The sequence below is a fragment of the Stegostoma tigrinum genome, chromosome 17, assembly GCF_030684315.1.
Source record: "Stegostoma tigrinum isolate sSteTig4 chromosome 17, sSteTig4.hap1, whole genome shotgun sequence".
Taxonomy (NCBI): Eukaryota; Metazoa; Chordata; class Chondrichthyes; order Orectolobiformes; family Stegostomatidae; genus Stegostoma; species Stegostoma tigrinum.
In genome coordinates, this window is record NC_081370.1 from 14235455 (window position 1) to 14379633 (window position 144179).

General features: G+C 42.8%; 1 protein-coding gene across 1 annotated transcript; it reads left to right on the top strand.

Annotated features, from left to right (window-relative positions):
* Positions 1-2077: 2077 nt before the first annotated feature.
* Positions 2078-106692, top strand: LOC125459481 (low choriolytic enzyme-like). Its single transcript, XM_048545982.2, has 9 exons — positions 2078-2330; positions 18676-18703; positions 26661-26738; positions 45448-45633; positions 57174-57294; positions 62023-62201; positions 71347-71428; positions 104845-104969; positions 106604-106692. Exons 1-9 carry the CDS (start codon positions 2274-2276, stop codon positions 106690-106692), a joined length of 945 nt encoding a protein of 314 aa, XP_048401939.2. The 5' UTR covers positions 2078-2273.
* Positions 106693-144179: the final 37487 nt, after the last annotated feature.

A 144179-nucleotide genomic window follows, 5' to 3' on the forward strand; every position in this document is an offset into this window, starting at 1 on the left:
TTACAAGATAATGTATGGCTTAGAAAGGGTGGACGCTGGGAAGTTGTTTCCATTAGTGGGGAGACTAGGACACGTGGGCACAGCCTTAGAATTAGAGGGGGTAAATTTAAAATGGAAATGAGGAGACATTTCTTCAGCCAGAGAGTGGTGGGCCTGTGGAATTCATTGCCACAGAGTGCAGTGGAGGCTGGGACGTTAGATGCCTTCAAGGCAGAGATCGAGAAATTCTTGATCTCTCAAGGAATCAGGGGATATGGGGAGAGTGCAGGGAAGTGGAGTTGAAATGCCCATCAGCCATGATTTAAATGGCACAGTGAACTCGATCGGCCAAATGGCATTACTTCCACTCCTATGTCTTATGGTCAAACCAGGGGATCAAGTTTGGGTTCAATGAAGAATGCAGGAAGGATTGCGAAGAGCATCACCAAGCATCACTAAATATTTGGTGACAACCTGTGAAAGCTACAAAACAGGACTACATGTGTGCCAAACAGCTTAAGCGGTATGGGATAGACAAACAAAAACAATTCCATAACTATTCAATCAGATCTTAACTCTGCAATCCTGTCATATCCAGTTGGGAATGGTGGCAGACAATTAACTCACAGGAGGAGCAGGCTGTATAAATATCCTCAATGATGGGGGAGCCCAACACATCAGTGCAAATAGTAAGACTGAAGCATTCACTGCAATCTTCAGTCAGAAAGGCCAAATGGATGATCCATCACAGCCTTCTCCAGAGGTTCACAGCAGTAGGGCAGCATGGTGGTTCAGTCATTAGCACGGCACCAGGGACCCAGGTTTGAATAAGACCTCGGGCAACTGTCTGTATGGGGTTTCCTTTGTTAGTCTGTGTTTTCTCCGTCTGCTCCAGTTTCCACCCACAGTCCAAAAATGTGCAGGTTAGGTGGATTGGCCAGGAAGAGTGCAGGGTTATGGGGATAGGCTAGATGAGGTTTGTTTGGGTGGGATGCTTTTCAGAGGGTCGATGTAGACTCCTTGGGCCAGATGGCCTACTTCCACACTGTAAGAAATTATTACAAATGCCAGTCTTCAGCCAATTCAATTCACTTAATATGATCACAAACAATGGCCGAATTCACTGAACACCACAAAGTTTATGCAACATGATAACGTTCAATCAATAGTATTGAAGACATGTACTGCTTATGCTGTTTAGCATACAAGCAGCCCTGTTTTGTAACTTCCCCAGGTTGTCACCACAAATGCAAATATACTATCACTGAATCCTACATTATCAATATTATAGGGGCCAGACTTCCTACAGCAAATCGGTTGCAGTTATCCAAAATGAGAACTCACTAGCGTGTTCTGGAAAGTGAGGACAGAGAGTAAATGCTGATTCAGCCAGTGTTGCCCACTTGTCATAAATGACTGAGTATTTTTTTTAAAAAAAGAGGCAGATGGGTCCAGAAGACTCCTCTTTTCCTGCTTCCCACTGTTTCTCTACCTCACGGTCATCCATTCCCTTTCTGTGCTCATTGGATAAGTATATGGACGTACGTGGAATAGTGTAGGTTAGATAGGCTTCAGATCGGTATGACAGGTCGGCACAACATCGAGGGCCGAAGGACCTGCACTGTGCTGTAATGTTCTATGTTCTTTTTCTTGGCTAAACTTAGAAGAGTGGCGAGTCTGAATTCTCTGACTTCAAGGGCTTTCCTCGGAGGATTCTGGACGCAAAAATGTCGCAACTGCTACTTCAAATACTATTTTGCCCACCAGATTTCTGAGGTTGCTGAATTTTGTAACTTTGTCTTTGTGGCATTCGAACTCGAGTGTTAACAGCATCATGTGTTACATGAACTCTGGGGTGTGTTCGTATCGATGTTTTCCGAACTTGTGGTGCCAGTCAATTGTTTATTAGATATTTTAACTGTGCATCCAAAGTCTGTTTACTGCATTGATAGATTCAGAATCGCAGCTTCCTCCCGCCCATTCCCTGGGCAGTAGAAACCTACTGGCTAACAAAGTGTGGAGCCGGATGAACACAGCAGGCCCAGCACCATTTTAGGATTACGAAAGATGATGAATGGTCTAGGCCCGAAACGTTACCTTTTGTGCACCTAAGATGCTGCTTGGCTTGCTGTGTTCATCCAGCTCCACACTGTTATCTCGGATTCTTCAGCATCTGCAGTTCCCATTATCTCTGAAATCCGGTCTCGCGGGCCGATAGAGGCGGGAGCCGCTGAGCCCACGCGCTGGCGGCGGTTTCATTTCGAAAACAAAAACGGTAGACGGCCGTGAGCGAGATGGCGGGAAGCGCGAGTGAGAGGAAGAGGAGGAGGAGGAGAATGACGGTGAGGAAAGTGAGTCCTGTCCCAGTGAGTGGAAAAACCCGGGTTGTGTTGCATCTCTTCTCAGTTCTATACAGCCAGCAGTAAGGATGTTCGTTTTTCTGAGCGCGTTGTGGTTTTAAAGTCTGTTAGGATCGTTTCTCCCCTTTCCCCATGTCCAAATAAAACAAAACCCTGGACACGGCCACAACTTCTTCGGTTACCATGTGTCAGTTTCTGCTCCACCTGTCCTGTTTTCCAGTTCGACTATTGACCAGTTTCTGCTTTGTTTTAAACTGTCAGCTACAGATACCTATTTAAATTTATAAACTGAATAGATGTTTTTGATAATTCATTCACATCGCAGAAGCTATAGTAAGAGCATTTGTTGCCTGTCTCTGGTTGCCTTGAAAAGGTGGTGATGAGGCTGCCTTCTTGAACCGTTATAGTCAATGCCAGTGTAGGTAGATACACAATGTCATTAGAGAGGGAATTCCAGAACTTTGAATCAGTGACAGTGAAGGAAAAGCAATATGTCAAAATCAGAGATAGCAAGAACTGCAGATATTGGAGTCAGAGGTAAGTGTGGAGCAGGAGAATCACAGCAGGCCAGCTGGAATCAGAGGAGAGGGCAGTTGACGTTTCAAGTTGGGATCCTTCTTCAGAAATGGGGAGGGAGAAGGAAGCTCAGAAATAAAATGGAAAAGGGGTGGGCCTGGGGAAGGTAGGTGGGAAAGTGACAATGGGAACTGCAGATGCTGGAGAATCCAAGATAACAAAGTGTGAAGCTGGATGAACACAGCAGGCCAAGCAGCATCTCAGGAACCCTCTCTGATGAAGGATCTAGGTCCGAAACGTCAGCTTTTGTGCTCCTGAGATGCTGCTTGGCCTGCTGTGTTCATCCAGCTTCACACTTTGTTATCTTAGGTGGGAAGGTGATAGCTTAGTGGAGGTAGGGAGTGGTCAGTGGGATGAATAGTTGGGTGAGAAGATGGACCAGCCAAGTCAAGGAGTTGGGGATGAGAGGGAGAGTTGGATATGGGATGAAGCTGGGGGTAGGGTGATTTTAAGCTGGGGAATTCAGTGTTTAGGCTCCTGAGTTGGAATATGAGGTGCTGCTTGTATGGTTTGTGGGTGGTGTCATTGTGACACTGGAGAGAGGCCCAGGATGGACATGTTAGCCAGGAATTGGGGTGGGGAGTTAAAATCCTTCACAACTGGAAGGTGTTATTTGTCGCATATTTCCAAATTGGGATTTTTTTTTCATTCGTTAATGGGATGAGGCCATGGCTGGCTTTGCCAGCATTTATTGCCCATCCCTAATTCCCTTAGAGCAGTCCAGAGTCAATGACGTTGCTGTGGGCTGGAGTCACATGTAGGCCAGACCAGGTAAGGATGACAGTTCCTTCCCTAACAGACATTTGTGAATCCAGCTGGGTTTTTAAAAACCGAAAGAATTGTGGATGCTATAAATCGGGAACAAAAACAAAGTTGTTGGAAAACTCAGCTTTGTTTCTATTCCAGCTGGATTTTTCCCCGGACAATCAGCAATGGATTCATGGTAGACTCTTAATTCCAGATGTTTTTTTAACTGAATTCAAATTCCACTGTCTGCTATGGTGGGAATTGAACCTGGGGCTCCAGAATTATATGGGTCTCTGGATTAACAGTCCAGCGAGAATACCACTAGGCCATTGCCTCCCCAGTAGGTGGCTTGGAGACAAACTTGCGCAGAAATGTGGTACAAAAAGAGGTTGCTGGAAAAGCTTAGCAGGCCTGGCAGCATCTGTGAAGAAAAAAAAATCAAAGTTAACGTTTCAGGTATGGTGACCTTTCCTCAGAACACTGTTGCAGTGGTGGTGTTCACTTGTATCTCCTACTCTTGTCCTTCTTGACGGAAGTGGTTGTGAGTTTGGATTGTGTTGTCTGAGGAGCTTGGGTGGATTTCTTCAGTGCATCTTGTAGATAGTTCAACATTCAGTAGCAGGAATGTGGTGCTGGAGGGAGTGGATGTTGTGAATATGATTCCAATTGAATGGACTGCTTTTTCCTGGATGGTGTCAAGCTTTTGAGTGTTGTTGAAATGTCATGTACCCAGATAAATGGTGGCTATTCCTAACGTGTCCGTGTAAATGGTGGACAGGCTTTGGGGAGACAGGTGTTGCTCCCTGCAGTTTTCTTAGCCTCTGATTTTGTAGCCACAATATTTATATGACTAGTTCGCATTCTGGTCAATTTTTGATTTTAAAATATTCTTTATTTATAAAATTGTATGTGTGTAGACATATTGTCACAAATGCAGTTCAGTTCTGTACAGTAGCATATGACGAATCGAGTAAACTTTGGAGTTTGTCTGTAACCAACAAACAAACCAAAGGCATCTCTTACTTGTACTGGATGTATTTGATGCACCAGGTTGACTGGACAGACCACCATTTACTTTCAGCAGAAAGATCTCGGACAGCGGTCTTTCACCACTGCACCTTGGCGGTAGTACCCCAAGCTTTAGTGTGTCCCTTAGCACATAGCCCTTGACTTTGGAATATTCCAGTCTGCAACATTTGTTCAGGGTCAGCTCCTTATGCTGGCAGACCAAAGACCTTCTTTGACCAACTTGATGCTCCTCCAGGTGCAGTCGATGTTTAGAGATAATGGGAACTGCAGATGCTGGAGAATCCGAGATAACAAAGTGTGGAGCTGGATGAACACAGCAGGTCAAGCAGTATCTTAGCACAAAAGCTGATGTTTCGGGCCTAGACCCTTCATCTGATGTTCGTCGGTGTTACATGCCATTACCTCCTAAAGACAGAAGGGGTGAATTAGTCTCAAGTCAGTGGACAACCAACCCTGAAATAGGCACTTAGCACTGACAGATGAATGGGCCTTTGCCCATGTCCTGTGAAAAGAATGAAATAAGTACACTTTAATGCTTCTTGGACAACTTTGCAAATTAGGGGGCACACATCAACTGCACCTCATGATACATCTGCTGAGCTTTACAATGCATTGAGCTGCCTGGCTGATACTCACCTCACTCATACACATTGTCTGATGCCCTTCTGATAGCCAGACTTAGTTTATTTAGTGTTGAGTTTAGTCACAGAACCATGTGATAGCCTTGTCAATAGCTAGATGGAGTTCTCTAAGTTAGCCATTAAGTTTAGTTTATGGGTTTTCTCTAGGCGGAGTTATCCAGAGCACTGCTGCTTTGTCGGAACACACTGCCTCCAAAAGTATCAGAGATAATGGGAACTGCAGATGCTGGAGATTCCAAGATAATAAAATGTGAGGCTGGACGAACACAGCAGGCCAAGCAGCATCTCAGGAGCACAAAAGCTGACGTTTCGGGCCTAGACCCTTCATCAGAGAGGGGGATGGGGGGAGGGAACTGGAATAAATAGGGAGAGAGGGGGAGGCGGACCGAAGATGGAGAGTAAAGAAGATAGGTGGAGAGAGTGTAGGTGGGGAGGTAGCCTCCAAAAGTAATTTGTTGCATGTGTAATCAGTTAGTTTCACTTGCCTTTCAAAAATTGCAAACAAATTCTCAGGGCACCTACATTTTTTTTGTTTTGAAGCAGTGTCTATGTCTTCTCATTTTCATTCCATAGTCCAAAAAGTAAGAATGGGTTGGGTTTTTTTTTAAACATACCCCTTTTAAAGATATGGTACATAGACAACAAAATACAAGAATTACTGTAAGTGTTTTTTTTTCCCTTTTCCTATTCACTATTTAAACAATTTCTTGTCATTCTTATTCTATAAATTTTGATTCTGGATAATATCTGGTATGGTTCTTGTTTCAATTTTATGTAAGCATATATGTATCATATGTAAAATGTAGCACTGCAGAAAAGAATGCTTTTAAATTATCAAAGTAATAGTTTGACTGTTAAACTGTTGTAGGGTTCTGGTTTGAAATCAGTTTTTTTTTGTTTTGATTTTTTAAGTAGTTCCAATCACCCCCAGATCCCTGGTTCTAAACACTGGACTTATTTAAGAAATGTGAAATGAAGAGGGCAGTAGACAGGCATTCTAGGGCAAAGAATCTCAGTTCATTTAAAATACAAATGTAAGTATAATACAAGAAATAAAAGTAAAGGCAATAAATGGAAATTGACATAATCAACAATACAGAGGACAGTAAGACTATAAATACACTAGCTAGATTAAACACTATTAGAACCTAAAAACCACAGTTTTAATTACAGAATTTTTAATTGATTCAGTTGGACAGCCCGCCACCCTCCTTGACTCTCTTTGCCGATTGGGACTGTTTTCCTCCTGGAATGAAAGACAAGTAATTAGGAAGGCCAAAGCAGATGGCAGTGCTGTTATTTTATGTGCAGGAGGTGGGGAATAACGAGTAGGCAGTGCTGATGGCATGCAAAGTTAGAGGTATTGGGGATTGAGAGGTTGACGGCAAATGAGGGAGGATGTTGAGGTCGTTAGTGAGAGTGATACAGCATGATCCTTTGTGGAAGGTGGTACACTCGTTGAGATAGTGTGAGAGGTATTGGCGTGAAGGTAGAACATAGAACAGTACAGCACAGAAATGGGTCCCTTAGCCCACAGTGTTGTGCCAAACATGACACCAAGTTAAACAAATCCATTCTGCCTGCCTTGGTCCATATCCCTCCATTTCTTGCATATTTATGTGCCTATCTAGAAGTCTGTTTTATACGCCACTATCCTACCTGCCACTACCGCTGGCAGTGTGTCCTGACTGCTGCCAAGCTCTTTGTGTAAAAAATAAAGCTGCCCCTCACATCTCCTTTTAACTTACCCCCTCTCATCTTAAGTACATGCCCCCTAATTTTATGCATTTCAACTCTGGGGCGAAAGGGTTTACTGTCAGCGTCTATCTATGTATCTCACCATTTTGTAGACTTCTGTCAAGTCTCCCCTAAGCCTCTGCTACTCCAGAGAAAACAACCTGTTTTTCTAGCCTCCCATAATTCATACCCTCTAATCCTGATAACATCCTAGTAAACCTCTTGTGCACCCTCTCCAAAGTCTGCACATCCTTTCTTCATGTGGTGACTGAATTGAATGCAATACTATAAGTATGCCTAACCGAAGTCTTACAAAGCTGCAGCATGACATCTAACTCTCGTACTCAATTCCCCAACCAATAAAGTCAAGCATGCCATATGCCTTCTTTACCACCCCATCACTTGTATGGTCACTTCCAGGGAGCTATGGACTTGAACCCCAAGATCCCTCTGTATATCAATGCTGTTCAAGAACCTGCCATTAACTGTATACTTTTCCTTAACTTTGATCTCCCAAAATGCAGCGCCTCACATTTACCTGGATTAAATCCCATTTTTCATTTCTCCACCCACATCTGTGATTGTTCCATATGCTGCTGTATCCTTTGACAACCTCCTATACAATCCACAGGTCCGCTGATCTCTGTGTAGTCTGCGTACTGGCTAACCCACCCATCTACGTTTTCATCCAAATAATTCATATATATCACAAACAGCAGAGGTCCCAGTATGGGACCCTGCGAGCACCATGGATCATGGACCTTCAGCCTAAAAAGCATCCTTCCACCACTAACATCTGCCTTCTATGGGTAAGCCAATTATGAGTCCATGTGGCCAAGTCACCATGAAGCCTATGTATCTTAATCTTCTGGATGAGCCTACCATGAGGGACCTTTGTTGAAAGCCTTACATAACTCCACTGTTCTGCCTTTGTCGATCACAGGTTGGGGTGTGTGGTTGGTGGTGGTGGGGTGGGGTGGGGTGGGGGTGGAAGTGGGAGTGGAGGTTGGAGTTGAAAGCCTCACTGGCCCTATCCCCCATCTCTTCCTCTGTTACATTGATGACTGTTTCGACACCACCTCGTGTTCCCACGAGGAACTCGAACAGTTCATCCACTTCACTAACATCTTCCACCCCAACCTTAAGTTTGCCTGGACCATCTCTGACACCTCTCTGTCCTTCCAGGACCCCTCTGTCTCCATCTCTGGCATCCACCTGGAAACCGATATCCATTTTAAGCCTACTGACTCCCACAATTACCTAGTATACTCCTCTCATCCACCTTCCTGTAAAAATGCCATCCCCTATTCCCAATTCCTTCGCCTCTGCCGCATCTGCTCCCGAGATGAGGCATTCTACTCTCGAATGTCCCAGATGTCCTCTTTTTTTTTCAAGGACCGCAACATCCCTTCCACAGTGATCGAAAATGCCCTGGACCATGCCTCCCGCAACTCACCTCTCACACTCCATCCGCAATAATAACAAAAACAGAATACTCCTTGTCCTCACATACCACCCCACCAACCTCCAAACCCAAGGCATCATCTTCTGACATTTCCACCATCGGCAATCTGACCCCACTACCAAAGACATTTTTCCCTCCCCACCTTTATGTGCTTTCCAGAGGGACCACTGTATCCATGACTCCCTTGTCTGCTCCACTCTCCCCTCCAGCCCCACCCCCCTGGCACTTTCCCCTGCAACTGAAGCAAGTGCTACGCCTGCCCCTATACCTCCCCTCTCACCCCCAACCCAGGCCCTAAGAAGACCTTCCACATCAAACAAATGTTCACCTGCACATCTGTTAATTTGATATACTGTATCCGCTGTTCTCGTTATGGCCTCCTGTGCTTTGGGGAAACCAAGCGGAGGCTTGGGGACTGCTTTGTGGAACACCTACGGTCGGTTTGCAACAAACAATTACCCCTCCCCTGACCACATCCCAAAACCAGCCTAGCTAGTCCCCGCCTCCCTTACCATTCCTCCCACCTCAAGCCCCAACCGCATCTCCTACCCATTCCGTTTCCTTGACCTGTCCATCCTCCCTGGACCGACCTATCCCCTCCCTAACTCCCCACCTACAATCACCTTCACTGGCTCTAACCCCACCTTTTTGACCTGTCTGTCTCCTCTCACCCTAGCTTCTCCTTCATCCATCCATCTGCCTCTACGTCTCTCCCTATCTATTTCAGAATCCCCTTCCCCTCCCCCATTTCTGAAGAAGGGTCTCAACACGAAACGTCAACTTTCCTGCTGCTCTGATGCTGCTTGGCCTGCTGTGCTCATCCAGCTTCACACCATGTTATCTCAGATTCTCCAGCATTGACAGTTCCTACGATCTCTACCATTCAGTAGGATCTTGTCGTGGATTCAGGCTGCACCTGCCCACCCTTTACTGTTCAAAAATCTTTCTGTCTTTCCCTTAAAAACATTCAGTTAGGTACCCTCAACTGCTTTACTGGACAGGGAATTCCACAGATTGACAACCCTTTTGGTGAAGAACTTCTTTCTCCAAGCAGTCCTAAATCTGCTCCCCTTATTTTGAAGCTATGCCTCATAGTTCGAGTTTCACCTGTCAATGGAAACAACCTCCCTACTTCAATCTTATCTATTTCCTACGTAATTTTATATGTTACTATAAAATCCCCCATCATTCTTCTAAATTCCAGTGAGTATAGTGCCAGTCGACTCAATCTGTCATAAGCCAACTCTTTTAACTCAAAAATCAACTCGAGATCTGCTCTGCACCCCCTGCAGCGCCAGTGCATCCTTTTTCAAGTAAGGAGATCAAAACTGTACACAGTACTCCAGACTTGGCCTCACCAGCAACCTGTACAGCTGCAGGTTAACTTCTCTATTTTTAAACTCTGTCTTCTCTAGCAATGAAGGACAATACTCCATTTGTTGTCTTAGTTATGTCCTGTTCTTGCAAACCAACTTTTTCTTTTATTCATACTCAAGGAGACCCAGCGCCTGTGCAGAGTAGCATGCTGCAGCTTTTTGCCATTTAAATAATAGTAAATTAGTAATAATGTAAATAAATAATTGATACTCTACATTTGGTCCCCAAATGCGAATCATAAACCATTGCGGTCCAAACAGTGATCCCTGAGGCATACTACTACTCACTGATCACCAACCAGAAAAACACCCATTTATCCCCGCTCTTTGCCTTCTGTTAGTTAACCAATCTTCTATCCATGCTAATACATTAGCCATAACACCATGCGCCTTTATTTTACACAACAGCCTCTTGTGCAGCACCCTGTTAAATGCCTTCTGAAAATCTTGATACACCACATCTGCTCATGAGCCGTTGTCCACTGCACACGTAATGTCCCCAAAGAATTCCAATAACTTCATGTCAAACAACAGTACTTCACTGGAACATCTGTTATTTGAATGATCAAATCAGATTGAAAATCTGTTTTCAGATGCTCACTTTCTGACTGTTCTAAGCTGCATATGTTCATTGTGGCTGAAGCAGCAACAGCATCTAAATTTCCTGACCATTTTATTTCATCAAAATACATTAGATTGTTTTGCTCATTTCAATGAACATCATTGCAACAAATGGATAAGGAATTTGAATCTCACTGCTTCAGGTTCCAGTTACAAGTTTGATTCTAATGTAATTTTTGCACCTTTTAAATTTAATGTATTTCCTAGTTTCTCTGTCTGAATGTGGGTTCTGCTCCCTTAATGAACCACCGAGGGGCTTCTCCACTTCAAAGTCTTCATCAAACACTTTTGGAAGTATTGATACTTCCTGACTATAGTTTGACAGATCCACATGGACTTCAAAGGAGAATTCGGAGCATGGGATTTGACAACTATTTTGCATTCTTCTAATTCTATAAAGAATGTCTGCACGTCTTTAGTCCCTGCCTCACTGGTGAAATGTCACTATATTCAGAGCACAGTGCAGAAGTAAGCTGTTTAGTCCATTCAGTCTGCTCTGCCATTGAATGAAATCATGGCTGATCTGATAATCCTCAACTCCACTTTCCTGCCTTATTCATTAAGACTTGATTCCCTTCCTGATTAGAAATCTCTTTATTTCAGCCTTGACTGTACTTAAAATCTACCCTCAACAGTGGTATGAAGTCCATAAGTTTGATACGAGAGAAGAAATCCTCTTCATCTCTGCCATAAATGGGCAACACCTTATTCTGAGGTGATGCTGTCTGCTCCTTGACTCTCCCAAAGGAGAAGCAACTTTTCTGCATCTACTGTCTCAAATCCACTAACAATCTTGTCTGTTTCAGTATGGCCTCATTCATTCATCTAAACTCCAATGAATACAAGCCCAACCTACTCAAATCTCCTCAGAAGACAGTCCCTCCAAATCTGGGTTCTCCTCAGTTTCTTTCCTACTTTTATACTTTATTCCCTTTGAAACATTCCACCTGACTTCTTTATTACTTGCTGAGGTTGGATGTTAGGTTTCTGTGATTTATGTGTTGTGTCTTTCTGCAGTCTTTCTATATACAGCTCCTCTATTCTTATTTGCAAAATGTATAGACGCATTTTCCCACAGCATATTCTACCTGCCAAGTTTTTGCCAATCTGACTAAGTTGCCTGTATCCCTCTGCAGGCTCTTTCAGTATCCTGAATACTTCACACCTGTTTTTGCATTGTTTGCCAAAATGATGCTACTGTGGAGACAGTTAAAAGATGTTCAGTAATATTATGTTAATTTCATTGCACAAAGATTGCCTGCATTTCCTTTCTCTGCTGCACATTGTGCAAAATTTTTACTTCCTGAGCATAGAACTCAAGTTGTAACCTGACAGTATTGAGGAGCCTGCTATGGGATACTAAACAGTTGTTTCATATTCTTTTAACCGAACAGAAATTTTGTTTTTTTTTAATAATAGAGTTATACATTCCACATTCTTTGAATCCAATTTATATTTAGCACTTTTATCCATTGTTTTAAAAAAAAGCAGTGCTTTCTTTATCACTGTTCAAGTTTTACTCTGAATTGATCAACATTTCCTCTGCATCAGAAATTTCTTCCAGAGGTCATGACTGAATTTTATATTATGCTTTAATTTTCATAAGTGGAAAAACCTTCAGGAAATCAGGTTTTCTTGTTCATTTTTAGTGTCCTGTTTTTGATTTGGTAATAGTTCTACAAACTCATGGTACCTGATTAGTCCTTCTAAAACTGGCAGAGGTATTAAAAATAACCATTTTGATGATTCCCCACTACCTGACAGATGTTTTATGGTACTGCACTACATCCATAAGGAGCCTTGGCTATGTAAAATGCTCATTTATCGGTCCTTCAGTTTTCTTTATTCCTTTATGTTTTGCCATTAGAATTTCATATGATAATTCGCAATATCCCCTCGCAATGTTGGGGTGGTACCACTGTCTGATCAACCATCCAATCCTTGCCAGAAGTTGTTGAGAGTAGACCTTCGCTATGGGACCTTATTAGAACAGGTGGTGAATTATTTTGGATTTGTTAGGAGAATGATTGATTTATCTGAGAGCTTCATACGGTATTTACTGAGTGCCTGTATCCATGTATCAAAGTTACTTTGTTTAACCCTTTCAATTTCAGTATAAGTTTGTCCAGACTGTTCCCTTACCTCTGAAACATCTGCTGGTATGTTTCAGGAACTAACTCATATGCAGCCCTGACTTGCACGTTTTACACTATCACAATCTTTAGAAACTTCCAGTTTGCCTCTGACTAACTGCTAACCAGAATAAAAGCAAATCACACCAGATTATTTCCGTAATAATAAAAATTAACTCTTTTCTGTTTTACTGTCAAATTAAACAATAGCCGGAAAGAGCACAATTTCTAATTTCAGCCGATTTCTATTTGCAGTTAACGTTTTATGAACAGCAAGTGATGGCAGGGAACACAGCTCACAGTGTGAGATACTGTGTCAGCATCAGGTCCTGCGTATCACCAGGTATTTTTTCCCCACCCCAGAGCCTCTCTGTCCACTTTTTACTTGCAGTATTGTGACAACCCACATCCACTGTTGTCCTCATTGGTTACCCACCACACATTGAACTTTGGTTCCACCTGCCCTCCCTGCCTCTATGCCCTGATATCACATATTAATGATCCCTTATATGCTCCTCTGTGCCTCCACATGGAGACCATCATAGTGGTCACTACCACCTGGACCCCACATCCCTGTCATACCTTTCCCCTCCATCACTGTCCTTCTCCACATCTCAACATGCCTCAGCTGCCCTTCCCAGCCATCACTGCCCCACAACCTTTTGGCAATGAGCCCTGCCTACTGTCCCTTTGTCCATACAGTTCCCCCTTACACCTTCCTGAAAAATCAACGCTTGGACTCCAGGACAGTGATGACCCAGAACTCTGACCAACTTCGAACAGCCCTAGACATGACTGAGCATACAACTGATTGCTATGTTTGCAGCTGCCCAATTGATAGTACATGATTCTGTGACTGCTTGTGATGGCCTTACAGGTCTGACTGTTGTCCACACTCTGAATTGTAGACAGACATGTACCCTCACCATGATTGGCGTGAGTGAACAACTGACTGTGGACAAGCTCCTGGATTGTGTGCAAACTGTAATTGTGATTGAATGTGCCAGCACTCCCTGACTGACAGTGCCTCTCTTCCCCTGTCTAGTCCTGTGGAAATTTTATGTCTCTGAGATTCCTCCCCCGCCTCATTCGTCTGAACTCCAGCGAAAATCTAGTCAGTCTCTCCTCATATATCAGTCCTGCCATCCCCAGAAACAGTCTGGTGAACCTTCACTGCACTCCCTCAAGAGCAAGAGCATCCTACCCTCCCTCAGAAAAGGGTACCAAAACTGCACACAACATTCTAGTTATGGCCTTACTGAGTCCCTGTATAACTGCAACAACATAGCTCTGCTCCTGTACTCAACCTCTCATGCTTGGGATAAGTATCCATAATTTTCACTTTGAATCCAAGAGCTAAACTAATAAAGACATTGAGTGAGCAAATCTGCTAGCTGATGGTACTATTTGCCTTGCGAAGGGTAAATGAAGGAGAAAATATTAATTGGAGTTTTGCAAGGAGAGCACAAACCAATCTTATACAGAGTGGAATTAAAGACTGCCTTGAGAAGAGTTGAAGTAGTGGAGAAAATACACATAAGAAGGAATTGATTTTAACTTGGGGAATGGCTTGGCTGTTACAAAAATATTGGCCTCGTGAATCAACCTGTGGAAATGAAACAAACTGACATTAAAGAAGGAACATCCTGGACTGGGCTGTGCTTGGACTGCAGGTCCATAAAATTAGACAAAAAGAAGAGTCTGACTGAGGAATTCAGTTATCAGATTCAATTTTTCAATTTTAAGTGGACTGAATGAAAGTAAACAGAAGGATGCAAATCTGTTTAGCCCATCTACCTTAATAGAAATGCAATAAATAATTGAAGGACGAGAGATAACAAGGTGTAGAACTGGTTGAACACAGCAGGCCAAGCAGCATCAGATGAGCAGGAAGGCTGATGTTTCAGGCCTAGACCCTTCCTGTTTCTCTGCTGCTTGGCCTGCTGTGTTCATCTAGCTGTACACCTTGTTAGTCACTTTCTCCAGCATCTGCAGTTCCTGCTATCTCTGAAATAATCGAAGGAGTTGGATCAAGCAGCTTAGCCATAAATACTTCTGTTATTACTTGAAAACATAGTGCAAATGAGAATGTGGAGATCACCTTACATATCAGCCGTTCGGGAATGGGCAAGAGGTCATCAGCGCCATCTAAGTATTGTGATGAAGCTTGGCAGTAGTTGCTTACACCAGCAGCTGTGCATATTGGGGAATATGCAGTTCTAAGCGCTGAAATCATTACATTGACTTTGTGTGACATCATTTTCAAATGCCTTTACTCTGCATGCTCAGGGAATTCAGAGTGATTTTTGAACTGGTCTTCAGTGGTTGGGAGAGGGATGTCAAATGTGTGATGGAGGTGACTCCTGCAGTGAGAAGAGACCCAGAAGCCAGCAGTCGTGACAAGTAGAGCCCAAGACTCAATCCATCCCTCCAGTTCTTTCCCTAATCTCTCTCGTTCTCTCGCGCTCTCATGTCCAGCGCCTCCTGATCTCACCCCACTCCCACCCCAGTCATATTCTCCCGAAATCTGCAGATTTGGAATTTTAATTAATGCATAGCGTGCTTGTGCCAGTGTCAGCAGATTTTGCCATGACATTTCATGAGTGGCTCAAAAAAAATAAAGGAGCAGGTCTGTTTAGATGTTAGAAAAACACACACCAATATATTAAGAAATGTTTGCTGGCCACAATTAAGTGATGATGTGATCTCAATTTGCCAGGGATGCCATGCATGTCAGGTAGCACGGAAGCCTCAATCATTAATTAAACCCTTTAATTCTGATACCAGCTTTTGAAGAACTATTTAGCAGGGTCACAAGCAGTTGTGTGGGACTCCTATCTAAAACCAGGAATGGCGAACACTTTAACTTTTAACAATTATTTAACAGAATTTTCTCCATCTTGCTCATAAGAAAAAAAACTGCAAATCCGCAGTAATATACTTTGATTGAGGTTCAAATTTAATGTTGCAAATATTCAAAAAAAATTATAGTCATAGAATAATATAGCATGGAAACAGGCCCTTTGCCCAAACTGGTCTATGCTGACCTTAGTACCCACTCAGCTAGTTCCAGCTGCTGGCATTTGGTCCTTATCTCTCTCAGCTCTTCCCATCCATGTACCTATCCAAATGCTTTTTAAATGTTGTTATTGTACTTGCCACATCCACTTTCTCTGGCAGCCTATTCCACAAATGCACTACTCCCTGCATGAAGAAGCTGCCCCTCAGGTCCTTCTTAAATCTTTCCCTCTCACCTTAAACCTATGCCCTCTAGTTTTCAATTCCCCATCCCTGGAAAAAAGACAATATGCATTATCTTATCTATGCCCCTCATGATTTTATACGCCTCAACAAGGTCACCCCTCATTTTCCTATGATCCATGGATGACCAACTTCTGCTATAACTAAGGCCATCTAACCGTGATAACATCCCTGTAAATCTTTTGCATACTTTCCTGTTTAACTATGTCTTGCCTGTAACACGGCGACCACAACTGTACACAGTACTCCAGGTGCTGCCTCACCAACGACTTATACAACAGTAACATAATGTCCCAACTCCTACACTCATTGCCTTGACCAATGAAGGCCAGCATGCTAAATGCCTTCTTCACCACCCTGTCTACATGTGGCGCCGCTTTTAACAAATTATATACTTGTACTCATATGTCTCTCTGTTCCACCACACTGCTCAGAACCTTACTATTTACTGTACAAGTCCTACTTTGTTCTGATTTCCCAAATGTCCTCATTTTGGGTATGGGAATCCTTTACATTTGTCAGTAGCTGTCGTAGGGTGGTTGTTGGTTTGTGGGCTACCCTGATGCCTAGGGGTCTGTGTAGTCCTGTGGTCATCTCTGAAATGTCCTTGATGTATGGTAAGATGACTATTGAGTCTGACTGTGTTGTGTCTTCTTGTTGTGGCCTCTCTGAGGTAATGATTGTGCTTTTTGGGTATCCATTCCTTTTGAAGACTCTGTATAGGTGCTGCTGTTCAGCTTTGCGTAGTTCTGGGTTGCTGCAATGTGTTGTAGCTCGTTTAAGTAGTGTCCTGATACAGCTGCTTATGGGGGCATTGGGTTGGTTGCTAATGTAATTGAGTATCTGGTCAGTACATGTGGTCTTTCTATATATGCTAGTCTGCAGTTCCCCATTGTTTTTGTGTTTTTTCATTATGTCCAGGAAGGGTAGTCAGTTGTTGTTTGCTGCTTTTTTTGTAAATTTTATCCCGGTGAAGATGTTGTTTATGTGTCAGTGGGTTTCTGCTAGTTTTGTGTGTTTGATTATCGGGAAGGTGTTATTTACAAAGCAGACCCAAAGTTTGGATTGTATAATGGAGAGCGATGTCCATTCTAAACTTGGCATTACTGCTTCTGCAATCAGACTTGATATTGGGGATCCCATTGGTGTTCTGTAAATTTGTTTGTATATGCTGTCATTGAGGGTGAAGTGGCTTGTGAGGCGCAGATCTAGGAGTTTCATGGTGGTGTCCTTATTGTTGATTTTGGAGTCCTGGGGTGCCTACCCACTTGATTAATCCAGCAGTGTGGCAATTGTCTCTTTGACTAGGTTGATGCTTATAGATGTTACATCGAAGGATATCATTATCTTGTCCTCTTCTATCTTGGGTCCTTGATGTTGAGGAATTCTTGGGAGGAGTGAATGGAGTCAGTTGTGTTGTCAACTAAGTATTTCAATTTCTGTTATAGTTCTTTGGCTAATCTATATGTTAGCGTGCCTGGCAGTGAGACAGTGGGTCTGAAGGGGGGCCCCTGATTTGCGTATCTTGGGGATTTGCCTAGAAGTGGAGTGTGTTGGATCCCTTTGGCTTCATTTTCTGGTAGTGTGTGTAGCGCGTGTCTCCTGAGTTGCAAAATTTCTTCATCATCGTTGTAATCCAGTTCTCTAACTGAACGACCCTTGAAGAAATTACACAAAACAGGAGACATCTGCAAAACATGCTAGCAGAAAATGAAGCCAGAGGGATCCAACACACCTGCCTCTAAGAACTCCCCAAGGTATGCAAACTGGGGTCCCCCTTAGCCCCATTGTCTCACTACCAGATACCAACATATAGGCTTGCCAAAGAACTACAACAGAAATTGAAATACTTGGTTGACAGCGTGATCCACTCCTCCCAAGAATTCCTCAACATCATCAAGGACACCAGAATATGAGATGATATCCTTTTAGACCCTTTCTATAGTTCAAACCCTTTGACCCTGTCAATATCCTTGTAAATCTTTTCTGAACCCTTTTCAAGTTTCACAGCATCCTTCCTATAGCAGGGAGACCAGAACTGCATGCAGTGTTGCAAAAGTGACCTAAACAATGTCCTGTACAACCGCAACACGGCCTTCCAACTCCTGTACTCAATACACTGACCAATAAAGGCAAACACATCAAACGCCTTCTTCACTATCCTTTCTACCTGTGACTCCGTTTTCAGGGAATAATGAATCTGCACTCCAAGTTCACTTTGTTCAGTAACACTCCCCAGGACTATCCTGAGACCAATAAATCTGGAATTGAAAACTATTCACATTTAAATTCCACTAGCTGCAATGGTGATTATTTGAAATTATGTTCCCAGATCATTATCGTGGGCCTCTGGATCACTGATGTAGTGACATTGCAGCTAAAATACTGGGTTGTTTCTTCTCCTCCTCCTTGTACTTATACCCATCGCCATTTTCTTTCTTGTCCAACTGCATGCTGCAACACACAAATATGATTGTAGGTGTTCATGTGATTCATTGATATTTAAGTAATGAAAGAAGTAAGCATTATGCAGTCTGCAATACAACACTGAAGAAACTCCATCTTTTTCTGTATTCAGGTACGCTAGACTTTGAGTAGCACTTACAGCGGAAGATGGACTTCACTATGACAGTCCTGTTAATTTTATTCCTTATATGCATCAATTTAATATTGGTAAGAGACAAGCAAGATTAAATGTTGTTAATTTGTATGTATTTACTTACCTTTGTAACACATTTCCTTTTCCCACAGGTAGACAATATGAATTCAACTGCACAAGGTTTGTTTCATACATAAATTTTCACTGACGTGTATTTAGTTCATAAACAAAACCAGCACAATGTGGGAAAGAATTGAAAACTGGATATTATTATGAACATGACACTTCAGAAATTATGTCAAAGTTTTTCAGAGGATACAGAAAGATAATTGGGAATGAGAGATAAGGGATTTGTGTTAAGCCCAAGAACTTGCACTGGATTTCAGTAGGGTTTAAGAAGAGATCTGATAGAAATCTTCAAAATCATGTGAGTTTTAATAGAATATCTAAGGAGAAACTATTTCCTATGACAGATGATCTGGTAATAAGAGAAAGCTGATTCTTTTGCCAGTCACTTTAAAGCTATGTTATGTGGAAACATTTACAGACTGCAAATGTGGTAGAAACGTTCATTATGAATATTGGATAAAATTAAATAAATGTACAACCATGTTCACAAAGAGAAGTGCAATTAATTGAAAAGCTTTACCAATGATGGAGTGTGGCCGAGAGGCTGAATAGTGTCTTGTGTTGCATCATAAATTTTTTAAAAAAACTTTATATATTTAAGTTATAGTTTGTAAAACACACAAACAGCCTAATAAATATGGTTGCTATAATCATGTGATTGGACATAGTCAGAAGCTGCTTCAGAAATCAGCCAGATAATCAATATTTCATGTACCTCCTGATAGGTCTGGAATGCTAACTATTGTGTAATAAATTGAACATAGATTTGGGGCTAAATCTTTCACCGATAGGGATCTGGTAATCCTGGTGGATGGAGTGGTGCAGATGAAGGCTGCCTTCTTTCCAGAGGACTGCCAGAGAAGGCCACGCCAGCAAAGTCTGTTAGCCTGGCCTGAGGTGGTTTTCTGGGTCAGTGATGTTTCCAGGGTGCCAAGATACAGCCAGCTGTGCCACAAGGGGATTTGAAGATTTGCTGTCTAAATGTCATGCTGTTCTTTCTGCCACATCACATGCACTGTATCAGTGCCAGCACATGTAGCTGCCGTAAAGGCCCATGCTGTACCTGTGCGGATGAAGAAACATCCATGTCTTGCCAAATGAGTAAATAGCACTCTGAATGGTAATGCCATCCCTCTATTAAATCCATGATCATTCTCAATCATTGAATATTACTTCAAACCAGCGGTCATGATGTCCTTTCTGTTTCGTTTATCTTGCAGCTTGCACAAGCCTGTCCTTGAGCTCAACATTATCACACCTGGCTCTACCAGAAGCCCCGTTCTCAACCTTTGAGGATAAAAGTACGAAGCCGTCAGAGGAAGCAGCATCAAAGCTACCTTTTGCATTCCCAACAGACCAGATACTGACAACTTTTGGGGAACTGTTGTGGTAGAGATTAAGGGTACAACAATCTGGTGAGCACTTGATATAACATCTCTCCAGCTGACCATAGTAAAACCAACCCAAGGTCCTGGTACTTGGAGTACTGTTGGATTCCAGTAATCTGCTCAGGCCCAGGCAGGAGATGTGGCAGCAATTAGAGACTTCATCCAACTGCACAGGAGCAACAACAGTGTAGTCATGCATATGAGAGGCTAGGGCCCTCCTTGCCCAGAAGCTACATCAGTGGCATGGGTCAAGCAATCGTCTATATGTCTTCTTTGACAGATTGGAAATTGTCATTGGGAGCTAGGCCCAGGAACCTCAATGACGTCTGACAACTGCACATATCTGCACTCCATTGCCTCACCGGATCAAAGGCATGGACACATGCAGACGGGTAGCCTTGAGCCAGGTCCAGCTGTCCCCTCCTCGTAAGGAAATAGAACAGTACTAGGAGGCTCACAGCCAGAGGAAAAATGCAGACGTCTCAGCAGTTTCCACTCAGAGCACTGTAGAAATGGCCAGGCCGTCCACCTTCAGCTTGTCTGCCCCTGTCAACCCTTGGGAATTCAGGTTGAGCAGAGTCAATTTGCCTCTGGCAAGAATACACTCAGCATGTCTTGCCTGTTGAGACAAAAGTTCCCAGGTTGCACCACCGAAGTTCCAGAGCCTGTATATCAGAGCGGCTCCATGCACCCCAGCTCTAGAATCGAGGAATGCACTTTGACAGAGTGTGAGAAAGACCAAAAAGAAGTATGGAGGGCACTTCGAATTCATGGATGAAGAAGGAGATTTCCTAGATGATTGATAGTAAGTCAGGGAAAAAGAAAAACTGACAGTGGGCCTATTTAAACACAGAAGACCCATTTTCACTGACTCATTGTACCCATTATCAGCTTTTCTCCTTCCCTGGCTTATTATCAACATTCCTTTGCCTGCTTAATTTTCTTTCTCTTTTCTGGGGTCTGTTTCCACCTATCTGCTCACTCTTTTTCTCCCCCGCTCCCTGTTATCACTATAAATACCACCTTTTCCTAGCTACTATCAGTTCTGAAGAACGGTCACTAGAATTAAAATATGAATCTACTTTCTCTCCACAGATGTTACCAGACCTCCTGAGTTTCTCCAACTGTTTCTGTTTCAGATTTCCAGCATCTGGAATTCTTTGTTTTCTTATACCTCCCTTCAGTCATTGCTCCAAGGTAAACAATCCCAGTCTATCCAGAATAAAAATGGCTGGAGAAACTCTGCATCTCTGGGAAGAAACAGAGTTGTTGTTTCAAGTCTGACTCTTCAGCAAAACCAGTCAGACCTGCTGAGTTTCTACAGCAATTTCTGTTTTGTTGTTTTTGTTTGTGCATCTGCAGTTCATTGTTTTATTTCTACCTGTCTATCCAGTCCTGAAACCAACAGCTAATCTAACCCACCAATACTTCAAAAATAAACCTCATCAGGGATTCCAACATTTAGTTTATTAATACAGATATTGTGGAATCAGCCTTGAGAGTTAAACGATTGATAGATTTTTTTTCCGACAAGCAGTCAGGGAAATTTACGTATTAAAAGTTGTTCCTTAAAGCACCCTTTAATAGAAATTAATATTTCTCCAGATAGCATGAATCCTGGCATGTTCCTAAAACTACTGTGTTTAAGACAAAGTCCAAGCTAGGATTTTTTTTGTGCCATCATGAAGAATCTTTTTACCCAAGAAAGCCTAATTCAAAAACATTAAATGAAGGAATGCAAGAGGAAGCTGAGTTTGCATCATTTAACTCAATGTGTGTGATCTTTGACGTAAATTGGAGAATGAATGAATGCTTATTCACCCCTTTTAAGTAGAACACAGGTGGAATGCATCTCTGAAGATGAAATGTGTCAGACTGATTTTTTAAAAAATGCAAGTTTAATACAGTTCTGTACTGTGACTGTTTAAAAAGCCCATAAACAACCCAATAAGTTGATAAGGCTAGTATGATCACATGGCTCTGCTTAGCAGCAATCCTCTGGAAACTTCCTTGAGTCAATCAAGCAGATAGTTAACACCTTATGTACCTCCAGAGGTATTGGAATGTTAGCTATTGTCTTTCAAACAAGAGATGTCCAGAGATAAAATGTCTCCAAGGAAATTTCCAATGAAGAATTGCTCATTACCCCTATCTCCAAGAAATGAGTTAATGGCTTTCCACATCATTTCTGCACTCTGCACTGTCAATAGCCTCTGCCCCATCATGAATAGGCTCGTTTAAATGACTGCCATCATGCAGCATTGAGTTGCTTTCTAGTTATATACTTTTGAAATTCCACTGAGTTACATAGTCATGAACATCTACTGACAGCAGCAAAACTCTTGGATAAATCGCCACAGGGTATCTTTAATTCGGCTACTTGTTAAGAAATCTCGCTGACAATCAAGTACTGAAACAATGATTGAAACTTTATTGCACATAGCAACCAAAGTAAGTAAGTAAAATCTCACAGCTGATTAATAGTAGAATCTGGTCAGGATTCCAAACAAAACGTCTGCCTCAGGAAGTGTCCAATATTCACTCCTTGTATAGTGTTGTTCTTCGAAGTTGTGCTAAAGTGGGAGTTTAAGTGTTTGATTCTTATACAGATTCATCATCCTTCTGTCTATTTGTGGTATTGTTGATGATTTCTTAAAGTCCTTATCCAAATATTATAAGCCTGCAACTCGCCATCTTATCAGAAGTAGCCTCTTTGGTCCTTGTTACATTTGGCCTTAACAGTCTGACCGAAGACACAGCTTTCCTGTAGTTAATTCCTTAAATTCTTTTGCAGAGAATCAGTTGTCCTTAGTGACAATAAAGCATCCATTTTATTGAGCAGGCATTAAGCCTGTTTTGCTTATGTAATCTCGACTCCCTGCTTTCCCAGACATGGTTAACTGCTTTCAATTCTTGTATGAGTTCATCTTTGTTTTTAATAGTTTATTTCAGACATATTTATTACTGATTCTTTCCATGTGTAACATTTTATCTTTGATTCATTTAATCTATTAATAGTTATTAAAGTTCTGAATTCTATAATATCACAACCCAGTCTGTGTGCTATAAAAGAGAAGCCGCTGGTCTTTTATAAAAACAGCCAAAAACCTGTTTTTGCACTTCTTGGAAGTAATTGAACTGCTGTCAATACAATGAAGCAGAAATTACAATAAAACAATATTCCTCAGATGGCTGTGAAGGAATTTCAAAGGGAAGGAAACTCCACAGCTAGCTGATTCACCACCTCCACAAAGGAATTTCAGACTGCTAACTCTAGTTTGGGACTTTGGATTCCATCTTAAAATCAAAGACAGTGCTAAACTGCAATCAACTGGTTGGTTGTTTCTAATTTTTTTTTTGATTTGTAGCTCTCCTTGTATGGCAAAGTGCCAGACATGAGCCCCTGGGTTGCCTTATGTATTGATGGCCAAATCTACATTAGCAGAGCTTGAATGTTGTCAGTACTTAGAACAGGAAGGTCAGACCTGAAACCATGGTTATTACACACATGCATGCATGGACACACACAGAATTGGGATCAGAAATAGAGCATTCAACCTGTCTATCCAGTTTTGGCGTTGAATAATGTTGTGGCTAATGTTGTGATTCCAACTGATGGTAATATTGGACAAAACAGATTCCAAAACGAAACCTGGCTTGATCATTCATACGTTGAATTGTTTTGTAGTTGGCTAATGTTTATTATTGAGATATATTCAGTCACGGCTGCAGATGTTCTTCGCTGACAGAATATAAGTTTATTCCATTAAAAAAAATAAATTTTTATATATATAATTAGAAATATCTTAATAGAAAAATTAAAATGAAGTTCCAACATGTTTTCCAATACTATCTGTTACAGACACTCAATTTTAGAGAAATATAATTCTTACTTCCGCTTTTAGAATCTTTGCTGAACTGATGCTTTACAGGTTCTTTTCTAAGCTTCCAATCCCCTTTTGTTTTATAAATCCTTTCCAAGTCTGCTGGCATGAACTGATCTGATAGTGGCCTCCGCCTTCCTACCTCTGCCCATTGGGTCCCTTCTTAGTTAGGAATCAAAACAATCTCTGCTTTAAATATAGTAATAATTGTACTTCTAGCCCTTCACCTCTCTGAAATTCTTGTGCTCCAGTCAGTCCTGCCTTGTTTATTCTCTTGACTTCAAATACACCAAATTTATGACTCTAATTCCTTCTATAAATCTCTTTGTCTACTCTATTCCCCTGTAATATGCTGTTTAAATCCAACACCTTAGACCAAGCTTTTGGTCAGCTGCTCTAATATTTTTCATGTTGCTCTGCTAATATTCCTTTGAAATTATTTAGGACATTTTTCCAATGAAAATCACTATAACAATACTGAAGTAGGTAGGAATGAAGAATATTTATGTCTGGCAATAAGAAAAATAGGTAAAGATAAGTTAAGATGGGGTGGCCAGGTAATTTACCTGGCTGGAAATCGTTAGCATCTATTGTGAAGTGTCTGACCCATTGAGAAACTCCTCTCTAAGTCAGTGAAATGCAATGTCACAAGACTTAGCAATAACAGGGCTCAGGATAAAGCAAATGAATTGATATTATTAAATCCTGCCTGTATTGAGCTAGTATTCAAAGCTTTGAATCGTTTTGCTGATATTTACAAGCTTCAGAGTTGTCATAGATAGTGAGAAAACTGTGAACAAACAGACTTGTGTGTACATCATGTGAACAGCAGCAGATCAAGAAGACCAGACTGAATCACTTTCTCAAGGGTAACTAAAGATTGAAAACAAATGTTTGCCTAACCAGCAATGCCACAACCTGTGAATGTTTTTATTTAGAAAAGCAGTTGAATTATGAGAAATGTACAATGTGGGAAATCCCCAATTAGCCACCTAAACATGATTTAAGAATATCCATGATCAGGGAGATACATAATGTTATTTTCAAGGAAATTCACTGGTGGGATTGCACAGAATTCTGATCCTGTGACAACTAGAGCGATGTTGAGATTAGCATGGGAATGGGGGATTCAATCTGATTTCAATCTATGCAGTGTACCAGCAAATACAAAATTGGCTGTTGGGGCATGAATCCTTGTGTTGTAATGTTTTAATATTCTAATTTGTTTTGCAGAATGTTGTGTCAAGCATGTTGGAAGGAAGGGCAACAGATAAAATCTAAACTTTTGCTCAGAGGGTGAACAACACCACAGCAAATCTACTATATTCAACAGTGAAGATATATTTTTGAACAGTGAAGGAATTAGGGGTTATGGTGAGGGTGCGGGGTAAATGGAATTGAGTGTACGAAAAAGAATAGTCATGATCTTATTGAATGGCAGATCAGGACTGAGGGGGCCAGATGGTCTTCTACTGATCCTATTTCCTTTACTGTTCAAAAATCTATGTTGGCTTTAAAAACATTCACTGAGGTAGCCTCAGTTGCTTCACTGGACAGGGAGTTCCGCAGATTCTCAGCCCTTTAGGTGAAGGAATTCTTCCTCAACTCAGTCCTAAATCCACTCCCCTGTATTTTGAAGCAATGTCCCCTAATTCTAGTTTCACCCACCAGTGGAAACAACCTCCTTGCTTCCGTTCATAATTTTATGTTTCTGCGAGATCTCTCCACCACCACTACTCTTCCCCCGTGTTTTCCCACCCCCGCCACCGTTCTTCTAAATTCAAGCGTCTACTCAATCTCTCCTCATAAGCTAACTCTCTCAATGCCAGAATCAACCTAGTGAACCACCTCTGCACCCCCTGCAGTACCAGAACATTATTTTTCAAGTAAGGAGACCAAAACTGCACACAGTACTCCAGGTGTGGCCTCACTAGCACCCTAAGCAGCTGCAACATAACCTTCCTGTTTTTAAACTCTGTCTCTCTACCTGTTGCATCTGCAAACCAACTTTTTGTGATTCATGGGCAAGGACATCATAGTCTCTCTTCACACCAGTATGCTGCAATATTTCACTATTTAAATAATCATCCATTTTTCTCTTCCGACTAAACTGGATGACATTACATTTACCAACATTGTACTCCATCTGCCGAACCCTTGCCCACTCACATAACCTATCTATACCCCTCTGCAGACTTTGCTCTACCACTCCTCTTAGTGCCACCAACATGCTTTGGCACACTACTTGGTCCCTAACTCCAAATCAGCTAGGAAAATGGTAAACAAATATGGTCCAAACGTTGATTCCTGAGGCACACCACTAGCCAGTGATCACCAACCAGAAAAACGCATATTTATCCCAACTATTTGCATTCTAGTAGTTAACCAATATTGCATCCATGCTAATACGTTATCTGTAACACCATGCACTGTGACCATAAAGCTAATTCAATTCAATTTATCTTATGTAGTAACCTTTTGTGTGGCACCTTATTCGAAAGTCTTCTTGAAATCCAGATACACCACATCCCTCAGTTCCCCCTTGTCCACCGCACTTGTAATGTCCTTTTAAAGAATTCCAGTAAATTGGTTAAACGTGAACTGCCTGTCATGAACCCATGCTGCATTTGCTCAGTGAAGCAGTTGAGGCTGCCTCATTGAATGGTTTTAAGACAAAGATAGTTTGAAATTACGCAGTTATTAAGGAGCTAAATTACATTTTCAATTCATTTTCAGATGGCTTGAGCAAAGCACAAAGCGATATGAGTGAACCAGATGTGTTTAGTATAATTTCGGAAGCCAACACAGAACTGTGTAAGAAAAGTTTTCCATAACATGTTTTTACAATTTCTGAAGTAGATTTTCAAATTGTGCTATTTCAGTAACCCAATAATTTGAATTGTATTGTATCACAAGGTAAGTGTATAAGGTTAACACTATCATTAAGGGTGAGCATGGTGGCGTCAGTACTGGACTACTAATCCAGAGATTTAGGTAATGTTCCCAAGACCTGGATTCAATTTCTGCCATGGTGGATTGTGGAATTTGAATTCAATAATTTTTTAAAAAACTATGATGATGAATCCATTGATTGGTGCAAAAGCCCATCTGGTTCACTAATGTCCTTTTAAGGAAGAAAACTGCCATCCTTACCTGGTCTGGACTAAATGTGTCTCCAGACCCACAGCAATATGTGTAAGTCTTAACTGCCCTCTGGGCAATTAGGGATGGTCAATAAATGCTGGCCTAGCCAGCAATGACCTCACACTGTGAATGAATTTTGAAAAATTGTTTTTAAAAGAAATGAAAGATGAGGTGAGAGGAACATCTCATTAGAGAAGAGTTTTTAGATTTGTAGGGCTAATCTTTTGTCCTTGAGCTAGGTCAAGAAAATTCCTGATTTTGCTTGGCTGCCTTGGGAAATGCCCAATTTAGAGGTGTGGAATTTCTGGGGCAGGTGCCAGCCACACACTTGGACCAGCCAACACCAAATGAAATTTAGGCAAGGCTATCGTGGCTGCTGATGCAGTGATAGGCTGTTTAAAAGGCGCACATCATGCTGTGACACTTTGATAGTTCCAGCTCAAAATAACAGGCCCTCAGTCAGACTTGGGCTTTGATTTGTCAACTCTGTAATAATTGTATGGGCACTTACCTAAACTTCTTTATATATTCTTGGCTAAGAAGCCAGATAACAATGAGATTGTTAAGCTATCTTCCAACTTGATTGACAAGTCTAGCTATCCAATCACTATCAATTTCACAGTGTTTGACTACAAGCAGTTATCCGTTTCCAGTATCTTTCAGCTTCAGGTACTGCAGCTTTAAACCATCTGGATGATGATACTTTTATTGCTTTGAAGTGTAAAGTTTTTTAATATAGTGAAACGTTTATAGTAGCAAGACTGCACTATTATCTGGGTCTGTAGATTGTTAAAGTGCAAAGATAGCCTTAGTAGAGTGATGTAAACTTCCTGTTGGATGTGGGAGATTGGGTAGAGTTTCCACATTACTGATGATTATGTCAGCAGGAAATGTGTTTTGCTGTGAATCCTATTCAATCTCATGGATCAGTTGGAGCGGCAGCTAAAGGCAAAGAAGAATTTACAGGAGCTAGAGGGTAGTTGCAGGAACTAACATAACTGTGATACAGTCAGGTAGATGGTTTACCTCCATGAAAGGTAGGAGAGGGAGACGGGTAGTGCAGGAGTCTCCTGTGGCTATCCCCACCTCAAGCAAGTATGCTGTTTTTGAAAGTGTAGTGGGTGACGGACTCTCAGGGGAATGTAGCACCGATGGCCAGGCTTCTGGTACCAAGAATATCTCTAATGTATTGAGGGATATGCCAGGTTCCAAACAATCTGTTGTGATAGGGGATTGTCAGAGACACAGACAGACATTTCTGTGGCCAGCAGCAAGGCATCAGAGTTGGACGCTGCCTCTCTGGGTAGCAGGTTCAAGGGATATCTCACAGAGGGGCAGAATATTCTCCTGGGGAGAGGAACCAGTAGAAAGTCGTTGTACACATTGGAACTAATGACATAGGATGAAATTCTGAGGAAAGAATATCAGAAGTTAGGTAACAATTTTGAAAAGAAGATCCTCTAGGGTAGTATCTGGAATACTCCCAGTGCCACGAGCTCGTGAGGGTAGGAGTAGGAGGATAGAGCAGATGAATGTGAGGCTGAGGAGCTGGTGCAGTGGAGAAAATTCACTTTTTTAGATTATTGGAATCTCTGCTGGGGTAGAAGTGACCTGTTTAAGAAGGATAACTTGCACCTGAATTGGAAAGCAACGAATATCCTGGCAGGGAGATTTACTAGATCTGCTCGGGAGGACTTAAACTAGTAAAAGCGGGGGTCGGGGTGTTGTGGGTGGAAACCAGGGAGCCAGAGGAAAGAGATCAGTCTGTGACGAGTACAGTTGGGAAAAGGGGCAAGTTGAACAGTCAGGACAGGCAGGAACAAGACAGCGAATGAGGTCAGACTGAAAAATTAAACTGCATTTATTTCAATGCAACAGGCAGATAAGGCAGGTGAACTCAGAGCATAGTCGGAAACATGGGACTGGGATATCATAGCATAGAACATAGAACAATACAGCGCAGAACAGGCCCTTCGGCCCTTGATGTTGCGCCGACCTGTGAACTAATCTAAGCCCCTCCCCCTACACTATCCCCTTATACTAGCAATTACAGAGACATGGCTGAGGGATGGACAGGACTGACAGCTTAATGTTCAAGGGCTTAGGTGCTGTAGGAAGGATAGTAAGTGGTGCAAGAGAGGAGATGGAATGGGTTTTTTTGATTAGGAATAACATCTATGGCTGTATTAAGAGGGGGGGATATTCCTGGGAATACGTTCAGGGAAGTTATTTGGGTAGAATTGAGAAATAAGAAAGGGATGATGACCTTAATGGGATGTGAGAACTTTCAAAGGTTAATTGGAGGCAGATGTTTGCAGGGAAAAGGAAGACTGAAAAATGGGAAGCCTTCAAAAATGAGATAAGGAGAGTTTAGAGATGGTATGTTCCTGTTAGGGTAAAGGGCGAGGCTGGTGAATATAGGGAATGCTGAATGACTAGAGAAATTGAGGTTTTGATCAAGAATAAGAAGGAAGTGTATGTCAGGTACAATTAACAGAGATCACGTGAATCCTTAGAGTGTAAAGGTAGTAGGAGTATACTTAAAAAGGAAATCAGGAGGGCAAAAAGGGGACATAAGATAGTTTTGGCAAACAGCATGTAGGAAAATCCACAAGGATTCTACAAATTCATTAAAGGTCAAAAGAGTAACTAGGGAGAGAATAGGGTCCCTTAAAGATCAGCAAGGCTGTCTGTGTGTGGAACCAGGAAATGGAGGAAATACTGAACGAATATTTTGCATTTGTGTTTACTGTGGAGAAATTTATGGAAGATAGAGAACATGGGGAAATAATTAGCGACATCTTGAAAAATATCCATATTACGGAGGAGAAGATGCTGGATATCTTAAAACATATGGGTGGGTAAAGCCCCATGGCCTGATCACTTGTACCCCAGAAGTCTGCTGGAAGCTAGGGAAGTGATTGCTGGGCCCCTTGCTGAGATATTTGTCTCATTGATAGCCACAGGTGAGGTGCCAAAAGTGTAGAGGTTGGCTAACGTTGTGCCACTGTTTAAGAAAGGTGGTAATGAAATGCCAGGGAGCTATAAACTAGAGAGCATGACATTGGCGGTCGGCAAGTTATTGGAGGAAATCCTGAGGGACAGGATTTACATGTATTTGGAAAGGCACAGACTAATTAGGAATAGTCAACATGACTTTGTCTTTGGGAAATCATGTCTCTCTAACTTGATTGTCACTTTTAAAAAGTCAATGAGAATTGATGAGGGCAGAGTGGTGGATGTGAACCAAACGGACTTCAGTAAGGCGTTCGACAAGATTGCTTATGGTAGACCAGTTAGCAAGGTTAGATCACATGGAATACAGGGAGACCCAGCTGTTTGGATACAGAATTGGCTTGAAGGTAGGAGACAAGAGGCTGGTGGTGGAAGGTTGCTTTTCAGATTGGATGCATATGACCAGTGGCATGCCATAAGGATCGGTGCTGGGCCCACTGCTTTTTGTCATTTATATCAATGATTTGGATGTGAACATAGGTGATATGGTGAGGATGTTTGCAAATGATGCCAAAATTGGAGGTGTAGAGAACAACAAAGAATGTTACCACAGAGTATAACGGGATTTTGGTCATATGGGCCAAGGAGTGGCAGATGGAGTTTAATTTTGACAATGTGATGTGCTGCATTTTTGGAAAGGCAAATCAGGGCAGAACCTATTCACTTAATTGTTAGGTGCTGAGGAGCATTGCTGAACAAGGAAACCTTGGAGTGTAAGTGCATAGTTCCTTGACAGTGGGGTTGCGGGTGGATAGGATAGTGAAGAAGGTACGTTTGCCTTTATTGGTCAGTACGTTGAGTATAGGAGTTGAGTGGTCATGTTGCAGCTGTACATGACATTGATAAGGCCATTTTTGGAATACTGTGCTCAGTGCTATAGCCCTGCTATAGGAAGAATGTTGTGAAACTTGAAAGGGTTCAGAAAAGTTTTACAAAGATGTTGCCAGGGTTGGAGAGTTTGAGCTATCGGGAGAGGCTGAATAAGCTAGGGCTATTTTCCCTGGAGCATCGGAGGCTGAGGGGTGACTTTATAGAGGCTTATAAAATCATGAGGTGTATTGATAGGGTGGATAGCCAAGATCTTTTCTGGGGTGAGGGAGTCCAAAACTAGAGGTCATAAGTTTAAGGGGAGAGGGGAAAGATTCAAAAGGGATCACCAGGGCCAACTTGTTCACACTGAGGGTGATGCGTTCATGGAACAACCTGCCAGAAGAAGTGTTGGAGGTTGGTACAATTACATTTAAAAGGTATCTAGATGGGTGTAGGAATTGGAAGGATTTTTTTGTTCATTATTCATTCATGAGATGAGGACATTGCTGACCAGGCAGCATTTATTTCTCATCCCTAATTGCCCAAAGAGCAGTTAAGAGTCAATTGCTGTGGGTCTGGAGTCACATGTAGGCCAGACCAGGTGACGATGGCAGTTTCCTTCCTTAAAGGACATTAGTGAACCAGATGGGTTTTCCTGACAATTGGCAATGGATTCACGGTTATCATTAGACTCTTAATTCCAGATATTTTTATTGTATTCAAATTCCGCTTTCTGCTGTGGCAGGATTCGAACCTGGATCCCCAGAATGTTACCCAGGTCTCTGGATTAACCGTCCAACGATAATACCACTTGACCAACACCTGTTGTCAAATGCTGGTGAATGGGGCTAGATTTATGTAGGATATGTGGTTGGCACGGACAATTTGGCCTGAAGGGTCTGTTTCTGTGCTGAACAACTCTGACTATAATTACTTCATAAAACTTTCTTTTATCTGGGTAAGTATCACCACTGGGCTCAATACAGTGTGTGGTGGGTGAAACAGCATCGAATGGTATACCTTTACTTGAGGGCATAAGCTGTGAGAGTTGGTGTAGGAAAGAACTGTAGCATGGCAGCATACAGAGCCGACAAGGAACATATTGCACAGGGGCATGACGGACTATGGCGAATTTTTGGAGACATACCTTTGCAGGAGAAGCATTGGCAGCTTTTTCAAATTTATGTTTCGAAAGTTTCCATCAAGCAAACTGTGGTTTCTTAATGCCGCTGGCATGCTATTAACCACAAATATATAAAGTCCAGAGCTGACTTAATGAAAATTGCCAAGGACTGCATGTCTCAAGATGGCCACAGCTAGGTTGGGGGTAGTGGGTGTGAGCACACAACTCGAGCACCCTGCACCTTTGAAAGACCCTGGTAAAAATTGAAAAGCTTGGGAAAGGATTTGGGAAGCCCAAGCCAGTTATCAAGTCTGGGGATTATTTTTAAACGACTTCGGTCAATTCTGACTTGGTGAAAATCTAATGCATTAGGTTTCACCAGAAATGATGATGAAACAGAACCTGTAATAGTTTGTACCCTGAAGTATACAAGTAGTGATTAAATTGTAGAGACATGATAAATGCAGAGAAACAGGACTAGATGACCATCTTGTCTGGAGAGTTAGCATGAGATGCTAAACAAAGTGACTACTTTCAATGCTGCAGCATTCAAGATACTACGTTCTATTCAAGTTAAACGTAGATAATTCAGAATAAAAATATACAAATTAGTTTTAGTCTGCCAGTAGTCCTTTGAAGGTTCAGAAGATAATACACTGTATTGATGAGTTTAGAGGTCCTGCATCACCCTCATATGCTCAATAATTTTTATATATGACATAGAAGCCACAATTGGTCATTTCACCCCCTTAAACTAGCTCTGCCATTCAGTATGATCATGGCTGATCTGATTATGGCCTTAACTATCATTCCTGCCTGCTATCCATAATTTTTGACTTCCTCATAGATGCTCTGGTTAGAAGCAACAATGTTCCAGATCTTGATTAGCTGCTGGTAAAAGACAGGCAGCTCGTAAAAGAAGGATCTATGAACTGGAGCTGCATGGTGTTGTAGAGGCCATGCACCTGGCAGAAGAAATATGTTACTAGTGCACACTATCTTGGAGGCTCTACCTAAAGGTGTGTCTGCAGGGTTTGTGGATGGAAAGTTGCTACTTCGCTCCAACATTTTACCACTTTCCCTAAGTAGGAGACCCAGCATTGCAGCAGGGACCCAATGCACCTGTTTGTCTCAGAATACATTGACTGACTCCTTCCATGATTCAATGACAAACCTAGGGAAAAGGATCAGTGACCCAAGTGCACCATGCCAGCCATCAGTAGATTAATAACCAACAGGCAACTCATGTAGAACACCACTTGGAGCATGCCCTGTCCATCATCTAAGTAGCAGCTTTGACCTCCAATTCTTGATAATTTGCTGGCCGGGATTCCTCCAATCAGCTAAGATCGTTTAACAAGTAGAGGAGGATGACTCTACCTCCTCTAGCAGGGAGTTATCTCGCAGATAGACTTCACTGACTGACCAACTAACCAGTACTTTTTCCCCAGTTGATTAGCCTTCTTTAAGGGCAGTTGATTCATCCAAGGTTTTAACATAGGAAAGTGTGGGGTCATGCACTTTGATAGGAAGAATAGAGGCATGGACTATATTCTAAATGTGGAGAAAATTCAGAAATCTGAAGTGCAAAGGGACTTGGGAGTTCTAATCCGGATTCTCTTAAGGTAAATTTGTAGTTTGAGTCAGAGGTTAGGAAGGCAAATATAGTGTTGGCATTTATTCGAGACGACAGCAGGGATGTACTTCTGATCAGATTACATTTAGAGTATTGTGAGTAATTTTGGGCCCCATACCTCAGAAAGGATGTATTGGCTCTGGAGTGGGTCCAGAGGAAGTTCACAAGAATGAACTCGGGAATGAAAGTTTTAACACTAGGTACTTTTGAGGACTCTGGGTCTGTATCGGATGGAGTTTGGAAGGATTGGGGGATGGGGGTGTGGGATCTAATTGAAACTTACAGAATACTGGCCTGAACAGAGTGGATATTGGGAAGATGTTCCCATTGGTAGTGGAGACTAGGATCTGAGGGCACAGCCTTCGAGTAAAGGAAAGACCCATTAGAGTGAGGATAAGGAGAAGCATCCTCAGCCAGAGAGTGGTGAATCTATGGATTCACTGCCACAGAAGGCTGTGAAGGCCAGATCATTGAGTAAGTTCTTTATTGTCAAGGGTTACAGGGAGCAAGCGGGAGAATGGGGTTAAGAAACTTATCAGCCATCAGAATGGTGGAGCAGACGTGATGGGCCGAATGGCCTAATTCCTGCTCCCATGTCTTATAGTATCAATCTAGAGCATCTTCAATGAGCAACCTCCAATTCAAATATATCCTTGTCTGATTAAGGAGACCAGACTACGTGTAGTCATCTAAGTATGTTTCCACTAAATTCCAAGATTGTAATAAAACCTCCTCTACTGCGTGCTTTTACATTCCACTGATCTCACAATAAAGGCTGACGTTATTTTTGTCTTCACAATTATTGTGAACATGGGAGATTCAGAACTGCTGCATGTATATGCTATCTTTTTGTAATTCTTGTAGGAGAGTATCCAGATTTCTCTCTACTGGAACATTCTACAGCTTTTTTTCTCTCTAGTTCAATGAAGAATGCAGGAAAACATGCCAGAATCAGAACAAGGCATACCTAAAGCACAAGATCAAAATATTTGCTGCTATCTTCAGCCAGAAGCACTGAATAGGTGATTCATCTCCTGCTATGTCTCACATCATTGATGCCAGCCAACAGCCGATTTGAACCAATTCACCTGACAGCAAGGAAGGCTGAAGGCATTGGATACTGTCAAGGCTAGTTGCCCTGACCACATCTTGATAGCAGCACTGAAGACAACGTCCACAACAAGCTGTTCCAGTAAAGTTATAAAATTGGCATCTACCAGAAATGTGGAAACAGTCCAGATAAAGGACAGATTCAAACTGGTCAGTTATCATACCATGTAAGCTGGATCATCAACAGAATGATGAAAAAAATATATAATCAATAATGCTATCAAGCTAAATTTTGTCAACAATATTCTGTTCATTGACACTTAATTTGGCACCTATTTACAGCCTTGATCCAACCGTGTATTAAATTAGTCAACTCTAGAGGTGAGTTGAGGCAGTCTATGTAAGGGTCTGCAAAGGAGTGAAGACTGAAGTGTTAACCTTTCTTATGGGAAATTTCACAAGCAAACTTCCAATTGCATTTGGGAACCTCATTGTTTGCCCTGAAGTTAAAGTAGTAGGGAGTTCAGTTTTCAATTTGTCTTGAGTGTCTCAGGAAGAGATACTAGCTGAAGAAAGATCCCATGGAAACAGTAGTAGGTTGTTCAGTCTATTGCGCCTGCTGCATCATCCAGTTACATTATGGCATCCACCTAAATTATATTTTCCTTGCCATATCCATATACCTTGATGTAATTAGTTTCTAGAAACTAGTCAATTTCTGTCTTGAATATGTTCAATGACTAACTTTACAGCATCTAGATTACAGAATTCTGAAGATTCATCACCCTGTCAATAGAGAAATTCCTCCTTATGTCAGACTTAAATGGCCGATTCCTTATCCTGAGATTATGCGCTTTAATGGTGTGAACCATTGTTTATTGAGATAATTAGATCTAGGTTAATGTGGTCAGGCTGTCCCATGGTTTATACCACATTTGACACACCCTGAAATGTCCCCTGTATGGTGTGGCACACCGTCAGATATGATTTTTTTTCAGGTGCAACAAACAAATTGAACATTTTACTCATTATGTCTGTTTGGGGTGCACTTCAAGTGCCCTTTAACTGACATTAGGAAATTTGAACATGTAGACAGTGACTCAGAAGAAATCATTACCATGTATGATAAATAAGTACGTAACAACTTTGGCCCAAGACGCTGAGATGTATTGGTTCTTTGTGTTTATAGTGCTTAATGACTGGTATACCTTGCCAATCTTCACTGTCTTCTCTGTATCAGTTCTGAGTCCAGGATAATTTGATTTCATTGTATCCTGTGCCAGGCATCTTATTTGTTCAATGCCCATTTCTCCTTGAAGTAGGTTTGAAAATATGTCCTAGGTGAGAGCTTCAGGTAAATTAAGGCAAACCAGGAGACAAGATTAAATCTTTTGTCAATAGTTGTGCTGTTGTAGTCTTTTGAGGAAATGTTTAATAATGTTTATCAATGTTTTAGCTCAGTGAGAAGAAAATCTTTGAGAAGAGACCACCACTGATGCTAAAAAAGAAATTAGCAGTAGGATCAAATTGAAAGAAATGCTGTACAAATCTACAAAGTTTCTAAGAGCAAGTCAGAAGGTTGGACAAACTTAAAGAACCAGCAAAGAATAGCTAAAAACGATGAGGCAGAAAACAGTGTATGACAGCAAGCAAACTAGTAACATAAAACAAATGATCAGGCAGAGCTGACATAATTTTTGTGAGAGAAAAATTGTGTTGAACTCATCTATCAGAATTTTTTTGAACAAAGATAATTCATAGAGGGGAACTGTTTGATGTACTTGGATTATTATTAAGTGCCATATCAAAGTTTGCTACACAAACTTAGGGCACATTATGTCGGGAGTAACATAATAGGATGGATAAAGGTTTAATTAGCTTACAAGTCACCACAGTTCAAAGCACCATTGGCCTGCTTGCTCATTAGAGAGAGATAACAAATGATCATTTGAACCTGAGGATCACCACACTTCAGGTGAGGTGCAGAGTTCAGAAGGTGGGACCTTCATGGTAACTTGATCAGTACAGGAATTGTTGGCATTACTCTGCATCACAAGCCAATCTTCCAGCCAACTACTTTGAAAGCAATTCTGAGAAGGTTCATTCGACATTCTTGGGATGAAGTGGTTATATTACAAAGTAAGTCTGAACAATTTAGGTCTATATCCACTTGAGCTTAGAAAAATGGGAGGCAGTTTGCTTGCTTCATCTTGTCTGAGAGACCAGAACTAGGGCACAGCTTAACAAGAAGTGGTCTTCCATTTCAGACAAAGATGAGGATTCTTTTCCCTTTAGAGTGTGGAATTTTCTTTCCCAAAAGACAGTGGAGGCTGTTTTTATTAAAATTTATTCAATGTTATGTTAGATGGAGTTTTGATATATTGGGGGAGTAATGGGTTGTGGAACACAAATATGAAAATGAAGCTGAGACCACAGTCAGGTCAGTTGTGACCTAAATGATTTGGTAGAGCAGATTTGAAGGGCTGAAACAGTCTTTGTACATTTAAATGTAGACTAGGCAGCTAAAAGAAGCAAGGAAAGAAATTGTAGATTATCTCGTTCTCTCTGGCTGAGGGCAGATGCCAGAGTCTGCAGGACTGCTAACTTGTACCATTGCTTAAAAGGAAGAAAGCGATAGCCTAAGTAATTACACATAATTTAAACTCATCTTGGTGGTGGCTACGTTACTAGAAATGTCATGTTAAATTACCATTTGGAAAAGTGAATTATTCAAAGATAGTCAACGTGATTTTTTTAAGACTAATGTGATTAAATCATTTGAGCGGTTAAAAGGAAGTTTGATGCAGGCAGTGCATTTGATATGGTTAAATAAATTTGAGTACACTCATGACATGGTCCAGTCCCATGTGGCGATTTTGCCCGAAAAAGCTAAACCGCAAAAGGTCTAAAGACAAGTGGCATGTTGGATCTAAAATGGTCTCAGTGGCAATAAGCAAGTGATAATGGTCATAAGACTCAGAGTTATACAGTGCAGAAATAGACCCTTCGGTCCAACTCGTCCTTGCCAACAAGATATCCTAAACTGATCTAGTACCATTTACGAACATATGGCACATATCCTGTGAAACCTTCATATTCATAGCATCATGCAGATACCTTTTAAATACTGTAATTGAACCTGTTGTTATGGACCAAACCAGACCCCCTCTAAAATATTTTAAGAAAGTAGCTTAGACTCTACCTCTTTTTATTTTAAAAGTAGATAGGAAGTGCCATGTTCCAGTTGCGATGCGACTAGTAAAACTACTCGACATTATGCAAAACATTTATTTAAGCACTATAATTAAAATAGAAACAAGAAAAAGGAATTTAGAATAACTTAACTATTGGGAAACTTAAATGAATAATAAATACAGTACCCATTATAATTAACTGTTCCACTGTAGTAATATTCTTAAATGCACTCCTTGGCAAAAAGGCAAATTCGAACGCAGATTCTTAGATGCAATTCTCCAATTCAGGAGGAAATATCAAGAGATTTCAGAGAAAGTAGCAGCTGGTAATCATTCGCTGAAGTTTCCAACTCCTCTGGGATACCAAACAGCTTCTGACATTGAAAGCTTTTTTAAAAAAAAGCCTGGTCTGTGAGGACTAGCCATTGCCATATATGCTGCTTCCATTGTTCCAACATTTTAAAAAAAACCTAAAGGCCACCCAAATTGTTTTATTAGGCCATCTCCAGTAGCCGGATCATATCCTGTGCCTTCACAACCTCTCTTCAAATTAAAAACCCAGGACAAAATAACCTTTTTAAAGTGACAGCATCTTTATGCTTGCCTCCAACATTTCCTCTGGCAACTTGTTTCATAAGATCATAAGACAGAGGAGCAGAAATTAGGCCTTACAGCCCACTGAGTCTGCTGTGCCATTTAATTGTGGCTGATAAGTTTATTCTCTAACTTTGTCCCAATAACTCTTGATCCCCTTGATAATCAAGAGCCTATCTATCACAGCCTTAAATGTACTCAATGACCTGGTTTCCATAACCTTCTGAGGCAGTGAATTCCATAGATTCACCACTGTGGCTGAAGAGGTTCTATACACGTATCGTCCTCCGTGTAAAAATGTTGCCCCTCTTTTCCTCTCACCTTGAGCTTCTTTCCTCCAGGTTTGGGCTGGCTTGCCTGCCCTTGGAAAAAGACCTTAGTTATTCACCTATCCATGTTCCTCGTGATTTTAAAAGCCTCTATAAGGTCCCCCCTCACTGTCCAATGCTCCAAGGAGCAAAGCCCAGCCTATTCAGCCTCTCCATATAACTCCAACCTTCCAATTCCAGCAACTGCCTTGAAAGTCTTCTCTGAACCCTTCATGTTTAACTGCATCTTTCCTATTAGCAGGGAGACCATAAATGAATGCAGAATCCTAAAAGTGGCCTAACTGATGTCCTGTACAGCCGTAACATGGTATCCCAATTCTGGTGCTCAGTGCATGAACCAATGAAGGCAGTTGTGCCAAACGTTAAGTTCACCGCCCTATCTACCAGCGACACCACTTTCAAAGAACTACAAGCCTACACCTCTATGCCTCTTCGTTTGGCAATGCTCCCTAAGGCCCTACCATTAACTGTATCAGTTCTGTTCTGATTTGCCTTCCCAAAATGCAACACCTCGCATTTATCTAAATTATATTCTACCTGCCAAACCATCTAATCAAGGTCCTATTGTACGCTGAGATGACCTTCACTGTCCACTACACCATCAATTTTGGTGCCATCTGTAAACTTACTAACCATATCTCCTGTGTTCGGATCCAAATTATTTATATAAATGGCGAAAAGCAGTGGACCCAGCACCAGTCATTGCGGTACACCACTGGTCACAGGTCTCCACTCCAAAATCAACCCTCCACTCAAACGTAAAAGGTCCAACCCTACCCCAGCCAACATCAGACACTCCTGGGGTGAGGACAGCACTTAGTTAAGCCCAATGCAAAATTCACTCTACACTTTTAAAACAGGAAAGGAAAAGTTTCCCTGATATTTGAGCCACCATGAAACCCCAGTGACTCTGGAAAAAGGAAAACAAAATAAACAAAACAAAAACTGCCTTTCCTCAACTCTGACCCACCAACCACACATGCGGTAGGGATAACAAGGGTTAAAATGCAAAATAAATATTTCTTGATAGAATAATGGCCCTTATGGTCCTTACACGGTGAAAAATTGAAACAAAGGGTAAATAAGACAGTCCTTTTCCTTGGGCACCAAACTGAAAACAAACACAACTCAAAATGTGAATGGAAACTTATGCTGCAGAAACAAAAAGATTTACTAAATCAAAATGTTATTCAGGTGTATGATGCCCTCCAGACTCCATGGTGCTTTTTGATCTCGAAAGGCCTTAACTGTACCGGTGAGCACTATGTGCTCCCACTCCAGGGAAAACCGATCATGGATGTAACTGAAAGAGGGGCGATCATTCAAGAACAACAAGCCCCTCCACGCCTGCTGCCTGGACTTGTTAATGGCCATCTTTTCCAGGCCCGGGAGCAAAGCCGCAAGAAGACTTGTAGACTTATCTAAGTTTCCTGCACTAGATGGCCATAGATTAGGAGTGTGGTGCTAAAATGCAATCGAAATTTCAACAGCAGCCCCTTAAAAACAAACTAAAAAGGGGCTGCGGATGAATGCACTCAACATATAAGTAGGAGATTGTCTTCTTCAGACTGTAGAACATGCATGTGGTCTGGCACCAGGCAAATTTGCTCGGCAGTTGGTTGCACAGAACCACTGTGTGCAGCACTCTCCACGCCAGGGAAGAGATAGAATTCCAGGTAGAGGAGGTAAGCACTGGAGGGCACTCGCACATCCCCTGCAGGCCAGCTGGGTCTGTGAACATGAGGAGCATGTCATTGACATATGCCAAAATAACCACCTTTACCCCAGTCCAAATCAGAGCAAAACCCAAAAGCTGCTTATGCAAGAGGCTCATGAATGACTCCATGCAAATAGAATAAAGCTGGCTGGATGGGGGCAGCTCTGACGTACTCCTCTCCCAAATTATAGGGACACCATCAAGGACTCGTTAACCTTCATTAGACACTCCATGGCAGTGTACAAAAGTTGGATCCGGGCGGCAATCTGCATCCTGAACCCAAAGCTTGCAAATTGTGATCCAATCTATTGAATGTTTTTTTTCTGATCCAGAAAGAGAGTGGAACATGACAGGACAGCTCTCGGGCAATAATGCGTCATGATCTGGACCAGTTGGATGTTCTTGTGGATGCTCCAGCCCAGAATGGTGTAGAACTGGTCTGGGTGGATTATGTGATCCAGCATGGTGCTGAGGCAAGTTGAAAATGCCCTGGCAAAGATTTTGATGTTCATGCAGTGGAAGGGGATTGGATGCTGTTTCTTTAAAAAATGGAGACCCCCTTCATCGGCAGAGTGATGACTGTCCTGCACCAAGAAATGGGCATCTCTCTGATTGTGATATATTTCTCCAGGAACTGCACAGAGCTGCCCTACCCCCACCCCCACCCCCTCCATGATGTCCCAGAATGCCCTGACGAACTCCATGGTCAGATCATCCAGCCTCAGGCACTTGCCCCTGGAAACTCGGTCAAGGCCACCAGTCAGCTCCTCCAAACTCAGAGGAGCATCAAACTTCTTGGCACCGTGATGGCTGACTTGCAGCAGATCCTCCCACAGAACTTTGCAAGGTTCTTTACAGGATGTATCTAGAAAGAAGAGAACCATATAATAGTCCCTCACTTGTGTCCTGATACCCTCCATATCAAAGACGAACGAACCAAAATCAGCCAGCAGCACAAGGAGCCTATGCCTTTTATCCAGTGAGTAGAAGAAAAGGGAGCTGTAGCAGAGATCCTGAAGGAATTGGACCCATAATCTCATGTAAGCACCCTGAGACCCACAGAGATGCAGAAGCCTGGAGTGCGGCCTTCTCTTTGTACATCTCCTGCAGGGCCAGGACCAAATTGGACTGACTGAGACATGACTCCAAGTCAAGTGTCTCCTTTCCATCTTCTTGATCCTGGATTTCCACCTCTTTATCAACTGAACACGTACTGCTGACAGAAGTCATGGATGTGAGTCTTGTCCACATCCCACCATAGCCTCAAAGAGGGAAGCCCCCCTGCTTCCTTCTCCAGCTGGTCCATATATGATTAAGTAAGTCCCAGAACCTCTTATCCTCCAGGAGCAGGTTGTTAAAGTGCCAGTATGCCGATCTCGCCCTGGTACTGAATGTAACAAACTCCTCCCACACCAGGATACCTAGTTTCAACATCAACAGCAGTGAGAAGGCCCAAGGATAGATTTCATATTCCCTTGCTCCTCCGGGAACAGAAGTACATGATGAGCTTCCTGCATGAAACCCATACTGTTTCAAGAGATGAAGCTATGTGGCTCCTGCAGCAGCAGGGACAGGTCTTTATGAGTCACCTGGCCTCCATTTCTGGCAGGGTAACTATCTTGTTGTCCCCTTTTTTCAGCCTGAGATCTTGAGAATCAAGGAGCATATGCCAGGCTGTTTGCTCCAATTCATGGTTCATTTTGGAGCCATGGTGCTTCACTTCGTGAATGCAATGTGTTTTGGGTGGGACTTGAGCAGACATGCTTCTTTGAGGAAGTGTCTACTCTTATTAACTCCATCGGTGAGGGTGAACTCATTCTTCTTGGGGATGATTTCAGTTGTGCCCTCAAGAGGTGGGACTGTGGCAGTACTCATTGGCCTTTGGAACACAGGACGTGTATGCCTAGAAATGTAGAGCCAGTCAGTTCTGGACACTCCAATCCCAGGCTTCACAAGATAAAGGCAATGGAATCAAGATGGAGAATTTGCAAGGTGTCTACTAAGGCAAAGGTCTCAGCCAAGTCCCTCAACTTCTCCAACGATGCTGAGCTTTTCTGAGTTCCGCTGCAGGCCTGCCTCCCTTGTGAGGTCTGTTCTCCATTTTTCACATTATCTCGTGCCTCTCCCACCCTCTCCTGTGTCTTGTTTATGTCTTGTTTACTTTGCTTTCAGTAGAAAGGACCATTCTCTCCCATTCACATCTTTATCTACCCCATTTAATTTTTCTTCTCTTTCATCAACATTGTTTTACCACCTTTTGTTTGTTCCCACTGTGTCTGTATAGAATCTGCCCATTGCTCCTCTTCCATCGCTCTCAAAAAGTACAAAAATAAATTTCCAATACCTTTCAGTTCTGAAGAAGTCATATTGATCTCAACACATTAACTACGACAAATGTTACATTTCTCCACAGATGTTGTCAGACCTGCTGAGTTTCTTCAGCATTCTCTGCACAGCACACAGTTGCAGGAGTTACTGAAATTTGTGTCCTATCCCCAATCGTCACTAGTTATTTTGTTAACAAGCTTCCTTAAGGTAAGAAGTGGAGATGGTCACCAGTAGGTGCATGGAATTCAGTAGCATTCAAAACTGCTCAATTGATGTAGCAATCCATGCCCAAACTGAAAATGTTTTGGATAATAATCAGAATTGAGCTGGTATGTAGAAGGTAGCACTCAAGTGCTTGCTACTGACCATTATCAATAATAGAGAGTCTAACTATTGCCCTCGTCTTCAGTAGCAATACCATGCCTAAACATCCCACCATTAATGTCTTAAAGGTTGCCCTTGACCAGAAATTTAATTGGAGTAGTCACATTAATCCTGTGGCTGTAAAAGAAAGTCATAGACCAGGAATTCTCTTGCTTTTAGAATATTTGATTTTACGTTGCAAGGCCAAAGTCTGCATCTACATTACAATGCATTTATTGTAATTGTAATTGATGAGTAAAATTTGCGAATGATTGGGTTACATCTTTGGCAACACAGTTGACACAAACTAACAGTTTACATGGTTTCCTCAACCATGCTGTGGACTGAAAAATAACTACTAACAACGGATTGTAGGAATCATAAACAACAAAACCAGAAATTGCTGGTAAAACTGAGCAAGTCTGGCAGCATCTGTGGAGAGAATAAGAGTTAACGTTTCAGCTCTGGTGACCCTTCTGCAAAACTGATAGTAACAAGGAAAAGGTTTTTTTTCTTTTATGCAAAAGATGGGGAGTAAGGAGTAAATGATGGGTAGAGATGGAGCCCAAAGAGAGAGAAACACAGTTGGACAAAAGAGTGGATAATGGTCAGCCACAATATTGAATAGCTGCTAATGGCAACTATTAGTGGCTAACAACAGGCTCTGTGTAGATTAGATTAGATTCCCTACAGTGTGGAAACAGGCCCTTCGGCCCAACAAGTCCACAATGCCCCTTGGAGCATCCCACCCAGACCCATCCCCCTATAACCCACACACCCCTGAACACTATGGGCAATTTAGCATGGCTGATCCACCTAGCTTGCACATCTTTGGACTGTGGGAGGAAGCTGGAGCACCTGGAGGAAACCCACGCAGACATGGGGAGAATGTGCAATCTCTACATAGACAGTTACCCAAGGCTGGAATCAAACCTGGGTACCTGGTGCTGTGAGGCTGCAGTGCTTACCACTGAACCACTGTGCCATTCCAAATGTGTAATGTCAGACCATTTAGTAACAAGGCCTACTGTGTGGGGGTTGGGGGAAGGCATCGAGAAATTGCTCAAGCCCTGAAACTGTTGAACTTGATATTGCGTTTCGAAGGCTGTAGAGTTCCCAAGCGGAAAATGAGTTGCTGTTCTTCCAGCTTGTGCTGAGCTTCACTGGAGCACTGCAGCAAGCCTGGGACAGAAATGTTGGCCAGGGAGCAGGTTGTGTATTGAAGCTATGGGCAAAAGGAAGCTCAGGGTTATTTTTGTTCACAGAATATAGGTATTTCCTGAATGTAGAGGTGACCACAATGTGAGCAGTGAATGCAGTAGAATAGATTGAGTGAAGTACGGTTAAAGTGCTGCTTCACCTGGATGGTGTGTTTGAATACTTATGAGGGAGGAAGTAAATGGGCGGGTGTTGCACCTCCTGTGGTTGCAGGGGAAAGTGCTGTGGGGCGCTTATGGTAGTGAAGGGAGAGTGGACAAGTGCAGCCCAGAGAGAATGATCCTTGCAGAAAGCTGACAAAGGAGGGGTAGAGAATGTGTTTCAGGTAGTGGCATCCTGCTGGAAGTGACAGCTAATAATTCTCTAGGTGTGGATACTGGTGGGATGGTAGGTGAGGACGGGGGTCTTATTGCTGGTGTGGAAGGGGTTAGAGAGGATGAGGGTTGAAGTGTGGGAGATGTGCTGGACTCATCTGAGCGCCCTATCAACTGTGGTGGGAATTGTATTTGAATAAACATATTGTGTTCAGACTGAAGAATGGGAGCTATTAACTTGGATTTCAAATAGTTAATGTGTAACTTTTCATTTGCAGCTTTACCTTGATAAATCCCATTTTAGCGTAACCGCCTGATTCTGAAAAGGAAGATAAAATGCAGGCTTTATGGCACCGAATTGGTCTCATGAAGAACCAACACATACATGGGCTGAATGGCGTCTTTCTGTCCTGTAACCATTTTATGATTCAATGATTTGAAACTGGAAACTAAGTAGCTCTATCATGTAAAATCTTTACATTTCAGAGAAATGTCAAATACATGCTTGATGTTTGCCACATTTAGATAACATGCTTAGAAAGTCAGATGTGCTTTATAATTAGATGGTGTAATTGAAGATGTAGCTAATTATCATTTTTTGCCATGGTTAAGAAAAATTGAATGTTTAATATTAATTTATCAATTGTAGATACCTTCTGTTTAAGATTTTGCATTTCTTGTTTTGCAGCAAAACGTACAGGGAGTAAAATAATTCAATATGGTGACGTTCTCGTAGATACCACCAGAAATTCTGTCGTGTGTTCACAAAGACCAAAAAACTGCTTATGGCCTTCTTCACAAGATGGGAACGTCTATGTACCATATGTGATTGATAAAATATACAGTAAGATGCTTTCATTATTAGCAGATCATAGTACATTCATAGCTATTTTTCTGCCTTAATATACAAGTTGAATAAAGTACTTGTTGACAAATACAATCATGTTAATAAGTAATTAAACTATGCAGAACAAGAAAAATCACAGACTTAACCTCTAATCTATGTGAAATAGATAATTTCAGTGAGAACTGTGGCATAGAGTTTATGCATTCTCTCTGGAGCCCTAATTCAAGTAATGAAGAAATAAAAGTGGCACTTTTCCTGAAACATAGAAAATAGATGCAGAAGTAGAACATATAGCCCTTCAAACCTGCACCACCAATCAGTGTGATCATGCAATTTCAGTATTCCATTCCTGCTTTCTGTCCATATGCCTTGATCTGTTTAGCTGCAAGGGCCATATTCAGCTCCTTCTTGAATATGTCAGATGAACTGGCTCCAACAGCTTCCTGTTGGAAAGAGAATTCCACAGTTTCACAACTCTCTAAGTGAAGAAATTCTGCCTCATTTCAGTCCTGAATGGCTTACCCCTTATTCTTACACTGTTCTGGACTAGTTCTGGACTTCCCCAACATCGGGAACATTCTTCCTGTATCTAGTCTGTCCAGTCCCATCAGGATTTTATATGTTTCTGTGATAATCCCCTCATCCTTCTAAATTCAAGTGAATACAAGCCCAGTTGATTCAGGCTTTCCTAATATGTTGGTCCTGCCACCTGGGAATCAGTCTGGTGAACTTTCACTGGATTCCCTAATACAAGAACATTCTTTCTTAGACAAGAAGACCAAAACTGCACACAATAATCAATGTATGACCTCATCAGGGCCCTGTATAACTGCAGCAAGGCGTCCTTACTCCAATACTTCATATGAATGCCAGCATGCCGTTAGCTTTCCTGACTGCCTGCTGCACCAGCATGCCAACCTTCAGCGACTGTTCCACCGTGACACCCAGGTCTCGTTGCGCCCCCAGATTTTCTTAAACTGCCACCATTCATATGGTAATAATAGTCATAAAAACAGGAAGGCACAAAGTCAATAACATCACATTTATCCACATTATATTACATTTGCCAAATATTTGCCCACTCAGCCAGTCTGCCCAAGTCACCCTCCAGCCTCTTGGCATCCTCCTCACAGCACACTGCCATCCACCTTAATGTTATCTGCAAATTTGGAGATATTGCATTCAATTCGATTTCCCAAATTGTTACTATATATTGTGAACAGCTAGGGTCCCAGTACTGACCCCTGCAGCACGGCCTATCACTCTGAAAAGGACCCGTTTATTCCAACTGTCTGCTTCCTGCCTGCCAACCAGTTCTCTGTCAATGTTAATACATGATCTCAAAGTTTCCTTACTATGCCTTTTGTAGGTCCAGATACACAGCATCTACTGATTCACCCTAGTCCGCACTACTGGTCACGTCTTCAAAAAATTCCAAAAAAATTGTCAAGCATGATTTCGCTTTAGCGAATTCATGCTGATTAGTACCGATTCTGTCACCGCTTTGTAAAAGCTCAGTTGTTACCTCCTTAATAATTGACTGCAACATTTTCCCCACCACTGATGTTAGGCTAACTGGCCTGTAATTCCCCATTTTCTCTCTCTCTCCTTTTTCAAACAGTGGGGTTACATTATCTACTCTTCAGTCCATTGCTACTCTTCCAGAGTCTACAGAATGTTGGAAAAGGAACACCAGTACGTCTGCTATTTCTCGGGCCACTTCCTTAAGTACTCTGGGATGCAGAACATTGGGCCCTGGGAACTTATCAGGCTTTAATCCCATCCCCAATACCATTTCCTGACTAGTAAGGATTTCCTTCAGTTCCTCCTCGGTGTTTGACTCTTTGTTCCATATATTTCCTGAAGGTTATATGTGTCCTCCTTAATGAAGATAGATCCAGCTGGTTTGATCCCTCCTGTGTAGCAGAGCCGGCCATAGTTCCATGAGCCTGCCTGTTGCTGCCTTCCCCTGGTGAGCCACCTCCCCCAACAGTATCCAAAATGTTTTATCTGTTTTTGAGGGAAATGACCATAGGGGATCCCTACACTACCTTACTACCCTTCCACTGTCTGTTGGTCACCCGTTCCCTATCTCCCTCAGTAATTTTTATCTGTCATGTAACCAGTTTACTGAACAAGCTAACCATGATCCCGTCAGCCTCACAGATGCTCCAAAGTGAATTCAGCCTTATCTCCAGAGCTGCCAAGCGGTCTGACAGGAGCTGCAGCTGGACACATTTCCTGCATAAGGACATCAGAAAAGTCTCTGAATTCCCACAATGCACAGAAGGAGCGTGACATAGGTCTGGCATCTTCTGCCATGACTTAAGCCTTAAGTTAACAACAACAGTAGCAAAGTGAAGAAAAAAAAGAGAGAAGAAAAACTACTCACCAGTCACCAGCCACCCACTTACCTGTTGCGTGTGACTTCACAGTTAAACTTCCTTCTACTTCACTTTTACCCTTGTGCCTTCAACAGGCAAGTAGTTTGTTCCTCTTCTGACTGCCTTATCTTGCTGCTGATCGCCATCTTACCAAAGCCTGTTAGTCACTGAAGCCGACACCTTAACCTCCACCACAAAGCAGCTCTTCTCAAAAATGGCCACTTTGCTATGGCTTGCCTTTCTCCTATTTGCTCCTGGGCAGTGACTGAGACAATTCCTTGTTTTATTTCAAAAATATATTTCATTCATAAAAAATCTCTTTTAACATGTACATGGCCACAAAAGCAGTTTGGTTCTGTACATTGGCATATCAAGTAAATAAACAAAACATTGGAATTTGACTGTATTCAAAAAACCAAAGACCTATCTTACACATACTATACCAATATTTATATATATTTGAGGCACTACGAGGCTCCAATAACTGAATGGACCTCCATTTACTTTCAGCAGAAAGAGCTCAGACAATGATACTTCCCCACTGCGTCTTGGCAGCAGCTGCCCCAAGCTTTGGTGCATCCCTCAGTATGCAGCCCTGGACCTTGAAATGTGCCAGTCTGCAACACTCAATTGGGGTCATATCCTTGTATTGCAGGACCAACAACAATTTCGGGCAGACCGAAGATGTCTTTTACTGAGTTGATGGTCCTCCAGGTGCATTGATATTTGCTTTGGTGTGTCCTGGGGAACAGGCCATATAGCACAGAGCTCCATGTCATGGAACTGCTCAGGACGAACCTTGAAACAAACCACTGCATCTTTCTCCAGACTTCCTTTGCAAAGGCATATTCCAGAAGGAGGTGTATGACAGTCTCCACCCCACCTGCAGACACTTCAAGGGCAGCATGCAGTGGCACAGACCGACCAAGCATCCATAAAAGATCTCACAGGTAGTGCGCTTTTCAACACCAGCTAAGTGATGTCTTGGTGCTAGTTTGAAAGTCCTGGTGATGAAGAATTCTGCCAAATGACTTTGACACTCTAGTCAGGGAAACATGCAACAGATAACAAAGTGTGGAGCTGGATGAACACAGCAGGCCAAGCAGCATCTTAGGAGCACAAAAGCTGACGTTTCGGGCCTAGACCCTTCATCAGAAAAGGGGGATGGGGAGAATATTCTGAAATAAATAGGGAAGGGGCCGCGGACTGAGGATGGATAGAGGAGAAGATAGGTGGAGAGGAGAGTATGGGTGGGGAGGTAGGGAGGGGATAGGTCAGTCCAGGGAGGACGGACAGGTCAAGGGGGCAGGATGAGAGTAGTAGGTAGGAAATGGAGGTGTGGCTTGAGGTAGGAGGAGGCCATAGGTGAGAGGAAGAACAGGTTAGGGAGGCGGGGACGAGCTGGGCTGGTTTTGGGATGCAGTGGGGGGAAGGGAGATTTTGAAGCTAGTGAAATCCACGTTGATACCATTGGGCTGCAGGGTTCCCAAGCGGAATATCAGTTGCTGTTCCTGCAACCTATGGGTGGCATCATTATGGCACTGCAGGAGGCCCAGGATGAACATGTCTAAGCAATGTGAGGGGGAGTTGAAATGGTTCGCGACTGGGAGGTGCAGTGGTTCACTGCGAACCGAGCGTAAGTGTTCTGCAAAGCGGTCCCCAAGCCTCTGCTTGGTTTCCCCAATGTAGAGGAGGCCACACCGTGTACAGCAGATGCAGTATACCACATTGGCGAATGTGCAGGTGAACGTCTGCTTGATGTGGAAAGTCATCTTGGGGCCTGGGATGGGGGTGAGGGATGTGGTGTTGGGGCAGGTGTAGCACTTCTGCGGTTGTAGGGGAAAGTGCCGTGTGTGGTGGGGTTGGAGGGGAGTGTGGAGCTGACAAGGAAGTTGCAGAGAGTGTGGTCTGTCTGGAAGGCAGACAAGGGTGGGGATGGAAAAATGTCTTTAGTGGTGGGGTTGGTTTGTAGATGGCAGAAGTGTCGGAGGATAATGCGTTGTATCTGGAGGTTGGTGGGGTGGTATGTGAGGACTAGGGGGATTCTGTTTTGGCGGTTATTGCGAGGGCGGGGTGTAAATGATGAGGTGTGGGAAATGCGGGAGACACGGTCGAGGGCGTACTCGACCACTGTAGGGGGGATATTGCGGCCCTTGAAGAACGAGGACATCTGGGATGTGTGGGAGTGGAATGCCTCATCCTGGGAGCAGATGCAGCGGAGGCGAAGGAATTGGGATAGGGGATGGAATTTTTGCTGGAAGGTGGGTGGGAGGAGGTGTATTCCAAGTAGCTGTGGGAGTCGGTGGGCTTGAAATGGACATCGGTTTGTAGGTGGTTGACTGAGATGGAGACAGAAAGGTCCAGGAAGGTAAGGGATATGTTGGAGATGGCCCAGGTGAACTTGAGGTTGGGGTGGAAGGTGTTGGTGAAATGGATGAACTGTTCGAGCTCCTCTTGGGAGCATGAGGCGGCGCTAATACAGTCATCAATGTAATGGAGGAAGAGGTGGGCTTTTGGGCCAGTGTAGGTGCGAAAGCGGGACTGTTCCACATAGCCTACAAAGAGGTAGGCATAGCTTGGGCCCACGTGGGTACCCATGGTCACCCCCTTAGTCTGTAGGAAGTGGGAAGAATCGAAAGAGAAGTTGTTGAAGATGAGGACGAGTTCGGCTAGGTGAATGAGGGTGTCGGTGGAGGGGGACTGGTCGGGTCTGCGGGACAGGAAGAAGCAGAGGGCTGTAAGGCCATCTGCATGGCCATCTACATGGGGAATGCAGGTGTATAGGGACTGGACGTCCATGGTGGAAATGAGGTGTTGGGGACCGGGGAATTGGAAGTTCTGGAGGAGATGGAGGGCGTGGGTGGTGTCACGGATGTAGATAGGGAGTCCTGGACCAAGGGGAGAAAATGGAGTCTAGATAGGTGGAGATGAGTTCGGTGGGGCAGGAGCAGGTGGAGATGATAGATTGACCAGGGCCAGGCGTGTTTGTGGGTTTTGGGAAGGAGATAGAAGCGGGCCGCGCGGGGTTGGGGAACAGTGAGGTTGGAGGCTGTGGGTGGGAGGTCACCTGATGTGATGAGGTCATGGATGGTTTAGGAGATGATGGTTTGGTACTCAGGGGTGGGGTCATGATCAACGGGGTGGTAGGAGGAGGTGTCGGAGAGTTGGTGCCTGGCCTCAGCATGTAAAGGTCAGTGCGCGATGAAGAGGTCGAGGGAGGGTAGGAGGCCTGGGGGTGGTGTCCAGGAGGAGGACATGTGTTGGAGGCAGGAGAAGGGGTCAGTGGAGGGAGGGTTAGGCTCCCGGTTAAAGAAGTAAGCGTGGAGACGGAGGCGGCAGAAAAACTGCTCGATGTCCAGACGTGACTGGAATTTGTTGATATGTGGGTGGAGGGGGACAAAGGTGAGGACAAAGGGACAAAGGACGAAGGAGGACAAACATGCAACAGAGTCCGCTCTCTCCTTTTCCCTCAGGGTCTTGAGAATACTGTGTGCTGACCACTTCCTGATGGACCGGTGGTCGAAGGCATTTCTCTTTGCAAAATTGTCAATGAATGACAGGTGATAGGGATGGTCCAACTACTTGGAGCATTCAGCGGCAGTGAGGCCAGTCCCATCCTTCGCAACACCCTCAACAGCTAGAACATATGATACTTAGCATATGTGTACCAAAGGCCTACTCACAGCTTGACAAAGGTGGCTATCAAAATGAGAGTAGTTTTTGGTATGTTTTCACCAGCGCCGCCCCGCCCCCCCCACCCCACCCCACACACACACACACACACACACACACACACAATCCACTGGGATAGGAATTTTCAGAAGTCCCTAACCCTTAGAATGAAGAGCTTTTTCCTCATCACGGTCTAAGTGGTTGCCTCCCTCATTGTGAAATTATGGTCTCACGTTCAAGATTTCCAGACAGTTTAAATGCACTGTCAATATCTGTCCTGTCAAGCCCTTTCAGAATCTTTAATTCTTCTAAATTCCAGGGTATATAAGTGTAATTAACTGAGCCTCTCATCACAGGCTAACCCTTTCACCACCACAATTTGACAAGTGTTTCTTCACTGTATTGGCTCCAGTGTAAATCCATCTGCACACAGAATGTGAGGATTGGTCACACCGGAGTTCACCGGTAAGACTTTTTTATTTCCAATCAATGTGCAAAAAGGCAAAACTTGCCTTCTAATTTGCCTTCTAATATCTTCCTGTTCTTTCATGCTAATTTTCTGAGCTCCTTCCTTGTACAAGCACACCAGAGTTTCTCAAAATTTTGAAATTTAAAAAAAACTTTTCTGTTACAACCAGAGTGAATAGCACCACATCTCCACACATTCTACTCCTTTTACCATCTTGTTTCCAAGATGGTGGTGGAGTATGCAGCATCCAGGCTCCGCCCAGGGCTTGTCCCTTCTGCCTGCTTCTCTTTCTTTTCTTTTTCTCATTCTTTTGTAAATCTTTAGCTTTTTTTTAAAAACCTACCTTGTGGGAGACCAGTGGTGATGGCATTGGATCATTGCAGCAGCTGAGGACCTGGAGCAGAGTGGACAGCCAGCAGTCAGTGAGCCACCGTGGAGCAGGATGGCTAGTGGTTCGTAGGCTGGAGCAGAGCAGGACAGCCAGTGGGCCAGGGTGGAGTGGGATAGCTGACCATTGGTAGGCCATGGTGGAGTGGGGTGGTTGGCAGGCCCAGAGCAGGGATACCGATGGTTGGTGGACTGGGGCCGGTCGCAGTCAGCCTATCACAGATGGTAGCCAGCGAATTCAATTGAGGTCAGCCCAGTGCGGAGGTAAGTGATGCCACGTGTGGAAAGCCCCCAGCATGAAGTGACTGCAGGTTATAGAAGGACAGTAATGTCTATCTTTTAACTTTATTTTCCTAACTTATACTGTGAAGAACTGCAATGGAAGAACTTCAGTACATGTGACAATGAAGCCTAATTTAATTTTTTAATTCTGTCTACTCACTTAAAACTTTCTAAGTCTTTTTGCAGCATATTTCTCTATTCACAATTTACATTTCTAATTTCCTTTACTTTGTTAGCAAACTGAGGTGCATTAGCCTCCGTCTCTTTGTTTAAATCATTAATATAAGAACTAATCCTTGTGCCCCTGTACTGGTCACAGCCGACCAACTTGAAAATGGCTAATTTATGCTTCATCTTTTCTTCCTCAATAAGTTGTAGACATCATACAGCATAGAAACAGGCCTGTCGGCCCACCATATCTAGGCCAACCAACAAACACTAAACTATACTAATCCCATTTACCTGCACTTGTTCCATAGCATACCAGGCCCTGGAATTTTAAGTACTCATCCAGATGGGACCTACCAACCACTCCTGTTCATTAAACGAATCCTGTATCTGTGACAATATATTATCTCAACTGCATGAGCCTTCCTCTTGCCCATTAGCCTTTTGTGTGACAACCTTATCTAAAGTTTTTTGAAAATCCAGTTTTACCGCAACTGTTGGTTCCTCTTTATGTACCCTACTTGTTAAGTTCTCAAAGAACCGTGGAGCAGGATGGCTAGTGGTTCGTAGGCTGGAGCAGAGCAGGACAGCCAGTGGGCCAGGGTGGAGTGGGATTGCCGACCATTGGTAGGCCATGGTGGAGTGGGGTGGTTGGCAGGCCCAGAGCAGGGATACTGATGGTTGGTGGACTGGGGCCGGTCGCAGTCAGCGTATCACAGATGGTAGCCAGCAAATTCAATTGAGGTCAGCCCAGTTTCATAAAACTATGTTGCCTTTGTCTGATCCTTTTATTTTTGAATGGATGTTACATTTGCTAAAGTCTAATCTGATGAGACAATTTCAAAATTTAGTGACATTCACAGCCACTATCTTTAAAACTGTCTCTTTTAAAAGTCCTAAGATGTCAGCCATCAGGTCTTGGGACTTACTTGCTTTTAGTTTCTCAGGTTGCTTCAATCATTTCTTGCCTGCTGATATCAATTACCTAAATTTCTTCACATTTTTAACAGATGTATTACCTTCTATTGCTAGTATTTAGCTTTTATCTTCACAATGAAAACAGTTAAGTATATGAGATACAGTGGAATGTGGCAAGTTACCATATGACCGTAAGGTATAGGAGCAGAATAGGCCATTCAGCCCATCAAGTCTGCTCCACCATTTATTCATTTTCACATCAGGTCCAGTTCCTCCAACTCAGATACTGACAACGTGTACCGACTGTAGCCTGCCTCTTGTGCCTGGAATGTCTTGGCTAAAACATCTTCTTCAGCTGGTAACGGTTTCGAGGGTGCAACATCTGCATTGTTCACCTTGTGCTCAGAGGTTTCTAAGCAGAAGGGGAGAACCCACAGGTTTTTAACAGCCCTTGCCGGATGTTCTGAAGGGCCGGGTATGTTTTGCTCCTGCACCATTTGCAAGGTTGCACCTTTCATGAGGTTGAAGTGATAGTTCATGACACTCTCACTCACATTTCCTTAATATGTCTGGGACCTGCCCTCATGTTGACCAGGCCTTTTACTCATGCAGGGCTAATCATAGAACATTACAGCACAGTACAGGCCCTTCGGCCCTCGACGTTGTGCCGATCTGTCATACCGATCTCAAGCCCATCTAACCTACACTATTCCATGTACATCCATATGCTTATCCAATGACGACTTAAATGTACCTAAAGTTGGCGAACCTACTACCGTTGCAGGCAAAGCGTTCCATTCACTTACTACTCTCCGAGTAAAGAAACTACCTCTGACATCTGTCCTAAATCTTACACCCCTCAATTTAAAGCTATGCTCCCTCGTGCTTGCCGTCACCATCCTAGGAAATCCTGTGATTTCAACACCAAACTTTGTTCCCTGAAGTAAACTGCTTGTCTTGCTTAGAGGAGTCATGCGTCCGTCATTCCTGATGCTGTTCCACCTCCCCCATGCAAGGTCTGGGAAGATCAGGCTTATCTTAGTGTGGAGTCTTCTTTCCATTAGCAACTCCTTGTAGCTGCATGAGTGATGCATCTATAATCAAACAGGAACTGGGACTGTTTGGTGTCAAGTGAAGCTGTAGGCTGCTTCTTTAAGCCTGCCTGCAAAGTGTGGACTACGCTTTCTGGCACTATTGGAAGATGGATGATATGGAGCTGTTATTACATGCCAAATGCCAGTTGTCTTTGGAAACGCTCAAATTCTCTGCTGGTAAATGATGGCCCATTGTCTGTGACCAACACCTTTGGGAGTCTGTGTATTGCAAAAAATGCTCACCACTTTTCAATTGCTGTCTCAGCATTTGACGAAAGAAGACTATGCCAATCCAACCACTTTGATTGGGTGTCAACAATGCTAAAAGCATAGAGCCCATGAAAAGATTGGCATATTCAACGTGTTAACAAATCTAGGGTTTACCCAGTTATTTCCAAGAATGTAAGAGAGCAGCTGGCAGTAATTTTTGTCCTTGTTGGCACTGTGAGCACTGGTCCACCAACCCGGTATGCTGGCATTCAGTCCTAGCCCTCAGACATAATTTCTCACTAACATTTCCATTTGGAACCCTAGGAGTTCAACCAGTATCGAGCAATAACCTTTGCTTGGGACAATCACTCTTGCTCCCCTTGATAATATACCGTCCTCAATGGTGATTTTGTCTCACCACATGGAGAAAGGTTTCATTTCAGGCTGTGATGGCTGTTTTGTTTCTCCCATCACCAGCAGCTGTTTTAGTTTTGTCAAAATGGGATCTTTTTGTGCCCACTGCTTGATAATGTAAGAGGTGACCAGTGTATGTCCAGAAAGTTTAAAACTAGAATGGATATTTCTGGTGGCAGTACTATTGTAATGTATCCACCAATGGGAGGTGGCTCAAAGCATTTGCCACTTGGCCTCCAGGATCCAACTTGTTCCAACTTGTAATTGTACGTTCTCAGAATTAGAGCCCGTCGCTGATATCAACCTGAAGCTATGGACGGTATGACCCTGTCCTCTTTAATTAGCCCTAGCAGGGGTTTATGGTACGCCAGTATTACAAATTCCTGTCCACAATGGTATTGGTGAAACTTCCTCACACCGAGGATGACCGCCAAATCTTCCTTCTCTTTCTGGGCGTATTTTCATTCGACATCAGTCAAAGTCTGACTAGCATACACTATTGGGCGCTCCTCTCCACTGGATCACCAGTGAGCCAACACTACCCTGATACCCTACGGAGAGGCATCACAAGTCAGCACCACATCACTTAGGATTGTTTGTGCTAACCTTAGACAGCGAAACCTGCTTCTTCACTTCCCTAAAGACTACATCTTGGGTACAATACCATTTCCAAGGCTGACCCTTTGTCAGTAGCAAATGTACAGGTGCCAGGATGGACACCAGGTTACTCATGAATTTTCTACAATAATTCACCAACCCAAGGAAACACCCAAGCTCCAATACAGACTTGGGAGCCAAGGCATCTTTGATCATCCTTACGTTATCTTCCAATGTGTGCAATCTGGTCTTGTTGACTCTGTAGCCCAAGTAGGTGATACTTTTCCTTTCTAAGGTGTACCTTGGAGAAATGTTTAAACACTTTGGTCCAAGTTCTCTATGTGCTGTTTAATGATCTTCCCGGTTGTTGGTATGTAATCCAGATAAATGATGACTAGAGGTAGACTTCGTAAGATGTCAGCAGTCCACTGAAAAGTGGCACAGGTTGATGATACCCCAAAAGTCAGTCTTGTATATTGGTACAAATCCTTAGGAGTATTAATTGTAACATGCCGTGGGAATCCTCATGTAATTGTAATTACAAGTATACGTAGCTCATGCTTGGCTTCGTGAAGGACGGACACCCCCGACCAGTTTCATGTATAAGTCCTCTGTGAGGGATTGGGTATTTATCCAGCTGTGAAAAGTGGTCCACTGTTTGAAATCCCCACAAAGCTGTACCGACCTGTCAGGCTTCACAATTGGCATAATCGTTGGTGCAACCCGTACTGTACTGGTTTGATGGTTTTTTGCTTTCTATCCTCCTGATTTTTGCCTCTTGTCTGAAAGTACAGCACTCCATCAGTAACTCCGTAAAAGCTTCAAAAGCTTGCATTTCCTCAAGGTTGTTACAGTTAATTTGATTTTATACTTGACAATTATTTTTCCCATTGTAATATGACTGTTTAATCACTTTTATTGTCATGCTGCTAAGTTTAATGCACTCTTTTTTATTTTTGTCTTTTGTCATAGCTGAAGATCAGACAAAAGTAATATGGAAATCTCTGCATGAGATTAGTTCCCTTACTTGCGTGAAGTTTTATTATAGACGAAGTAATGAACCTGGTTATATTTCTGTTCAATCGGAAAATGGGTAAGTTGAAAGATACAGGAATATTGTGCAGTTGTTCATATATTCACCAAAATAACACATATGAATAATAGTTTAAAATGGTATAAATGTTACCATTCTTTCAATTGTCAAGCCATAAAGCATGCTTAGGCTTACTGGGGAGGATAAACTTTATGAAGCCAATTTATTTGTATATACCCAATGAATCAGTATCTCTTTCAACAGGTGTATCAAACACCAAATTATTTTGGCATTTTAGGTGAATGAATCATTTGACCAACACAAACATTTATAAATACAAAGTAATGAGTCTAAGGAAGGGAAATAAACAGGGGGAATCTAAACTAAATTATATCAAATGCAAGAAGCAGTATGTTAGGGCAATTTGAAAATATTAGTAAAATACTCACTCAGTCTAGAAACTCCCGATGTGAATACATTTAGGAATTTGTTAAGGTTTTGAGATGTCTAACCAGAGAGATACAGCACAAATCTAAGGAGTTGATCAAAGAAGCAAATGTACCATCTTCCAGTAGTGTAAAACAAAGCTAGTAAACTGCAAACATATTTTACACTTCTTGCATCTGTAAGCAAATGGATAGTCAAAAATATAGTCAAACAGTTCAACAAAGCCATAAATTTGTCAATGATGTTGCCTGGCCTGCTGTGCTCCTCCAGTTCCACACTGTGTTATCTCTGACTACAGCATCAGCAGTTCTTACTATCTTTGTTATCATATGGCCTGCTATTACACACAACTCATTGTTAAACACTAACTGTTCCCATTAGCAGCTATTCATCCTCCTAACCTGACCATTTTTCAGTCCTTTATCTCTCCAACTGTCCTCTTTCTCTTTGGGCTCTATTCCACCTATCATTTACTGCTTACACCTCCTCTCCATGTTATCTTCTGCATAAAAAAAGCTCCCTAGTTTCCTTTTCACCAGTTCTCAGGAACAGTCACTGAACCTCAAGCGTTAACTCTGATTTCTCTGCACACATGCTGCCAGATGTGCTGAGCTTTCTGTTTGTGTTTCTGAGCTCCAGCATCCACAGTTCTTTCAGCTTTTATTCCTTGCATGTTACTGTGGTGTGGGAATATAATGCTGATTCTTTCCTCGAATCATAGAATCCCTATGGTATGAAAGCAGGCCATTTGGCCCATCAAGTGCACCGTGACCCTCTGAAGAACATCCCACTCAGACCTACACCACCCCCCCAACCCTTGTAACCCTGCATTTCCCATGGCCAATTGACCTAACTTGCACATTATTGGACTGTGGGAGGAAACCCACGCAGACACGGCGAGGATGTGTAAACTCTGAGGATGGAATCAAACCCAGGTCCCTGATGTTATGAGGCAGCATTGCTATCCACTTAGCCACTGTACTGCCCAATTATTTGCATTATTTCAAAATCCTGAAGAGTAGGAATATCAGCTCACAAAATCAAGAAGGAGAGTCATTTTGCGTGTAAATGGAGGGGCAGAAAAATTTAGTGAGAACTGTTTATGGATAATTAGTACTAGATGTTGCGTAGAGCCAATTATTATTTAAGGAAATCAGAGATAAATATTTATCATGTAACTATGGAGGGCTTTAACCTTTTATAGACTGGGTAAACCAAATTCAAAATAGCAGTGTGAAGGATGACTTCAACGATTAAATTCAAGATAGTTTTTTCAATCCGAATAAATTGCTGTCAATGGCAATCAGTATAAATTCACTTGCAAGATAGCAACATCACCTGTTGAAGTGTATGCTGCTTTGGATTTCAGAAATGTTTTCACACTGTAAAAATAATAAGATAGTTCTCAGCGCAAACAATGTATTTATTTTCATTTATTCATTGGATATTCATCTTGACACAGTGATGATAAGTTTCCTTCTGGGACTGTATTCTCTGGGTTGTAGATACAATCACAGTACTGCTAGGGAGGGCATTGCAGGATTTTGACTCCGTGACAATGAAGGAATGAAAATAGTGTCCCAATTGAGAATGTACAGACCATGCAGGAGGCCGTGTTTCCATGTATTTGCTACTCTTGTCCATCTAATAATGCATTCCAGCACTTTTCCAAATAATATACATTAGACAGCTGGGTCTGTACTTTCTTGCTTTCTTTCATCATTTTTTGAACAGGAGTGCTGCATGTGTCCAATCGCAATTTGCTGGGATATTTCCTCATTCTAGAGAAATTTGGAAAAATATACCCAGTCCATCCATTATCTCGTAACTACTTCTTTTAAGGTACTGGGATGTAGCTATCAGCCTGTAGCCCCATTTGTCTTTATTAAAAACCATTCATGGGTTGTGGGTTAGGCCAGAATTTATTCCTATCCCCAGTTGCCCTTTAGAAGGTCAAAGTGAAGTGACTTCTTAAATCACTTCAGTCTTTGATAAACGCACAATGCTGTTAGGGAGGGAGTTCCATGATGTTGATCCAATGACAATGAGGGAACAACTATAGAGTTTGAAGTGAGGATGGTATGCCGTAGAGAGAATTTACAAGTGGTCGTGTTCCCTTGCATCTGCTGACCTTGTCCTTCTGGGTGATAACGATCATGGGTTAGAAGGCTCTGTCAAAGAAGACTTGGTGAGTTGCTGCAGTGCACTTTGTAGATGGTTCACACTGTTGCCTGTGTGCATTGGTGAAAGGAGTGAGTGTGCAAGTTTACGGATAAGGTGCCAGTCAAGTATGTAGGTTTTATTTGAATGGTGTTAAGCTTTTTCAGCTTTCTTGGAATGGCACTATTAAGGAAAGTTCACGTCATTCCATTACACTTCTAACTTGTGTCTTGTAGTTGATCGGCAGACAGTGGGGACTCAAGAGATGAGTTACTCGCCGCAGAATTCCAGAACTTTCACCTGCTCTTGAAGCCGCAGAGTTTATTTGGCTGGTTCGGTTTTGTTTCTGGTCAGTGGTAACCCCCAGAATTCTGGGGTATTCAGCAATTGTTATGCTCGGTGTTATTTCGATCAGCAGAGAGTTTTATAGGCCAGAAATACTGTTCCCCGGCCTTGAGATGTATAGAGGCTCCCGTCTGACCAAAGCAGCCTTCATGGACATTGAGCAGAAGTTAGCAACATGTTTTCCAAGTAAGACTTGGTCCACTTGAACGTCAATGATCTCCTCCTCTCTTCCTTGAAACAGTGTGGTGGTATTTCAGCAAAATGCTTTCCTTGAGGGAAGGCCAAAAAGATAAGGGCAGCAAATGCATGAGAATTTCACCAAGTTCCTCTCCAGGCCACTCACCATAATGACTTGGAATTATATCACTGTTCCTTTGCTGTCTGTAGGTTGAAATCCTTAAACTCCCTACCAAACTGAGGACTTAAGCGGTTCGGAAAGGAAACTCAACATCACTTTCTCAAAGGCAATTTGGACTGGACAGTAAAGCTGGCCTAGCCAACAATCCCCACATCCCATGAACAAATCAAAAGCACATTGTGGACAGATATATCAGACTGGAGTTTGTATTCTAAAATATTCTGCACCAGATGTAACTTGAGGCCTGAGCCAGTTCATGCAGAAAAGCTTTGTAATTTTTTGGAGAATGTGTCTGAGAGGATATTAGCTGTTGTAGGGCTGCATGTTTTGTCTGGATTTGAGTCTGGGTATTGGATAATGTGGGAAATAGTTGGAACTTTGAGTTGTAGATAAACTCAAGGTACAGTGAATGGTTAGAATGCGCAGCCATAGAGTATGAATGAGTCAGAATTTGAGAGCTTTTTGGGTATTAAAGGAATTAAGGGATTCTTGTTCATATACCTGGCTTTGAACAAACTTGATCTTTAAGGAATGCCTCTGCTCTGTCAGTTCCTTTTTGTGACCCTCTCCACAGCTAGTCTGCTGAATGCAATGTAAAGTGGAATGGTTCAGGTAGGTCTGGATGGAAAGGGGATTAGAGTGCAGCAGGTGTTCTGAGTTGGGGGAGTGGGAGTAGCCTTTTAAGAAGAAGGGTGAAGATGTTGTGAAAGAAGCTGTCCTTGTGGAGAATAAAACTCAGTTGCGATGGTCGCCACAAGAGAGACAGAACCCAGTTGACACACAGCTCCGGCAAATGCCAGTGGATGCAGAAGACTGTGGACTGTTATGGTGATGATGCCAACATATAATTCATATTTTGAACATGAACAGCAGCTCATGTTTGGAGTAATTCAAATGCTTGCCCGTAAGTGATATTCTTGTCCTGGACAGTGACAAAATGTTAGTGACCACTAGGCATTGAAGAAAGAGTATGGAGGATGCAGCATTGGTCTTCAAATGGGATGTAGATTAGGACTGTTAAATTGTGTGGTGTGGAGTTTAAATAACGACCAGGGTGTGAGATTAGGGCTATATATGGTGGGAGCATGGCTTTGCAGCTTCTTGCCATTGCACTGCTAGTGAGAGACAATGTCGGATTGTCAATGCTTGTCTGGGTGCACAGCATACTTCCTAAGATAGCACGGGACCAAGGGATGCCAGACCTTTGGCAGATATCAGTTGAGTTACAAATTATTATGGGAACTGTATGTGGTCAGATGGGTCTAGAATTGGATGTGACAGATTTCCCAGTAACGGACAATGAGGTTAATGAGCCATGTTTGTCTCACTCTGCTTTGCAGTGAAAATCCTGCAATAAAATCTCGGCACAACTCATACTTAGCCATAAATAAACATAAAATTCATCTCTGTGTGTATATTGTTAATGTTTTGATGGTGTAGAAAAATTCATTTTTGTTTTTAACTTCTTACTTTCTTAGATGCTATTCATATGTTGGGTACAGACCCATTAAGAGAAAATTATCACTGAAAGTTCCAGGCTGTGTGCATTTTGGTTTGGTTGCACATGAATTTCTACATGCAATTGGTTTTCAACATGAGCACTCCAGAAGTGACCGTGATAAATATCTCAAGATAATGTGGGAAAATGTTCCAAAGGGTAAGAAAATTGAAAATATCCATTTTGATTATTGATTCATAATTGCTGATACATACTTTAATTTATTTTCTTTATGTTGAGTTAAATTTCCTTTTGAATTGCTTCCAGCTGTTGAATAATATGAGTTACTTAGGGTTCGCATTTGTCTTCGTCTGAAAGTTGTGCTTTATAATTTTTTACTGAGTAATAAGAACCAATACCGTTGCCGTTGGAACATTGCTGGTCACAGGCCTCCAGTCCTAAAACAACCCCCAACCATCCCACTCTCTCTCCGGCCATTAAGCTAATTTTGAATCCAGTTGACAATTTTAGTTTTAATTTGCAAACTCTTTTTGATGCAAATGCATGAAAACTGAACTTGAAAGAAAGCCTTGCACTTATGGAGCACCTTTCACGACACTGGGGCGTTCCACAACTGATGAAATGCTGCTGTAAAGTGTTGTAGAGTGTTTTTGCGCATGTCGTGTCACTGTGCAACTAACAATAGAATTAATAATAAACATTTGTAAGATACACTACAGCCATTTAAAAAGTTTGTTTCACATGAGCTGAGCAGAAGATTCATGAAAACATTCAACATTTTCCATTGGAATACTCGAAAGATAAGGCGGATACGGTGCAAGAGAGGGTGAAAAGAAGACATAGAACATAGAACAATACAGCGCAGACAGACCCTTCGGCCCTCGATGTTGCGCCAACCTGTGAACTAATCTAAGGCCCTCCCCCTACACTATCCCATCATCATCCATGTGCTTATCCAAGGACTGTTTAAATGCGCCTAATGTGGCTGAGTTAACTACATTGGCAGGCAGGGCGTTCCACGCCCTTACCACTCTCTGAGTAAAGAACCTGCCTCTGACATCTGTCTTAAATCTATCACCCTCAATTTGTAGCTATGTCCCCTTGTACAAGCTGAAGCCATCATCCTCGGAAAAAGACTCTCACCGTCACCCTATCTAATCCTCTGATAATCTAGTATGTCTCTATTAAATCCCCTCTTAGCCTCCTTCTCTCCAATGAGAACAGACCCAAGTCCCTCAGCCTTTCTTCATAGGGCCTGCGCTCCAGACCAGGCAACATCTTGGTAAATCTCCTCTGCACCTTTTCCAATGCTTCCACATCCTTCCTGTATTGGGGCGACCAGAACTGCACGCAATATTCCAAATGAGGCTGCGCTAGCGTTTTGTACAGTTGCAGCATGACATCACGGCTCTGGAACTCGATCCCTCTACCAATAAAACCTAACACACCGTAAGAATTTTTAACAGCACTATCAACCAGGGTGGCAACTTTCAGGGATCTATGTGCATGGACACCAAGATCCTTCTGCACATCCACACTACCAAGATCCTTCTGCACCTCCACTACTGGAGTCAGATGAGATAGGGGAAGCGCTAAATGAATATTTTTCAACAGTATTCACTCTAGAAAACAACAATGTTGTCGAGGAGAATACTGAGATACAGGCTACTAGACTAGGTGGGATTGAGGTTCACATGGAAGAGGTATTAGAAATCCTTCAGAAGGTGAAGATAGATAAGTCCCCTGGGCTGGATGAGATTTATCCTCGGATCCTCTGGGAAGCCAGGGAGGAGATTTCCAAGCCTTTGGCATTGATCTTTAACTCGTCATTGTCTACAGGAATAGTGCCATATGACTGGAGGATAGCAAATGTGGTTCCCCTGTTCAAGAAGGGGAATAGAGACAACCCTGGTAATTATAGACCAGTGAGCCTTACCTCAGTTGTTGGTAAAGTGTTGGAAATGGTTATAAGGGATAGAATTTATAATCATCTAGAAAAGAATAAATTGATTAGGGATAGTCAGCACGGTTTTGTGAAGGGAAGGTCGTGCCTCACAAACCTTATTGAGTTCTTTGAGAAGGTGACCAAACAAGTAGATGAGAGTAAACCGGTTGATGTGGTGTATATGGATTTCAGCAAGGCGTTCGATAAGGTTCCCCACAATAGGCTATTGTACAAAATGCAAAGGAATGGAATTGTGGGAGATATAGCAGTTTGGATCGGAAATTGGCTTGCTGAAAAAAGACAGAGGGTGGTAGTTGATGGGAAATGTTCATCCTGGAGACCAGTTACTAGTGGTGTACCGCAAGGGTCGGTGTTGGGTCCACTGCTGTTTATCATTTTTATAAATGACCTGGATGAGGGGGTAGAAGGATGGGTTAGTAAATTTGCAGACGACACTAAGGTTGGCGGAGTTGTGGATAGTGACAAAGGATGTTGTAGTTTGCAGAGAGACATAGATAAGCTGCAGAGCTGGGCTGAGAGGTGGCAAATGGAGTTTAATGCAGACAAGTGTGAGGTGATGCACTTTGGTAGGAGTAACGCAAGGCAAAGTACTGGGCTAATGGTAAGATTCTTGGTGGTGTAGATGAGCAGAGAGAACTCGGTGTCCATCTACACAGATCCTTGAAAGTTGCCACCCAGGTTGACAGGGCTGTTAAGAAGGCACACAGTGTTTTAGCTTTTATTAATACAGGGATCGAGTTCCGGAACCAAGAGGTTATGGTGAAGCTGTACAAAACTCTGGTGCAGCCGCACCTGGAGTATTGTGTACAGTTCTGGTCACCGCATTATAAGAAGGATGTGGAAGCTTTGGAAAGGGTGCAGAGGAGATTTACTGGGATGTTGCCTGGTATGGAGGGAAGGTCTTACGAGGAAAGGCTGAGGGACTTGAGGCTGTTTTCATTAGCGAGAAGAAGGTTGAGAGGTGACTTAATTGAAACATATAAAATAATCAGAGGGTTAGATAGGGTGGATAGGGAGAGCCTTTTTCCTAGGATGGTGACGGCGAGCACGAGGGGGCATAACTTTAAATTGAGGGGTGAAAGATATAGGACAGATGTCAGAGGTAGTTTCTTTACTCAGAGAGTAGTAAGGGAATGGAACACTTTGCCTGCAACGGTAGTAGATTCGCCAACTTTAGGTACATTTAAGTCGTCATTGGACAAGCATATGGATGTACATGGAATAGTGTAGGTTAGATGGGCTTGAGATCGGTATGACAGGTTGGCACAACATCGAGGGCTGAAGGGCCTGTACTGTGCTGTAATGTTCTATGTTTTATGTACCAAGAATCTTTCCATTGACCCAGTATTCTGCCTTACTATTATTCTTCCCAAAGTGAATCACCTCACATTTATCCACATTGAACTCCATTTGCCACCTTTCAGCCCAATTTATCTAAGCCTCCCTGCAACCTGCAACATTCTTCCACACTGTCCACCACTCCACCAACTTTAGAGTCATCTGCAAACTTACTAACCCATCCACCTATGGCTGCATCCAAGTCATTTATAAAAATGACAAACAGCAGTGATCCCAAAACAGATCCTTGAGGCACACCACTAGTGACCTGATTCCAGGCTGAATATTTTCCATCAACCACCATTCGTTGCCTTCTTATAAAAAGCCAGTTTCTAATCCAAACTGCTAAACCTCCCTCAATCCCGTACCTCTGTATTTTCTCCAATAGCCTACCATGTGGAACCTTATCAAAGGCTTAACTGAAATCCATGTACACCACGTCCACTGCCCTACCCTCATTCACATGCTTGATCACCTTCCCAAAAAACTCAATGAGGTTTGTGAGACACGACCTGCCCTTGACAAATCCATGCTGACTATCTCCCATCAAATTGTTGCTTGCTAGATGATTATAAATCCTAAGTCTTATAACCCTTTCCAAAACTTTTCCTACAACAGACGTAAGGCTCACAGGTCTATAATTACCTGGGTCATTCCTACTGCCCTTCTTGAACAAGGGCACAACATTTGCAATCCTCCACTCCTCTGGCACTAAACCTGTAGACAATGAGGACTCAAAGATCAAGGCCAAAGGCTCCACCACCTCCACCCTAGTGTCCCAGAGAATCCTTGGGAAAAATCCCATCTGGCCCAGGGGATTTATCTATCATCTCACCTTCCAGAATTGATAACACCTCCTCCTTACTAACCTTAATCCTTTCAATTCTAGTCGTCCGTAACTCAGTCTTCTCCTCTACAATATTCTCCTGTTCCTCAGTGAAAACAGATGAGAAATAATCATTTAGCACCTCTGGCATGTTCCTATCCCTTTCCATCGCTAAACTTCAGGCAGATTCTTTGCTTGCGAAGATCAGTTGGGAAGAGATCCGTCAGCGATTTCGATGGCACAACCATTGGTAGCTGTAGACTCCTATTCTGTACCTGCAGATCCTGTGACAGTGCGGGCAGGGGAATGCTCTGGACAGCGGGGCTTGAGATGAGGGCTCCTTCCTGCGTTTTCGTCTGCCCTCTGCAGCTGCTCTTCTCAAACATTCGAACTGCTCCGTCGCCGTCGTAGTTTTCTTCTGCCATGCATCCCTGTCAGAGGCCAGCTTTTGCCATTCCATTGAGGTGATGCCGGCCTAAGACAGCTGTTGCTTTAGTTGGTCCTTGTAGCTCTTGTGCGGGGCACCACGGTTTCTTTTGCCGTCGCAGAGTTCCCCGAAGAACACAGCCTTGGGTATTCTGGTGTTGTCCATCCGCGATACGTGACCCGACCATCGAAGTTGCTTCAGGAGAAGGGTCGCTTCGATGCTGGGGAGCCGGGCCTTTTCCAGCACTTTGTTGTTAGAGACGCGGTCCTGCCAGGTGATACACAATATAGAGCGCAGGCAATGTTGCTGAAATCATTCCAGCAGCTGCATCTGTTTCCAATACTGAACCCAGGCCTTGGAGCCATAGAGCAGTGTGGTGATGACTGCGGCGTTGTAAACCTGGATTTTCGTTGAGATGCTTATCGAGTGGTTTCCCCATACACGCTTCCGCAGTCGCCTGAAGGCGCTACTTGCTTTCACTAAACTAAACATAACCGAATTATGGTCACTCTGTCCAAAGTGCTGACCTACCACGAAATCAACACCTGACCTGGTTCATTACCAAGTACCAGATCCAGTGTGGCCTCCCATCTTGTTGGCCCTTCGACATACTGTGTCACGAAACCCTCCTGCACAGATTGGACAAAAACTAATCCATCCAACATACTAGAGTTATGGCATTTCCAGTCAATGTTGGGGAAGTTGAAGTCTCCCATAATGACCACCCTGTTCCTTTCACTCCTGCCCAGAATAGTTTTGCCACTCCTCTCCTCCACATCCCTGGAACTTTGCGGAGGCCTATAAAAAAGCTCCCAGCAGTGTTATCTCTCCTGTTCTGTTTCTGACTTCAGCCCATACCACCTCAGTAGACGAGTCCTCATCACAAGTTCTTTCAGCCACCATTATACTGTCCTTGACTAACAAAGCCACACTTCCCCCTCTTTTACCACCTTCCCTGATCTTAATGAAAGATCTAAACCCTGGAACCTGCAACATCCATTCCTGGCCCTGCTCTATCCATGTCTCCGAAATGGCCACAACATCGAAGTCCCAGGTACCTATCCATGCTCGAATGACAGACTCCATCTGGATAGTCTTGTGTTTCAAGTTTTAAACTTTTCAATAAATGCAAGTGGAGTATTGTCAGTAAAGATTAATGTTTCTTTGCTATTGTGTCAGACATAGACTTCAAAGTGTTGAAGAACCAATAATAATAATACTCTATTGTACAGTGGAGTATTTCTTAAGTTTTTGGTTTAGTTTCTTTGAAAAATATCAAACTAATTACCCTGTTCAAAATTTAACATTTTATGACAAGACTGTACCTACCCCTAAGATACTAGCATTAATCAATTTTCAAGGTTTAGTGGCCAACATCGGTTTATTTATTCAGATTCCCATTAGTTTCTCAAAGGTTGCTTGGCCCTCTGCTGACTGTACTACTTTTGCTTGTTTTTGTAATATTTTATGAACGATCAAGCTATCATGCTGAAATTACGCCCACACATACTATGAAGGGTCTAGGCCCGAAACTCAGCCTTCCTGCTCCTATGATGCTGCTTGGCCTGCTGTGTTCATCCAGCTCTACGCCTTGTTATCTCATAATTTCCTATTTAGTTGTAGAACAGGGAATTTTATGGGAGCATTCACTTTCACTGATCTTGGTAACACTTGGCCTTCTCTGATAATGTGCTCCAAGGAAGTTACCATTGCTTCTGTGGATTTAATTTTGGCCAAATTTATAACTAGAATTGCTTAGACAGGATCTCTAATTGCATTACACACACTTTATTACAATATGCATGTAGACTGTTGAATCACATCAGCCTTTCTATCTCTACTTGCAATATATTAAAATTAAAATCTTCAAACAACCCTTGAAATTGTTCCAATGGTTCCTAACCAGACTTGGGATTAGTCGATTCTCAACATTGGTTTGTAGTTTAAACAAAAGAGTTAGCAATTAATTAAAAATAGGGTAACTTTAGTAAAGGAATCCTCCTGCAGTGCCACAATGATGCCACCCGAAGGTTGCAGGAACAGCAACTCATATTCTGCTTGGGAACCCTGCAGCCCAATGGTATCAATGTGGACTTCACCAGCTTCAAAATCTCCTCTTCCCCCACCGCATCCCAAAACCAGCCCAGTTCGTCCCCTTCCCCCACTGCATCACACAACCAGACCAGCTCGTCCCCTCCCCCCGCAGCATCCCAAAACCAGCCCAGCCTGTCTCCACCTCCCTCACCTGTTCTTCCCCTCACCCATCCTTGCCTCCCACCTCAAGCCACACCTCCATTTCCTACCTACTAACTTCATCCCACCTCCTTGACCTGTCCATCTTCCCTGGACTGACCTATCCCCTCCCTCCCTCCCACCTGTACTCTCCTCTCCACCTATCTTCTTTTCTCTCCATCTTTGGTCCGTCTCCCCCTCTCCCCATCCCCCTCTCTGATGAAGGGCCTAGGCCCAAAACATCAGCTTTTGTGCTCCTGAGATGCTGCTTGGCCTGCTGTGTTCATCCAGCTTCACACTTTGTTAACCCTACTTTTGCTTGTGTTGGGAGCAAAGCTGTAATAAGTTAGGAGCTGAATATTCCTGACATGTCTCAAACTAAGTGGGGTATTGCTCTGTAAGTGCTTCATGGCCAAGTATCGGTGATACTTTTAATTTCTTAGCTGATGATCCAGATTTGACAGATGGAGCAATAATTGGTCTGATTGTATTTAATTTGCATTTTTCAAACAGGAGATATCTGGGCAATCTTGATAGTAGATGGCAGTAAAGTAGGATGCTCTGGTCGGAGCTCCTTTGCTCGCCAGTCCTCTTACCCCTTTTCCGTCCTTCTTTTTCTCTCCTCTTTATAGGTTTCCCTTTCTTGTCCCCCACCCCCTGGTGAGTGGAGTCATACAGCAAACAGGCTGTATTCCATGGCGGAATGGAGCGATCACAAGATGTGTCCTGTGGTGGAATGAGCACAGACCGGAGAGAGCACGGGCTGGGTCCTACTGTGGAACCAGCACGGGCAGCGTGGCCTTATGCTCTGGGGCCTGTCGGCACACCCTGTGAGCCCCAGAACACCACGAGCAGCAAGCCCTGGAGCAGCATGTGGCTGCAAGCTCAGAGCAGCGCAGGTAAGAAGCCCTGCAACAGGAAGTGGAAAGCACACCCGGACCAGCGGGCAGGCTTCGAGTCCTGCGCGGAGACTGGTGAGAGGAGGTAATCTTGCCACTTACCTTAGTTGCTCTGGAGTAACAACATGTGGGCACCAAACCTAGAGCAGCGCAGGGAAGAAACCTAGGAGCAGTGTGCAGGCAGTGAGTCCTGACTGGAGACTGTTGTGAGGGTGCATTCCTGCCACTTACCTTAGAGCAGCTGAGTGCCACAATGGAGCGGAATGGGGCTAAGAGTGGAACAGGGATGGCGTTGGACTAGGGTCTGGCACAGACAGTCAGACCATATGCAGAGGACCTGCCCTGAGCTGCTACATTGTAACATCTATTTAAAATTTCCTATCTAATTGTAATGTTAACCCTTTAATATGTTCCTATTTTTAACTTATTTTTCAACTCTGTAAGTAATGCAACTACTTTTATTCCTTTGCTGTATCCAAGAACTGTACCTAGGTAGTGCTTATACCTAAGATGTCGCCATAAGAAAACTTTGAACAAAAGACACGGAAGTCATTAATTCTGTGCATGCTCAAGAGCTTCTTCTGCTTTCTGCAGCAAAAATTACTTTAAGCTTGGAGAAAATCAATTTATACTTTCTTTAGCAGTTAGTGTAAGCTGTGACTTTTAAGTAATAAGCTAGTAGCCATTGTAAATGTGAAGCAGTCACCCTGTACTTCTTGCAAACACGTGAAAGATTTCAGAGAAGGAAGATTGAGAAGCAGTATTCTGATTAGTATAAGATTTGTCTCTGTGAATCCTGTAAACAGGAACCACTGAACTACCTTCCTCATCTTTACCTCTGCCTACAGTATCCATATCTTGTTTTCTTTGTGTGTGTGTATAAAGGTTTTATGTTTTAATTAGTGAAGTTATATGTTAATAGTTCATTATTGTTTACCTGAAGCTAAGGTAAATTTATTCAAAATAAATAGTAATTCTTGTTAAGTGCAGGAACCTGATCTATGCTTTCTGTCAACCTGTGTCTAAAAGTCAGGCAATTTGGGGAATTAGGTGTACTTCTCCATCTTTAACTTTTCTGATGACTTTGGAAATAGAAGGGCTTGATTTTCAGCACAGTACCTCAGTGAGGTGTAATTTTTTTAAAAATTCATACATGAGATGGGTGCATCACTAGCCACACCTGCATTTATGGACCATCTCTAATATCCCAAAAAGCCCTAAAGAGATAACTCATCACATTGTTGTGTGTTTGAAGTCACATTTTGGCCAGATTTCCTTCCCTTAAAATAATTATTAAGCCAGATGGGTTTTTAATCATAATTGACCATAGGTACATGGCCACCATTAAATTAGCTTGTTTTTTAAATTCTAAATTTTATCAAAGTCAAATTCCATCACTGCTCTTTTTTGATTTGAACCTATATTCCCAGGATGTTAGCCAAAGGCTCTGGATGACGTTGCCACTATACCACCCTCGCTTTATCTTCATCTGTCAACAGTTTGAAAACTGACACTATTTTTAATGTGTTATATTATTTTGAGTGATGCCAACCTTTTAACAATTTTTCCAACAGCTTCTGCCAGTTTTGTCAGTTGATATTTCTATGTCAATGAAAATAATTTTATTTGAATCAATTCTCAATTTTTTTTAACAGGAAAAGAACATAATTTTAATCTATTGGAGACAAATAATCTAGGCACAGTGTATGATTATGGCTCAATCATGCACTATGGCAGGTGAGTCTGAGATTAGTTCTTAGCTCTGTTTTGTACAGTGGATGTCAAAATTCAAGAAGTGAAACTGCATTATAGCTAAATCATGAACAGATGTTGGAGGGGAATCGGCTTAAAACCAAGTCTCCTTTTCTTAAGATACCAAAGCCGTTCCTAGTCACTATATTTATACGGCTAGTCCAATTCAGCTTCTGTTCAAAGGTAACCTCCAGGATGTTGGTCACGAGAGATTCAGGTAATGCCATAAACATAAAGGAGGTAATAGTTTGATTCTCTCTTGTCGGTAATGGTCATTTTCTGGCATCTGTCTGGTGTGAATATTAGTTACCATTTATCAGTCCAAGCTTGGATGTGTCCAGCTTTTGCTGCATTTTGACATGGGCTGCTTCACTACCTGAGGAGTTGCTTTTTTTTTGTTGAGTTTTAAGATTATCTTGCTAGCTCAGATGACATGAGATTTGGAAATTGCAAAAATTGTTTGTTTGAATTTTAAATGGACAAATCTGCACCAACTAAATTTTTAATGTTCTAGTGGTTCTGTCGAGAGACTTTCAAGTTTCTTTGTACTACGTTTCTTCTTTTTGGTATTTCTGATCTGGTTTTCCCTTGTTCTGTTCCATGTCCTGTGGAACTTCAGACTCTTCTGCACTCACCTGTGGCACTTAAAACAACATGAGGCATGTTCCTCACTTTCTTCTTCCAAACCGAGAACTTTGCCCATCTCTATTTAGATGCTTAAACAAAGCATTGAACAAGAACATCGAGAGCACACTGTTCTCTCTATCTTTGGCTTTACTTTAACAATTTAACCTTTAACAAGTTTTTTTCATCTTTTTTTGATCTACATAAAACCTAATGGCTTTATCCACATTTGTTGAATGTTTGCAGAAAATTCCTCAGACTCTTGAGCCTTGGTAACATGTTTTTTTGGGTATCTATAGTTTCCATGTTTTGGAACACTGTGAATAATACATTGCATCATTCCACATTGTGACTCTGAAATATGACCGTGTAAAAGATCCACATTCTGCATGGATAACTTTGGGAAACATTTAGATGACAATGATCTCATAAGATTTAGAATGATGGTTGAAAATGTCAATGGCCAATCCAGAGTAAGAAAATAAATTGGCAGAGTGCTGTCTTCAATGGGACAAGAGCAGAACTGGGCCAGATCTTCTTGAATAAAAGGTTGGTTTGAAAAACCGTAACTGAGCAATGGACCCACTTCAAAGAGAAACTGGTTCTAGTACAGTCAAGATATTTTCTGTCAAATGGGACAGTAGGGCAAACAAGTGCAAAATTCACTGGATGACAAAGGAGACACAAGGTAAAAAAGAAAGTGTGCTGATGACAGGTGTCAGACAGAATATACATGTTAAAGCCAGGAAGACAGAAGGTTCAGAGGGGAGGTGGAAAAATGTATTGGAGAAAAGAAGAGGCATTACAACAAAATACTGGCACCAACACAAACAGGAATCCCAAAATTTTCTTCAGGCGTATAAATAGTAGAAGCTTGGTAAAGATGAGTGGAGCCCATTAGTGACCTAAAAAAGATGGGGTTTGAAAGCATTGCTGAAATATTAAATTAATAACTTGCATCTATTGTTACCAGTAAAGTAGATGATACCTAGGCCATGTTGATAGGGGTGTGAACTGTTACTTTCCTGGACTGGATAAGATGCACCCAAGGATATTGAAGGAAGTGAATGGAAATTGCAGGAACACTGACCATAATCTTCTAGTCTTCCTTAGACTAAAAAGAGATGCCAGAAGACTGGAAAATTGTAAACCTCACATTTTATTCAAAAAAAATTAGAAGAATAAGCCCAGCAAATACAACCAGTTAATTACAGTTTGTTCAGTAACATAGAAAAAGTGGGCTGATTAAATTGAGCCAGTACAGATTTTAAAGTGCAAAACGTTGTTGATCTAAATTGCTGAATTTTTTTGAAAAAGGCAATGAAAGAATAAATGATGGTAATGCTGTTGATGGTGTACAAGGACTCCCAGAACATGTTCAACACAGTTGTACACAACAGATTTGTTAGAAAACTTATAGCTTATAGAATAAAAGAAACAAGAATGGCATAGATTCAAAACTTGCTGACTGATAAGAAATGAGGTGTAGTGGCCAATGGATTTTTTTGGGCTGACGGAAAATTTTTCATTGAGTTACAAGAAAAAGAGAGTAACCAGAGAAAGACATGGCTTATTTAGCACCAAGGAGGTAATGTGTGTGTGAATCCTCGTGACATTGGTAGAGTGTAAAATGAGTACTTTACATCTGTTTTATTCAGAAGGAGGAGGATGTCAGTAGAAAATTTGAGATGATGGACTGTGAAGTTCTTGAGCATATTGTTATAAGAAGCAAGAAGCTATTGGAGATTTTTGATGGATTTAAAAGTTGGTAAATCGCTAGGACCGGATGAGTTGCATTCTAGGCTGCTGTGAGGGCTGAGGGATACCGGCCTTGGTGGAGTTACTTCAATATTGATGAGAGAGAAACATGCCCCTGAAAAGATTCATTGGCCTTTGAATTGTGGTAAGCAATTCTGCATCAAACTACAGTTTGGGAAGCTTGACTTTTTTGATCTTGCCATCAAAACCTGCACCCTGAATGTGGAAAGAATGTGTTTTTTTTTTCCCAGGCAAATGACATTGGTGCAGATGAAAAGCAACAAGTAATTCTCCTGATAGTGTGTGGATCCACAGCTTTTTCTGTTATTCAGAGCCTGACTTTTCCAGAGACACCAGATATTAAGCATATAAGTCCTGCCCAAGGTTAAAAGGACTGACAGAAGCATGTGATGTTGGTTTCACTCTAAGTAGGATGCTGAGCAATTATTTGGTATGTGGGAACAGTGAAGTAATGATGCAAAGCTGAAACCCAACTGAACTTCGAACAGGCACTACATCTGGCTTTGTCGTTAGAAAATGCAACAAGTAGAGATTATGAATTACAGGGTACGCCAAATGATGTGGATACCCTTGCCAGTCTGACTAAGCTTGGGGAACAGCACTTGAGTGAAGGCAGTTGCACAGCCTGACTTAGTACATATCTTGAACTGAGGGACCCTAGGCAGCCCACAGCAAATCCTCAAAACAAAGCTCAGCTTTGGCCAATTGGTTAAGATTTTCTTGAAGATCCAGGCCGGCAACCCATTGTAGTTGCTGCAAGTATGTGGACTTGAGTCAGCAAAAGAGTCCCACTAGGCCTGATTTGAGTAAGCGAACTCATAGGCTAGTATTCAGAAGGGTGCACAACCTGGAAAACCCATCTACATCTGGTTTGGAACAGTTGTATTACTTGGCAACATCCAAATCAGAGCCAATAAAAATAAACATCTAGTCAAATAGTCACCCAGTTCTAACAGAGGTCGATATGGACGGAGTCAGTCTTTACCAAAATTCACTCTGGACTCCAACCCTTAAGTCCTGAGAGTCCATACTGGGGAAACCCTACAGATTAAGGTACATTTTTTTGTTCCAGTCTCTTGCGAAAAGCAGCCGTTTCAGTTACTGCTGATTGATATAAAAAGTTCAGCAAGCTTGATGGAGCAAAATTGGTTGAGAAAGATTCAACTTGATTGGCTCAACATTTTTCGATTAGGAAATGGCTACCTGAGTGCAGTCGTAATTAAATATCCGGAAGTTTTTCAGGTGTAACTAGGAATTATCAAAAGAGACAAGTCCACCTTACATGTTGACCAAACAGCAATTCCACAATTCTGCAAGGTCCACCCAGTGCCATTTGCCTTATATGGAAAAGTTGAGGCAGAAATCAAGAGAGGTAGAAGGTGAAGGAATCACCAAACCAGTGCAGTTTGCAGAATGGGCAGCTCTGGTTGTACTGATTGTGAAGCCTGATGGATTGGTTCTCCTTTGTGGGTATTTCAAACAAATGATAAGCTGCTTTTCACAACTGGATAAATATCGAATCCCTCACATAGAGGACTTATACACAAAGCTGGCCAGGATCGGGGGGAGAGTGTGTCTGTCCTTCACAAAGTGGAACATGAGCCATGCATACCTTAGGTTGTAATTAGATGAGGATTCCCAGAGGTATGCTACAATTAATAGCAATAAGGATTTGTACCAATACACGAGACTGCTTTTTGGGATATCATCAGCCTATGCCATTTTTCAGCAGAAGATGGAGAACATTTTGCAAGACCTGCCTCAGGCCAGCATTTATCTGGATGACATGCTAACAACTGGGAAGACCAATAAACAGCATTTAGACAACTTGGACATGGTGCTTAAACATTTCTCCAAGGTGGGTGTACGGCATTGGAAGAAAAATGTGTTCCAGGCACCACATGCAACCTACTTGGTCTACAGACTCAATAGGAATGGGTCACACCAGTTGGAAGATAAACTAAGGACGATCAAAGATGCCCCGTCTCCCATGTCTATACCAGAGCTTAGGTTTCCCTTGGGTCAGTGAATTCTTAGGGAAATTCATGCGTAACCCGGCCTAGATGCTGGCATCTTTACGTTTGCTAATGAAAAAGGGTCAGCATTGGAAATAGTCTGGTAGCCAAAATGTAGCCTTTAGGGAAGTGAAGGAGCAGTTATTGTCATCTAAAGTGATGGCACACTACGATGCCAAACAAGATGTGGTGCTGACATGCATTGACGCTATACGGTGTCAGAGTCCTGTTGCCTCGCAGATGGTCTAATGGAGAGGAATGCTTAAAAGTGAATGCTTCCCAGTTTTTGGCTGATTCTGAACAAAGATGCACCTGAATAGAGAAGGAAAGTTTGGCAGTCATCTTTAGTGTGAGAACATTCCACGAATACCTTTGCAGACATTAATTTGTAATAGTAGCAGACCACAGAACCCTGCTAGCGCTACTTAAACAGGACAGGACCATGCCACCCATAGCTTCGGGTCAAATTCAGCAGTGTGCTCTTAATCTGAATTTGTATAATTACAAGTTGGAACACCCTCTGGAAAGTCAAGTGGCAAATGCAGATGCCATGAGCTGCCTCCCACTGGCGGATACACCACCACATAGGAGATTTGGATATGAACATAGGAGATATGGTTAGTAAGTTTGCAGGAGACACTAAAATTGGTGGTGTAGTGGACAACAAAGAAGATTACCACAGAGTGCAACGAGACTTTGATCAGGTGGGCTGAGGAGTGGTCGATGGAGTTTAATCTAGATAAATGTAAGGTGCTACGTTTTAGTAAGGCAAATCAGGGCAGGACTTATACACTTAACGATAAGGTCCTAGTTTGATTACCAAACAGAGACCTTGGAGTCACAGGCTCATAGTTCCTTGCAAGTGGAGTCGCAGTTAGACAGGCTTGTGAAGAAGGCGTTTGGTATGCTTGCCTTTATTGGTCAGTGCATTGAATAGAGAAATTGGGAGGCCATGTCGCATCTGTACAGAACATTGGTTAGGTCACTTTTGGAATACCACATTCAATTCTGGTTTCCCAGGGAAAGGAAAGATGCTGTTAAGCAAAATGCTGGCAAATGGAACTAGACAAATTTATTTCAATAACTCCCACTTCCTACTGACAAAGAGGGTGGCCATGGGTACCCACATGGGCCCAAGCTAATGCCCAAGCCTAATGGACTGAAGAGCCTGCTTCGGTGCTGTACGTCTCTTTGACTCTATGAGTCTATTCTGGTTTTAAACTTTCTAGACACCACTGACAATATCAGACTGTGGACACAATAAGGTCTCATCATGGCAAAACTAAAACAGCTGTTGGTTTTATAGCTAATAAAACAAAAGGGCCATCACAGCCAGAATTGGAACCTTTCTGTACTCTGTGACACCAGATCACAGTAGAGGGCAATATATTATTATAGGGAGAAAGAGTGATTCTCCTGAGCAAAGGTTGCTGCCAGATACTGAACTCCACCAGAGTCATCCAGGGACTCCCAAAAATAAAGATGTTAGTGAGAGGTTATGCCTGGTGGCCAGGTTTGGATGCTGACATATCTGCATTTATGGGGCAGTGCTCAGAGACTGAAATTACTGCCAGCATCTCCCCCATATTCATAGGAATGGCCAGGTCAACCCTGGACTCAGTTACACGTCAACTACACCAGTCCTTTCATTGGCTGTATATTTTTTGTCATGTTGGATTCCCATTCAAAGTGGTTGGACATGCATAGAGTTCATTTGTCAAACATGGGAACAATAAATGAAAAGTTATGAGTATCCTTTGCAATGCATAGACTCCCAGAGATGTTGATCACTGACAACAAGCCATCCTGGCCATCCCAGGATTTAGAGGGGGAGGGATGTGGTCATTTGAGCAATGCCAGCAGTGTGAATCTAATAGAATATAATTTCCCTGATTGGCTCAGGTTAATAGCCCCAATCAGGGATCACTGGCTGACAGATATAAACAGGAATGAGCAGGGTATCTGCTCGCTCTCGGAGCTGGTTCTGTGCTGGCTAGATCAGTGTCATGTACTAGGCATATGTAAATAAGGGATAACTTGGTGATACCATGCTTCATGGAGTTATTGTAGGATCGTTTTAGTTTGGACATGCTTTGCCTAATAGATATATTCAAACAAACTATTTATAGGTCATCTTGCTTGAACGTTTCAATTCCCTGTCACTGGCCCATGTCCATTGCTGTGCCCAGCTTGAGAGGCAACCATTTAGCTCGTATTCTAAATTCCATGCTGCACCTGCTCCAGAACCATCTGCAATCCAACTTGTGGCTGTCATTCTTGGTGGCACTGCTGTGTCTTGAGGTTGCCAGTCGTCTGATTGGCCTGAAACTCTTAGAGGCCAAACACCGTCATGAGGAAGAAGCCACAACCTCAGACAGCTATAGGTGTGGCTGTTCTAAAATTCTTGACTTCCTAAGCTGGTGAAGATATCTCAGATCTGACTTTTCATCCAGTGGGTGGGATCCCTGTACCCACTTATTTCAGTCTTTTGACTGAATTGTCCCTTGCTTGGTTTAATGCAAGTCCAATGTGCATATTTCAGAAGACAAGGTGCTGATGTCTCAAAAAGCATAAAGGTGGTTAAATCCATGGGACCTGATCAGCTGTATCCTAAATCTCTGTGAGAAGGGAGGGAAGAGATTGCTGAGCCCGATGCTGAGCTATTAGTAATATCGACAGCCACAGATAAGGTGCTGGAAGACTGGAAGTTGGCTAACATTGTGTACTATTTAAGAAAGATGGGAAGGAAAAGCCAGAGATCAACAGACCAGTAAGCCTGACATCGGTGGTAGGCAAGTTGTTGGAGGAAATTCTGATGGACAGGATTTACATATGCTTGGAAAGCAAGGACTGATTAGAGAAAGTCAGCATGGCTTTGTGAGCGGGAGACGGCGGAAGTATCAGAGGATGATGCGTTGGATCCAGAGGTTGGTGGGGTGGTACATGAGGACGATGGGGATTCTGTTTTGGTTTTTTTTATTGGGGGGAGGGGTTGTGTGGGAAGAATTGGAGGAAACACGGGAGACACGGTCGAGGGCATTCTCGACTATTGGTGGGGGAGGGAGTTGCGCTCCTTGAAAAACGAGGACATCTGAGATGTATGGGAGTGGAATGCCTCATCCTGAGAGCAGATACAGTGGAGGCGAAGGAGTTGGAAATAGGGGATGGCATTTTTGCAGGAAGGTGGGTGGGAGGAGGTGTATTCTAGGTATCTGTGGGAGATGGTGGGCTTGAAATGGATATCGGTTTCTAGGTGGTTGCCAGAGATGGAGACAGAGAGGTCCAGGAAGGAGAGACAGGTACTAAAGATGGTCCAGGTGAACTTGAGGTTGGGGTGGAGGGTGTTAGTGAAGTGGATGAACTGTTCGAGCTCCTCATGGGAGCATGAGGCACAGCCGATACAGTCATCAATGTAATGGAGGAAGAGGTGGGGTTTAGGGCCAGTGAAGGAACAGAAGAGGGATTGTTCCACGTAACCTACAAAGAGGCAGGCATTAGCTTGGGCCCATGTGGGTACCCATGGCCACCCTCTTTGTCAGTAGGAAGTGGGAGTTATTGAAAGAGAAGTTGTTGAGGGTGAGGATCAGTTCAGTTAAGTGGATGAGGGTGTCAGTGAAGTGGGACTGGTCAAGCCTGTGGGACAGGAAGAAACAGAGGGCCTTTAGGGCTCTCTGTATGGGGAATGCAGTTGTATCGGGACTGGACGTCCATGGTAAAGATGAGGTGTTGGGGACTGGGGAATTGGAAGTTCTGGAGGAGGTGGAGGGTGTGGGTGGTGTCACGGACATAGGTAGGGAGTTCCTGAATTAATGCAGAGAAAATGGAGTTGAGATAGGTGGAGATAAGGTTGGTGGGGGAGGAGCAGGTGGATACAATGGGTCGACCAGGGCAGTCAGGTTTGTGGATTTTGGGAAGGAGATAGAAGCAGGCGGTGCGGGGTTGGGGAACGATTAGGTTGGAGGCTTTGGGTGGGACGGCACCTGAGGTGATGAGGTAGTGGATGGTTTGGGATATGATGGTTTGGTGTTTGGGGATGGGGTCATGATCAAGGGGGCGGTGGGAGAAGGTGTCAGAGAGCTGGCATCTGGCCTCGGCTATGTAGAGGTCAGTGCGCGATACTACAATTGCACCTCCCTTATCTGCGGGTTTTATGGTGAGATTGGGATTGGAGCGGAGGGTTGCACATTCTGCGGGGGAGAGGTTGGAGTGGGTGAGAAGGGTGGAGAGGTTGAGGCGATTTGATGTCACCATGGCAATGGGAGATGAAGAGGTTAAGGGAGGGCAGGAGGCCTTGGGGTGGTGTCCAGGAGGAGGGGGTGTGTTGGAGGCGAGAGAAGGGGTCAGTATAGAGGGAGGGTTAGGCGCACGGTTAAAGAAATAAGCGCGGAGGTGGCAGAAAAACTGCTCAGCATCCAAGTGTGACTAGTATTCGTTGATGTGTGGGTGGAGGGGGACAAAGGTGAGCCTTTTACTGAAGACTAACCGTTTGTCCTCAGTAAGGGGGAGGTCTAGGGGAATGGTGAAGACTCAGCAGGGCTGAGTGCTGCTGTCTCCTCTGGAGCTGCTGATTATGGAGGTGGTGGGCGGAGCAACGTCGGTGTCAGCTGCGGGTAGAGTAGCAGTGGTGGGCGGAGTTGTGTTGGCGGCAGCAGGCGTAGTTGCATCAGCGGTGGGCGAATTGCATCGGCAGTGGGCGGAGCTGCATCAGTGTGGGTGGAGCGGGGTAGGAGGCGGCAGTAGCAGTGATGGTAGGTGTGTCCTCAGAGTCTATGGTGTTGGACTCGGAAATGGAGGTGGTAACATTCGATGTCCCGGAAGCGGTATATCCAGTGGCGAAGGATGTGACGTCATCCGTGGTTGCTCCGACAGTGGCCACATAGCCCATAGCAACGGGCATGTTGTGTGGAAGGTCCTGGATAGGTTTGGGGTTTTGAGAGGTGGAGGAAGCCCATTTTGGGTGGTTGGCACCAGTAAGTTTACTGTACTTATTGTTTTTTTTGTGTCCACTAAAGCTGAGTAGAATTGTGAGTTCAGGTTGTGGATCCTGTGAAGAATAAAAAACAGGAGAAGTCCTTTGCAGGTCTGGGAGACGGAGGCTCTGAGCCGGGGTAGGCCTGATTTGTAGTGCCTTGGAGATGGTGGCACGCTGCTGCAACTGTGTGTTTCAGAAGTCACAGGGAGAAATGCTTCTGAAGGGTCTCAATGTTCTGATTGTAGATATTGTCACAGTTGGGGCCAAATTTGGAAGGCTTGCATGTGCACTGTAGTCCGTTGGGGATGATCTGGTTCCGTGGCAGGTACTAAGAAATGTGATGTGGCTGTAGTTCCTGGTTTGCTTTCAGGACATGATTGAACAGTTTCAAGGCTGAAAACATTACGAGAGAGTTGCTGTGGCAGAGGGATCCACTCAGGTTTTTTCGGAGGGAGCAGGATAACTTCTTCAGGAAAGGATCCTGAGAAGAGGCTTTGCAGTGGGGTTGTATGGGGGAGAGTGAGTATGTGTATATGTGTGTGGGGAGGAGTGAGAGTGTGAGCTTGGGGAGAAGAGAGAGTGTGGGGTTGGGGGAGGGAGAGTGTGTGTGTGTGTTGGGGAGAGAAACTGTGTGTGTGTGGTGGGTGGAAGAGAGTGTTTGTGCAGGGGAGAGACAGTGTGTGTGGATCTGCAATCCAACCCCACCACCAAAGACACTTTTCCCTCCCTACCCTTATCTGCTTATCCCGCTTATATTCCGCTTGGGAACCCTGCAGCCTAATGGTATCAATGTGGAGTTCACAGCTTCAAAATCTCCCCTCCCCCTACCGCATCCCCAAACCAGCCCAGCTCTTCCCCACCTCCCTAAACTGTCCTTCCACCTAAACCCCCTCCTCCTGCCTCAAGCCCTACCCCGCTGTCCTACCTACTAACCTCATCCCTCCCCCTTGACCTGTCCATCCTCCCTGGACTGACCTATCTCCTCCCTACCTCCCCACCTACGCTCACCTTTACTAGCTCTATCCCCGCCTCCTTGACCGGTCTGTCTCCTCTCCACATATCGTCTCCTTTATCCGCCTCCCCCTCTCCCACTATTTATTTCAGAATCCCCTTGACCTCCCCCATTTCTGAAGTAGGGTCCAGGCCCGAAACATCAACTTTACTGCTTCTATGATGCTGATTGACCTGCTGTATTGAAGACAGGGGGGGAATTGCTTTTCAGGCTGGAGGTCTGTGACCATCGGTGTGCCACAAGGATCAGTGCTGGGTCCACTGCTTTTCATTATTTATATAAATGACTTGAATGTAAACATTGGAGGAATGCTTAATAAGTTTGCAGATGACACTAAAATTGGAGGTACAGCGAACAGCGAATATCAGATGGACCATTAGGCCAAGTAGTGACAGGCAGTTTAAGTTAAATAAATATGAGGTGCTGCATTTTGGAAAGGCAAATCAGGGCAGGACATATACACTGCAAGACAACAAAATGTGAGGCTGGATGAACACAGCAGGCCAAGCAGCATCTCGGGAGCACAAAAGCTGACGTTTCGGGCCTAGACCCTTCATCAGAGAGGGGGATGGGGTGAGGGTTCTGGAATAAATAGGGAGAGAGGGGGAGGCGGACCGAAACTGGAGAGAAAAGAAGATAGGTGGAGAGAGTATAGGTGGGGAGGTAGGGAGGGGATAGGTCAGTCCAGGGAAGACGGACATGTCAAGGAGGTGGGATGAGGTTAGTAGGTAGATGGGGGTGCGGCTTGGGGTGGGAGGAAGGGATGGGTGAGAGGAAGAACAGGTTAGGGAGGCAGAGACAGGTTGGAGTGGTTTCGGGATGCAGTGGGTGGAGGGGAAGAGCTGGGCTGGTTGTGTGGTGCAGTGGGCGGAGGGGACGAACTGGGCTGGTTTAGGGATGCGGTGGGGGAGGGGGAGATTTTGAAACTGGTGAAGTCCACATTGATACCATTAGGCTGCAGGGTTCCCAGGCGGAATATGAGTTGCTGTTCCTGCAACCTTCGGGTGGCATCATTGTGGCACTGCAGGAGGCCCATGATGGACATGTCATCTAAAGAATGGGAGGGGGAGTGGAAATGGTTTGCGACTGGGAGGTGCAGTTGTTTGTTGCGAACTGAGCGGAGGTGTTCTGCAAAGCGGTCCCCAAGCCTCCGCTTGGTTTCCCCAATGTAGAGTAAGCCACACCGGGTACAGTGGATGCAGTATACCACATTGGCAGATGTGCAGGTGAACCTCTGCTTAATGTGGAATGACATCTTGGGGCCTGGGATAGGGGTGAGGGAGGAGGTGTGGGGGCAAGTGTAGCCATTCCTGCGGTTGCAGGGGAAGGTGCCGGGTGTAGTGGGGTTGGAGGGCAGTGTGGAGCGAACAAGGGAGTCACGGAGAGAGTGGTCTCTCCGGAAAGCAGACAGGGGTGGGGATGGAAAAATGTCTTGGGTGGTGGGGTCGGATTGTAGATGGCGGAAGTGTCGGAGGATGATGCGTTGTATCCGGAGGTTGGTGGGGTGGTGTGTGAGAATGAGGGGGAACCTCTTTGGGCGGTTGTGGTGGGGGCGGGGTGTGAGGGATGTGTTGCGGCAAACGCGGGAGACGCGGTCAAGGGTGTTCTCGATCACTGTGGGGGGAATTTTCCACCCCTGTCTGCTTTCCGGAGAGACCACTCTCTCCGTGACTCCCTTGTTCGCTCCACACTGCCCTCCAACCCCACTACACCCGGCACCTTCCCCTGCAACCGCAGGAATGGCTACACTTGCCCCCACACCTCCTCCCTCACCCCTATCCCAGGCCCCAAGATGTCATTCCACATTAAGCAGAGGTTCACCTGCACATCTGCCAATGTGGTATACTGCATCCACTGTACCCGGTGCGGCTTCCTCTACATTGGGGAAACCAAGCGGAGGCTTGGGGACCGCTTTGCAGAACACCTCCGCTCAGTTCGCAACAAACAACTGCACCTCCCAGTCGCAAACCATTTCCACTCCCCCTCCCACTCTTTAGATGACATGTCCATCATGGGCCTCCTGCAGTGCCACAATGATGCCACCCGAAGGTTGCAGGAACAGCAACTCATATTCCGCCTGGGAACCCTGCAGCCTAATGGTATCAATGTGGACTTCACCAGTTTCAAAATCTCCCCTTCCCCCACCGCATCCCTAAACCAGCCCAGTTCGTCCCCTCCGCCCACTGCACCACACAACCAGCCCAGCTCTTCCCCTCCACCCACTGCATCCCAAAACCAGTCCAACCTGTCTCTGCCTCCCTAACCTGTTCTTCCTCTCACCCATCCCTTCCTCCCACCCCGAGCCGCACCCCCATCTACCTACTAACCTCATCCCACCTCCTTGACCTGTCCGTCTTCCCTGGACTGACCTATCCCCTCCCTACCTCCCCAAATATACTCTCTCCACCTATCTTCTTTTCTTTCCAGCTTCGGTCCGCCTCCCCCTCTCTCCCTATTTATTCCAGAACCCTCAACCCATCCCCCTCTCTGATGAAGGGTCTAGGCCCGAAACGTCAGCTTTTGTGCTCCCGAGATGCTGCTTGGCCTGCTGTGTTCATCCAGCCTCACATTTTGTTGTCTTGGATTCTCCAGCATCTGCAGTTCCCATTATCCCAGGACATATACACTGACTGGTAAGGTCCTGGGAGTACAAGTTCATGGTTCCTTATAAAGTGGAGTCGCAGGTAGATAGAACAGTAAAGAAGGTATTTGATATGCTAGCCTTTATTGATCAGTGTATTGAGTATAGGAATTGGGAGGTCAAGTTGTGACTGTACAAGACATTGGTTTGGCCACTTTTGGAGTATTGCATGCATTTCCGGTCTCCCTCCTATAAGAAGGATGTTGTGAAACTGGAAAGGGTTTGGAAGAGATTTACAAGGATGTTGCCAGGGTTGGAAGATTTAAGCTTTAGTGAGAGGCTGAATACACTGAGGCTGATTTCCCTGGAGTGTCAGAGGAAAAGGAGAAGAAAGATAATTTTGAGGACGATTGCCTCTGATCAGCCCAGGAGCCTGGAAAAGATCCAGCTGTACTGCTAGAATTGCCAGGCCTTCTACAATACAAACCTGCTCTGTCACAATTAACACATGGATGGCAACAGGATGTGGCTCTCAAAAGGTGCTATTTGCTTGTGTTTTGTTCACAGTTTGTAAATTCTTTAAAAAGATAAATTGAAGCCCAAGATTGAGGGCTCAGCACAAAACAGAGGGTAATCAAAAGAATACCATACATCTATTGGTTAGTATGTAACAGTTAATTTAAATATCTGTTTGAAGTTGCATGCAAATTAAAGGTAAATCGAGAAATATTTTACAGATTTTAAAAAAAAGACTGTAGGAGGAACCAAGCAGTGTGTTATATCTGCATGATGTTGAAGTTGCTGGACCCCATTCCTGTTCATAGTGACTACTTCTGTACTAAGTGCTCACTGCTTGAGGAACTCCTGCTCAGAGACGATGAGCTGGAACCTGAGCTTTGGACTACCATCCAAGGTCTTTCTGCTGAAGTTTAATTGTGTCCATTCAGTTATCGGACCCTTTCATGCCTCAAATATATGTAAGTATAATCTTGTACAAGTAAGGAATGTCTTTGGTTTGTTTGTTAGATAGAATCAAAGTCCAATGTATGTTTCTTCATATGCTTCAGTGACTATGTATGTATATAAAGGTATTTTTACAAATAAAGTATATTTTTGAAATTAACAAAATGGACTGGGGAGAGTTACCTTACCCTCATCTACAAGCGGAAAGGAGAGAAGGAGGAAATTAGAAATTGGGCACCAATTGCATTGCTGCATGCAGATTAAAAATCCTGTCTAAGGTCATTGCCAACTAGGTCAGGTCTGTTTTGGGATTGGTGATTTATTCTGACCAATCCTGTACTCAGGGATACGATTGCTTATGTGCAAGACCACGGGGTGGATGGCTTCTCCATCAGCCTGGATGGAGAGAATGCCTTTGACAGGATACTTCACACGTGTGGGACTTGCTCTCCAAAATGGGGTTTGGGGAAGGAATATGCAGTTGGATCCAACTGCTCTACACCAGCATCAGTAGTGCTGTCTTAATCAACAGATGGGAATCAGAAAGCTTCCTGATCAGATCTGGAGTCAGGCAGGGTTACCCACTCTTTTCTGCCTTGTTTGTGTGCTGTATAGAGCCTTTTGCCGAGTCCATTAAGAAGGATGCAATCCTGAAAGGGGCGATTATTCCAGGCAGCAGAGGATTGCAGGTCAAAGCATGTACATAGATGATGTTGCCATTGTCTGCTCGGATCCACAGTCAGTGCACAGACTCATGACCATCTATGATTGGTCTCAAGAGCCAAGGTAAATTGAGACAGTAGCAAGGCTGTGTTCTTGGGAACTAGGCTGAGAGATCCTTTATCACCTCCGCCATCAGGACAGATTATCTGAAGGTGCTGGCAACCTAGTTTGGAGGGGCCAACATGTGTGCAAACATTTGGGAGGACCGTATCGCCAAGGTGAGGCAGAAACTGGGCTTTTGGGACTACTGCTTTCTCCCCGTTGTGGATAAAAATCTGGTCATTGGGTGTAAGGTATTCATTGTGTTGTTGTATGTAGTGCAAGTCTGGCCCATTCCCAGAACCTGCGCAATTGCAGTTACCCAAGCCATCTTCCACTTCATCTGGAGCTCTAAGATGGACTATGTCCACACAGATATCACGTACAAAGCTCTGTATAAGGAGTGGAAGAACACACCCAATGCCACCCTTGTCCTGATGGCCACCTTTGTGTGCAGTCTCGTCTAGCTGTGTTTAGGTCCCTCAGTACACAAACACCAAGTGTTACCGTGTGCTAAGGTTCTTCCTGTCTCTATTGTCATGAAGGATGTGACTGGCCTCGATGCTGAGGAATGGCCAAAGTAGTTGGACCATTTCATATCACCTGATCTACTTTGAGAAATTTGCAAAGAAAAACACTTTGGCCACAAGCCTATAAGAGGGTAGATCCTGTTGGTTTGCTCCCTCAGCAGACTGTCTAAAGTCATTTAGCAAAATGCCTCATCACAGACTCTCCAAACAAGCACCAAAACATCATGTGGACTGGTGGCAAGAAGGGCACTGCCCATCAGATCCGTAATTTATGCTTTGACTCTCTGCGCCACTGCATGCTGCCCTCGAAGCAAGTGCAGGAGTAATGGGGTGCAGATAAAGACTAACATACATCTCCTGCTGGAATGTTCCTTTGCAAAGAAAATCTGGAGAGGGATGTAGTGGTTTTTGCCTAGGTTCATCCCAAGCAGCTTTGTGATTCGGATTCTGTGCTCCCCAGACACAGACTAAGACAAACAGCGACTCTGCCTGGAGGATCACCATCTTAATGAAAGGTGCTCTTCAGTCTGCCTGAGACTTGCTGGTCTTCCAGAGCAAGGAGTTAACCTGAACTGAGTGTTGCAGACTGACATTCCAATATCCAGGACTGTGTGCAGAGGTTTGCACTAAAGCTTGGGGCAGCTGCTGCCAAGACACAGTAGGGAGAGACCATTGGCTAAGGTCTTTCTGGCCCAAGTACAATGGGGATCCATTCAGTTATCAGACCCACCCGGTGCCTCAAAAATATGTAAATAATATGTTGCAAAGGCAAGATGTGCCTTTGGTTTATTGCATTTGTCAGGAGAGTCAAACTCAATGTTGTTTGTTCTCAAGATGCTAAGACTCAGAACTGAACTGCTCAGTTAACTATGTATGTATATGAAGATATTTTATGAATAAATTATATTTTTTCAAATTAAAAAAGGGGTGGGAGCAGACATATCTGGACACTGTTTCAGAAGAGAGTCAAACCCCTTAGATTAACTATCTTAAATTTGGACATTGATCAATGACAGAAAGGTGTGACTATGAGTCAGGAAGGTAGAGGGATTTAAGAGGTCTTGCTGCAGGAGCCTTAGCCCTTGTCCTTTTTCAACAGCTTCAAGATTCTTGCTCTATATGTGGACAAGGTTGAGGAATGTTGGGAAGGTGAGCAAACTGACCATAGCGGCGTGGTGCAGGGAGCTATTCTAATGTGGGAGAAAGAGAAATGTAGTTGTATTTGGGGATATTATAATCAGGGGAATTGATACTGTTACTTGTGGCCAAGTTTGAGAGTCCCAAAGGCTGCATTGACCACCTTGTGCCAGGATTCAAATATCTCAACTGGACTGTAGAAGAAATTGGAGTGAGAGGAGAAAGTTCCAGTTATTGCAGTCTATGTAAGTACCAACGGTAAGGATAGAACAAGGAAAGAGGGTCTGCTCGGGGAATACGAGCAGCTAAGGGCTAAATTGAAAAGCAGCACTGAGAAACACAATCATGGAAAATTAGAAAATCAAAGTTAAAGGAAATGTCAGTAACGCAGGGTAATGATGAAGCTGGTTGTTAGCAGAAAATAAAAGTAAGGGACAGAATGTATGAATATCATATTGCAGCAAGGAATTGTATACGAACAGAGAAATTTGATACTAGAGCTTAAAGGCTTTGTATCTGAAATGCATGAAGCATTCAGAATAAAATTAATAAGTAATAAGAAAGAGAGCAATCATCATCACAAGGGAAAAATTACTGAGCAAACTATTAGGATTGAAGGCAGACAAGTCCTCAGAGCCTGATAACCTGCACCCGGGGGTCTTAAAGGCAGTGTCAGTAGGGACAGTAGATCCATTACTTATAATATTTCAAAGTTCTCTGGATGTGGGAAAGATTCCAGTGGATTAGAAAAGTAGCTGATGCAAAAAGAGAGGGAGGGAGAAAGTCGGAAACTATAGACCAGTTAGTTTAGCATGTGTCATTGGGATACTGTTAGAATCCATTATTAAGTGAGTAAAGGCAAAATTTGGAAAGGCAAAGTACAATCCAGCAGAGTCAGCAGTTTTTAAAGAAAACAGAAATTCCATTTGACTTATTTTCTAACGTTTTTTAAAAAAAAGCAAGGTCGACAATGGGAGTTTTGTGGATGTAGATATCTGTACTTCTGGAGGCATTTGATAAGGTGCCACTCAACACGTTAATACACAAGGTAAGATCACATTTGGTTAGGGGTAATTTTGTAGCTTGGATTCGCTGACCAGCAGAAAACAAGAAGTTGGGATAAAAGGATCTTTTTCTGGTTGGCAAACTGTAATTAGTGGTCACAGAGTTTGATCTTCGGGGGCCAACTAGTTGCAATCTATATTAATGACTTGGATGCAGAAATAATGAGGAAAAGTAAGTTACAACAAAGAAATATGAAATTTAGTAATAGATCTGAATATTTCAGATGAATGGACCAAAATTTGGCAGATAATATTTGATGTGAATAGTTGTGAGGTTATCCATTTTGGTTGGAGGAATAGAAAGGCAGAAACTTCAGAGTGCTCTAGTGCAGAGAGATCTGGGTGACCTTGAGAATGAATTGCAGAAAGCCAGAATATAGGTACAGCAAGTAATAAGATATGCAAATGAATTTTTTGGCTTATTGCTCAAAGAATAGAGTGTAAGTGTAGGGTTGTACTGCTGCAACGATATAAGACATCAGTGAGACTGCACCTGGAGTATCACATTCAATTTTGGTCTCCTTGAAAAGGACTGCAGTCAGATTGGAGGCAGTTCAGAAGAGGTTCATACGATTGATTTCAGAGATGAGGAGTTTTTCTTAAGAGAGATTAAACAGTTTAGGCCTGTACTCTCCAGAGTTTAGAAGAATGAGAGGTACATAAGATGTAGAGGGAATTGACAAGGTAGAGGTGGAGAGATGTTTCCTCATGGGGAGCAATCTCGAATAAGAGTTCATAATTTTAAGATAAAGGGTAGCAGATTTAAAACAGATATGAGGAGAAACTATTTCTCTCAAAGGTTTATGAATCTGTATAATTTACACCTCAACGGTACAAAGGATGCCAGGACATTGAGTACATTTAATGAAGTGATAGACTGATTTGTAATTAGTAATTATTTGAACAATTATGGACAGTGGGCAGGAAAGTGGATTTGAGGCCAAGATTAGATCAGTCATCATCGTACTAAATTATGCAGCCCAAGCACACAGGCTGAATTACCAACTCCTCTCATAGTTCTTATCTTCTGAGAGGCTATTCTAACTCGTCATTTAGTAACTGTTTAACAATCTATTCATTTAAAGACCTCACTTGGCCCCATCCCCATATCTCAGGCCTGCAACTGTAAACTTTCAGACAGATTGGAGCAGGTATGTATGCTGCAGAAAGGCAAACAGCTGAATCTCACATCACCTCCCGAAAAACCGTTATTTTCTTTTCCCCTTTTTATTGATTGTGGACTAAAATAAGAACAAGATTATCTTAAAAGAGAAGAAGGACTTAAGGATTGCTGCACTTTTTAAAATCAAGTTACCTGACATTCACTATTACCACCATTTATACAGCAGTTGGTTTAATCAAGGGGGAAAGTATGTAACAAGTTGAAGCCAATGTGTGCGTTCAAATGGAGCTTTGGCTGGCAATATGTAGCTGATTCGTTTGTGAAATGGTTATCGATGACAAAGGTCTTCTGCCTACTGATAACTATATGGCTGGCTTGCAGGTATCTGAATGCCATAAGGGTATGAACATTTGTGGAGAAGCTATCAGATCTCTGAAAGGGAAGAAGCTGTACATTTTCACTGCAGTAGTAAACACTTGAAGCCTGCAGAATGTGGGCTTATTTCCCTTCATAATTTGCTGAAACATTTGACTTTTTAACAAATAAGTCAAAGACAAAGTCAAACAAGTGGGAACTAACCACCCTGCGACCCTGCAAGCAACTGAAACCACCAAGAGAATGATGATCAAGGAGCAACAGTTCCTGAGAAGACAAAAGGATCATTTCCACTAACCTTGTGAACAAGGACCATGCAACTGCTTCCCAGTCTTTCCATCTATTCATAAGATCAATCTCCTTTTGTCTTTGTGTATATATATAAGGAGGGGAAGAATTAGAGGATTAGCGTTTTAACTGGTGGGGTATATACTGATGGTTCATAATTGTTTACTTGTAATTAGAATCTATTTGTTTATAATGAAGTCATTCTTCTTATGTTTGGAAACCTAGTTTGTACTTTCTGTCAACTTATACCTAAGACGGGTAAATTATAGTATATTGTGTACTTTCACAACAAATGAATTTTAATTATTGTGACAGCACTGTAAACAGGTTCATTTCAATCTCTTTACCCCAATGAGGTGTAATACCTTCCCTCTCCCACCCTCAAAAGCACCGACATAGGAGTATAAAATTGGTCCCTCATCAATGTTCTTTGTTACTTTGTCAAAAAATTGAAATTTATCAGCAATTTATGATTTGCCTTTTACAAATCATTACATTTTTGAATTAATTGTTACCTCTCCAAGTGCCCATTAATGTTTTCCTTGATTGTTGTTTTTATTACTTTATCTATCATTGATGTCAAACAGACCAATCTGTAGTAAAACAGACTAATCTGTAGTTACTAAAATTATCTTGTACCCTTTCATCAGAAAGAGTTCCAGAAATTCCATTTTCAAATTTTTGGACACCTTCCAGAAATCTCAGGAAGTTTAGAAGATATGTGCTCTTGCACTTTTTCATTGCTTCTTTGAGGATCCTTCGCTGTGCTATTGTCCTGAATGTGATGATCTTTGCTGTGTATAAGCTTGGTTCTGCAATGAAGGGAGTGAATATTGAAGGTGGTATATGGGGTGCCAATCAGATGGCTCTTTCATCCTGGGTTGCATAAAATTTCTGTTGTAGCTGCATTCATCCAGGAAAGTAGAGAGTTTTCCATCACACTCCTGGCTTGTGTCTTAGCTGGTGAAGAGGCATGGGGAGACAGGAGCTGAGTTATTCATTTCAGAATTTCCGTCTTCTGACCTGCTCTTGTCACGACAGTATTTATATGGCTTGTGCTGTTCAATTTCTTGTGAACAGTACCTTCCAGGATTTTGATAGTGGTAATGCCATTGAATACTCTCTGATAGAGTTGGTCAATGCCTAGCAATTGTGTGAATTTTATTTGTAGATATCTTTCTAATTAACCTGTTGATTATTATGTTATTATATGTTAACAATATTATTATACACCTCTGGAGCAGGTTTTACTTGAACCTGGACCTCTTGGTTCAGAGATATGGGCACTACCATGTCTCCACAAGAATCCTTGAATTTTACTTGCAATGGGGTGCAGAATTCATCACCTGGTCAATTTGGAAATTAGCAATTCAGCATGATATTGCCACAATAACTCTGTTGGTGTCCAGAGTTCATCCCATTGTCAGCTTCTTAATCCTGATTTGAAAAATATAACCAGTGTGTGTAATGGAACTGGTCCATCAATGAATGTAGTTTATAGAAAGAATAGTCACACAAGTTGAAAGTTTTTTTTATTGGAACATGCAAATCATTCACAATAAAGTCAATAAACTAGAGATAAATAATTTGGATGTAATAGTTGTTACAAAGATATTGTTACAAGGTGACCAAGGTTAATAAATAAATCTTCTAAAATACTCTAAATTTTAAAAACAAAAACAGAATGGAAAGGGTGGAAGTACAGTATAAAGTATGAAATAAAGATACTCATGAGAAAGGATCTTGGTTCAGTCAGTCAGGAACAAAATCAGCATGGATGGAAATAAAAGGATCATAACTGCTGATGAAAATAATGTATAGGCTTCTAGCAGTAATTATACCGTTAAATGGGGCATTAAGCAGGAAATAAACGGAGCTTGAAGCAAAAACAATGTGATAATTGTGAGGTCTTTAATGTTATTATGATCTGGGCAAATTGATTTGGATGCAAGACAAATTTTTAGAATGATTTCCTGCAAATTTTCTGAAGAAATACATTGTGGAACAAATGAAGCCAAAAGGTATTGTGAAACAAAGCTGATTTACTAGTTATATCCGAGTAATTGTAAGATAAATAATTCTTCATTAAATTTGGAATTAAGTAGACCTGAAGGGAAAGAATCTGGCAAAATAGACTAAAACGAATAGTGACAAACAAACTGAGGGAGACATTTAAAGAAACAATCCAAAAATATATGCTAATAATAAAACAAAATCATTCCTGACTTAAGATAACAAAGTGTGGAGCTGGATGAACACAGCAGGCCAAGCAGCATCTCAGGAGCACAAAAGCTGACGTTTCGCGTCTAGACCCTTCATCAGAAAAGGGGGATAGGGAGAGGATTTTGAAATAAATAGGAAGAGGGGGAGGCGGACTGAAGATGGATAGAGGAGAAGGTAGGTGGGGAGGAGAGTATGGGTGGGGAGGTAGGGAGGGGATAGTTCAGTCGGGGAGGACAGACAGGTCAAGGGGCTGGGTTGAGGTTAGTAGGTAGGAAATGGAGGTGCGGCTTGAGATGGGAGACGGGGATAGGTGAGAGAAAGAACATGTTAGGCAGGCTGGGATGAGCTGGGCTGGTTTTGGGATGCAGTGGCGGGAGGGGATATTTTGAAGCTGGTGAAATCCACATTGATACCATTGGGCTGCAGGGTTGCCAAGCGGAATATGAGTTGCTGTTCCTGCAACCTACGGGCGGCATGATTATGGCACTGCAGGAGGCCCAGGATAGACATGTCATCTAAGGAATGGTGGGGGAGTTGAAATGGTTCGCGACTGGGAGGTACAGTTGTTTACTGCGAACCGAGCGGAGGTGTTCTGCAAAGCGTTCCCCAAGCCTCCACTTGGTTTCCCCAATGTAGAGGAAGCCACACCGTGTACAACGGATGCAGTATACCACATTGGCGGATGTGCAGGTAAACATCTGCTTGATGTGGAAAATCATCTTGGGGTCTGGGATGGGGGTGAGTGAGGTGGTATGGGGGCAGGTGTAGCACTTCCTGCGGTTGCAGAGGAAAGTGCCGGGTGTGGTGGGGTTGGAGGGGAGTGTGGAGCGGACAAGGAAGTCGTGGAGAGAGTGGTCTGTCCGGAAGGCTGACAGGGGTGAGGTGGGAAAAATGTCTTGGGTGGAGGGGTCGGATTGTAGATGGCGGAAGTGTCAGAGGATGATGCGTTGTATCCGGAGGTTGGTAGGGTGGTATGTGAGGACTAGGGGGATTATTTTGGGGCTGTTATTGCGAGGGCGGGTGTGAGGGATGAGGTGCGGGAAATGCGGGAGACACGGTCGAGGGTGTTCTCGACCACTGTAGGGGGGAAGTTGCAGTCCTTGCGAGAACACCCTCAACCGTGTCTATATTGGGGAAACCAAGCAGAGGCTTGGGGACCGCTTTGCAGAACCCCTACGCTCGGTCCACAATAAACAACTGCACCTCCCAGTCACGAACCATTTCAACTCCCCCTCCCATTCCTCAGATGACATGTCCATCCTGGGCCTCCTGCAGTGCCATAATGATGCCGCCCGTAGGTTGCAGGAACAGCAACTCATATTCCGCTTGGGAACCCTGCAGCCCAATGGTATCAATGTGGATTTCACAAGCTTCAAAATCTCCCCTCCCCCCACTGCATCCCAAAACCAGCTCGTCCCAGCCTGCCTAACCTGTTCTTCCTCTCACCGATCCTCTCCTCCCACCTCAAGCTGCACCTCCATTTCCTACCTATTAACCTCATCCCACCCCCTGGACCTGTCCATCCTCCCCGGACTGGCCTATCACCTCCCTACTTCCCCACCCATACTCTACTCCCCACCTATCTTCTCCTCTATCCATCTTAAGTCCGCCTTCCCCTCTCTCCCTATTTATTTCAGAATCCTCTCCCCATCCCCCTCTTCTGATGAACGGTCTAGACGCGAAATGTCAGCTTTTGAACTCCTGAGATGCTGCTTGGCCTGCTGTGTTCATCCAGCTCCACGCTTTGTTACCTTGCATTCTCCAGCTTCTGCAGTTCCCATTATCTCTGATCACATTCCTGACTTACTCAGGAAGTTAAGTTTTGTATCCTTTTGAAATAAGAGGCTTGTAACACTACAAAAAAATCATAGTTTACCTGAGTACTGGGAATGTTTTAGAAACCAGCTAAATGTGACAGAAAGCTAATTAAAAAGGACATATAAGTATAAACTAGCAAGCGATATAAGAACAAATACAAGATCTTATATGCATTAATAAGGAGGAGGAGAGTAACTGAAATAAAGATTGGGTATTGGAATGATAGAAGATAAATATTTCACATGAAAGATGCATTTCAAAAGTAGAGGCTAACCGAGACAGCGATATTAGTGAGAAACCTAAAATAATTAACAAAAACAGACAGAAACAGGCAGGAAGTGCTACACTTGCCCCCACACCTCCTCCCTCACCCCCATCCCAGGCCCCAAGATGACTTTCCATATTAAGCAGATGTTCATCTGCACATCTGCCAATGTGGTATACTGTATCCATTGTACCCGGTGTGGCTCCCTCTACATTGGGGAAACCAAGCAGAGGCTTGGGGACCGCTTTGCAGAACACCTCCGCTCGGTTCGCAATGAACAACTGCACCTCCCAGTCGCGAACCATTTCAACTCCCTCTCCCATTCTTTAGACGACATGTCCATCATGGGCCTCCTGCAGTGCCATAATCATGCCGCCCATAGGTTGCAGGAACAGCAACTCATATTCTGCTTGACAACCCTGCAGCCCAATGGTATCAATGTGGATTTCACCAGCTTCAAAATCTCCCCTTCCCCCACTGCATCCCAAAACCAGCCCAGTTCCTCCCCTCCCCCCACTGCATCACACAACCAGACCAGCTCGTCACCTCCCCCCACTGCATCCCAAAACCAGCCCAGCCTGTCTCCACCTCCCTAACCTATTCTTCCTCTTACCCATCCCTTCCTCCCACCTCACGCCGCACCTCCATTTCCTACCTGCTAACCTCATCCCACCTCCTTGAACTGACCGTCTTCCCTGGACTGACCTATCCCCTGCCTGCCTCCCCACCTATACTCTCTTCTCCACTTATCTTCTTTTCTCTCCATCTTTGGTCCGCCTCCCCCTCGTTCCCTATTTATTCCAGAACCCTCTCCCCATCCCCCTCTCTGGTGAAGGGTCTAGGCCCGAAACGTCAGCTTTTGCGCTCCTGAGATGCTGCTTGGCCTGCTGTGTTCATCCAGCTTCACACTTTGTTATCCTGGATTCTCCAGCATCTGCAGTTCCCATTATCTCACTAAGTATAGGAGAGCATAGATCATAGGACATGATGGCCTTTATCCTAAAATAAGGTGGTGTAGATAGAGTTGAATTGCTGATCTAAAATTCTCTACATTCTCAATTTGTCTCAATGGATTGAAACTCAGAAAGGCAATACCACTATTCAAGGAAGGAAGAAGGAACAAAAATGGGAATGAGAAGCCAGTTAGTGTTATATCAGATATTGTGAAAATACTGGACTGTATTAAGGAAGTTTTAGAAAATTTGAAAATCAGTGTGATCAGACAAAATTAGCATTCCTATGAAGGAGAAATTATTTTTGACAAATTTGAGTGTTTTAAACTTTGTAACTAGTAGGGTACACAAAGGGGAGCTTAACGTGTAGTTGGATTTCTAAAAAAAAATTTGATAGAATGCCACTACAAGCTTACACCAAAGATAATGGTGCATGCATGCAGATGGGTTTCATATATTAATATACACTGATTAATGGGCAGGAAGCTGACAGTATGGATAAATTCAGCATTTTCAAGTTTGTAGGCTGCAATGAATAGGGTGTCTTAAGGACAACTTCAAGAGCTACGGTTATTTACAATCTACAGTAGACAATAATTAGAGAGTGATGAATGCTGACAATACAAAGTTAAGTGGAGTTGAAAGCTGTGAGGAGGATACAGAGATAGTGAGACTGGTTAAAAATGGAAACTAACCTGGTAAATGGGATATAAAATGCAGATATGTGAATTCATTTATTTTTATGTATTTTGAACAGAAAGACAGTTTTAAAAGACATAGAGCATTTAAGTGTTGGTGGTCAAATAAGGAACATACTAGGTCAAAAATGGATTTAGTGGTTAGTTCATTTGGCTGGATTGCTGCTTTGTGATGTAGAGTATTGCTAACAGCGCTGTTTTAATTCCTGTACTGGTTGACGTCACCATGAAGGTCATTAACCTTGCTCCTTGCCTCGGGAGTGATAAACCTCAGGCTAAACCACCACCAGTCATCGCGCTGTAATGAAAAATTGCTCTATGGTGATTTTAACATTTTTTAATTTCTTGTTTTTACTTTTACAACTAGCAATTCAGAAAATTAATTCCAATTAGTCCTAGTTGGAAAGAGCTTGGAGTACAGGAATCAGAAAGTCTTGCTTCACTTGTACAGAAATTTAATCAAACCACGCCTACAGTACACTTGTAATTTACATCTCCATATTTAAGGAGGATATAATTCCAGTGGAGAAAGTATAGCAAAGGTTCACTAGATTTATGTCTAGAACAAGAGGGTTGACTTATGATGAGATATTGTGTAAATTTAGCATAAATTGAGTTGGAACGAGTGAACAGGGAGTTGGAATTGGTCAGTTACAACAGTGGATGAGGGGAGAGCAGCTTCACAATCAGGAGTGCCGAGGAGAGTGACAGACCGAGGCAGTTAGATCAACCATATGAGGGCATCCAGTGCCTGAAATGTGACGTCAAGAATTAATTTGGCATCAGTGCAGGAGTAAGATTAAATTAGCATGCAGCCCACTGCTGTGGCAGAAATAAGATATTGCTGATCATTCTAAGGACCCAGTCACAGGCATCTTCCATCTCCTCACAAATAAGCTTGACAGGTGGAACATGAGGACTTGCATTGCCAAACCCAACAGCAATAGACATGAATGTCATACCGCTATAATAGACCAGGCAGTTTGGCACTATGACATTGACATTTGTACTTTATTCAGTAGGATATGGTGCTTTGCTGGCTAAGCGAGCATTCATTTACCCTAGTTGCCCTTGAGAAGGTGATCGTTAGCTGATTGCTTGACCTGCTGCAGTACATTTGGTGTATGCACACTCACAATCCTATTAAGAAGGGAGTTCCAAGATATTGACCCTGCAACAGTGAAATATTCCAAAGCATAAAGGTGAATGGTTTGGAGAGGAACCTGCAGCAAGTGGAGTTGCCTTGTATTTGCTACTGCTGTCCTTTTAGATGGTAGTAGTTATGGATTCAGAAGGACCTGCCTAAAGAATCTTGGCGAATTTCTTCAGTGCATCTTGTAGATGTTATACAGTGATGTTACTGGTTATCAGTGGTGAAGATAGTAAATGGTTAAGGAAGTCAAATGGGCTGCATGTCCTGGATGGTGTCAAGCTCCTTGAGAGTTCTTGATCTACACTTAGTCACGTAAGTGAAGAGTCTTCCTAGCTTGTGCCTCTGAGTGCAAAAAACCAGACAGAAAGAGGCCAAAAGGGGACAAAGAATGTATTATATTTAGATTTCCAGAAGGCATTTGATAAGGTGCCACGTCAAAAGTTATTGTGGAAAATATACATATTGGCAAGGATAGATTAGCTGGCTAACAAGAAGCAGAGAGTAAGAATAAATGGGCCTTTTTCAGGGTGGCAGGATATCATAAATATTGTGTCACAGGATTTGGTACTGGGGCCTCACTGTTTCCAATTTGTATGTATATGATTTGGATGAAGGAATAATCGCTAAATTTGTTGATGACACAAAGATGGGTAGAAAAGTGAGTTGTGAAGAGGACATTAGACACCTACAAATGATTATAGATGGGTAAAGTGAGTGGGCAAAGATATAGCAAATGGATTACAATGTCGAAAAAGGTGAGACATGAGAGCTTCTGAGACACATTGAAATGAGTATCCTAGGGCATCGTAGAGGACAAGAATGCAGGTACAGCAAACTAGTTTTGCTCATTGTTCATTTGTTCATAAATGAAGGCCAAGATCTGACAAAAATAACATGTTATAAAGAATAGATGGTGGCTGGAACAAGCATAGGAATTCCAGCACCTCACTGACAGCCATGACGTGCTCGGATTCTTCAATGCATTCAAAAGCATCCTAGGCCCAATCTGAAGACCTACTCAAATGACAGTTAAGAATAAACCACCATTCGTCAAGGACAGACCGCTTATTGGATGCACTATGAGATTTCAATGTGGGTGACCTTGACCACATGCAACAGCATACTACCTGCCACCCTCTTCATAACAATGCCAGCCTCTCATGAAGTTGAAAACGACATCTGATGGCTAATAACCAACCAGGCTGCCATGCAGATATGATTTCCACCCAAATACTGAAATGCAATGTAGAAGCACTCTTGTCTTGGATACATGAGTTCATCTCCCTTGTGCAAAGGGAGAAAAATTCTAGGGATCTCTAAATCACCATAATTGTGATAATCTTAAAACAGCAGAGCTAAGACTGATTGTGGTTCCTACAGACAGGCCTTCTTGCCATCCGCTATATAGAAGGTCATTAGAGGAGTCCTCCTGAATTGCCTCCTTCCAATTACTGAAGAGCTGTTACTAGAATCACAATGTTGATACCATCAATCAAGTGACACAGTGTATGTGATCTCCACTGTTAATCATGTCCAAAGAAAGTACAGAGATCTGCAGCAATATTTATATATGGCCTTCTTCGACTTTAGTGGGCGTAGTATATAAAACCCCAACTGTAGGGGTGATGTTGGGAATGGCATCAAACGAAGGGTGACTTTTATTTACATGTGGTTTGGACAAATGAATTTAGTAACAAAACCACAGAGGAAGAATTGTCATAGTGTATATGGAATGATTTTCTGGACCAAAATTTTGAGGAACTGTATAGAGAACAGACCATTCCAGACTGGGTATTGTGTAATGAGAAAGGAATAATTGACAATATAGTTGTGTGAGACCCCTTGCGGATCAGTGACCGTATTATGACAGATTTCTTCAGCAAGATGGAAAATGACCTAGTTGATTCTGAGACTAAGATCCTGAATCTAAATAGAGGAATCTACAATAGTGTGAGGTGTGCGTTGGCTATGATTGATTGGGGAATATTACTTAAAAGGAAGACAGTGGACACAGTGGAAGGTCAATGACGAACATCCAAAGAATGCATGGAAAAACTGCAACAATTGTTCATTTCCTGTCTAGTGCAAAAGTAAAACAGAAAATGTGGCCAAACCATGGCTTACATGGGAAATTAGAGATATTGTTAGGTCCAAGGAAGAGGTGTACAAATTGTCCACAAAAAACAACAGACTCAAGAAATGGGAGCTGTTTAGAATTCAACAAAGGAGGACAAAGCAATTGATTAAGAAAGGGAAAATAGAGTACGAGTGTGAGAAAATAAAAGTTTCTATAGGTATTCAAACGAAAAAATTGTGAAGACAAACATCAGTCTCTTTTAATCAGAAACAGGGAACATATAATGGGGGACAAAACGAGTAGCTGACCAACAAAATGCATACTTTGGTTCAGTGTTCAGAAAGGAGGATATAAGTAACATACCGGAAACATTGGACAAGATAGGGTTTAGCAATAGGGGGAACGGAAGGAGATCAGTATTAGTGGGGAAATGGTATTGAGGAAATTGATCAGACTGAAGGCCAAAAAGTCCTCAGGGCCTGATAATCTACACCCCCAAAAGTACTTCAAGAAGTGGAGTGAGAAATAGTAGATACATTAGTGGTCATTTTCAGATTCTACTCAGGAAAAAGTCCTACAGATTAGAGGGTAGCTGATGCAATCTCTCTAGTTAACAAGCAAGTAGAGAGAAAACTGTGAATTATAGACCAGTCATCTTGATGTTGGTCGCAGGGAAAATGCTGGAATCCATGATAAAACATTTAAGAGCAGAGCCCCTGGAAAACGGTATATGATCAGACATAGTCAACATGGATTTTCAAAAAGAAAATTATATATGACAATCTACTACAATTTACTGAGAATGTACCTAGTATAGTTGATGAAGGGGAGCCAGTGGATGCAGTTTGTTTGGACTTTCAGAAGGTTTTTGACAAATTCCCATATAAGAGATTAGCATGTAAAATTAAAGTGCATAGGATTGGGGATAGTGCATTGAGACGGATAGAAAATTAGTCAGCAGACAGGAAACAAAGAGTAGGAATAAATGGGTCTTTTTCCTAATGTCAGTGGGATACCACGGGAATTGGTGCTAACCCCAATGATTCGCAATATACTAATAATTTTGAGAGGGGATCTAAGTGCAATACCTCCAAATTTGTAGATGGTACTAAGTTGGGTAGGAGGGTGAGCTCTGAGGAGGATACAGAGATGCCTCAGTGTGGTTTGTTCAAGCTGAGTGAGTGGGCAAATTGTCATCAGTGGTCCCTCACTCTCTTCCACTCTCAGGTTGAGTCTGTGGGTGGTTGTACGAACTGATGCAGCTACTGCAGGCTCTCATACACTTGGACCAAATGGTGGCCATGTAAAAGGATAGGTGGGCCATTGGTGTGGCAGCGCACTCCTTTTGCTGTTTTTGCTTGGTTTCCACATTTTCCTGACAGCAACTCTCAAGATGCTCGATGTTCAACACTCTTCTGGATGCTCCTATTCCACTTTGACAGTCATGGGCCGGGTGTCTATGGGAATGTCACACCTCATCACTGAGGCCTTGAGGATATGACTAAAGCACTTTCTCTGTTCGTCTAGGATTTGCCTGCCAGTTTGAAGCTGGGAATAAAGCACCTGCTTGGGGACTGTTGTGTCAGCCATGCAGACAATGTGCCCAGCCCATTGTGGTCGATCAAGAATGGTCAATGCTTCAATGCTGGTGTGCAAATACATGCCCAATATTATGTAATGTAGAAGAATGTGAGGTTATGCACTTTGTTGCAAAAAACAGGAAGGCATATTATTATCCGAATGGCTTCAATTGATAGAGAGGAATCTGTAACGAGATCTAACGAGAATGCATCCTTATACTTCAATTATTGAAGGTGAGCATGGAAGTACAGCAAGTGATTAAGAAGACTAATGGTCTGTTGGCCTTCATAGCGAGAGGTTTCAAGTACAGGACCAGAGGTATCTTGCTGCAATTATGCATGGCCTTGTTGAGACAATACCCAGAATGTTGTGTGCAGTTTTGGTCTTCTTATCTGTCGATGGATGTTCTTGCAATAGGAAGGGTGAAGTGAAGGCTTACCAGAGAGAACCCTGGGATAGCAGACTGATGTAAGAAGAGAGATTGAATTGGTTCAATGCATGAGGGTGGTCTTATAGGAACCTATAAAGTTATAACAGGACTAGATAGGGTAGATTCCTGAAAATTTCCAATGGCAGGGGAGTCTAAAATTAGGAATCACAGCCTAAGAATATTGGATGAACCATTTATAGCTGAGATGAGGAGAGATTTCCTTGCCTATAGAGTGATGAGCCTGTAGAATTTGCTACCACAGAACGTAGTTGAAGCCAAAACAATGATTTGAGGAAGGAGTTGGATATGGCAGTTGGGACTAAAGGGATTGAAGGATATGTGTGAAAAGCTGGAATAAGCTATTGAGTTAGATGATTAGCCACAATCATAATAAATGGTGGAGCAGGCTCAAAGGGCCAAATGGTCTACTCCTACCCTTATTTTCAATCTTTCCAGGCAATGAAAGCTGCTTTTTTCAGTCCAGGAGATCACATTTCAACTGAATCAGTCCTGATGATGGCAGTGCTCAAACCAAATCGTCTTGACACAGCTAGACAAATAGGAAGCTGGAAGAACACAGCAGGCCAGGCAACATCTGGAGGAAAAGAGCAGTCAATGTTTTGGATATTGTGTCTAGCACAGGTGACTTTATTTGATCTCACTTTCCCATTATTGAGAAAAAGAAAGGCAGGTATAGGTCAGGAAATTACAGGCTTGTCAGTCTCACCTCAGTGTTGGGAAAGTTATTAGAAAGAATCCTGAGGGCCAGAATATACTGCATTTGGAGAGACAGAGATTAATCAGAGACAGTTGCATTGATTTGTTAAGGGAAGGTTATGTATGACAAATTTGATTAATTTTTTTTGATACGGTAACCAGGAATGTTGATGGGGATAATGTCTTTGATGTGATTTACATGACTTTATCATGGCTTTTGATGAGTCCCTCAGAGCAGACTGATCATTAAGAAGGTAATGGCACAGGGAATCTAAGGCAAAGTAGTGCATAGAATTCAAAATTAGCTGAGAGATAGGAAGCAGAGGTGATGATTAAGAGATGTTTGTTTGACTAGAATCGTGTGTCCAGTGGGGTTTTGCAGTGCTCATTGCTGAGGTCCTTCCTGTTTGCGGTATATATTAGTATTTAGACTTGAATCTTGGGGGCATGATCAGGATGTTGATGAATGACTCAGTAGGATGGTAACTATTGAGATAGCTGGAAACTGCAGGAGAATACCTACAGATGGCAGAGCCATGCCAAATGGATTTCAGTCTGGAAAAGCAGGAGATAATGGATTCAGGGAAGATTAACAAGGCAAGGGTTCACCCAATGGTAGGACCCTGCAAATTACTGAAAATCAGAGGGCCCTTGGTGTTCATATTTACAGATCTTTGATCTCCAGAACATCGTGTTTTTGTTTCAGACTTCCGGCACCTGGAGTCTTTGTATTTTGTTCGATGGACAGGAAGGCACTGTTTCATTAGTACAGGTGTCATTACCTAGGGGACATAAGTGTAGACCAAGAGGAGAATTGAGTATTTTTCTCCCAGAGGGTGATGGGAGTCTGAAAACTCACTGAAAGTGAATTGAGTCAGAAACACTCGTACATTTTATGAGGTATTTTGATATTAATTTATGTTGTCATCGCTTCCAAGGCTATGAGCCAAGAGCTAGAGAATGAGTATATTACAATCAGATATTTGATTGGCATTGACAAGATAGGCTGAATGTCCTCCTGTGCCTTTAACCACTATGAGTTTATGAAATTAAGTTGGATATGTTAAGATTATCTAGACAAGAATATACTGCATTTATAAGATCCCTCTTTGGTTGCTCTGTGTTAGGGCAGAGACATTGATCATCTTTCTCTTCGACTGCTGGCTTTTGTGATACTTTAGTGTGAGGTGATTGAACATGTCCATGATCTGTTCATCAGAGAGCAGACCCTTGCTGGATTGTGTAATACCATCTTCATTCAAATGCTTGATTCAAAGAATGACAAGGTTCAGTGCATAAATGCTGATAACTGTGATATAGTTATTACTGAGCCCTAGGTCACAAAACCTTTCCCCATTGGCAAATATCATGAGTTTTTCATTTATACAACTGGTAGTTCTGACAGTGCTTTCAATGTTCTATTCCAAACGGCAAAGACAGACCCACAGACACAAAGGTTACAGTCAGTCTTTCCTTTCTAGCAGAATGTTAGAAAATACTGAGAAATCATTGTTCCCAATAACACCACTAGGTGGAGGATTAAACTTGAATATGCAAAATTGGATTGACCTTGGTGGCAGTTAGTCTGATCCCATTCAATCAAAAAATAGCTGACATTTCAAAGATTTTAGCGTGATCTAGGAAATTGCATGAAAACCTCTCCTTTCCTCAAGATACAACTACATGGTAAAATTTTTTGGAGTTGGTGTCATAGAGAAAACCACCTTAGTTTAGCTTCATATCAAAAGTTTCAATCCAAACTGCCATCAGTCTGAATGCTGTTAACTTGTATACCTTGTATTAGTTGGAGATGCAATGTAAAATGCTGCAAGAGATGTCACAATATGTGCATTCTATGTTCCCTGTTTTACCAGATATTTGTTTAAAAAGTATTGTTAATTTTCTACCATTAATGATGTGACATCATGGTTCTAACAACACATGCACTGATGGATTACGACAGCCAATTTCAACGGTGGCACCTCTTTTCTGCATTGGGAACTTATTCCATTCAAAAATATTCTGATTCATCAACGTAGTGTCCAGAGTGAATTCTCTCAAGCTTGCCTACATTAAAGATAAAAACTGTGGAGCTGGATGAACACAGCAGGCCAAGAAGCATCTTAGGTTTTTGTGCTCCTGAGATGCTGCTTGGCCCGCTGTGTTCAATCGAGCTCCACACTTCGTTATCTCGTATTCTCCAGCATCTGCAGTTCCCATCATCTCTGCCTACGTTAAACTCTGTATCCATTTTATTACAGATATGCTTTCTCCAAGAATAAAAACCCTACAATGGTACCGATACCGGATCCAAATGTTGAAATTGGACAGGCACGAGGACTTTCCACAAAAGATGTTATAAAGATAAACAAGTTGTATAGTTGTGGTAGGTGTAAAATATGTAAAAAAAACCATAAGATATTGGAGTAGAATTAAGGCCAGTCAGTCAGCAATTGATGTGGAGTATGTGAACTTTCAAAGGGCATTCAATATAATGCCACACCACAGATTTGAGAGAAAAGCTGGAGGTCATAGAATAAAAGGGACATAGCAGTATGGATACAGAGTTGGCTAGGAGATAGGTAAAAGAAAGTATGGTTAATGAACATTTTTCAGTCTGGAAGAAGCTGGGAGCCAATACTGGGACCTTTACTTTTCCAGTTAAGTATAAAATTGTATGGATCTTGGTGAGCAGGGGATAATTGCATCATTTGCTGTTGACACAAACCTTGCAAGAATTGTAAAATACAAAAAAGGGGGAAACATTGAAAAACTTCAAAGAGACATATATCATAGATCATAGAATCTATGATCTAAAGAGAAATTGACACATTGGAGAATTGATTAGATAGGCATGTGGAGTAGACAGACATACGCAAAGGTCTTCATCTACCATATAAGTATGAGGTAATGCACTCCAGTGCAAAGAATATGGAGAGAGAGAGAGAGAACAAAATAAAAAGGGTACTAACTATGAAGAATGTGAAGGAGCAGAAACATCTAGCTAAATCTGTGTATGAGTCATTAAAAGGTGGCAGGACAGTGGAGAGATGTTAATAAAACATACAGTATCCTAGGCTACGTAAATAAGAACATAACTTCAGCAAAAGCTCCCTGATCTATTAGTACATCAGTTATACCTCAGCTGTGATATGGTGTACAGTCCTGGGTGTCATACTATAGGAGCGATGTGAATGAATTCAAGCGAGTGTAGAAGAGGTCTACAAGAACTATTTTCCTTGGAGGAGAGAAGACTAAGAGGAGATATGATCGAAGTCTTCAAAATCATGAAGTAGTCTGGATAGAATGGATAGAAGGAAACTTTTCTTACTCAAATAGATTGAGAGCCAGAGGACACAGTTTTATCATGACCTGGAAAAAGCAATGCGAGTTGAGAAAGTAGTTTGAAAAACAATGCACTACCGAGAAGCATAGTGGAGGCCAGTTAAAATAAGGCATTTAAAATAAGGGCATCTAAGAGGGATAATTTAATTTGGCACAGATATTTAGATATGGGGAAAAAGCAGGATATTGGGAGTAAATTAAAATGCTCAGGTAGGCAGTCCAGACACCAACGGGCCAAATGGCTCCCTTCTGCACTGCAACAATTCTGTGATTCATTGAAGTTCGCCCTCACGCAGAAGAATCATTAGAAGTGATCTTCGACCATGATCTTGACAGCTCGAAGAAATGATGAAGTAGTTACGATAGTGGAAAAGTTCAAGGATTAGTTTGGAAGAGGACAAACTGTCTGGACAACATTTTGAAAGCAAAGACAACAATTAGTTCCAAGCCGATCGACTCCTAAGAGTCATTGAACCTTGTGAACACGTATTGCATGGATTCACTTTTCTCAACCAAATGCATCGATACTGTTTGTGCTGGATCCTCTATCCTTAGCAACCTTTAATAGTCAGTCAGTCAGATATATACTACAGCTAAGAGGATAATATTTAACTAAAGTAAAAATATTTCTTGCAATTCTACCATGTTTTGTGTATGGTTTGATCTCAATTTTAGTGCATGACCCGCTTTATGATATTGCAGCCGAAACATTAACTGATGGAGATCTCATTGCCTGGCAAGAACCTGATCAGACAGCAATTTAAAACTGGAAAACAAAGAAAAAAGCAGGCAAATATACTGTTTCAAGATCCATGTTAATGCCTCAGAGAAACAAAAACTTAGATCTATTCCAAAGTCTCCAGACAATTACCCTTTCATCCTCCCTGAAAATATTAGAAGGGAATTGAATGCTTCTGAGGCTACCAAGGAGTCAGCTTGACTGGACCGGTATTCTAATTTCCTACACGTCAGTTTGAGATATCCCACCTGTTTCCATTGTGATAATTGAATTTGCAAGGAACCATGTCTAAAATGTAGGCCTAGATCCTCCAGTGTTCAGATAGGAAGAGAACAGATGTCTGGCTTAAGAAACACAGGGGTATTGCCAAGGAATCCACGTCTGTTTCTTAGGTTCGAAACACATACTTAAGTATCCAAAACGACGGGCAGGACTCGTGTGCATTTGACCAGAACATACTGATATAGGTGAAAAATAAGGGCCTTAGGATTGTTATTACCAAGGTTGAAGGGGCACACATTTTCCTTTTCTAATCCCATTCTTCTACTTGTGACAACTGATTTTAAAAACTTAAATCAGGTTGTTGACATGGTCAATTATAAAAGTCTCAGACTTGTACAGGATCAGTATGAAGAGCAAGTCACCAATGACAAATAACTGACTTAACACCAGAAACAATATTACTCAAGATTATTTGCAAATATTATTGACAATGTTATGGTTATTTTCATATATACCATGGACAAATCTGAAGAGAAACAAAAACATAAGTAATTTGTACAAAAGCATACAAAAAGGTCCAGACAGAATATTTTTCACACAGAGGATGGTGAATGTTTGGAACAGGCTACCAAAGGTATTGATGGAAGCGAGTAAAATTTTGTATTTAAGAAACATTTGGACAGATACATGGATGGGTTAGGCATGGGAAGATATCGACCAAATGCAGGCAAATGCATCTTGATTAATTGTGAAAACCTGGGTGGCAAGGAGAAGCTGGCTGGAAGGGCCTGTTTCCATTGCAGTAAACCTCAATGACTATAATTATGACTAAGTTAGAACAACTAACAGGCTATCCCCCTTCTGGAAAATGTCTCTGACTCTGTTCGATTCAGAGACTTAGGACAGTTCCAACTTACCTGAATAGTTACCTGGGGAATGCAGATGGCGATGTCCTAGTCTAACCCTCCAGATGCCTGGCCCTTGTGACTCCCTCCTTGGTGATTCTACCTCTTGGCTCCTAAAGTCCCAGCTCCCAACCTGAACCTCAATTTCCCCTAACTCCTTCAAAACAACCTTCAATTCCCCCAGTACCTCCAACACCTAGACTCTATCCTGACCTGTAACTATTGCCATGACTCCCCAACTCCTGTTTGCCCTCTCACTGTGTCCTGACCTGATTTCCTTCTGAAGTGTCTGATTCCTCCTTTGTTGCCTCCAAATTCCTTGACACTAAAGTCCACCAACTGCAACTTACCTGGACCATCCTCCTAACTGATTCCCTTGACGGCCTCTAAAGTAAATTCCACGTCAAGACCTAATCTGACTAGCCAGTGCTGTATAATTTCTTTAAGAGTGAGGTCACTTTGAGAAACACACACACACACACACGCAATGACCACATGGTGTCAGAAGGGAGAGGAAGTGATGACGTAGTAGTAATGTTGCTGAACTAGTAGTCCAGACTCCCCTGCTAATGTCTGGGGACATGGATTAAAATCCCACCAATGACAGATGGTGAAATTTGTATTTAGTAAAATTCTGCAATTAAAAATTCTTCTGATGGTAACCATGTAGGCATTGTAAAGGCCCATCTCGTTCACTAATATCCGCTTGAAGGAAATCTAACTTCAGACCCATAGTAATGTGGTTGACTCTTGATTGCTCTCTGAAATGTCCTGGACAGCCCATCATTTCATGGGCAACAAATACTGGCCTTGCCAATAATGCTGGCATTCCATAAAAGAATTAAACAAAGTGGGATTATTTCTTTAAACTAAAAGTTAACCAAAGAAGTTGATGATACAATTTGAAGACCATGAGTAGAAACTGCAAGAACGGTTCAAAACCACTCCAGAAGTCAGAAGTTCTCACTCTATAGACAGCAGAAGAAAATAAGTCAAGAAAACCAAAAAGTATGAGGATTTCTTCACAAACTGAGAGTACGCTTAAGATAGACGAAGCCAGGCAGACAGCCAACTAATTCAAAATTGCATTCTTCTGTTATGACCCACTTGGGAAAGTGAGCTGATAGTTAAGTAACACATCACAAGGCATTGTCACAAAAACCTTAAAGATTTAATCAAATTACAGGAATTTCCTATCTGATGAACATAAAAGTTAACAGAAATCACTGACCACGTTTATATACTTAACAAGAAACTAAAGGTCAAGTTGCCATAGTACTATTCAACCATAGGGTTATTTTAAGTTTGACAACTGATGGTGGTTTAACTGGAGAGTCTTAGGTGAGGGAAGATGTTGAGAAGGGGTGTCCTTCATACTAACCTTGAACCTGTGGTGTTGGCATTACAAGCCAGATGCTCAGCTAACTGAGCTAACTAACCCCCATCAAGGTTAAGTTTCCATGGTCACAGAGGGTCATTGGGCTGTTCTCTCATTAGAGAGAGAGTTGATTGGTCGTGAGTTTAATTTGAGGGTCACCAAAGTAATGTTCATGGCAACCTCAGCCAGTGCAGGCATTGTACCCGTACTATTGGTGTCAGCCATTCAGTACTATCTATTACAAATAAATCAATTAATATTCACTATTGGCAAACAAAACTGAATTATCAATGTATAACTTAATTAGCTGGTATTCTAACACAGCCCTCCCTACAAACTTCTTAAACTTTACAAACATACAGAGATAGAAAGATAAGCAAATAAACAATAATGTTACGAGTGGATGGAAAATTACTGGGGAAATACATTCAATAGCATTAATTCACAGGACACAATGAGGTGTCCCTTTTGCTTTTGCCAAGACCAGAACTCTGTTCGCTGATTTCCTTATTTCCTGGTACTTGCTGTTGGAGGTTGTGCTAATTGAAGTATTTTCGTCACTGGCTAGAGGAAACAGCCGACGGCGGATTTGGTTACTTTACCCCACACAGAGAGAGCGAGAGCGCGCAAGAGCGAGACCTTGTCTTTCTTGTGGTCTGGAGTCCACGTGAATCGCACAGGAAGTCTGAAATTCTAGCAAGTAATTCCCCTGCTCCCTGAGACCTCCTGATAAAATCTCCAACTGTGAACTCGAGTTGGAGACTTCGGACAGATTGCTCTTGCATAACTGGAGAGTTATGCAGGAAATGTTAGATGGAAAATTTCCTGATTGACGCCACCCTGATCCGCCATCTGACTCCCATCTTGACAAACCTGATTTGTACTTTAACATTGTCAGCTCCCCTCACCTCTCCCCACCACCTGAGGGCCCCTGAATTCTGACCTCCTGCTGACCATCTGATGCTCCCCCGCTGTCCACCCCAAATTTCTGACTTAGCTGGTTTTGGAACAACCAACCAGAAATTTGGAGTTCCATAATGCAGAAAGGTAGGATTGACGAATTGCCACTCATTGTTAAAAATAACAGACAGAGGAAAGAAAGCATATAACTAACACTATGTGTGACAACGAGGGATGCTGTAAACTCAGAGGAACACTTCCTTGCAATACGTCTGAAGCTGCATAATTCTCATGGCTATCTTGGAGAGCTTTTTGGTGAAACATTTAAGATTTTCATTGGTCAAAATAACTTCAGGTCTTGGTACGTGTTTGCTGAGAAGCATTTATTTCCCTTCCTTGCTGTTATAGCCCTCAAAGCACAAAAAAAAGGCTACTTTAATCTTGATACCACCTGTGGATCATATTTGTTTTTCACAACCAGTTATTAGAACTTTTGATACAAGCAGACTGCTAGTGTAATTATTGCCCCACAATTAACCACCAGATTATAGAAATTTTGTTGGAGGTACTTAGTTTTCTGAGCAAGAAGAATCAGTATAAGTGCATCCATACCAAGTTGGCTGGCTGGTCTAAACATTCAGCACGGAGCAGTCCATGCCAAAAAAGGGATAGTATTTACAATGCCTAAAGTTTGTTGCTACTTTAACACAAGTGTTGTTAAGACAAGCTACTCTCTTACAAGTGAGATTCTGAAAAGGAGTGATTCTGATATAAGACTAGTTCAAGGCGATAGTGACTCATTGCTTAGGTTTAGGAATGCATTCAGGCTCTGAAAACTGCAGCATACATAAGAAAAGTATATTTGGTTATCACATTTTATGAAAACTGGACATCTTAGAAACACAGAACTGTTGTGGTGCAGAAGGAGCCATTTGTCCCAACATGCTTGCACCAGTTCTATTTTCTAGTGCCAAACTCCAACCTTTCTCCCTTACCTCTGCACACTATTTTTAATCAATTAATCATCCACTGCCCTCTAATGCCTCAATTAAACCTGCCTCCACTACATGCCCAGTCGAGGTATTCCATACCATATCGACATACTGCAAAAAAGGTTTTTTCTCACATCAACCTTGTTTCATTTGCACATGACTTTAAATCTGTCCCTTCTCATTCTTTTTCCTTTGACAGACAAGAACAGCTCATGATTTTGAAAACCTCTACCGCATCCCTCAGCACTTCATCTCCAAGGAGAACAGTCTTACGTTCTTTAATCTAACTTCGTAACTGGTTTTTCCTTCCTGGAACCATTCTTTCAAATCACTTTTGTATGCTGTATGATGAATTCACATCTTTTCTATAATGTGACATCTGTAACTTATCAAAATAGTCTATATGAAGTCTAGCACGTTTCCTCACAAGTGCACAATAACTTCTCTGTCCTTGTACTCTGCCTGAATTAATAAAGCCTAGAACATTGTATGCTTTATTAATTCTCTCTCCAACTGATCTATGCATATGCACACCCATGTGTCTCTGCTTTTACACCCCCTATTTTAGATTGTCTTTAAAATGTTCTTCTGACCAAGATGCATCACTTTGCACTTGTGTATTGAACATCATCTGCCATCTATCCACTCACTCCACAAACTTGTCAATGTCCTTCTGGAGTTCCACAATGCCCATCTCACAGTTTGTTCTTCCAACTTTGATGTCATCTGAAAACTTAGAAATTGTTCCTTACATTTCAAGATCCACATCATTAATAAATACTATGAAAAGCAAGGGTCCCAATATTGATCCCTGGGAAACTCCACTGTAATTCTTCCAGGCTGAAGTATATCCATTACTCAGCCATTTTTGTATCAACATTGCCACTATCCTTTTGATACCATGACCTATAACATTTGTCGTAAGTCTGTTGTACATAGAACATAGAGAAGTACAGCACAGTACAGGCCCTTTGGCCCACGATGTTGTGCCGTGGATTAATCCTAATCCAAAAGTAAAATAACCTAACCTACATTCCCCTCAATTCACTGCTGTCCATGTGCATGTCCAGCAGTCGCTTAAATGTCACTAATGACTCTGCTTCCACAACTACCACTGGCAAAGTATTCCATGCGCTCAACTCTCTGGGTGAAGAACCTCCCTCTGACATCTCCTCTATACCTTCCTCCTAACACCTTAGAACTATGACCCCTCGTGGCAGTCAGTCCTGCCCTGGGGAAAAGTCTCTGGCTATCAACTCTGTCCATGCCTCTCATTACCTTGTACACCTTGATCAGGTCACCTCTCTTCCTCTTTCTCTCCAGAGAGAAAAGTCCGAGCTCAGTCAACCTCTCCTCGTAAGACGAGCCCTCCAGTCCAGGCAGCATCCTGGTAAACCTCCTTTGCACCCTCTCCAAAGCCTCCATATCTTTCCTATAATAGGGCGACCGGAACTGGACACAATATTCCAAGTGTGGTCTCACCAGGATTTTGTCGAGCTGCACCAAAACCTCACGGCTCAAATTCGATCCCCCTGTTAATGAAAGCCAAAACACCATATGCTTTCTTAACAACCTTATCCACTTGGGTGGCAACTTTGAGGGAGCTAAACACTTGAACACCAAGATCCCGCTGTTCCTCCACACTGCCGAGAATCCTGACTTTAATCCTATAGTCAGCATTTAAGTTCGACCTTCCAAAATGCATCACTTCGCATTTATCCAAGTTGAACTCCGTCTGCCATTTCTCAGCCCAGCTCTGCATACTGTCAATGTCTCGCTGAAGCCTGCAATAGCCCTCGATACTATCAACAGCACCTCCAACCTTTGTCATCAGCAAACATACTAACCCACCCCTCAACTTCCTCATCCAAGTCATTTATAAAAACTACAAAGAGCAGAGACCCAAGAACAGAGCCCTGCGGGACACCACTCAGCACTGACCTCCAGGCAGAATACTTACCATCTACAACCACACTCTGCCTCCTGTCAGCCAACCAATTCTGAATCCAGACAGCCAAATCACCCTGTATCCCATACCTCCTGACTTTATGAGCGAGCCTGCCATGGGGAACCTTATCAAATGCCTTGCTGAAGTCCAAGCACACCACATCCACTGCTCGACCTTCGTCAACCTGTCTCGTGACCTCCTCAAAGAACTCAATAAGATTTTGTGAGGCAGGGCCTGCACCTCACAAAGCTATGCTTTTCCAAATAGTCATAAATCCTATCCCTCAGAATTCTTTCCAAAACCTTGCTGACCATAGAAGTATGACTGACTGGTCTGTAATTTCCAGGGATTTCCCTATTCCCTTTCTTGAAAAGGAGAACAACATTTACCTCCCTCCAATCTTCCGGTACGACTCCCGTGGAGAGTGAGGAAGCAAAGATCTTCACCAGCGGCTTAGCAACCTCCTTTCCTCGCTTCCCGGAGCAACGTAGGATAAATCTGGTCTGGCCCTGGGGACTTATCAATCTTAATGTTTGCCAAAATTTCCAGCACATCAACTTCCTCAATCTCGATCTGTTCAAGCCTGTTTCCCTGCTCCTCAAAGTTCTCATTCACAATAAGGTCCCGTTCCTTAGTGAAAACCGAAGCAAAATAAAAAACTCATTTAGGTCTTCCCGTATCTGCTCAGGCTCCACGCACAGGTTCCCTACGCTATCCGTGATCGGCCCTACCTTCTCCCTCATCATTCTCTTACCCTCACAATGGCACTATATCAGATGCCTTCTGGAAATCCACGTGTACCACATCAATAGTGTTACCTCATCGAGCCTGTTACCTGTTCAACTAAATCCAGCAATTTGGTTATACATGATCTCCCCGTTTGAAATTGTGCTGACTCTTCCGAAATCAATCTACGTTTTTCCGTACAATTACTAATTCTACTCTGAATAACTGGCTCTAGAAGTTTCCCCTGCACCAAAGATAAACTATCTGGTCTATAATTGCTAGGGATATCCTTACCACCTTTCAAGGCTGTATTGTTTTCAGTTCTCTATTTTTATGGGATTTCCCCCGAGTCCAAGGAAGACTGAAAGATGATGTGTCTCTGCAATTTCTACCCTTACTTCCTTCAGAGTCATTGGATGCGTCTTATTCAGTCCCAATGCCAACAATCTAGCCAAGACTTCTACCTTATTAATTTTGAACTTTCCTTGTGATAGAGTATATTTAAAACACAACAGCTAATGATATAGTTTTGAAGCATAGTCGCCTGTTGTGTTTTAAGAAATTTGATAACCAACTTGAGAACAGCAAAGTCATGAATGCAGTAATTTGGTAATGCCCAGATAATCCATCCTTTGAGCTGTTGATGGAGTCACAAGTATTGGATGATGCTGGAAATAATTCCTCATCAAACCAGTGTTCTGGGATCTTTACGTCCATCTATGGAGGCAACCAGAGCCTTATCCAGCAGCACCTGAAACACTCTACTATTTTGGATTGTTAGCCTTGACATTTGTACTCCAGTCTCAGAATGGTATTTAAGTCATGCACATACACCTACTGCACTAAATTATATGGCAGTGACTATTTTCGTATATGTTGTGGAGGGCAACCACCTTGCAGGACCTCTGAGTCAAGCTGTCGTAGGTTGTCAGTTATAACTCTCATTTGCCTCGAATTCATAAAATTAACATTCAAACCCAAATTTGTTTATTCATCTTAGGCTGGGACTTCACTTCAAGACTGTTAGCCAAACTTTGGTACAGTTATCCCGAGGCCAATACTTAAAAGGTATAATTAATCATATCAGTTCATAATACCACTGGCTAAGGATCAACTGGAATCTGAGGAAGAAAGGAAAGAGTTTCTAAAATTGGTAGCTTTTGAAGTTTCACTGGAAATAAGTTAAATAACATATCAGCAACCTCATTTACCCAAGACAAGAGACAGCTTTTGTGATGACAAGATACAACATGTTTTAATAAAGAAAGCAGTGAGATCACCAGATCCTGTGAATCCTAGATATTGAAAGTACATAGAACAGAACAATACAGCGCAGAACAGGCCCTTTGGCCCTCGATGTTGCGCCAACCTGTGAACTAATCTAAGCCCCTCCCCCCACACTATCCTATCATTATCCATATGCTTATCCAAGGACTCTGTAAATACCCCTAATGTGGCTGAGTTAACTACACTGGCAGGCAGGGTGTTCCATGCCCTTACCACTCTGAGTAAAGAACCTGCCTCTGACATCTGTCTTAAATCTATCACGCCTGAATTTGTAGCTATGCCTCCTTGTACAAGCTGAAGTCATCATCCTTGGAAAAAAGACTCTCACTGTCCGCCCTATCTAATCCTCTGACCATCTTGTATGTATCTATTAAATCCCCTCTTAGCCTCCTTCTCTCCAGTGAGAACAGACCCAAGTCCCTCAGCCTTTCTTCATAGGGTCTGCGCTCCAGACCAGGCAACATCTTGGTAAATCTCCTCTGCACTTTTTCCAATGCTTCCACATCCTTCCTGTAATGGGGCGACCAGAACTGCACGCAATATTCCAAATGAGGCCGCACAAGCGTTTTGTACAGTTGCAGCATGACATCACAGCTCCAGAACACAAACCGTCTACCAATAAAACCTAATACACCGTAAGCCTTCTTAACAGCACTATCAACCTGAGTGGCAACTTTCAGGGATCTATGCACGTGGACACCAAGATCCCCCTGCACATCCACACTACCAAGAATCTTTCCATTGACCCGGTATTCCGCCTTCCCATTATTCCTCCCAAATTGAATCACCTCACGTTTATCCTCATTGAAGTCCTTTTGCCACCTTTCAGCCCAATTCTATAGTTCATCCAAGTCTCCCTGCAACCTGCAACATTCTTCCACACTGTCCGCCACTCCACCAACTTTAGTGTCATCTGCAAACTTACTAACCCATCCACCTATGCCTGCGTCCAAGTCATTTATAAAAATGACAAACAGCAGTGGTCCCAAAACAGATCCTTGAGGCACACCACTAGTGACCTGATTCCAGGCTGAATATTTTCCATCAACCACCACTCGTTGCCTTCTTATAAAAAGCCAGTTTCTAATCCAAACTGCTAAACCTCCCTCAATCCCATGCCTCTGTATTTTCTCCGACAGCCTACCACCTGGAACCTTATCAAAGGCTTTACTGAAGTCCATGTACACCACGTCAACTGCCCTTCCCTCATCCACATGCTTGGTCACCTTCTCAAAAAACTCAATGAGGTTTGTGAGACACGACCTGCCCTTGACGAATCCATGCTGACTATCTCCCATCAAATTGTTGCTTGCTAGATGATTATAAATCCTTTCCAAAACTTTTCCTACAACAGACGTAAGACTCACAGGTCTATAATTACCTGGGTCATCCCTACTGCCCTTCTTGAACAAGGGCACGTTTGCAATCCTCCAGTCCTCTGGCACTAAACCTGTAGACAATGAGGACTCAAAGATCAAGGCCAAAGGCTCCGCCACCTCCTCCCTAGTTTCCCAGAGAATCCTTGGGAAAAATCCCATCTGGCCCAGGGGATTTATCTACCGTCACACCTTCTAGAATTGATAACACCTCCTCCTTACTAACCTTAATCCTTTCAATTCTAGTAACCCTATCTCAGTCATCTCTTCTGCAATATTCTCCTGTTCCTCAGTGAAAACAGATGAGAAATAATCAATTTGCACCTCTCTGATCGCCACAGGGTCCACACACAATTTCCCACGTCCATCTTTGACTGGCCCTATTCCTACCCTAGTCATACTCTTATTCCTCACATACCTATAGAAAGCTTTAGGGTTCTCCTTTATTCTACCTGCTAATGTCTGCTCATGTCCCCTCCTTGCTCTTCTTAACTCTCTCTTTAAATCCTTCCTAGCTAATCCGTAACTCTCCATCGCCTCGTACCATCTCGTCTCGTCACATAAGCCTCCCTCTTCCATTTAACAAGACATACAATTTCTTTAGTAAACCAAGGTTCCCTTATCTTATCACGTCCTCCCTGCCTAACAGGGACATACCTTTCAAGGACATGCAATATCTATTCCTTAAACCAGCTCCGCATTTCGATTGTCCCCATCCCCTGCATTTTGCTAACCCATTCTATGCCTCCTAAGTCTTGCCTATTTGCATTATAATTGCCCTTCCCCCATCTATAACTCTTTCCCTGTGGCTTGTTCCTATCCGTTTCCATTGCTAAAGTAAATATAACCGAATTATGGTCAGTGTCTCCAAAGTGCTCACCTACCACTAAATCAAACACCTGGCCTGGTTCATTACCAAGTACCAGATCCAGTGTGGCCTCCCCTCTTGTCGGCCCTTCGGCATACTTTGTCATAAAACCCTCCTGCACAGATTGGACAAAAACTAATCCATCAGACGTACTAGAGTTATGGCATTTCCAGTCAATGTTGGGGAAGTTGAAGTCTCCCATAATGACCCCCCTGTTCCTTTCACTCCTGCCCAGAATTGTTTGCCAATCCTCTCCTCCACAACCCTGGAACTTTCCGGAGGTCTATAAAAAACTCCCAGCAGTGTTACCTCTCCTCTCCTGTTTGACCTCAGCCCATACCACCCCAGTAGACGAGTCCTCATCAAAAGTTCTTTCAGCCACTGTTATACTGTCCTTGACTAACAAAGCCACACCTCCCCCTCTTTTACCACCTTCCCTGACCATAATCAAAGATCTAAACCCTGGAACCTGCAACATCCATTCCTGACCCTGCTCTATCCATGTCTCCAAAATAGCCAGAACATTGAAGTCCCAGGTACCTAGTAATATAACCCAGAGTAATATAACGTTGGATTTAAAAAAAAGTGAAGGCAGGCTTACGGCAGATACCAAGGACTCAACAACAGAAGCCCTAGAGGAATATAGACTGTTCTGGATGTGAGTTTGCTCACTGAGCTGGAAGGTTCGTTTTCAGACGTTTCGTCACCATTCTAGGTAACATCATCAGTGAGCCTCCGACGAAGCGCTAGTGTTACATCCCGCTTTCTATTTATCTGGTTAGGTTTCCTTGGGTTGGTGATGTCATTTCCTGTTCTTTTTCTCAGGGGATGGTAGATTGGCTCCAATTCAATCTACCATCCCCTGAGAAAAAGAACAGGAAATGACATCACCAACCCAAGGAAACCTAACCAGATAAATAGAAAGCGGGACGTAACACCAGCGCTTCGTCAGAGGCTCACTGATGATGTTACTAGAATGGTGACGAAACGTCTGAAAACAAACCTTCCAGCTCAGCGAGCAAACTCACATCCAGAACCTCAACCTGAGCTACAAATCTTCTCAAAACTCGCTAGTATAGACTGTGTAAGAGGGAACTTAAAAAGAAGTTGAGGAGAGCTAAAAGGGGACATGAACATTTCCTGGTACGTAAAATAAAGGAAAATCCTAATTATTTTAGAGGTCCAAGGATAAAAGGAAAATCAGGGAAAGAATGGGGCTTAAGGACCACAGTGGCAGTGTGTGCATGGAACCAGAAGATGTAGGTCACGCCCTAAATTAATACTTTGGGTTAATGTTCACTCTTGAGAAGGACAATATGAATAAAACAAATCAGGGAGAAGGACTGTGATACAGTTTTTTAAAAAGGGGCTTATAAGTAAATAAATCTCTAAGGCCAAATGAAATGTATCCCAGGTTGAAAAGTGTGGCAAGGGAGGAAATAGCAGAAACACTTTCAAAATTTTTCAATTCCTCTCTGGCCACAGCAGGGGTGCTGGAGGACAGCCAATATGGCATAATTATACAAGAAGGGAATAAGGAATAAACCAGGAAACTACAAGCCAATCAATCTGTTTGACCTCGGTGGTGGAGCAACTATTGGAATCAATTCTGGAGGGACAAAATTAATCTGTATTTAGAGAGGCACGTTTTAATCAACAACAGTCAAGTTCATTTTATTAAGGACAGATCATGTTGAAGCAACTCAACTGAATTTTGTGAAGAGGTAACAAGCTGTGTAAATTAGAGTAATGCTTTCGATGTAGTCTTCTTGGATTTCTAGCAAGACCTTTGATAAGATCCCACATGGGAGAGTGATAGCAAAAAGTAAAACCAATATAATCCAAGGAGATTTAGCAAGTTGGATCCGCAATTGTCCGAGTGGCAGGAAGCAGAGGTTGTTTGAAGGGGGATATTTTTCCAACTGGAGGCCTGAGTCCAGTGTTTTACCACAGGGTCAGTGTTGGGGCCCTTGTTTTAATGGTTTATATAAAAGCGATTTAGACTTGAAAACACAACAACAGATTTAAGAACAGCTTCTTCCCCAGTGTTATCGGACTTATGAACGGACCTCTCATATTAGACTAGATGTTTCTGTGCCTTCCCTGCAGCTCTAACACTATATTCTACATTCTGTTCTATTACCCTGACATACTTATGTCAGGTGTGATTTGTTTGGTTAGCACACAAAACAATACTTTTCACTATACCTTAGTATTTGTGAACGTAATAAATCAAATCAAAACAAAAATTAGTTGGTTGGTAAACCACAGGGGAAGTGAAGGCCTAGTTATCGTTAGACTATTAATCCAAAAATGGAGTTAATGTTCTGTGGACCTACATTCAAATCCTGCCACAGTAAGTGGTGGAATTTGGATTCAATTTTTTTAAAAAAGCTTGAATGACTAATGACTGTGAACCATTATCAATTGTTGGAAAAACCACTAGGTTCACTATTGTCCTCAGGGAAGGAATTCTGCCATCTTCACCTGATCTGGTCTACATATGACTCCTGATCTACAGCATTGTGGTTAATGCTCCCTGAAATAGCCTAGCAAACCACTCAATTGTATCAATCGCTTTGAAGTCTCAAAGAAAGAAACTGGATGGACCAAATTGGGAGAGCTGTCAAAAAAGAAAATAGCCTGCCATAATCATGCCTACAGAAGAATTATACAGTGTCCCAGACATTACTATCACCATTCCAGGGTATGTCCTGTCCCAACTGCAAGACTACTAGTGGCACAGTGGTATACATTCAGGAGGGAGTTGCCCTAGGAGTTCTCAGCATTGACTCTGGGCCCCCATGAAGCTTCAGGTTAAACATGGGAAAGGAAACCTGTTGATCATCATGTACTGTTCTCCTCCACTGATGAATCAGTACTCCTTAATGTTGAACAGCATTTGAAGGAAGCACTGAGAATAGTAAAGGTGCACAAGAACTCTGGGTGGGGTGATTTCAACATCCACCACCAAGGCTGGCTCGGCAGCAGCATTACTGATCAAACTGGTCGGGTCCTTAAGGACATAGCTGTTAGATTGGGTTTGCAGCAGGTGGTCAGGGAATCAAAAAGAGGGAGAAACATACTTGAACTCATCTTTACCAGTCTGCTAGCTGCAGATGCATCTGTCCATGACATTATTAGTAAGAGTGACTACTGCTGTCTCCTTGTGGACACAAAGTCCCACCCTCACGTTGAAATTAACTCTGTCATGCTGTGTGGCACTAACACCGTGCGAAATGGGACAGACTTCAAACAGATCTAGCAACTCAAGACTGGGTAGCCATGAAGCCTTGTGGGCCATCAACAGTGGCAGAATTGTACTCCAGCACAATCTGTAACCTCTTGGCATGGCATATCTCCCACTCAACTATTACCATCAATCCAGGGAATCAATGGAGAGTGCAGGAAGACATGCCAAGAGCAGAGCCAGGCATACCTGAAAATGAAAACTGAAAGAACTGTGGATGCTGTAGATCAGGAACAAAACCAGAGTTGCTGGAAAAGCTCAACAGGTAAGGTAGCATCTGTGAAGAAAAAAAAAGTTAACGTTCCAGGTCCGATGACCCTTCCTCAAAACAGTTTTATTAGCCTCTTAATAGCCAGAGGGAGATTGGGTAACAAGTATGCAGAGACTATAAAGAACTGGATGCTGTAAATCAGGAACAAAAAAACAGAAGTTGCTGGAAAAACTCAGCAGGTCCAGGAGTATCTGTGAAGGAAAAATCTTCAGTAATACCAGACCTGCTGTGCTTTTCTGGCAACTTCTGTTTTTGTTCCTAAGCATGTGGAGACATCTCTTAAATATATGTAAGAATAATAAGGTTGTTACAGTAGATTATTTTAATTTTCCAAACATTGACTGAACCTAAAAGTTAAAAGTTTGGATGGTGAAGAATTTGCTAAATGTATTCAGAAAATTTCCTTGATCAATATGTAAATGTTCCCACTAGAGAGGGATTAAACTTGATCTTCTGTTGGGTAGAAGACAGGTCAGGTGACTTAACTATGGTAGGGGAACACGGAGTCTCATGATCATAATTTTATTTGTTTTAAAATAGTTATGGGAAAAGATAAAACTTCCACTAAATTAACATTTTTACTCAGTAGGGCAAATATTAATGGTATGAGATATGAACTTTCAAAATTGATCGGAGTAGAGTGTTCACAAGTAGAGTGGAGGCTTTCAAAAATGTGATAACAAAAATTCAGAGTCATTTTGTTGCTTGCCTTCATTGCTGAGATTTTTTGAGTATTGAGTCCCTACTGCATGGAAGCAGACCATTTAGCCCCTTTGAGTCCACACTGATCCTCCAAACAACAACCACCCAAACCCACTCCCCATACCCTAACTCTCTAACCCTGCATACTAGGCACATCTACCTAGCATGTGCATCCCTCAATACTATGGGAAATTTAGCATAGGCAGTCCACCTAACCAGCACATCTCTAGACTGTGGGAGGAAAAACAGGAGCACCTACGGGAAACCGATGCAATCATGGAGAGAATGTGCAGACTTCACACACAGTTACCCAAGGGAAGAATCAAACCTGGCTTCCGAGCATCTAGAGGCAGTAGCACTAGCCAATGAGCCACAGTGCTGCCCCAAGTGTAGGAGTGGGAATGTTATGCTGAGGTTGTACAGGATATTTGTGAGACCTCTTTTGGAGTACTGCGTCCAGTTCGGTTTGTCATGTTGTAAGAAGGATATTATTAAGCTGGAGACAAGACTGGTAGGATTAGAGAACAATGGATGAATAACGACATTGAGGTTCTAGTCAAGAATAAAAGAAGAATCATAGATGTAAACACCCTGGGTTCAAATAAATCTCATGAACAGTATGAAGAGCGTAGGGACATTAAGAGGAAGATCCGGAAGGTAAAGAGGAAATGAGATAGTCTTGGTAAATAAGGTTATGGATATTCCAAAGAGATTCTACAAGTACATAAAGAGCAAGGGAGTACATTAAAAATTAGCAAAGTTATCTATATGTTGAACTTCAGGAAATGGAAGAGATGTATAAAATTTCAACATTAGTGTTTACTATGGAGAATGAAGTGGAGGCTAGAGAACTCAGGGAAATAAATGTTGATGCTTTGAAAACAGTTCGCATTACAGAAGAGGAAGTGCTGGGGGTCTCAGAAAATATAAATGATTTGATTTAAGCTTTATTGTCACATGTACTTAAGTCCAGAAGTACAGGAGTACAGCGAAAAGTGTTCAGTGTTGCCATTCATGCTGCAATCTAGGTACAAAACAAGTAGAAAAATAAAAGTTAGAAGTTAATACTAGGAAGGACTGTAATGTTAAGTGGAAAAGTAAAGGTAAAAATTCAACAGTCTTTCTCAAATGCGCTCCCTGCTCTTGATGCCACAGATGCCGGGTGACCTCCCTCACTGACACATCAGGCTCACTCTGTCCACATTGGGCTCAGGCCCACAACTGCTTCCATGCACTTGACTTTAGCCCATATCACCCCAGGCCCACAGCTGCTTCCCCGCACCAGACCTTCAGCTAATACTGCTCCGGGCCCACAGCCACTCCATGTGCTGGATCTCTAGCCATCACCACTCGGGACTCTCACTCCCTGCGATGCCACCGCTGCTGCTGCCTCTTGTGATGATGCTGTGGCTTTCAAGAGGTTACTTCGTCCTGGATTTTTTGAAGAGAGGTTGTAAGACAGAGGTGGTGACCTGTCTCTAAGAAAGTAAACAGCTTGAGACCTTGGTATTTTTTTTAAAAAAGAATTGCAATAATGGAAGTAGTCTGTGGCCAGCTCCCAGACCAGACTTTCTAGTTATTGTTAGTGTTTACATTTAACTTTAAGCAAAAGCTATGGGGATTTCAAAAAAAAGAAGAGTTGAAAGCTTCAGTGAATGTCTCTTTACTGCTACTCTCTAAATTTTCTGTTGATTTTTTTTCCTCCTGGATTGGAGAACTGCATGTGAAAATCTGTATCTGAATTTTCTTTTTTGTTGCATGGTGTTTATGGGATGTTACTATATTGGAACAGCTCCTGTATCTGTTATTCTTAAATTTTCAAATATAGTTAAGTTATTCCAAATTCCTCATTCCTTGTTCGTATTTTAGCTACAATATTTAAATGTTTTGCATAACATCGATAGTTTGATTAGTCGCATTGCATCTGAGACACTTTATATTTGCCTCTTAAAAACAAGAAAATGTCAGGGTCTAGGCTATCTTCTTAAATTTTTTGAGGGGTTTTGGTCTGGTCTCTCTCCAGAACCCCAGGCGGTAAGTAAAAAAAAGATGGGAAATAGAGAGAAGGAAAAAAAGAGAATGAAGCTGGCCTGTTGCTGTCATCTTGAATAGCTGGCTCACTGTCCCCACCACGCTACCAGGTTCTGCTCTCCCCTGCTGCCGCTGGGCCGTCTCTCATTCCTCTACATTGCTGGCCCACTATTTCTTGCAGCTGCTGCTGCCTTAGAAGGCCTTAAAAAGCGCAAAAGAAACAAAAAAAAAGGTACTGATGGAGATGGACAAGCCCTGGTCCAGAAACTCTAATGCAGCGCTGCTACTCTGCTGCCGACATCTTGCCCAAAGTGTCTCTGGTATGTGATCTACTGTATTTTTGAGGAATTAAGGTGGAAATTGCTGGGGTCCTTGCAGAAAAAAAATTGTATCATCTATGACCCTATGGATGAGCTGCCAGATGACTGGAGAGTTGCTAATGTTGTGCCTTTGTATGAGAAGGGATGTAAGGAGAAGCCTGGGAACCACAGACTTGCGAGTCTGACTTCATGGTGGGTATGTTGTTGGAAGTGATTCTGAAAGAAAGGATTTATATGCATTTGGAGAGACAAAGAATGATGCCGGACAGTCAGCATGTGTGAGGGAAGGAAATCATGACACTCAAACTTGATTGAGTGTTTTGAGGAAGTAACCAAGAAGATTGATTAGGGCTGATGGACATAAAGTCTTTGACAAGGTTCTGCATGGAAGACTAGTTAGTAAAGTTAGATGACATGAGCTTCAGGCTGAGCTTGCCAATTGGATTATAAAAAAAGGCTTTCGGGCAGGAGACAAAGAAGGAAGGTGCATGGTTGTTTTTCAGACTTGAGGCCTGTGACCATATATTCCGTTCAGTGTCCACTTTTGTTTGTCACTTAAATAAATGTTTCAGATGAGAATATAGAAGGCATGGCTAATAAGTCTGCAGGTGGCACTAAGATTGGTGGTACAGTGGACAGTAAAAAAAGGTTATCCAAGATGACAAAGAGATCTTAATCAGTTGGGTCAAATGGGCTGAAGAATGGCAGAAGGAGCTTAGTTTGGATAAATGTGAGGCATGAGATTTTGGTAAAACAAACAAGGGCAGGGATTATACAATGTAAAGTAGGGCATTGGGTAGTGTTGTAGAACAGAGAGACCTACGATTTTCTCAATTCTTTGACGTTTGCATCGCATAAAGACAGGATAGTTAAAGGAGGCGTTTATCATGCTCAAACTTTTGATTATAGGAGTTGGGATGTTACGTTTAGGTTATACAGGTCTGTCCAATTCTGGTCACCCAGTTATAGGACAGATGCTGGAGAATGTTCAGAAAAGATTTACCAGAATATTGCCAGGAATGGAGGGCTTGAATTATAAAGAGAGGCTGGACAGTGGATAGGCTGGGACTTCTTTTTCACTGGAGCATAGGAGATGGAGGGGCAACCTTACCAGAGGTTAATAAAGAGGTATAGATAAGAGAATATCTTTTCCCTAGGATGAGGGATTTCATGACTAGAGGGTGTATTTTTTAAGATGAGATGAAGGATTTAAAGAAGACATGGGGACAATTTTTTTTTGTTACGCAGAGAGTGGTTCGTGTGTAGAATGAACTTCCTGAACTAATAGGTACACATCTACCTTTTGCTGCACTTTCACACCTTCCTAACGGTCCTGCTTCCTTAAATAATCAGGTATGAAACCATGTCATTATCCAGCCCCTCTCCATAATTGCCAACAGATCATGTTTACTTACTTCACCAAAAAACATGTTTTGGTAAAAATTTCATCTTGCACTTATCAACATAATTTGCAAGAATACCAATTCAAGGGGAAAAACAACATTTCAACTTTGATGGGTACAAGAATTGGAAGGGCTTAAACGGATATGAACCAAATGCTGGCAAAATGGCACTGGATTAATTTAGGACATATGGTTGGCATGGACAAATTGGACGGAGGGGTCTTTTTCCATACCGTACAACTCTAACTCTAAGAGAGGAAAGTGCTGATTAGTTGACAAGTGGATTTTGACTTGTAGAATGCACTCAGTAATGTTGATTGACAGATAACTGCCAAGTTCTGTTTAAGCTTTACATCAGGCAGTTTAAGTGTAATTGGTCAGGACATTGCCCTGACCAATGAAGCAGTGAATGGTTGTTATCTGTTTTGTTGAATTGAAACAGGCTTAGTACATGTACATCTTATTGTCTGCAAAGAATAGGGCCCCATATATCAATATATGTATTTTCGAGTACATGCAGTTCTGATGCAATGCCAATGACAATCCTGAATTGGTGACAGCACTATTGGGCAGCATAGTGGTCCAGTGGTTAGCACTGCTGCCTCAGTGCCAGGGACCCGCTTCAATTCCAGCCTTGGGCGACTCTGTGTGGAGTTTGCATGTTCTACCCTGTGTCTGCATGGGTTCCTCCAGATGCTCTGGTTTCCTCTCACAGTTCAAAGATGTGCAGGCTAGGTGAATTGGCCTTGCTAAATTATCTGTAGTGTTCAGGGACATGTAGGTTAGTTGGGTTATAGGGAGATGGGTCTGGGTAGGATGCCCTAAGGGTTGGTGTGGATTTGTTGGGCCAAAGGGCCTTTTTCCACTCTAAGGATTCTATAATTATTCTTTACATACTATTCCCACCAATTTTAAGCTACATCTTTGTCTCTGTATTCTGATTTGCCTTATACCAATTTGCTTGTGACTCAGAAAATAATTTATACATTATGACTTTTGGAGGTTCTGCTTCTTCGCTAGGGGCCTAGCTGCTCATATGGATAATGCAGAGCCACTTTATTTGTTCTGCCTATGTTGTTGGGACCCACGTGGACTATGGTGACTGTATCCTCCCCTTGCTCCCATGGTAAGTTTCTCTCAAACCTTCAGCAGATGACCTGGCACCAGGCATACGACATAGCCATCTGGACTCACACTTCGCTGCAGAGAACATTGTCATTTCCTCTGACCATATTGTCCCCTAGTACCACTACATTCAGTTTTGCTTTTTCTGCTTGGATGGCTTCCTATACCACGCTGTCATGGTCAGTTAGCAACCCCACTCTCATCCAAACAAGCTAAAAGAACCTTAAACTTGTTTGGCAATTGCGAAGGCTGAGGCTCCAACACTCTTGCCTTCTGGGTTCCCTTCCCAGCCTCACTTCAAGTCACACAGTCTCTCGTGCCTGAGCCCTGACCAAATCAGAAAACCCTATTCCATAAAGGTGTGACTGTCTCCTAGTACAAAGAATCCAAAAGTTTATTTTCCTCTCCCTGATGTGTCACAGTGTCTATAGAGCACCTTTCAGCTCATACATTTGAAGCTGCTCAAACTTCGTTCGTTCACCACAAATGTTTGCGCCCTGGATAAAGTGGCATCTAACAACTGCATGCTGTAGCTGTAACACATCACCTTTCTTGCCATCCACAATGTGTTGTGAAATTTTCAGCATCATTTAAATTATGAAGGGACTATAATTAGGTTCATTTCTACACTTGCGATTGAAACAAGAGTATGACAAAGTGTGTACTAAATATTTACATTAATCCTGGATAATAGCCTGTTTGATTTAGTTATACTTTCTCTGCTTTGGTCAAGCATCTTCAGTGATCTGTGCATGTAAAGCTAGAATCTTGTCTCGAGACTTCATACAGTTAATTGTAAATAATTATAGTCTCGTAGATTGTGTAATTTTCCTTTTAAATTATATTTTTTAGACACATGTGGAGGCATGTTGATAGCTGCATCTGGAAATATAACCTCTCCAAATTACCCTGGATTGTATCCTAATAATGCTGACTGCAGGTGGCTAATTCGGGCACCTCATCATTTGAAGGTGTGTAAGAACTCAGTGATGATGTTCATAAAATAAAACGTTGCAGGCAAAGTAGCAATATTTGCAATGTTTTGTGCACTTCACATCAGTGCTATCAGTACTGGGAAGTTGTACTTTTCCTTTACATGTTGAGCTGAATGTCTTGAAAGTCATTTCAACTTTGTATATACCATCAAACGAAAGTAGGGTAAATATTCCATCTTACCAGGAGTTTCCAAGGGGCAGAACACAGTCCAATATTGAACTGTGATCTTCACTCTAAAAACATTGTAGAATGCAGAAAAAGGAGATGCATGAGATAACTGTTGCAGTAGAATAATTTTGATTACTCTTGCATTTCTTTCCCTTCCACAGTATTTTCATTGGGCTATGTTTGAGATCCTGAAAAATTCAGAAACAGAACATGAGGACAAATATATACTACCAGTGGCAACATTTGGAGAGATCACACAAGAAAAAAAAATACTAGAATGATCTGAAAGTGCCGATAGGTTTTAGATAGGCCAACTTGGATAGAAAGAACATATATGGACACTGAAGGGTAGAGTAGAGTAACAATAATTAAAAACAAGGCCGGAATCATAGTACAATTCCTTCATACTGTGCAAGAATAGTTATAACTTCCCTATTCAGGTCTACCTGATGCTACACCATCCCAAAATCTCCTGGAGAAATCATTGGGTGTTGGTTTGTTGCTATGCTGTGTCCACTTTCTGCCATTTCAAGGTGGGTGATATTTATATGGAAACCAAAACTATAAATCTAGTAATTTAACAGCCGATCAAAAGCAAAAACAGAAGCATTCTGACGCAAGTCAGAAATATTATGAAGCAGAAAGATTTCAGAATGATGTGAAGCAAACCTAGACAGTGATGATCAATTAGATCAGTTGTTAATTGCTAGATCAGTTGTTAAATTTTAATCTGAGATAGATCATTATTACTTGAGCAAATGTATTAAGGGCTATGGGCCAAAGGCAGGTTTTTGGAGTTAGGCCACCGATCAGCCATGATTTTATTGAGTGAATAGCCTACTCCTGTTCCTGTGTTCATATGTCCCATGAAGACTTGTGCTCTACCACTCCTGCCATTACCTGCAATATCTTCCCTCATCTGCTCTCTTCTGACCCCAAACCTCGAAAACTGCTAACCTTACATGCCCTCTGAATTGGCTACCCACCCCCTCAGAACATCTCACCAACTTTCAATCAACTGCATGAGACTAACATTTGTGCCACCCACTTTTATCTCACTCAATTCCCATCTTTCTGACTCAGCAAAGATACAAAATTAATTGAATGAGAAGAACCAGTGGTAAACGTTGAATTTTGGACAAGAGTAAAAAGGTATACAGAGATTATCAGTAGTCTATTTTCAGTTTCAGCTTTAACTGAAATTTGCTAACATGGTCGTATTTTCTTTAGTAGTACTTTCTGATGCTTTGAGCAACTTGGCCAATGGTGAGAAATGTAGGAAAGTAAAGCAAAAATAAGAAAGAAAATACAGAATCTTGACTTCGAGAAAAAATATTTCCAATTTTCCCTTCAACATTTGAACAATGAATTCAGGATCTCAGTAGTAAGAAGTGACAATTTTATGTCCATGCATTTGTATCCCATTACTACCCAAACTCATGGCACATATTTATGTGTAGCTGTCAATTTTCTTTTCTTTCCTTGAGAAACGGGACAACACCAGTTCCTGACATGAAAGGCAGAGAAGTTCCTGACAGCAGCAGCTAGCCACTTGCTTTCTTGGGCCTTCGTCCAACTTGGTCTCTTTTATGATATACATGCTTCTTGGACACAGTCGTCCTCCCTTTTTCATCCACACTACTAGCCATTATGCCTGCGCTAAGACCAACTTGCACACCAGTTCGGACCTTCAAGACTTTACTTTGGAACTCATGGGGATTTATGATTTCCATACTTCTTTCAGGTCATTTTGTGCACAGCAACACACTAGCATCTCATGCTTCTTACGTGTGAACATATGAAATACAAGCAGAAGTAGATAGTCAATCCCCAGTGTCTGCTCTGCTATTAAGAAAGATCATGGTCAACTTGAGATAACAAAGTGTGAAGCTGGATGAACACAGCAAGCCAAGCAGCATCTCAGGAGCACAAAAGCTGATGTTTCAGGATGAGACCCTTCATCAGAGAGGGGGAATGGGGAGAGGGTTCTGGAATAAATAGGGAGAGAGGGGGAGGCGCTCCGAAGATGGCGAGAAAAGAAGATAGGTGGAGAGGAGAGTATAGGTGGGGAGGTAGGGAGGGGATAGGTCAGTCCAGGGAAGACGGACAGGTCAAGGAGGCGGGATGAGGTTAGTAAGTAGGAAATGGAGGTGCGGCTTGAGGTGGGAGGAAGGGATAGGTGAGAGGAAGAACAGGTTAGGGAGGCAGGGACAGGCTGGGTTGGTTTTGGGATGCAGTGGGGGAAGGAGAGATTTTGAAGCTTGTGAAGTCCACATTGGTACCATTGGGCTGCAGGGTTCCCAAGTGGAATATGAGTTGCTGTTCCTGCAACCTTCGGGTGGCATCATCGTGGCGCTGCAGGAGGCCCATGATGTACATGTCGTCTGAGGAATGGGAGGGGGAGTTAAAATGGTTTGCGACTGGGAGGTGCAGTTGTTTATTGCGAACCGAGTGGAGGTGTTCTGCAAAGCGGTCCCCAAGCCTCCGCTTGGTTTCCCCAATGTAGAGGAAGCCACGCCGGATACAGTATACCAAATTGGCAAAGGTGCAGGTGAACATCTGCTTAATATGGAAAGTCATCTTGGGGCCTGGGATGGGGGTGAGGGAGGAGGTGTGGGGGCAAGTGTAGCACTTCCTGCAGTTGCAGGGGAAGGTGCCGGGGATGCAGTGGGGTTGGAGGGGAGTGTGGAGCGGACAAGGGAGTCACGGAGAGAGTGGTCTCTCCGGAAGGTAGACAAGGGTGGGGATGGAAAAATATCTTGGGTGGTGGGGTCGGACTGTAGATGGCAGAAGTGTCGGAGGATGATGCGTTGTATCCGGAGGTTGGTGGGGTGGTATGTGAGAATGAGGGGGATCCTCTTGGGGCAGTTGTGGCGGGGGCAGGTTTGATGGCGAGGTTGCAGTTGGAGCAGAGGGCTGCCCATTCTGCGGGGGAAGAGGTTCGAGTGGGTGAGAGAGGTGGAGAGGTTGAGGCGGTTAATATCTCGACGGCAGTTGGAGATGAAGAGGTCGTGAGGGATATGTCATGGGAAATGCGGTCAAGGGCGTTCTCGACCACTGCGGGGGGAAAGTTGCGGTCCTTGAAGAACATGGACATCTGGGATGCGCCGGAGTGGAATGCCTCAGCCTGGGAGCAGATGCGGCGGAGGCAGAGGAATTGGGAATAGGGGATGGAATTTTTGCAGGAGGGTGGGCGGGAGGAGTTGTATTCTAGGTAGCCGTGGGCTTGAAATGGACATCAGTTTCTAGCTGGTTACCTGAGATGGAGACTGAGAGGTCCAGGAAGGTGAGGGATGCGTTGGAGATGGCCCAGGTGAACTTGAGGTTCGGGGTGGAAGGTGTTGGTGGAGTGGATGAACTGTTCGAGCTCCTTGGGGGAGCAAGAGGCAGCGCCGATACAGTCATCAATGTAACGGAGGAAGAGGTGGGATTTGGGGCCTATGTAGGTGCGGAAGATGGACTGTTTCATGTAACCTACAAAGAGGCAGGCATAGCTTGGGCCCATGCGGGTACCCATGGCCACCCCCTTTGTCTGTAGAAAGTGGGAGGATTCGAAAGAGAAGTTGTTGAGGGTGAGGACGAGTTCGGCTGGGCGGATGAGGGTGTCGGTGGAGGGGGACTGGTCGGGCCTGCAGGACAGGAAGAAGCGGAAGTCCTTGAGGCCATCTGCATGAGGAATACAGGTGTGTAGGGACTGGACGTCTATGGTGAAAATGAGGTGTTGGGGGGGTCAGGGAATTGGAAGTTCTGCAGGAGATGGAGGGCGTGGTTGCTGCCTCCAACACAAGTCCTCTTCCTGGACACCACCCACAGGCCTCCTACCCTCCCTCGACCTCTTCATCTCCAACTGCCGTCGAGATATTAACCGCCTCAACCTCTCCACCTCTCTCACCCACTCGAACCTCTCCCCCGCAGAACGGGCAGCCCTCTGCTCCAACTGCAACCTCGCCATCAAACCCGCAGACAAAGGGAGGCGCAGTGGTAGTATGGCGCACTGATCTCTACATCGCCAAGGCCAAACGCCAACGCTCCGACACCTCCTCCTACCACCCTCTTGATCATGACCCCAGCCCCGAGCACCAAATCATCATCTCCAATACCATCCATGACCTCATCACCTCGGGGTCCCACAGGCCCGAACAGTCCCCCACAACCGACACCCTCATCTGCCCAGCCGAACTCGTCCTCACCCTCAACAACTTGTCTTTCGATTCCTCCCACTTCCTATAGACAAAGGGGGTGGCCGTGGGTACCCGCATGGGCCCAAGCTATGCCTGCCTCTTTGTAGGTTACGTGGAACAGTCCCTCGTCCGCACCTACATAGGCCCCAAACCCCACCCTTTCCTCCATTACATTGATGACTGTATCAGCGCTGCCTCTTGGTCCCCCGAGGAGCTCGAACAGGTCATCCACTCCACCAACACCTTCCACCCCCAACCTCAAGTTCACCTGGGCCATCTCCAACGCATCCCTCACCTTCCTGAACCTCTCAGTCTCCATCTCAGGTAACCAGCTAGAAACTGATGTCCATTTCAAGCCCACGGCTACCTAGAATACACCTCCTCCCACCCACACTCCTGCAAAAATTCCATCCCCTATTCCCAATTCCTCCGCCTCCACCGCATCTGCTCCCAGGATGAGGCATTCCACTCCGGCGCATCCCAGATGTCCATGTTCTTCAAGGACCGCAACTTTCCCCCCCGCAGTGGTCGAGAACGCCCTTGACCGCATTTCCCGCAACACATCCCTCACACCCCACCCCCGCCACAACCGCCCCAAGAGGATCCCCCTCGTTCTCACATACCACCCACCAACCTCCGGATACAACGCATCATCCTCCGACACTTATGCCATCTACAGTCCGACCCCACCACCCAAGATATTTTTCCATCCCCACCCTTGTCTGCCTTCCGGAGAGACCACTTCCTCCGTGATTCCCTTGTCCGCTCCACACTCCCTCCAACCCCACCACACCCGGCACCTTCCCCTGCAACTGCAGGAAGTACTACACTTGCCCCCACGCCTCCTCCCTCACCCCCAAGATGACTTCCCATATTAAGCAGATGTTCACCTGCACATCTGCCAATGTGGTATGCTGTATCCACTGTACCCGGCGTGGCTTCCTCTACATTGGGGAAACCAAGCGGCGGCTTGGGGACCACTTTGCAGAACACCTCCGCTCGGTTCGCAATAAACAACTGCACATCCCAGTCGCAAACCATTTTAACTCCCCTTCCCATTCCTCAGACGACATGTACATCATGGGCCTCCTGCAGTACCATGATGATGCCACCCGAAGATTGCAGGAACAGCAACTCACATTCCACTTGGGAACCCTGCAGCCCGATGGAATCAATGTGGACTTCACAAGCTTCAAAATCTCCCCTTCCCCCACTGCATCCCAAAACCAACTCAGCCTGTCTCCACCTTCCTAACCTGTTCTTCCTCTCACCCATCCCTTCCTCCCACCTCAAGCCATACCTCCATTTCCTACCTACTATCCTCATCCCGCCTCCTTGACCTGTCTGTCTTCCCTGGACTGACCTATCCCCTCCCTACCTATACTCTCCTCTCCACCTATCTTCTTTTCTCGCCATCTTCGGTCCGCCTCCCCCTCTCTCCCTATTTATTCCAGAACCCCCTCTCCTCATTCCCCCTCTCTGATGAAGGGTCTCGGCCTGAAACGCTAGCTTTTGTGCTCCTGAAATGCTTCTTGGCTTGCTGTGTTCATCCAGCTTCACACTTTGTTATTTTGGATTCTCCAGCATCTGCAGTTCTCATTATTTCATGGCCAATTTGTTTTGAAATTCGCATTTCCATCTAACCCCAATAACCTTTAATTTCCTTGCCTAACAAGAATCTGTCTACTTTTGCTTAAAAAAATATTTAATGATGCTACCTGTACCACCTTGTAAGGCAGAGCGTTCCAAAGTTGCACAATGTTCACAGAAAAGAATTTTCCTCATCTCAGTTCTAAAAGAATGCCCTGAATTTTAAAATGGTGCCCCTTAGTTCTTGACTGACAAGAGGAAACATCCTATCAATTTTGATCTTCTCAGCAACGCTGAGGTTTGTATACACTTCCATCAAGTCACCCCTCACTCTTGTGGAGTCTCAGGGGAACACACCCAATCTGTTCAACCCATCCTTGTAACATAATCCACTCATTCTAGGCGTCAATCTAGTAAACCACCCCAAACAGCTTTCAGTGTATTTACATCCATGCTTAAGTAAAGGAGACAAGATCTGCACGTAGTATTTTGAGATATGGCTTCATCAATGTCCTGTATAATTGAAGCATAACATTATTAGTTTTGTGTTCATTTCCTCTCATAATAAAGCTTATCATCTCATTAGCCTTCTTCATTACTTGCTGCACCTACAGACTGACATTTTGGGACTTGTGGACTATCTTAAATCCCTCTGCAACTTGGAATTCTGCAGCTGTTTGCCTTTGAAGTAATACTCCATACTTTAAAAAATTCTTTTTACCAAAGTAAACAACTTATCATTTTCCCACTTTATGCTCCGCCAGATTTTTGCCCACTGATTTAACAAACCTATATCCATCACAATCTCATGTCTTCAATAGATAGCTTCCTACATATACTGGTGTCTGTGAATTTAGTTACCATACCTTCTCTCCCTTCACTTAAGTCTTTGATGTAAATTTTAAGTAGTAGAGACTCCAGCAAAGACCATTGTTTGACTCCAATGTCTTGCCAATCAGACACAAACCTATTTATACATAGGGTTTTCTGCCAGCCAGTTATCTGTCATGTTAATATGTTACCCTCTAAACTATGAATTTTTATTTTCTGCCACAACCTTTATGTGGTACCTTATCAGATGTCTTATGGAAATCCACATGTAGTATGTTTACAAGCTCCTCTTCTTCCATATCGCATGCCACTCCTTCAACCAACTGTAGAAATTTGGTTAAGCATGGTTTCCTTTTGATGATACCACACTGATTCTTCCTGGTTACCTTGATTCTTTTTCTATGTGAGCTGCTGTAATCTCTTCAATGATTGATTCTAACAACTTCCCATGGTAGATGCCAAGCTAATTGGATTATTGTTTCCTATTGCCTACTTCCTATCTTCTAGAATAGAGGAGTTATATTTGTTACTTTCCAGTCTAAGAATCTTTCCAGAATTTTGGAATCTTAACACCAAAGCTTTTGCTAACTCATTAAGCACCTCTTTAGGACCTTGGGTTGAAAGACCTGGAGAGTGTCAGTTTCCAGTTCCATCAGTTATTTAATATTGTTTGCCTCATGCTTATCATTGAACTAATTTCCTCTCTCCCTCTTCTATCTCCTGATTTACAGCTATAGGAAATCCCTAATCATTGTCCTGATAGTCATTGTTTTGTATACATGTCCTTATTTTATCAGCAAACAATTTTTGGTACAAGTTGAGCTGTCTGTCTTTTTTTTATTTGAAAAAATATACTTTATTCATAAGATGTACAAAAATAAAACATATTTATACACCTACCCAGACATGCAAGCCGCTCCGGGTTACCCAGGGGGTACGTACACCAACTAAAAGGGGAAAAAAAACAAACAAAGAAGAAAAAAAAACAAAGCAAAGAAAATACCCCGGCAGTTGTCACCCCGTACAGTCCCAGTTGGCCCCCTGACCAGTTGGGGGAAGGCGCCAGCTGGGCCCAGTTACCAGATAGGGCCCTTTTTTCTATTCTCGACAAGGGGTTTCATGCCGTGGTCTTTCCCCACCACGCCTTGGCGGAGGCTGCCCCAAGCTTTAGCGCGTCCCTCAGCACGTAGTCCTGGACCTTGGAGTGCGCCAGTCTGCAACATTCAGTCGGGGGTCAGTTCTTTCAGCTGGCAGACCAAAGAGCGTATTTCACCTCATTGATGGTCCTCCAGGCGCAGTTGATGTTGGTCTCGGCGTGCGTCCCAGGAAACAGCCGGTAGAGCACGGAGTCCCACGTCACGGAGCTGCAAGTTGAGCTGTCTTGTACTTAACATCATTGTTATACCACATTGCCAAAAATTAATTCCTGTGAGAAATAAATCCGTTTTAGCTATTCATCAATTTTTTTTCTAAAAGCATCTCTTACAAAGTGAGAACTTTTTTATTCATGGAATTTTTTTTACTCTATCATGAAGACAGAAGCAAATATTCATTAAAATTCATCTATTTCCTTATTATCTGCTAATAACTTCCTATTTTCCATGTCTAGAGGGCTAACACTCATTAACTACAGAGGCCAAGGCATCTTTGATTGCCCTCACCTGTATCTGACAACAGATATAACCTGATCTCCTGAACCAAGGTAATATTGCAAAAATACCATCCATGATTAAAATTATTATCCTTCCACATTTATCTAGTTTTCTATTTTTCTTGAATATTGTATACCACTCAATACTCAGCTCCCAATCTTGAGCCTTGTCTCAGTAATGGCTAACAGATTGTATTTATTTTCTCAATGTGTATTTTCAGGTCATTTACTTTGCTACCTCTGCAGATACAGAGCCCTTAGGTTTGTACTTCTGTTGATTTTCTAATACCTGGACTTGCCCGGTGTGCTGCTAGGTTTATTTTGCTCTCTCTTCCTCCTTTCATTTTCAGACCTTCATTTCTCAAAGTATTTATTTCACTCTCTTACCTTGTTTTTAACTCTTTGATGTACCATATTGTTCCACATTTGATCCATTGCCCCCACCATTTAATTTTAACTCTTTCTACTTCCTGGTTATGCAGCTTGCATGTATACTGGATCAAAAATAGTTTACACCCAAACCATCTTATGGCTCCCAGCTTAACTTCTTAGTGATCACTCACTTCATGTTTGCTTAGAAGCCTCTGTGGCTTGCATTGCTATTTAGTGCATAGGTTCTTCAGTGCTGTTAGCAATCAGGTGTTACTAGTTAACAATCTCTGTTGGGGAATTGTTTTCATTCAGGTTTGGTAGATCATCCTGAATTTCAAAGGGAGCCTGCAAGTCACTCACAAGGTCACAAAGTTGAAACTATGCCATTTTTAATCAAAAGTCAACTGCACAATAAAGATATAAATTTCTGCCATCACCTGCGTCTTTGCAGAGTAAGTTATTGTTTGTCTCTTCAGAGATGGTGCATGATGCTATGAATTTCAGGCTCTGCTATGGGGTAATTGCATTAATCACAGATCCACTGATTCAGTAATGCCACCCATCTGGCTTGAATGACAGGTCATTAATTTTACAAGAATGAACATAACAAATTGTGGTCTTAAGCGATTATGACCATTATTATTTTTGCACTAATTGCCTTCTCTTCATATTTTCAAATAAAAAAACAAGTAATTTTAATCAGACTCTGCCTAAAAAGCATGATCCAGCCTTCACACTTCTGAATCACTATCTCATAGCTAACACTGGAAGACAATGCAAACCTTGTTGCAAACCGAATTGTAATTATGTATGGACATAGTTTTTGATGCTCAAGGATGGCATATTTGGGGCATATTTGCTATCAAGGCAGCTGACTGTCAGAATTTCATTTCCCTGATGTAGCGTGAACATTTTCATTCTGCAGTGTGGATAAAGTCACATAACTTAGACCTCTTTATAGAAGTATGACAACAAAACTGCAGCCCATTTGCTGTAGAATCACCCATATTACCATTACGAATGGAGTTCCAGGATATTGTCTCAGTGACACTGAAGGATTTCCAAATCTGGATGGTGAGTGACTTGGAGGGAACTTGCAGGTGGTGGTAACTGTTGTCCTTGTCCATCTAGATTCCAGTGGTCATGGGTTTGGATCCTTGGTGAATTTCCCCAGTGCTTGTGGATAGTGCACACTGCAACTTCTGAGCATTAGTGATGGAGGGACTGGGTGTTTGTAGATGTGGTGCCAATCAAGCGGATTTCTTTGTCCTGGATGGTCCCAATGTTATTGAGTGTTATTGGAGCTGCATTCATCCAGGAGTGTTCCATAACACTCCTGACTTGCGCCTTGTACACAGGCTTTGGTGAGTTAGGAGGTATGCTGTTGCTGCAAAATTCCTAGCCCTTCATCAGTTCTTGTAGCCACATTTATTTCTCTATATGGTATTTATACAGCCAAGTATGTATGTGTCTAGTCCAGCTCAGTTTCTGGTTAATGGTGATTTTCCTAGGATGTTGATATTGGGAGTCTCAATGATAGTGATGCAAGTGACTGTCAAGGAGCAATAGTTAGACTCTCTCATTGGAAATGGTTATTACCTGGCAATTACCTAGCACAAATGTTACTTGCCACTTGTTAGCCCAAACCTGCGTGTTGTACAGGGTATACTGTATTTGGGCATAGAGTGCTTCAGTAACTGAATGGTTATGAATGGTGCTGAACATTGTGTAATTATCAATGAGTATCCCCACTTCTGACAGAGAGGGGTTCATGGTTTGAAGCAGCTAAAGATGGTTTGGCCAAGGACACTACGCTGGGAAACTCCTGCAAAAAATGTCCTGGAGCTGAGCGACTGACCTTCAACAACCACATCTGTCTTCTTTGTGCTAAATATGACTCCAACAAGTGGAGAATTTTCACCTGATTCCTGTTGAATCCAGTTTTGTTAAAGCTCCTTGATGCCATACTTGATCAGATATCAAGGACATCACCTTTCACCTCATCAGTGGAATTCATCATTTTTGTCCATGTTTGAACTTCGGCTGAAATGAATTCAGGAGGTTAGTGGCCCTGGAGGAATCCAAACTCTTTGCCAGTGTGCAGTCTATTGCTATGCAAATGCTGTTTAATAGTACTATTGATGACACCTTCCATTACTGATAATCATGAGTAGATTGATGGGACAGTTATTGGTCGGGTTGAATTTGTCCCGCTTTTCATTCATAGGGCACACCTGGGCAATTTTCCATATTGTCAGGTAGATGCCAATGTTGAAACTGTACTAGAACAGCTGACTTGGGGACATGGCAAGTTTTGGAGCATAAATCTTCCAAATACAAGCCCACAACATTTGTGGTACCCTGTACCTCCAACTATTTCCTGACTTCATGCGGAGTGAATCAAATTGGCTGAAGACTGGCATGTGCGATGCTGAGGATGCCTGGAGGAGGCCAAGATGGATCACCCACTGGACACTTCTGGCTGAAGATAATTGTGATTGGTTCAGCATATTTTTCTGTGCTGAGTTGTCTCATTATTGAGAATGATGTTTGTAGAGCCTCCTCCTCCAATGAGTTCTTTAATTGTCCATAATTAGGTATGGCAAAACTGCAGAGCTTAGATCTGATCTGTTGGTTGTGAAATAGCTTAGCTTATCCATATCTTGCTATTTGATTTAATTTATTTGTTGTCATGTTCATTTTATTACAAATACAGTGAAAAGTAATAGAGTGTTGCTATTCTCTGGCACCATCTTTAAACACAGAAAAATAAACCAAAACATGGAATTTAAAGACAGAAAAATAAAGAAAGTGTTCAACTTTACGGTTCTTGTTGTTAAGTGCTCCATCATGGGATTGGTTGCCAGACACAAATCCCCTTTGCTTGGCATTCATTTTATACAAAGGACCATACCTGGGCAATTTTCCACATTATCAGATAGACACCAGTATTGAAACTGTACTGAAATAGTCCTGTTCTTCACTGTAGCTTCACCGGGCCAACTCGTGGTGCTGCTCATGGCATGTTCTTCTTCACTTGATTCCATTGCTTGATGATACTGGTGGAGTGTGAGAGATGCCAGGCTAGACTGGACACGTAATGTTGTAATTTTCTGTTGGCGATATGTAAAGCAACCCCTTTTAGCACTAAGACTTGGATGTTTTTGAAGTCCTTGCACATTTCTCCTGCTGAATAATTGTTTCTTTATCTGCATGATTGTATGCTTGGTTCTTTCCATTGATTGCCCCTTGCTGTGGTGGAGAAGTTTCATTGTTCATGAGTATGATGCCTTCAGGAGTTCTCAACTCCTGGAAGGGGCACTCATTAAGTAAGATCAGAGGGGTAACCAAATAAAGGCATTTCCAAAACATGTCCTCAACATTGATCTAGGCAGTAATTATTTGTGTGATATTGCCAACTGTGAAAGCAAATTAAGATTGCAGCAGTAGGTAAATCCTGAATCCTTGAGATTTCCTTTCCACTGGAAGTGAATCAAACTTTCATCAAGGACTTGCGTCTGACGTGTAATGGCATTCCAATGTTAAAAATATGTGCATCACAGCATCTACCTGGAGGAATTCAGCCACCCCACCAATCCCTGAAAAAATCCCTGCATTGATTGTTGAAAGGTGATAGGGCCAGGATTGGTAAGACCTGGAAATCCTAAGCTTTGGACTAGCATGTATTTAGTGAAATTTTACTCAGCCATTTTATTTTTGGAATAGGAACATCTTTCTTTGTGACTGAACAGCCCACTTCAGGGACCAGAAAAGATGCCCTAAAAAATGTCTGTTCCATCGCTAATGATCGGGAATCCAGCAGCCAGCAGGCTCCTCTTGTTAGTGATAAATCAAATTAAATCAATAGCAAGAAGTGATATAGAATCCAAAGACATAGAATCTGAGTGGGTAGAGTTGAGGAACTGCAAAAAGAAAAAGACCCAAATGCGAATTTTGTGCAGGTCTAGTTATAGACAGGACGTGGGGCAGAAAATAAATCAGAAGAGAGAAAAGTGATTTAAGAAAGGCACTATTACGGTAATTCTGGGGACTTCTGTATGCAGGTGAACTGGGAAAATCAGGTTGGTAGCGGACCTCAGGAAGGCATTCTTGGAATCTGTACAAGATGGTTCTTTGGAGCAGCTTCTGGTAGAGCCCACTAAGGAACAGGCAGGTCTGGGTTTGGTGATATGTAATGAGATAGATTTAATTAGAGAGGTTAAGGCAAAGGAACCCCAAGGGGGAAGTGATAACAATATGAATTCACCCTTCAATTTGTGAGGCAGAAGCTGGGATCAGATATAAGGGGAGGATGAGGCAATCATGGCTGACAAGGGAAGTCAATGATGCCATAAAAGCAATGGAGTAGTGCAGAGAAGAGGAAGGGTTAGCAGTTTTGGAAGATGAGGAAATTAGTGTTATTGATTGTACATGATGCATGCAATAGTGAGAACTGTAGTCAATGAGAATTGGTGAGAACTGTTTAAAGTGTCAGAATTGGACTTACTGGTGAGTGTGAAGAGCAGAGAAAAGATGGTGGCACATACCCTTGCAGAGTGCATGAAGATCATTATCCATCTTCCTGTACTGCAGTGCATTGTATTTCATTGGATCATTGACCCATGCTAGGTCACACATTTAAAATAATTGACAAAAAAGAAGAGCAAAAGTCATTCTTAAACACAGCAAGTAGTCAGGAACTCACTGTCTGACAGTATATCGAGAGGTATCTTTAATTGTGGATTTCAAAAGAGAAGGAGACAATTATCTAAGAGGGGAAAAAAAAGAAAACTGTAGGGCTGAATGCGGTGAACACAGAACATAGAACAATACAGCGCGGAACAGGCCCTTCGGCCCTCGATGTTGCTCCGACCGAATGTTGAATGGAACTAGTTGAGATGACCTTGTAGAGATATGGCATAAACTGAGAGGATGAAATGCCCTTTTCTAAGATATGTCTTTTTTATACTTCCATGGATTAATTGTCTGTGACCTTAAATTTCTGCTTTGTTTCTAATATTCAACCTTTATGCAGATATGATGAAAGAGTAAACTCCAGCAGCACAACTAGAAGCCAAATGGATATCAATCATGTACTATTTCCATTATTATTCTATTTGAGAATACACAGTTTATCTCCTCAAACCTGTACTTTCATATCATAGGAAAGCACTTGAAGAATTAGCTGGGCTGTTATCAGTCTGTTGAACTGCATGATGAAAACTGCTGTGTGGCCAGCAAGACCTGAAATGAGACTTGAACCTGGAGTTTCTGGCTCAGAGGCTAGGCCATGACCAAGTGAGCTACAATCACCCCTTTGTTCTGCTAAATACCTAACCAAAAATTGTCACTCAACATTTCATAATTAGCAATTGTATCTATTTATGAATGTGGGCAATAGGGAAATTTGTTATAACCTGAAATTTGAGATTGATAAATTTAAATTAATGTGAGAGAAAATGTTTTGAACGAATTTCTGAAATATGGAACACAAGCTTTGTTGTTTTCTGTTTTTTAAAAATGGTATTTCTAATATCATTGCATCAATTTATTCCTCGTAAGCTGTGAAAATATGTTATCCTATGTTGTATTTATTATTTTTTCTGCATCCTCCCAATTTTGAAATTAAAATCTGTTCCTCATTCAAACTTGAAAATTGAAGCCTACATACATGTTACACAGATATGCTCAGACATGATGCTTTTACCAGATACAAATGTTAAAGAGGTAAGTTAAGAGAATAGGTCACCACAGATGGCAGAACATCAGCAATTTGGGCCCCAAATGAATTTTGCTGCAGAGAATTCCAATGTAGAATTTGATGGGCTAGAATACTGTAGCGATGAGTATACATCAGAAAATGCTTCAGATACTGATCAACATGCCAGCGAATTTGTGTATAATGTTGTGGAGGGTCTTTACAATGTCCCCCAATTCATGAGGTTGATGCAATCATCATAAAAAGCTTATGGATTGCAAGGGCTTTGTTCACAAATAACAGACCTTCTAGAAAGAATGGTGTCAGGTATAGATGAACCACTGTAAGTGGTCTGCAGAATCAGCATTGAGAAAGAAGTTCAGAAAGTCAAGAGAGGATATTAAAAGTTATTGGCTGGTAAAGTTGAGTAAAATTCAAGTATGTTTTATCACTGCATTAAGAGCTCAAGGATGATGTATGAAAATATTGGCCTTATCAGAGATATACATAGCAATTTGTGCATGGATGAGAATGATGCAGAAAAGGTTCTTAGTGAGTAACTTTTCTTTGTCCTTATGAAGGGGAGGGATTATGCACAAATTCTCCTTAGAGGAGGAGTATGTATAATCGTAGACACTGAAGAAGGTTTTCTAGATTAGAAAGGGATCTTGATCAAATGGGTCAATGGGCTGAAAAATGGCAGATTGAGTTCAATCTGGATGAATGTGAGGTATTGCATTTTGGAGCAACAAACAAGTATAGGGCTTATACAATTAATGGGAAGGCCTTGGTTGTGTTGTAGAACAGAGAGACCTAGAAGTGCAGGTAAACAATTCTTTTGACATTTGTGTCACATATAGACAGGATGGTTAAAAAGATATTTGGCATGCTAGCCTTCATTGCTCAATCCCTTGAGTATTGGAGTTGGGAAGTCATGTTGAAGTTGTACAAGACATTAGATTAGATTAGATTCCCTACAGTGTGGAAACAGGCCCGTTGGCCCAAAAAGTCCACACTGCCCCTTGAAGCATCCCACCCAGACCCATCCCCCTATAACCCACACACCCCTGAACACTACAGGCAATTTAGCATGGCCAATCCACCTAGCCTGCACATCTTTGGACTGTGGGAGGAAACAGGAGCACCTGGAGGAAACCCATGCAGACACGGAGAGAATGTGCAAACTCTGCACAGACAGTCACCTAAGGCTGGGATTGAACCCAGGTCCCTGGCACTGTGAGGCTGCAATGCTGACCACTGAGCCACCGTGCCACCTCATGTGAGGCCTCCTCTGGAATATTGTGTACTGTTCTGGTTGCCCAGTTATAGGAAGTATATTATCAAGCTGGAGAGGGTTCAGAAGAGAGCCACCAGGATATTGCTAGGAACTGGGGTTTTGAGTTATGAAGAAAGATTGGATAGGCTGGCACTTTTTTTCACTGAAATATAGGAGATTAAGAGGCAATGATAGAAGTTTGTGCAACAATGAGAGGTTTGGGTAAAGTTAATGTTTGTTTCATTTTCCTTAGGATGGGGGATTTCAAGACAATGAGATATATTTTTTAAGGTGAGAGAAGAGAGATTTTAAAAAGACGTAAGCAGCAATTTTTGTCCAGAGGGTGGCTCACATGTGGAATGAACTTCCTGAGGGAGTTGGCAATGCAGGTACAATTACAACTTTTAAAAAACATTTGGATAGATACATAAATAGGAGAGATTTGGAGGGATATGAGTCAAGATCAGGCAGGTGGGACTATTTTAGTTTGGGATTATGTTCAGCATGGACTGGTTGGACTGAAGGGTCTGTTTCAATGCTGTATGACTCTATGATTCAGATTCCCAATAGGAATTGGAAGTACTGGAGGCACAAATTTCCTTGAAGGCAGATAAATCACCAGGGCCAAATGCATTGTATCCTCGTCTGTTAAAGGAAGCCAAAGAAGAAATTTCAAATGGCACATGGATCATTCGTTCCTCCTTACTAGATTCAGGTGAAATACCAGAAAATGGGAAGACAAGTAAAGGCATTTAACAAGGCCCATATGCCAGACTGGCAGAATATTTAGAAAATTTAAAGCTCATGGAATACAGGGGGACTCTGGTAAGATGGATTCCAGATTGGCTCAATGAGAGGAAAGAGAGACAACAGATAGTTTTATGAAGGGAAACCCATTTCTGGTGCAGTTTCACAGAGATCAGTATTGAGTCCCTTGTTGATTACGGTACTTAGTAATGATTTGAACTTAAATGTGGGAACAATGATTTGTAAGTTTGCAGACAACAAAGTAGTTGCCCATGTAGTTGATAGCGAAGTGGACAGC

What these genes read in the sequence shown, in the direction of transcription:
- LOC125459481 (XM_048545982.2), top strand. Translation starts at nt 2,274, where the DNA reads ATGGCGGGAAGCGCGAGTGAGAGGAAGAGGAGGAGGAGGAGAATGACG. An exon ending in GGAGAATGACGGTGAGGAAA is followed by an intron (nt 2,331 to 18,675) that starts GTGAGTCCTGTC and finishes CTTTTCCCACAG; the next exon opens with GTAGACAATATGAATTCAAC. An exon ending in TTCATTATTAGCAGATCATA is followed by an intron (nt 45,634 to 57,173) that starts GTACATTCATAG and finishes CTTTTGTCATAG; the next exon opens with CTGAAGATCAGACAAAAGTA.